General features: G+C 34.7%; 1 long non-coding RNA gene across 1 annotated transcript; it reads right to left on the bottom strand.

Moving 5' to 3' along the window:
- Window positions 1–45,836: 45,836 nt before the first annotated feature.
- LOC150102824 (uncharacterized) lies at window positions 45,837–122,228 on the bottom strand. Its single transcript, XR_016548903.1, has 2 exons — window positions 122,035–122,228; window positions 45,837–45,953 (listed from the first exon to the last, which is right to left on the bottom strand). It is a non-coding gene; the product is annotated as an uncharacterized LOC150102824 (long non-coding RNA).
- Between the last annotated feature and the right edge of the window lie 21,951 nt (window positions 122,229–144,179).

Here is a 144,179-nt window from a genome sequence, read left to right as displayed (position 1 = left end):
GTTTAGAAGAGAATTATCTCAGTGGCGTACCAAAATCTATTGGAATGAGAGTTGAGACTTCGCAAACAGCTCATTTTATTGTTGTGAGTGGGTTAAAAGGTACGATAATTCAGAAATCCCCTGCTAGAGACGAAAAAAGGTAAATTTTCCAAGCCACTTAATACGTCAAATAAGCAGGTGATGAACTTACACTGAATGATGAAACCAACCACAACTTAAAAGCATTTACAAGCATTCGTGACAGAGTAGAATTCGATCTAATAGATTGATAAGAAGAAACACCAAGCTAGCCAATGATATTGGGAGATGCATTTTTAAATTACCAGTGTACAACATTCGCATGTTCATTTAATCATTCAGATCATACAGGAATCCCTTATAGTCACCTGATGATTGTTTATGGAGTATAATGAAAGAACGAGTCCATGTATTTCTGGAGTCATTCAAACACAACCGAATATCGAGAATATAATTCGATAATCATACAGTTATAATTATATCATGAACTAATTTCTAAAAATCTCATGAACTACGTGCAATATTAAAATCAATAAAGCTACTGTAAGCAACTAAAGCAATTCTACAGAATCTTTGAATTTTTACAAGTGTTTTTCGATCAGAGTTTGTAAACACAACACTTGAAGCTCGGTTCCAAATAAATATCGAACGAATTGAATGATTTACAGAAAGAATCTCTTGAAGAAAACTATAGAACTGCAGTCAAATGCTTCGTCACTCTTACTTTGTTGTTATTAGTGCTTGGCATCTCCATGGATTCCCAGCACTCTTGCGAGAAAGCCAACCCACTCTGCTTAATCGTGATCTACTAATTTAGGATTGGAAATGATTGGAATTACCAATCTGGAATATCACCGTTTATGCTATTAATGTTTAGAATCTTCTTTCTCATTTTAGCTTTCGGCTGAAGCTGTCAGTTGCAGTGTTATCTTAAAAGTAATTGAGAAATTCATTCGCCCGTGTGCTCTTTATGAGAAACACTGCAATTGATCCCTCATTATGTATTCAAGTATAATGTTGTTTCTGTTTCGTCAATAAAAACAACCCATTTTACAACTGATAGCGGGGTTAATATTTGATAACCAATACGTTAATAATCACGCAAGATTTAAATTAGCAGAGAAAAAAAAGGAAAGACAAATGTTTTCAGAAAAATTCATAAAAAAAAAGGAAAAAAAAAACATTCTGTTCATATTAGTTGACGGACACCTCGCTTAAGCTAGCTGAAAAGTTTTACAAATGGGAAAAGTCACGGAAACGCCATTGTGGTGGTGGATAAACCATTATCGGGAACAGAGGAAAGTGAAAAGAGTCACGACACGCGAAGGTACGTATGTCGATCGAGTTTTACCAGGACTGCGTTGTGTAATGTGCTAAAAGAACAGATATTCCGACTGTTTTAATGACACTCAAGAATGTTTAAATGACTTGAACTTAGGATTCGGCATATTGCTTCCAGCTCCTTTCCCTGCTTCAAGAAATTTCATTTGGTCTCATTTGATCGGCTAATTGTATATAACGACGGGTACATTATACGAATAATAATATTATCGCGCACATTTTATTGCTGTCCATATTCCTCCTGTACTTCCAATACATATATGTATATATATATATATGTATGTATATATATATATGGAACCTAATATACAGACCTAACCAGCAATTTTGCTTTGTTTAAATGTGCTCAGGTTAGGAGTATCTTAAAAACATCTTGCTTGGTTGCAGTGGATGGAACTCGCTGCGATAGACAGATCCTAAGTCGTATGCAAATTCTTGTTCATCTCGCAGGACTGCTTGAAAAGAAAATTAAAATTTCTTTTTTTCAATGGTACAAAATCTATCGATACATTACTAGCAAAATTCAGTTTAAAGTGCAATGGATTCTGTTAGTACGAATCACTCTTATGGCAACACTGCTTCCAATGTTTCCATAAGAGTGATTGTACCATGTGGATAAAATAAAAGTAGGGATAAACAATGCTGTTTATATGGACTGCATAATTTCATATGGAATTAGGATTATTGAATATCTTGAATCCCAGATACATGTCTCATTTTCCTTTTTCCAATTAAGAATTTAGAAACTCCTTGACGACGAAGCACCAAACAAACAAAAAAAAAGCAGTAGAAATCTACAATCGTTACAGATATTTTCATAGCAGTCAAATTTGAAACCAATAAAGCATGGGTTCGATAAGGCTACCCTTTATCACAATTACTCTTTAATATATATATATATATATATATATACATATATATATATATACATATATATATATATATATACATATTATATCGACGTCATAGTCAGACATTGGAGACTAACAATTCATGAAAATGTTCCATTATGAAGTGATAGCCATTTGACACACTATTGTGTGCTGCAGTATACTCCTGGCAAAAAAAAGAAGACAAATTACAATATGTATGCACTATTTAAATCTTATTGCTGAAAATTTAATATGGAAATGTTAACTCTAAAACCAAAAATTATGACCTTTCAACGAAGGCAAGGAACCAGTTCGTAGTTAAAATATGCATTGAGAACACAATACCCGAGGAATTAAGCTGCCTCAACTCTTTTGGTTATAGCTTGTAAAGAAGAGATTGGCATGAATAATAAAATTCAAAAATACAGCAGAGCACTTAATAATGAATCAAGTTCTTAATCCAGCAAAAGTGCAATCATACTAAAATCAAAGCACACAAAATACTAACCATACCAATAGGAGCGAACCCAAGCCTAGACCATCAGAAAACAAATAATGTAACAGCTTACATTATTTGCAATGAACTTTATAAGAACTGCAGGATATACGTTACTGGACTGAATGAAAAACAAAAATATAATGAATAAACTAAACATGATATTCATATATCCAGCAATACAAACAAAATGATTACAGTATGCAAACAGAATGTACAAGATGCTTCAACAGGTTCTTCGATAAATTTCCAGAGGAAGCAGACTGAAGGAAAAGGCCAGCCGAGGGATGATTTGAGACCGTAACAGGCCAATGGGTCTCGTACTGGACAGGATGATGATCATGAAAATAGAGAAAGTTTTTTGTTTGTAAAACTGAAGCTTTTTTTTTTTTTACTCTTTTCGACTTAGCACCGATCTCAAGTTTCAAATTTAGGATTCTGATGCTGACAAGGATGAAAACTCCAAAATAGTTTTGAATTCAGTGACAAACCTCTTAAAAAAACTTCGAATATACGAACATTACATTTATAAAGGTTTTAACGCCAAGTTGAAGTCACTTTAGAAATTTAAATAATGAAGAAAAAAGTCAGTGTTTTAATACAGTTGCCTGAAAACTACTGGTTTATCTTGGAGATGTCTCCGGAGTGTTGCGAGATTTCTCCTTAATAGCTAATGAAATATCTAAAGAACATGGAAATATGTATAAAGGAAAATATTTTTGCGTGATTGCTTTTTACAAAAGAGATTTGCGTAGTATTGTTATATTCAAAACACTCAGATGAGAAAAACTATTCAAATGTTGATGGCTTTGGTTTTAGAAGCTGACCTACACAGGCATGCGAAATAAGGGCATTTTATTTTGGAAGGAACGTGAGCAGTAAGAAAAATTTTTAAAATTGGGAACCACATTTTTAACTTGACCATTAAGATATCAAATGAAATATCATCGACATTAAATATATTTTACACCCTCTGCCCCAAAATAAACCAAACTTTTCGAAAATAGAAGAAACTAGTGGAGCAACCTGTTGTATCTTTTTGTTGTTGAAAGCGGCAACCTTCATTAGTGTTGTGTCAACTGTTTATGACATTTGTTTCATTAGAACCCGATTATAGTACCAAGAGTGACAGTGTGTTTTGACGAACGGTCGGTCGTCACGATATTCATGCCGTACTCGACAATTCTCACTATCAATCGCTCACCATAAACTCACCATTGTCTGTTTGGCCAGGCGGAATGAATTCTTTGTAGATAACCCTTGGAATCGTAGAAACAAATCAGCATTGTCTTTACTTTTGAATTCTCCAAGCGAATGTTTTTCGGATGCGCCTCTTCTGGTGGTCTCCACTCAGTACGCTGGCGCTTTGTTTCGGCTCATACTCAAAACACCACGTTTCGTCAGCAGTAACGATCGTTTCAAGGAAGTTTGAGTCCTTACGAGCGGTTTTAATGAGGTCCTTGCAGTGTTCAATTCGATACATTTTTTGGTCGTCGGTCAACTTGTGAGGAACAAATCACGAATTCAATTTACGAAGGCCCAAACTCTCAGCCAAAATGTTGTGCACAGTTGATTTTGGAATCCCCAATTCATCTTCAATCAATCTCATGGACGATTTCAGATTTTCTTTGATGAAATCACGCACTTTTTCGATGTTAACTTCGCTCAGTTCGGTTTTTGGACAGCCCGGCTTTTCGTCGTCTCGTCCTCAAGCGTCTCACGACCACTTTGAAATCGCTTAAAACACTCGTAAACTTGAGTACGGACTAGCATTCATCACCATATTCTTTTTGAAGCATTCGATGTGTTTTAGACAACAAAAAGATACAACAGGTCGCGCCACTAGTTTCTTCTATTTTCGAAAAGTTTGGTTTCTTTTTGGACAGAGGGTGTATAATAATATCGCACGTAGGAGAATTCTAGTGTGACGCCTATGGGATCGGATTTTTTTTTAAATAGGAAATGGCATGTTTAAAATGAATATTTAACTCCCACTGATTTTGAAGAAATTTTCCCAAATTATTTAGTGATAAGTCAATGTCCCGTTCGTCATTTTGGAATACAAAGCGTAATATACAACCTCATTAAAGAGGAGATCCGAAACATATTTTCCATGTCGCTTACTCTATCCAATCTTCAAACTATATTTCTGTTATTAGAGTAAAGAAGACACTCTTCAAGCTATTAAGTACGAAACCGATATGGAATCGAAACCTATCTCTATAATATTCATGTGTGTGTTTGGAAAAATTCTGCTACTTTTTAAAAAGCTCTTATAAATGTTTCTTCCGTTCTAGACCGGATTCGAACCTCGATATTTTTTCCAATAAAATGTATCTTCGTTCCTCCGACTGCACTTTTCAATTTAACAACAAAAAAAGTGAGTTTAGTATCCGATTTTAGCACTGTTTGTTGCGAAATATATTAAATAAATGCATTTTTAAAAACTTTCTAAAATCATTTCAAATTTTCAGAATAAACTGCATATGAAAATTTTGTTAAATACATTGATATATAACGACTGGAGATTATGTCGACGTAAATGAAATAAGACAAATAAAATAAGAAAAAAATACACAGAATTCCGTGTCTCTGATCATTACAAAGATTATTACTATCGGATTACATTTACCATGTCCTATTACATAATTGTGGTTTGAAGACGTCTCCCTGAGTTTTGTCAAAATCTTGCTAAATGATGTTTAATGTACGTAGGCGTTGTTTGATCAGTTCTACACATTCGTCCCCAATGTGACCATATGCTGTATTACACGATTCAAATCTAATTATCTTTCTAAATATCTATGAGAAAGACCAATTACATTGATCTCCATTTGATGGAGTTCCTCAACGACAGGAGTCGCTTTTTGTGGACGACTAATGCGATTGCTAAGGGGATCGATAAAAAAAAAATATGTTTCATGATCATTGGTAGGAACAAAAAAAAGCATCTCTTTATTATGAAAAAGAAAATTAGAAAAAGAAAAAAAAATCCTACTTAGTGAAAATGTTTTTGGTATTTTAGATGTATTTAGCAAATGCATAAGCGCCTATTATATTCGTTTTTGCTAGATATATTTAAAAAAATGTAGTATTTGAAATCTTTATTAACTTTTGTCCATTAATCTAAGTAGCATAATGACAAACAGTCGTTCTTTCAGATATTTTAATGGCAAAATTAAGCAAACTAATAGAAAAGAAATGTTAACAAGTTATAATAGAAGCCATGTAGTGTACATAACCCTGCAATGGATTCAGGTTCTTCTACGAATGACACCATCACTTTATCCATGCAAAGAACTTTCTTTTAATGTATCGAGTCATTTCCCTATTGGTCATTTCTAAATCAATTTGTAATTCTCTCGGGTCATTCTCTGGCCTTATTGGTGAGTGAATAGCATCTTTAATGTTCAGCCTACAGACTGTGGCTTTGAATCCCACTGCGAGTTTGGATTTCTGTGAATGTCTTTAAATAGATGAATTTCATCGACGGGTGTGACACGAACACCAGGTTTAATTAAATCAGTAATTACATCTGGATCGAGCTATCATCACCACCCCCAAAACCAGCTCAACTCATCGCTTACAACCTAGCAAATGTCTGCCATATTAATACGTTTGTAATAATGGAATCGAAGAGCAATATTTAATATTTAGCATCATCAGTTATCGTTGACCGAGTGATTAACGTATCCGCTCTCCAAGCAATAGTCTATGAATTTGAATCCCAATGTGAGCATGGGTGGTGGCTTGTGAGTATCTTTAAGTGGTAAATGAATTTCATTGTCTAGCATAAAACAACCATCCAGATCTAAAATAGATTAAAAACTTATTATGTTTAGTCTATAGATTCCAGATTATATAACCCTTAGTCGGTAGGATTCACATAAAAATACTCCTACTCTTTACGATAATCTGACATCATTTCCATACTTATTATGATGGCAAACGCAGTGGGAATTTTATTTTTTACGTTAAATTTGTTGCATCGTTTTATTTCTAATCCAAGAATTTTTTAGTTTAGAAAATATTCATTCTTAATAGTTTCGTTATGTGCTATTTATTCTTACTAAATAGAATATAACCTACTTCCTCGTTGGTTAGTTCACATGAGAAATTAAAACCTCATTTGCATAGCGATAGTGAAGAGGAAGTATTATCATTGTCCAGCGGAGGGTAAAAGAGGTAATTGAAAATCAGAAGTCTTCCTATGCACAAAAATTCGCACTTCTTCCTGCTTCTCACGTTTTATTTCTATAGCTTGCTTGCCAATATAGTGACATCATTGTTGTCAAGCGGCTAGTCATCGTTTAACATAACTGTGGTTATGTCTCCTATACAGAGGCCAAACACGATTAACACCGTCTCTCTCTCTCAAAAAAAAGGGACAGATCGAGAGAGACGTGCTGACACCAATCACGTGCGATACCTAATGTACAGAACTGTCTATTGTCACTAGAAAAATAAGAAAAAAAAAACACGAGGAAGTTGGGAAACGACAGCTCTTGTTTGAGTTTTTTTAGAACATAATTTCACCTAAAGTCAGATGACCCCACGTGATATATTAGTGAAAGGTAGAGAAAAAGGATGAGATTATGAGTGAAGAACGAAACGCCTTGTTACACACATGCTTTTATTATAAAGATGCCGTGTTGTTACTAATTAGTTACACCAAAAGGGGTCCATCGACTTGCGATAATAATAATAATAAACAAAGTTGAAGTAAATGCCCCCTAGAAACAGTTCCACCTCTTTCGTTCCATTCCTTATCTGTCTTACTTGCACCTCGCTATTGTGAACAGGGTCATGAGCAAACAAAAGATAGTACGAAGTGTGTAGCTACCGAATAATGTGTTTATTCAATTTTCGCACACGGTTTATGCTGACACAGTCTTTTATTGTGCAAAACAAATCTTTTTACGTGATGAATTTTTTAAGGTTCTTTCTGCCTCAATATTTCTTCCTCCCCATGACGATGGTTGTTGCCATCATTGTTGTTGTTATTCGAGAAACGATTATTTCTGGGTATGGGTATTCTCGTCTCTCTACATTTCATGTTTGTTACACACCCTCTTGTCATATTGTTCCGCTCTCTCTTCCGTCTAAATTGTCTACATTCGTTTTTCATGGGACATAATGTCGTGTTGTTGTTTTATTTTCGCCAGGCAACGATAATGCGAGTCTTTTCCACAATTCACTACTTGCAGAAAACATCCGCCTTTTACGATATTAAGAACGAAAGTCTTGGCATCAGTGGTTTCACGCACCTCGCGAACTACAATGTGGGAAGAATTGTTGAAACTTTTATGAGTTCGGCAAGCAAACCACTTGTTGGAGCGAACCAGAATCCTCGTTAACTTTTGCTATCGGGGAATTTATTTGCCATGTTTACACACACAGCCCAGACGAAGCATCTGGTTCTAAAGCAATAAATTAGTCCAATAATATTTGCACAGTCACAGAATGATGCTAATCAGCCTTTTCGATGTGATCGCGTGTCAGTAAGAGAATATATCATTCTTGGCTTAATGGGCACTTTGCGTACACTTTTACGAATGGAGCTGATTCTGTTAATGCGATTTCGAGTGTGAAAAGTAAATACTAGAAATAATTGGATTGGTAGGAGGCTTCGTAGTACTTTCATGTGGATTTACAAGCGATGACTGTGAAAGTAAATATGTAAGTAGAAGAAGCAGTTAAATAAGATGGGGAAAAAATAATAAATAATAAATAATAAATAAATATATATATATACAGGGTGTTCGGGATAAATTTGACATATTTATAATTAATTATATTTTTCCGTAAGTTACATGTATTAACACACACTTCTCTTCATTTAAAAGTTTGGACCCTTCTTCATTCATATACAAGATGTCAGAAAGGATGGATAGCTGGAACCCACCTGAATCATGGAAGAGAATAACTTGTATCATGATGATTCGTGCCCGCCATCAAAATAAGGATATTACGACTGCTGCCCAATGCTCCCTGAATACAGTAAAAACAATCAGGCATGAACTAGAGACTTGCAATGGTGACTACGAGGATGTAGCAAGAAGAAAGATCCCTAGCAGACGATCTGATTGCGTTCGTACAGCAGAATTCCTCGCAAATCTGCAGGAACAGGTGTTGAAGAACCCTGGCATTGGAATTCGGGCTTTGTTCGTGGAGTTGCTAACTGTAGTCAAGCCCTGGATAACAAGGGTAGGCAATGGTAGGCCGTATGTATGGCAGCAGGATTCGGCCCCTTGCCACACCTCTGGGAAAAGTCAAAAATGGTTGTCTGAAAATTTCTACGACTTCACCAGTCCAAATGTTTGGCCTCCAAACTCCCCAGACCTTAACCCCATGGATTATTTTGTATGGGGCGCAGTTGAAAAAGACACCAATCGCACTTCCAGTAATACAAAAGCCCAGTTAATGGATAAAATTAAAACAGTTTTTGCGGCCCTTCCCAGGGAGACTGTAGCATCAGCTTGTTCGAGGTTCCGAAGCAGAATTGAAGCTGTGATCGATGCTAATGGTGGTTATTTTGAGTAAATCTTGTTGATAGTATTGTAATTAACTCTGCCTGTAATGTTTTTTTGTCAATTCATTAAATTTAATAGATACAAAGAAGATTTTCTTTTTCCTTACGAAACTGTCAAATTTATCCCGAACACCCTGTATATATATATATATATATATATATATATATATATATATATATATATATATATATATATATATATATATATATATATATATATATATATATATATATATATATATATATATATATATATATATATATATATATATATTTTGTCAGTGCAAGACCAGGAAATATTCCTTCGATTTTTTAAGAATAAAAAAAAATAATAAATTTCATAATATGAACCCCACTACGAAGAGAGATAAATAAATTAACTTTAGAGGACACAACACCAATCAACAAAGAATTCGTTTAACGTTTCTTTCCCTTCCATCAATATTCTCCATGCGCCTCCATACGTAGTCGGAAGAATGACAAGCATTCTTTAGCTGGAAAGATTCAAATATTACCTTTAAGATACAATGAACTATTACAGCGATTCTTCACCTGAAGTCTCATAAGAACAGAGGATTTTTTCTTCTGAAAAAATCTTGCGATGAACACACACAATTAATGGGCAAAAATATATTTCTCCGCCTGATGTCAGTTGCTCCCTTAACCATACCTACCTCGTCGTTCCTTAAAGCACAGTAATACAAATAAAATATAATTTAATATTTAAAATGTACTACCACTCCCTTTTAGCAAAAAAAAAAAGTTTAAAATATACGTTTTAGAGGTTGTATAGCTGAATATTACTGCCTACATTTCGAAGAATTTGCTTATTTTTGAGGTCGAAAATAAGCTGATTAAATAAAATTTCAGACGGGTCAACAAATTTTAGTTAAGTCGGATATGCCAAATTTCATTAAAATTGCTCTAGGTAGAGTGGAAGTGTTATATGCATACGGATAGATTGACGGATAAAATGCACTTCAAAATGAATTTCTTTTGTCTGTATTTCGAATGTATATAATTTGTTCATTTATAATAATAATTATTATTTTTTCTCTTTCTTGGCAAGTGGAATTCGGCGACAGTATACATTACTAATGGAATAAATTTGGGTATAAATGAAACTGCTCTTGGAGCAATACCAAATTTTCTTTTCGTACACAAACGGACGATTCTGAATACGTTCTTAGCGATGTAACTAAAACAAGTCCTCGAAACACTACAAGATTGTGAATGGGTTAATGGACGAGTTAATGGATGATCAGAGAATTGCGCTAGTTTAGAAATACACTCCCCGGTGCTTATCTACGGATGGCTGATTGCTAGTACAAGATGTTTTCAATAATCAATTAGAATCCTTCTTTAAGAGAGTAACTAGGCCTTGAAATACGAGAAAAGCATTCTTAGTGATTAAACCTATTCACGAATCCATAACAGTGACATCTAGGTTTTAGAAAGTTATTTCTACGGATGTAGATTTTTTATTTTTTATGTTAACGTGAATAAGTTAATAATAGTGTTGAAAAAGTTAAATATTAAAAAGAATCTTTCGTTTTAAGAAAAGGTTTCTTAGAATGGTAAATTAGTTTAGTCGCAGATCAACGCATGAAACGCCGCCTAACAATAATCTTCAGATAATTTCTGTAGATTTATAAGTCAGAATCAAGTAAGTATCATTATGAGTCCAAACTTAGTGATTCGGGGGAGAAGAATCTCCAAGACTTGTATCCCGAGGCTTGCGATGCTAGTGAGAGAAAACGGTTTATGTTGCGAAAACAAACAAAAACCACTTTAAAGGGGGCTTCATTAAAACGGTATGAGAGCCAGTCAGCGCAACTCCAGCGGAAATTGAATATGTAATACAAGAAATGAAGCGTTCTGCAAAGTTTCCTACAAATTACTAAACTAACATATCATGCAAAGCTATGTTAGTTTAGGTATTTTTGATTTTTTAAAACTATTTTCAGAATACTAGATGTTTTAACTTCTGGTGTGTATCACTATAATGCTTATCTGAGGCACAAATTGGCAACATCATGTTCGTTCTCGTGAGTAGGGAACACTGCATATTTAACCCCATGTCCACTCGTGGTCCTAGTGAGCAGACAAAGGATTAGTTATTAACTATAATGAAGCTGACAGTAAAAAAAAAGCTTCAATCGTTCTCTCTCTCTCTCTCTCTCTCTCTCTCTCTCTGTGTGTGAGAGAGAGAGAGAGAGAGAGATAACACGCAGATAGCCTTTCATGATTGGACCGACGCCCAGTCATAACTATGATTAGATGATTTTCATTGGCAGGTGTGAGACCACCATCCTGCTTACTTCAGAAAGGGGACACTATTTTAGATCACTAAAACAGGGTTTCTGGACTCAGGGTTTTCTAATCATAAATCAACCCACAGTAGGGGTATACGATAGGTTAACGACCTTTTGGGAATAGGACATCAAACAAAATAAATAAATAAATAAAGCTAATAACAATAAATTCTGATTTAAGACCGTAATTTGGGCACTTGTCTTGTTCTTAATTTTTTGCAAGTAGATAATTTTGCTTTGAATGTTAGATCCAAAATTTTCAAGATTTTTGCAAGATTTCCAGAAAAAAAAAAGAAAGAAAGAAAGAAAGGAGAAATCAAACATTCAGAAAAATTTTTTTTTCATTTCGCAATTTATTTATTTCTTTTTATTTGTAGACAATAACAAACTGAATAATCTATTTCTTACGATACAATAATATCTTGCATTGTTTCTTCAAGATATTTTAATAGAAAATATTAATAGTTTTGTTTAAAGCCTACGACAGCCAGATACATATAACTTGCAAAGGAAATTTTTCAGCAAACTTAGGTTTGCTAAAAAATAAAATAAAATAGATAAAAACTTATCAATTAACACGCCATCAAAACCTGAGTTGCTACATTAAAAAAAACAAAAAACTAATACCTAAACTTAAAAAAATAATCAATTTAACATTTAAAACAATTATGGAAAAATGCACTGATCATACATTTCATGAGTTCATGTAATAATACTTACACCATATTTTGTAATATAATTCTATTGCTATCAGAGTTTTCGAATTTTTAAAATATTTGTCAGCGATACTATATAAATCTGGAAAAAGTACTCTTAAGTACTCTATTTGACAATATAAAATACAAGAAGTGTGCAAGTTACTGCCACCAATACGTGCCTAATTTTTATGTCACGTTTATAATCTTAAAAAAAAAAAAAGTCTCCTTCTTTTGACATATGGCACTTTGAAATCTGAGTCACACACTTAAATAATAAGCCAGTGAACTCGCCTCTGTGGGTATGTGTGAGCATGAGAGAGAGAGAGAGAGAGAGACACGAATGAGAATAACACCTAAAAAAAGATACACGAATGAAGGTAAACTTGCCTAACTTTGGAATTTGCTGAAGTACTTCAATGAATAACACAGCAATTCACAGACACATAAATAAACCAGGTAATAATAATAATAATAATAATAAAGCATGGAGTTGAAATACTGTACTTCCAAGGGCGATAATAATCAAAGCATTAACAAATCAGATATTATTTTTGACTGATATCATTTAGATAAATATCTTTCGTACTTCTTGTGGAAAATCTATTTTGATTCCATGCAATAATTAAATATAAAATAAAACATAGAACGTTTACATAAATATTTCTTTCTTGTAATTAGTCTTGAAAATTAAAAATAACCAAAATAATGTAAATGAAACCAAACAAAGTAAATGAAAGACTGAGGTTATGGGGAAGATAAGCTATAAGTGATATAAGTTATACCATCAAGTGGAATTCTTGTTACTCATAGCGGTTTGGTCAAAGTGCTGATTACTTAATTAAAAGATCGACATCACTTACTGAATATTTTCTAAATGAAGGGTTGTGTACTTTGCCAGCAGAAATTCGGGACGTTTATGTAAAATAAGATTGCAACTTCCGCTTTTGACCGGAAAACCCAACAGAGTAAACATCTCTAGAAGAAAATTCTTCATTCGTAGTGGAGAAAATAACAGTAACTCCCATTGGTTTACCAAACAACAAAGGTAACCCGAATTATTATTATTATTATTATTATTATTATGAGTATTCTATTTTAAATTTTCGCCTAAATCATCTCTCACTCACTATTGCAGCATTTGTGTATTTTAATTGTGCTGTCATTCATATAAAGTTTGGTCACTGCACTCATGAAAGAAAGAAGTGCTTCTTATTCGCTGTTTCTTCTCAAGGGAAAATGACTTCACTTACAACCATTAAATAAGAATTATAATGTATTTCTTCTGGAGAACACTTGTAATTCATGTGCTTATTCATGCTTGCTTCCGCTGTGAATTCCATAAGCAACCAGATGTACAGTACGGACTTCCTCCTCTGGAAGCATATCATTAATATTTACCCTTAAATAGCCTTAGAATGAGCAGACATTGTGCTGCTTTTCATCTTTCTGAAGCAACCTTAATAAGGTACTCAGAGCATGACAGCGTCTTCAAACACACACACACACACACACACACACACACACACACACACACACACACACACACACACACACACACACACACACACACACACACACACACACACACACACACACACACAGTCTTGGCTTTGCTCCTGAATTGCCCTCATAGCTTCGTTCCCTGCTCATAAATATCATTGAGGTAACGATAGACCAGCACGAAAATAGTTTGATGAACTTGCCAATGTTTGTGCTGCATTAGAATACACTTTCTTATGACTTTATCCAACTTCAATAAATCTGTTAAACAAGCAGTTCAGAGTTGTTTTTTTTTACAAAATGTGAAATTATATTTAAAGATAAAATGAATCCACGATTCTTCCCCCTCCTTAATAAGGAAAAACCTTTTAACAAAATCCTTTAATTTTCGTTCACGTCTTTGAATTCTAAATGAGAAAATTATGCACTTTCAAAAAAGGTCTTCGTCGCTTTCAGGGACTTCGATTATTTAATTTCGTTATTTCATATTCTACGTGGCCTCATTTGATTCAAGTAAAATTTAATGACTCTAAATTGCGTATATTTTATACTGTTGAGTAAAGTCGAAATTAAGGTTCATTATCAAATTGTCCACCATTTGGTTGGAAGGAGCTAAGTTCTAATCCTGTCTAGGATGATAGGCACCATCGTAAGATCTTTTTTTTTTGTTTTTTAGGAACCATTATAAGAGTTAACTTAGCTGGTTTTATGGCGAGGCGGACTGATTTTTCCTATACACACACATTCGGGTTGGGCTAGTGCATTTCGAATTCTCTCTCATATTCTGGAGGAGGGGGGGGGGCTTTCTCCCTTTAGTTTATACCTTAAAATCTTCTTCGGCAATTTATTTGGATCCTCTCACTTTTCATGCTCTCCGGTTAGATTTGGACAGAATCAGAAGTTCATTATGGCAATCCGAATATTTCTAAGGTTGATTCATTCACCATGAGGTCAGCTAGAGAAATCAAATTTTGTATAAACACCCTCCTGTTGTGTCCTGAAGCAGCATAAAGATTTGTTTAGGCTGGTCCTCTTCCTCTTGGGATCAAAATAATTATTTGTATGAGTTATCTAAGTATATTTTATATAGCTTTCTATTGATTTAAAGCAGCAATATAAAAGGGGGTTTGACTCTTTGAGCTGTCAAAATCCTTGAATTGCATATTTTTTCCGCTTAATTAGTTATAGAGTGGAAGACAATAGTCCTAATACGTAACCTTATATTTATCAGACAGTTTCTTTGGCAATCACCTACATATTATGTAGGTTCTCTATAATTTATGGTTCACAGCTAAAAGTTGTTTTAATTTCTGTGTGTGAATCCAGATTCTCCGCATCTATCATCTTCTACATTCAGATTCTACCTTGGGCAATTTCCTATTGTCCAGGTCCCTAATTCATCAACCACTCTTATTGCTCAGGCTACTTATTGTAGGCCAAATGTAAATCGGATTATGCTTTACTTAAAAGTTGGAATAAAATTTTATATCTTCTTCTTAAGTATTCTGCAAATCAGCAGGTTCTTCTCTTAGTAGCAAAAACTTTCCTTCCACTCTCTCGTGTACCTGTCTCCATTCAGCATGTCATCGCATTGTTCGGTATCTGCTTAAAATTGCAGAAATTGATTTAAAAATGGTTTATTTTGGACAATTTTAAATCGATACATCAAAAGTGAGAATTGGAAAAAAAATTTACTACAAAAAAACAAAACAAAAAACACTGCAAACTGACGTCTGAACCACTGTGGTTATTATTAACAAAAAATCATTCCTCTCCCTACCTGTTGAAAGAAAAGTGTAAGTAAATATCATTTCCTAAACTAATAACAAAAATTTTAGTCTGAATTATAAGCTTGTATTACCCATGCAACTTGGCTTTCTTATAAACCTAATTTGTAGTATAGATAAGAGTGGTTAATGCTGTCTCCATAATCTCCTAGGTCTATAAATGCATGTGTTGTGTGAATTAATTTGGTCGTTTTTAAGGAGAAAAAAAATTCTAGGAAAACATACTGCATTCGTGTAAGAACATCTTTTGCAATAAATTCTTCAATACTATCTTTGGTCTTATTAAGCGTTTTCTCTTCAAAGCGAGTTTTTATTTATTTTGATTTTTAAATATTATTTTCATCGCTCTTGGAGAAACGCAGATATTTATGTAGTGAAGTTTCACTGTTTTATATTACCCGTATATAATCTCCATATAAATTTGATCATCTGCAAATAAGAAAAAAAATAATAATGCGTGTCTTTTAAAATCCTTCAAAATGTACTTCCCAGAAATAAATAAATTTATTTTTTATCATTCCTTTGGCATGTCTCAACTGTAGAACTTCCAAAATAGATTGACTATATTTTAAATGGAAGTGTTAAGATACATCAGTAACAAAGATTGCGAATGAGAGTTTATTTATTTATCTGGGATGAGCAGGTTCACCGTGATGCTCCATATGTAACTCAGCATGTATCCAATCTGTAATTCAGCTCTTGCATGTACGTTTTAGCTTAAGGAGTAGTTTCAGCTACTCCAAATTCGCATTGCATACTGAGTCAATTTTGCATAAAATAAAATATCTAAAGGTGTCAACTGTCACCGTTTTAATATTTACTGATTATCAAGATAATGGGGTTTTCGCTCAAATGCATCTATCCTATTATCAATATACTTAATAATAGGATTATGTGTTTGAGCAAAAACTCCGATTATGCGAAACATTATCATGACTTGACAATGTTTCATTATTTTAAATAAAACATTTAACCCACAGAATAAGTGTTTTTATGTAAGAATAGATTATTTAGCCTCCATGTTGAAGTCGTAAAATTTATACGGAACACGTTTGGCTATCTGGGTAAATTTTTTTTTTTTTTTTTTTTTTTTTTTTTTGTAGCATGCTGGGAAGCATACTTTTGTCAAGAGGGATTTGGTTGTAAGGAGAACGTGAGTATATTTCTGCTCTGGTTAAAGTATCGGTGTACCATATTTAACGGATGAACGAATCAATGCTACTTACCGGAAACCTTTTTCTTAGGTCGCTTTACCAGTTCCAGCTAATTCCAGTTAATTTAAGTGTCCTAACTGTGGATGGCTGTCAGAATAGGCGGAGATCAACTAGATCAGTGTGACTAAGCGAAGTAGGTTGTGTACACAATTCGTTCATTTTTTTTTATCTCCTTAGTGCAATTTTTTAATGCCAAAAGTAAATGAAAACATCCCAGTAGCGTAAGATGTAACAAGGAGTGCTAGATCGACAAGGTTGGCCACACAGTTAATGAGGTAAAACACGTGTTTTTGCACACTCCACTGAATTCGAGAGTGGCGATTGCTTCCATTTTTCTCATTTCCATGAGGATGTACAGAAAAACGAAAGTGTCACATGCTTGATGAGGTGTAAGATCCAAGAGGTGCAAGGGAATTGCAGGTAATTCGTAAATACCTCTAACTACGATGGCAGAGCTGCGTAATTCATTGAACATATGAATCAAGTATTACCTAATACTAGTCGGGACATCTGTAGTAGAGTTGCTTTTTCTTCGATCCAGTAGGCAGGGAGAAGATCGAGGTTCAAGTCCCAACATCAGTGAACGGAGGATTTTTTTTCCCGAATAAAAAGCTATCGGATAGTATAAATAAGGGCCACGATTTCGCCAGCTCTCTTTCTCTGGCAAAAGAAAGAAACTGCTGGGGGTTGTATGGCTTGTCGATATACATATTGCTTACAGAAAACGGTACATTTTTAAACAAATTATGGAGTGTTAATAGAGTATATTGTTAACAGAATTTAATGTTATTGTTAAAAATTAAATCCGTCATAAGATAATTCACGCCTTCGATTTACTCAAAAGGGATCTCAATCCCCACTCACACAAACTGAAAGTTATCACACCGTTTGTAAACACGAAGCTCATTCTTGAGATATTTTACACAATGTGTTTTATTTATAAACTATAAGTCCCATTTTAACGAATTGAAAATGTTTTCTAATTGAAAATTCAAAACAAAATATAGAATATAACTTCATAATAATACTATTATTTTATGAAGGAGAGCTTTCAGAACAGCCTGAACTATAACAGCGCCACATACCGAAATGACTCTTTATAATAACTGTGATTAATCAATTTGATGACAATGCTGCGATTACAGCAGATTCCGCTTTTGTTAGTTGAGTAATAAGGTGCTCACTACTATTTCCAACCGCTCTACCATCAAGTCACATCAGAAATATGAGGGAGAGAAACGAAAGAGGTGATATTTTAAGCGCCTCCGTAGCGCAATTGAAAGAACGACGGTACGTTGCGCCCTTCGATTGGAAAAGGTCTAAGTTCGATTCCCGTCGTGATGGGAGGAATACTTATATGGGCTTTTTCAGTTGAAGGTGAGTTAGCAGATTTCATACGGGGGTAGCAGGATTTTTTCTCCTGGAAACTCGGGTTTTTCATCCCGCATACAGATAAATCGACCCTTCTGAACACATGCAATTTACAGACAAAAAAAAAAAAATACTAGCTATGGTGGTGGGCAGTAGATGGCGCTGATGTAGATGATAGTAGAGGTTCAATGCAGTTGGTGGATGGAGTGGTGGAGATGGAGAGTTGTAGAGTAAGTGTCCTCCTCGATGAGCCCTCGGACTCCTTGGAGGTATCACGAAATAATAAAATAGTGAATAATATTTTAACTCTCGACAAGGGCTTACTATTGCACTAAAAGGTGATTAATATACACCTAAAACAGTAATTGCACCCTGTGGATAAGCATATCATCATTCGACTTCAAGTTCTTACTCTTGTAGTTTCTGGGTTAGTCTCTTACTAATAATTTTCTAGCACTTCGACGACCTCTTCGACCCAAATAACAAACGACTTTAGTACTTGGAAAAACATTTAGATAAAGTTCCTTGATCAAGAGATTGGAGATCCATCGGTATTGAGGGCAATTTTATAATACATATCAAAATTAAAGAGACAGCTAGTGTTACCCACTATTAAAGTCTAAAGATTAGGTTGTTGTGGTTCTTGTTATTTCGTATTACGAGATACAACTATGCAACAATAACACATGTTTATTGTGTGTAGTGTGTATTTAATAATGTAGTCTGCATAAAATCAAAGGGTATCATCCCAGAGAAACCTAAAATTGGCATCTGTAAAGAAAAGATTCTGCAACTAAAACGGTATAGAAACAAAAGGTTCGATGGTGCTAAACTCTTAATTTTATGAACTATAACTCATTGGAAAAGAAACAACTTGGACAAAGCTAAATTATGTGTTTTGAAGATTAAAAAAAAGTTTTATTTTTCCAGCCTATTGTCCGAAAGATTCTTAGCATATCTGGAATCAGGACGAGATTATACTAACGTCGCTGTTTCTTGGAAATTACTAATTCAACGAAGTGCTTGAGATTTTTTGTCGAGATTATAATAACATCGCTCATAAGAATATCACTCGGAATAAATGTTCTACAAAATAAAGAAAACTGACAAAAATATGCTGAAATTACAGTACTTGTTTCTGTAGGAAAGAATTTGATTTGTTCTACGTAGTACGTGAAGAATAAATCTAAGCTGATTTTGAGGACTTGCGTTCTAAAGAATCGTTTAAAATAAGAAGCACAACAGCTGTTATATTAGCGAAGAACGCTCACTTTTGTCAGTTCAGCTACATTTAAAGAGCGAGAGAGAGAGAGAGAGAGAGAGAGAGAGAGAGAGAGAGAGAGAGAGAGAGAAAAGATAGGGATCTATCTACCTTAAAACTTTCTACAACTAACTTCTGAACATCAGAGAAATGCAAATTTAAAATTATTATAATTAAAATATTGCTATTGAAGACCAATAATCCTATTGGTCTTCAATAATATAGTATTACATCTCCAACAGATGCAATATTATTTGTATTACAATCAAATTCCCTACTAAAATCGTTCAGTCTTGTCATGTCAGATTTCACCGACATTTGTGGAAGAATTTGGTCTGTCACGTAGGAATATACAGAGGCACGTAGTAGAAAGAATCTTTTTATCGATGATTCTCCTTTATTCAGGTCTCATTCCTGGGTTGAGGAGAACTACTAATAGTGACATTCTTTTTACTGCGTGCCTTTGAAGAACGCTTAAGATTTCCCTTTTTTTCCTGATAGAAAGTCATTGTTCTGTTTAGAGCAATAAATTTTCTACCGCTTCAATGACAGAAAAAAACCTTTTTTATGGCAAGCTCACCTATGAAAGTATGAAAGGTGGGCTTTCATAAAAAAAACAAAAAAAACACGGTACTCTGCTATCATTGATAAATCAAGCACAATATATGGGATGTGGATATATTTTCTTGCATGAGACAGACATTGGGAGGCCTGTCAGGTTTACTGAAATATATTCGCATCTCCTGCATATTGTTCTTGATGATCTTAAACTACGTGCAAGCACGCAGTGAAGCAATCGTTTATCTTCCGATAAAATTACCAAGCGCTAACGAAGGCATGCAATTGCGCCGAGTTACTTTTCTTTTCTTGACTATTGCCCATAATTCCTTTTCCTGTTTCCCTGATTATCCAGTAACCTAAATTTCACTGGAATGCGATCATCATTATACTATTTAATCATTCGCTCACTCTACAAATGAATAAATCACTTATCTTGTCTTTTGACATCTTTCTTCACAGGACTTATAAGAGTTGCTCTCGCGATCCCTTTTTATGGACCTAGAAACTGATCCTATCGAGTGTCGTGTTCCCCCTGGTACACTATAATTCATTTTTAGACTTAAGTGATTTTTATCTTTCTTCGCTCTTCTCAAGGACTTTGTGCTGTAACCTTCCTCTATGGTACTGTCGGTTTCGATCTGGCTGCAAGCAAATTAGACTCTTATCATCCTATCCCACTTTCTTACTCTCTTTTTTTTTTTTTTTCTTCCTCTCAACTCGCTACCTTCACATTACTCAGATGTGATGGTTTAGAAAATGCATCAAATGCGGGATAAATCTTTATTTGACTTCACGTTTTAGTTCATTTATCTTTATTTATTTATTTATTAAAATAGCGCTCTAGACATGCTTCCTTGTTCAGTAATTAACTTCTTAAACTACTATTTTCTCAACTCCAAACATTGTCGTTTTCCCAACAACTAAAAGAATTACAATTGAATGTACGATAATTCCTATCTTTTATTTTCAATGTAAAAAAAAAAAAAAAAAAAAACGAATATAATCTCCTAGAGAGGGCACTCGCATTTAAAAAAAGTAGCGAAAAGGATTCTACTGTTAAGGAGTCTCGTCAGGAAACATTGCGACTAATGTCATAAACAGTGGCAGGAATAGTGGAGATTCCGTGATTCTAGTGAAGCGTGCGCTCGTGTGTGTGTGTGTGTGTGTGTGTGTGTGTGTTTCTGTAGTTATGACAGAAACTACTCAGATTCACGAAGCGTCTGTTTTGTGTGTTCTAAATCAGTGCTTCCCAAACGTATGGATGCCAAGGCCCCCTTTGGAAAAATTAAAATATTTCACGGCCCCCATCGAAAAAAAAATCGGAATATAGACATATATTATTAGAATATTTATTGTATTTATATTCAATACAATTTGTATTCAAGATTTTGCGTTTGTAATCTTTTTTGCTTCTTATCGATACCTTTGAAATGAAACTTATATGAATAAGCATATATTTACTAATATTCATTAATCGCCGAAATACGCAAGAATCAAAATTGGAACCAACACCAATGTGTGATTTTTTCCATTAAATTATAAGAATAAAAAAAGAAATAATAAAAATTAAATACTTTTCTTTTACGATTAAAAAAATTTACTTAGTCTTAAAACATTTTAAATTTGTTTTTATTATTTCACAGCCCCCCCCCCTCAACAAAACTACCTCAACAAAACGCTTCCCAAACTGTGGGCAGTTTGGGAAGCGCTGTTCTAAATGAGCGTGTTCTCAGGCCGATTTGCGTCTGTTTCATTAAAAAAACTCAAACTTCTGGGAAGAAAATATCTTCCCTACCGGAAAAATCATCTTCAGCTGAAATGGCCTTATATAAGTGTCCTTAACGGGGTTCGATCATAGGCCTTTCCATTCAAAACGATCATCCCTGCAGACTGAACCACAGAGGTTCTTCCAAACATCTCACTATCGTAATTCTAGTTACAATATAATAACTTATGAGAGGAAATCAAAGCATCATACGAATAACAAAGTGTATGGTTAGATACGGTGATCAACATTTCGCCGAGTATACTAGAATTAATCTTATATTTGTTATCTTATATTAATCTTATATTCCTGAAACTAATAAAAATGGATTATTATTATTATTATTATTATTTTGCTTTATGAGGCTTAAAACATAAATTTCTATTCCCGTAGACCTCCTCCTGTAAAATATTTAAAAGCAAAGCTTGGTTCTTTCTTCGAAGAAATCTGTTTCTGATGTTGACAAAATGATGCTGGGCTATTCAATGACATTTCTCCCGGACCGGAGAATACATTCATCATTTTTCAAACCCCGACTAAGAATGCTTCAGTTGTTTCTTATAATCAGATTATTGGTGGCAGGGTGAAGTGACAAATGCTAATCGAATGCATGCGACACGTGATATTAATTGCCGTATTGATGGTGTTCGTCCCTTAAATGGTAGCTTCTTTGACGCATGTCACTTAGTAGAGATTTAGAAAATTCTCTGCCTGTTTGCTTCTGGGAATAGACCAGGTAACGAGAAGTGCTGTAGTGGAAGATTAGGGAAACTCTCAGAGGATTAATAAATGTGAAGTTAAAGAACGTATCATTTAGGGGAATCTATTGCAAGTGGACCGATTATTTAGAACAAATGATAATGTCGTTCGCCAGAATGAATTATCACTGCGTGGAAGACAGGGTCGATTATTTTGTCTTCGGTTTATCGCAGGAAGAAAATATAATTTATTATCAATTTGTATCAATTTAACATTTCATCTATTACCGCTGGATGAAGCTGTGTGCAGCGAAGCTTTGTCAAGGTCGCTTAATCTCTTGATATAGAGGTATCATTGATTGAAAAAAGGCAGTCGACGTTAGAATAAGTTAATCTTGGATATTAATGTGGGCGGTTTTTTTGTGTCCTGGTAGGGAGAGAGACAGAACTACAGTTATGCGTGACTCATACAGAGGAATCCAGTACTCTAGATCCCCCCCCCCCCCCACACACAAAAATGGACAGATTAACGATTTAATTGGCGAATGTATGTGATGATACGCAGCACAGGTATAGTAGATCTACACAGATAAGATATATAGATATTAGTTGATAAAACAGATTAAATTATTGATTTAATAATTTCGGTGAGCAAATTACGAAATATCTGCGACTAAACCGTTCTTTAACACCGAAGGGACAGTCCAGGAGCAATACTAATGCCCCCACTGGGTTACATGACTTCAGTGGTGTGTATGATTTTAATTATACAAATACAGACAAAAACTGTTACTAATTAATATTCTGCACCACACAAAAATGAAAATATTTGAAGAATATAACACTTGGATGTCGACTACCGACCTTGTTGACTGAGTGGATAATGTCTCCGTTCTCTCTCTCCAACCGACAGACTGAGGATTCCCAAGCCTTGAATCATTGAATGTCTTAAAGTAGCAGATTCATTTTATCCATTTGTGTAGGCTTGATGTGGCTTGAAAAAATCCATATTTGAGCTCTAGAATGGTGTTCTTCGATTAGTTAAATTTCTTCATCTTTAGCTCACTCATGATACACACACACACACACACACACACACACACACACACTGAAAAGTCAAATATACGATACCAGAGCGCTTTCACTTTTACGAACTTTATTATCCATGCTTGTTTTCTTTTTTAATGAACGCTAATAGATGAGTTGTAGGTGTTAACCAAGCGATGGAAAGTTCAAATGTCAAAGCCTAAGGCGATATCGGGAGATCTTCATTATTTTTGCCAGCTGTGTCTTATTCAGCTGCATCTCTTATATGAATAAAGAAGTTTTACTTCAATTCAGCGCGTTGCTTGATATCAGTGACACCATATGTAGCTTGTTTGCGGTGTGTTCAATCACTAAAGCCAATTCATTCTGTACGGAATATCCGGGTCTGTAGCATCATCCAGGGACACAAAGAGCACGTTCTTCGCAAGACTAACATCTTCAAGGTCTAGTTCGTGCTCAGTTCCTGATAAATTCCTCTCCAAATAAACACTGATGTCTTGGTGAGGGGTTAAAGAGGAGGTTTATGCTAAAATCAAACGTTATATATAGAGTTTACATATGCTTTTACTTGCATAATCATTATAATCACAGTTATAATTGTATCTATAGGCTGGAATTACTATATTACCTATTATGCATTATCTCATTAGACAATTATTACTCCAAGCAGGAAGACAATCTCTAATATTTACTACTTGTAGACTGCACATTTTGCACATTGCTGTATTACTATATATTTTATTTTATTTTAATACATTCGTGGAGTGCAATGTGGTACCATTTCCAGGTTTTATGCCTAGACGTAAATGGATAGCCCAATATGAGAGCACAGAAGTCCCTTAATGGAATGTGTAATAATTTTAATGATGGCATGAAGCGCAAAAATCCGAAATGTATACGATTTATTATTAAAGATAAATAAAGGTGCATTAAACCGATTTTAAATAAGTATGGAAATGAGTGAAGAAAAATCATCAAAAAATATAGCACTCAAACCTACTTCAGTGTTGGGCTTGTATATTGTGGACAGCTATTTTTATCGCTATTCCTTTTGTCAGAAAATCAATCTCGCATTATTGTAAGCGACACAATATTCTCAATCATTCATACTAAAACTTCAGCAATAATCAAGCAAATCAAAAATGATTCGTAGTATTACAAAGTGCACGGATGGATCATCAGTTCTCAGCAGCATACTGCAACAGAATTTCCTCTAGTCACCAAACGAAGAAAAAGTTCAGTTGCTAGTAGCGAGTTTCATTAAATACTTAATTTGGTTTAAAAAATATAATATTATTACGTGCACTGAGTGATTTGGTTTCGCTGGGTCTGATTACCACGATCGCAAATGGCTGGAATTTAACAAAAAATGTTAATTGCTGAAATTCTTTATCCAGGAAAGCTGATGTTGTTTGTGCCTATGAAAAGTTAAAGCTTTTACTTAGGGGACGGTGTATGTCCATCAAGGTTTGGAATTCGTATGATCCAAGGAAAGCGCTCCAGTATGCAGTAGACACAAACACACACACAATGGGTTCTTGGTACTGTATTTAAGTGTGATCTTACGTTGAATAAGGTATGAGAATACTGCAGTAGATGGAAGCAATTCTGATTACTACTTACTTCCACGAAGTAAATTGCCAGATTGAAAAATCTATGTGATTCTGAGCAACATCGCTTATCGAAATATTTAAAACTTGAAGGAGTTCTTTTATATATGGTGGATACTGTCATTATCTAACAAAAGCCATGACGTAACAGGGGCGAAAACGTTGTTATTGTTACGCCAATATCTGAGTGAAGCGTCCTTAAATTAAAGGAACAAGCAAATAAACGTAAGATCTGGTGGTTTGCCAAATCTACAGTAGCTCCTACAAGACGACGTACACTAGCCAAAACCTAAACTTTAGACTCCAGGTGTACTCAATATGAAAAGCTTGAATGATGAAAACAGAGTTATCATAACATACTGAAAGTTATATAGCATACTGGCTTCGTAGCTTTAGTTGATTTGGATGTAACTATGGCCAATGTAAGATTGCATACCTAAGTTAAATTCTGTGGATTCTTTCCTAGCTCTGGAAGGACAAGAATAATTAGTTTCTTCGGAGTCCAAATTACCGTATTCAAGATGCTATTATATTATATAAAAAACGTTTATAGCTGAAGACAGTAAATCTCTTTTATGGACGAGTAATGTTGATTGATAATGAACATTGTCTCTGTTAAGACTATTAAATCTAAGACTGGCATTTTTAGTTTTAACTTATTCCATTCATACTAAGTAATTCAAAAGAATGAGAATCCATCATCGTCTTTATTTGTTGTCATACTTTTAACAATTTTCATCCACTTTCACTCTTTGAATTAAGAGCAAATCTCTTCTTGTGAAAGATGAGAAAATATCTCACTTGTAACTGCAAACTTAGCGATGATTATAGCGACAGTTCTTTTCAGCGATCCACAAAACGTAATGTAGGAGTTCTTTTTACAGCGGTTGGAGAAATTATGTGCATTTATAAACCTTTCAAAATAAAGACTAGTGATACATTTACTTACAGTTTTCCTATTGTTTTGAATCCAGCGACATTCATTTTAAAATAGTTAGGAATTGAATGATATATGACGTACATTCTGACTGGTTATTATGAAAGTTCTTGTATTCTAGTCACCATTCGGATTGCATGCATAGATATGGACCTAGTTTGAGCCAAGAATGGTTGAAATTTGGTGAATTCATATTGAGAGAGAACCTCAGGTTCGCACGTCGCATCTGCCTCCAAAAAGATCTCAAAGAATGATCCACTTACATCGAGGACCAAATAAGAAGTCAGGGAAATTGTTGACCCTAAAAGGGAAACTCACATTAATTATGTGATCCCGTGAGCCCACACCTGCTTGAATTACGCACCCACCAGTTCCCCCCCCCCGCCCCTTTCCCCTAATTTTCCTTCCTCAAATGATCAGCGCTAAGCAAACAGGTAGTGGACATTGGGTGGCAATTATGACAAACACTACTGCCGATGGTCTTACCACTTGCACATCTCTCTCTCTTTGGGGTTCATAACTCGGACATCTGCGCATGCGTCTAACAATTTTTCTTTCATTAATTCGATCAACCTTCTAAAATACTTCAAAAGTATTTTTTTAAGATACATAGTGTTGATTGAAGTGACCACAACACTAATCCACAACCCAAAATACGACTTTGCAAGGTACAAAGAACGATTGTGTAGTTCTGTAATTTGCAGCATGAGCTAATGCATCATTGTGTGATTCATCATTTATAGACGAATTCATCTTTTATTGATAGACGAAGCAAAGTGTGTTTTTAGAATACTAAGTGGAAATTGAGGTTGGCGAAGATGGTGATATCTCTACGAAGAGCCGAGCGCAATCTGGCTGCTGTTGAGTGGACTGTTGCATGTCAGTATTCATCTGAACGTGTTCAAGGAGGTGCAGTGTCGAACGACTGTATTTTATTGTATTGTTCTCTTTTGAATGCCACTACAATATCTCACTACTGCCTCGTAAACTAGTACAAGCTGACAATCGTTAAAAGTGGAAGAAGAGTTTTTATTTTTATATTTTTTTTTCCAAGTCGTCTAACGAAGGCTTTCTGCCCGCAGCGTTTTATTGAACCGTGTCATGCTCCTCGCCTTAGCCTTGGCACGCAAGCGTGCGAACTCCAAGCTATTCAATGTCTGCCAACTGCGTGCGTGGAGGATGTCGGGACAAATTCGTTACGACATCGCCTTATTCAACCTAGTCACGCTATCTTCTCATCAGATCTTTAGCCCGATGTCAACGCCGCCATGCGGAATTTTAGAGAGGCTGTTTAGCCTATGGTACAATCTCCTTTGCAATAGGCATGGTAATGAACAATACGTAATTCACTCCTTTTAAAAGAGGAATTTACAAATTCCTCTCCATAATTAAATTTAGATTTTGTTTTCTATTAAGCAACAAAAAAAATTTACAATCACCACGGTAAATGAGCAAAATAAATTACGATATCATTCCAAAACATACGAGTATAATTATTAATTTTCTTGGCAGTTTCCACGATGTACCATCAACTTATGTTGGACGTTATTTTATAACTGACCATAGCTAGGCTGCCAAATAAACATTGCCTACTCTATTTGAATCAGGACTCTAAATCTACCCAAATGTTTTAAACCCCATTAATAAAAAATCCTTTCGTCAGATATTTTTTATAATTTAAATTTTCTTATATGATCGGAAATTGGCTTTAAACTAAAAACGGAAATTTCCTGGGAAACAAAGTTGTGGTTAATTCTCTACATTGCCTGTTATCTCCAGATTCCAATGTAACGATTGGAGAAAACGTATGAGTGGAATCGAGGAATTCGCAGATTTATCATCATCACCTAGACGAATGTTCCCATCAATTTCTACGTTCGAGTTTTCAGATTGCTAATTTGAAGCCATCAGACAGACGTTGGTCGATTAGTATTCCTCCACCACTTTCAGGTGCACATTCAATCCTGTGATAAACGAACTCGCCTGCAAGTTGAAAGGCTAAGAAAAGCCACGACTGGACCACAAAATGCCAACCACATATGTCCATCTCTTAACAGGTAAGAAAATTTTTGAAATCAGTTCTTTTGTTTCTTTACACATTAAATTAGTTAATTTTTGTTAATGTGTATCATTCGGAAGGTGTGACGTTTCTAAAAAAGGAATATCAGTTTCAAAAGGGAAGTTTAGCTAGCTTTGTTGAGCATGCTTTCTCCCCCTCCCCCCCACCGCACTAAATTTCGATTAGGAATCTTCAGTTCATTTATTTTAAACCTTGGAAGATTCATTTATTTAAACCTTGGAAGAAAAAACACTGCAAAATTTTCAAACGACGTTTGAAAATTTTGCAGTGTTTTTTTATTCACATACTGGATTTAACGGAAATGGATTCTGAAACCAGCATACCACATCAAGAGTGTAATCTTATAATGAATTTCATTCATTTTACACAGCTGATCGAGAATTTTTGGCCAAGATTTTGCTAAAATAGACAAATCCCGAATATTTTTTAAGGTTTAAGAAATCTCATGCCGCCACTTGTTTTCTATCCAGGCGTCAAAAACCTCGCCTGGACGTGCTTTTTTTATCCATCTTCTGGTGAAATCTGGTTATTAGAGTAGCCTACTTGACAGATGAAGGGTAACACTAGGTGGTTACAACTTTCTACTAAATAGTTCTAAATTAAGGATATCGTGTATTTTGGACCTATGACACGGTTATTCAACCCTTCGCGTAGAATTCTTCATCGTTCAATAAAGTAATGATTTTTAAACTTTCCGCTGATGGCATAAGTCATCTTGGGAAAGGTTAAATCCTTCTCCATTTTAGCAATGCTAGCTAAAATTTCATTGTGCTATCCTTCATTCCGTGAAATAATTTTCGAAAATAACTACCACAAAAAAATTCGTTTAAGTTTAATAAATTGCTTCTTTATATGCTCTACTATTTAACAATGTTAATTAAAATTATAAACTAACAACTCGTACTTGAATATAATTTTGTTTTCCCTCCTCAAACCCCAGTGTGACATATGGACTGGAGTATGGTATTTCTACAGATATTTTCTTTCCAGTGTGATATACCACCTGGTGATTGAGGGCATGTGATAGGAGGAAAAGAATTAAGAAGAAGAAAAAAAATACTGCTTATAACTAATAAGAATAAGGAGAAAAAAAGACAATCATTACGGTTCACATTTTGAGTGAGGTAGTAACACTTCATCTCTCCTTGAATAGATGCTCACATTTGAAACGGCAACAGTTAAGATGATTTTTAGACCATTCCATGGGATAAATCAGGCTTCTCAAACTTATTATAGGTATTATACGATTGACGTTTCTGTAGTCTCTTCTCAACAGACATTCTGTTTGTCCACAGCAAGCAATGGCAATCTCAAGGTACTTGTGATTGCCATGTCTTTTACTTTGAAAAAACAGGACTTTCTATTGCAGAAACACTGCAATCACATCAATCTTATTAATTTGATCTGAGAATTCTGTGGTGTCATTTCGATGCTGTTCTAAATCGGACTTCTTCGAATTTGAACGTTTGTTCAGATTTGAAGAAGAGTGCTACTATATCGCCCACATTTGAACCTTAAGGAGTCTTTCTTTACCTAAAATTTGGGAGTCCTATCCGTATTAGTATTTGTTTTTTTTTCTTCTTAATCATGTCTCGCTGTCGGTTGTCCTGTATTATGCTAGCGCGACTCGTATCGGATTTTTTAAAAGTTATTTGTTCTTCATTTTGAATTCTCATTTCGTTGAAGACAATCTGTTAGATTAAGATCGAAGTATCTCATTTAACAAACTTTTATTTAACTTCTTATGCCCACATGTTTCGGTTTTTTGTCACCTCCGCCCAACATTACGATGTGTTTTGTTTTTGAATTCTTTCCTTTCAAATGCAAAAAAAAAAAAACAATCAGCCTTGCATGGTTTGACGAATGTAAAAAGTGAAATGTTTATTACAATTGAAGTGCCCACGTAATGTTCTAAAATTATTTTAAATATTGTTATGAGCTACACTTTCTTATTCATAGGAATTATTTCCTATAAAAATTTATAGGAAAGAATCATGGAGCATGTTGAATTTTCTTATCTTAGAAATGTGCAGAGTGTAGAAATTTTAAAGTAGGAGTCCGATTACTGTAGGCGTCTCCCATATCGGTATTTTGACCCCCCCCTCAAATATGAATCCCATTGAAAACTGTCTAAACCTGCAGCACTTTAGTGCCGTGAGTGGGCTAAGTATGAAATAATCTCGACATCCTATTTTATAGATACTTCTCTATCATGACGAGGCAGTAGAGGATCTTGATGGCCCGACTAAAGGCATTTACAACCACCATGCCACAGATTCGAGCACATACCCTTGGAAAGTGGAGACTCATTCCAATCGGCCAACCAAGCCAGCCACGAAGAATGTTTTCATCATTTACGTCTAACTGTTTCCTATTAGCGATACAAAATTAAAGACAATTTTTGTTTGTCTATAAATAAGACAATATTGCAAGTTTATTTTTTTATGCGAATCCCACCACAAAATGTTATTAAACTAAATTCGTTAGTATTTGGAGTGTGGGTAGTTTACGGCTTAGAAAATCTGGAAATCTTGCTCTAGAAGTTAAATAAATCGAACTTTTTCAAGCCACTTCAGGCTTCCAGTAAGGTTGGAGAGCAGAAACGCTCTCTACGTGCCCAATCCGGCTGCTCAAAAACTAGAAACAGGCATCTAGGAATGTTTCAGAAGAAATCTGCAAGACAAACAGGCAAAAAAGTTACCCCTTGCAGAGTTCTGATTAAAAAATGCATATATATACACACACACTAAGGGAGGTAACTCACTCGTCTGGTTCTTTTCGCCTTGTTTCGCTTCAGGTTTGTAGTTTTTTACATCGCCGTCAGAAGTTCTTGGTGACTTCCAACATCCAATGATAGTTTTTACGCTATAGAGAAGCGATATCAACATTTCCTCTAAAAGAGCCACTTTTATTCTCCTTGATTTTTTCTCTACCTACTTCGGTAATGTGAGCGACAGACATGAAGAAAGACTCTGTAGATAATTGTTCAATTTGAAATTTTATCAAAAGGAGTGATAGCAGGCCAGATGTTTATTAGTAAGCGCATCGGACAGTTCACACATTAATCCACAACTTAAAATTTTAAGTTTAAAGATTAAAATGAATTAATTATACTTCATATGTAACGATATATTTGACTGTTTATACATACAAGAAGTCTAATTCTTGCACACAAGGAAAACAAATTTGATGAATAAATTTGTATTCGTTTGGCGTGATTTCTTTTTTGTAGATATCCATCTCTCGTAAATAAAAAAATAATAAGGAAAAGATAAACCTGTAAGGATAAAAAAGACCTTGTGAATTAGTGACCAGGATGTTTCTGACTTTTTACGAACTGTTATTCCTAAACTATATCAAGCAGACATCCGTAAGCACGTACGCTACTTGCAAGCTGCACGGATGGTTGTTTTAGTCGTTGTTAGTTCTTTTGCCTTAATCAAAGCAGCGGGAGAACGATGTATAAAAATATTTCAGCAATTATCTTTGACTATAAAATATCTGTTTCATTCGAGCTTCTGCTAAATCAGTACGATTCAGTTGTACCGATATAATCCAAACTTTTATTTCCTTTCTAATTAACAGTAAAAATAAATTCACCAAATTGTAAGCACATAAAATATTTTAGCTGTAATTATATTTGTGGAAACCCGTGTTTGTGAAATCAATTAAGTGTCAACTAGAAAAACTATTAAATGTATTTTTATGTAAAGTGTTCATTATATACTAAAAGTCTTAAGACTTCTGCACGAACTGTTTGCATTACGAATACTACTTAAAATACAAGATCAAACCTCCGAAGAAGATCGATATATTTACCTTTTTATTAAGGGTTCCACTGACTTGAGAGCACTATTTTGAACCCCTTGGATTTCTTCAAAAGTGAAGCATGAATCCATGATACTGAAAGCATTACATGTCGACAACTAGAAATGAAAGCGTCTTATTGGTGCATTTTGGTTAAACGTGAACGTCTTCAAAAGAAAATCGTAGAATCGCAAATGCCACATTATTGTCGTAAATGGAATAAGCGCCATATATGGTGTCAGGATATTTAAAATATCCTCATTCCGTTCATTTTATTGATATCAGTCAAACGGAGAGATTTAGTCTCACTCCATTTCTTTCATTAACTCATCATATCACATCCTGCTTATTATAACAAATATTATAACAATCCTTCTCTTTTCACTTCTCCAGGAGGAGGAGGAGGAGGATTGTTGTAGTATTTACTACTCCTTGATAAACATCAGAGAAGTTAAGAGAAAGCTTTCTAATTAGTGTAATTTGTCTAAAACTGTTTTTACATTTTAAGAGTGGTTGTTATAATTCCTACTGGTAACAGTTCATTTACGTAATCCAAGGGACAACGGATCCAACTAGTGGTTACAAATTTTGTTCATAGGAAAATAGATTCAATAACATGTCTACGTCTGTTACTTCATAATAATCGATGACGCTTGCAAAAATATATGGAAAAAGGAATCCATAATCGGGTTTTCCCCACCTGTGGTAATGATTCATTTACTTCAATCCTCCCCCCCCCTTTTTTTTTTTTGAAGATACCCCCCCCGACTGACCTTCTCATTATTTTATACCATTAGACTTATTTGATTCTGAAACATTCATATAAAAGAAATTTTATTACAACGTGTTCATCTGATTCAAATTGATGGTCTTAAGTGAGCAGGACACTAATCTTCTTGACTCATAAGACAGATCCTAAGGATGGTTTTCATAGCACTATAGTCAATCATGAATACCGATGATAATGTTCCAGTTCTTTTAATCAAGAAGAGGCAATCGATTTAACTAGAGCGGTTTAGCAACTTAAAAAACGACGAAAACTGTATCTACACGCAACTTTCGTTTTTAGGTATTTCATAGATAGAAAGTTTTATATCAGTCAAATAAAAAAATAAAAAAAACTCATTATACTTGGAAATCATTTTAAATCATTCTAGCAGTTAATCAAGGATGCAGACCTCATTTGCACTTTGATAGCTGCCTTGTTCACATATATCTCTTACAATTTGTCACAACAGTCCTCCAGTATTGTCCACAATTCCCATTAAACCATACTGCATCGAAGCAATAATCTTATTTCTGATTTAATGTTGGGTTTGAATTCTTAAGACGTAGCAAGACAATTTAGGAATACTTAGGAGAAAGAAACGCCATAACAAGGTGATGGAATGAAAAATTCGGACAAGAGGGAGGATAGAATTGAAACACATGGAAAAAGTTATTCTAGCACAAAGTAAGATGGTTATAAATGCCTACTTTCATTATTTAGGCAGATGTTTCCATAGAAAATATTACTAAACGCCTTCAAAAATCAGAAAAACCAGATTGATATTAACGATAACAAATATTTTACTATTAATCAAGAGAGAAGCTGAATTCATGTTTCTTCGAGAGCACACAAGGTTGCAGTTAAGGTCAGCATATGGAAATTAAAAAAAAAAAAAAGTTAAAAATGTACCAGTTTTTTGCATAAGGGTGAGTTAACAAAAGGAGAAGATTTTCGATATTATTTATTTATTAAATTGCTGAAAGAACAATGCTACAGATGGATAATAAGAAATAATTCTTATTATTTCGCATTTTATACAACATTTTATCCAACATACTCTAGCCAGTGGAAATTTCTAATGAGAGAAAGTAATTGTTTGGAAGGAGGAATGCAGCTGCTATTTTTCGTCATATTTTCCTTTCTGTGTATGGGAAGTGCTTTAGACCTCATTTAGATGACTTTATTTTTGCACTTTTTCCACTTTTTTTTTTTTTTGTAATTTTTACATATATATTGAAACAAGTCAACTAAGTATGCAGATGAAGAATACGGGGTAAGAAATCTGACTGATAAGGTGCAGTAATGAGATCAGTTAGAGGCTGCCAGAAGATATATTTCGCTAATCTTCGATTTCAGAACAAAGCTACTCTTTTCTTCAAGGAATTTTTTTTTAATTCAGGAAAATGAATAGAACATAACAGTACCTGCCTCAATAGATACGTAAAGGCCTTCAGGTGCAAAATTATGTTTTGTAAGTGGCCATGATTCTGCTAGAAAAAACTGGAAAACAGTTTAATACCAAAAAGGGTCATTTATTCACGATAGCGAATCTTCTCTGTGGATTTAATAATATCAAAGAAACGTTAATAAGATAAAGTATCCTACTTATATGAAGAAGAAGAAACGAATTTGAAATTAACCGATATTGGACAGGTAGTTTTGAAAAGATTGCAGGACGCAATATCAATGCGAATTGATTCTAAATGGGCTGAGAACGAATACATACGGCTTCAAATCAAAACCATCAGGATGGAAATCTTAATATGGCAATGATCTGGCTGGGATTCCTTCCAAAAAAATCATTTAATTGAAAATGACATATAGTTTAAAACAGCAAGCAATTCAGACTACTAAGGGGCCAGCAACCTCAAGCAAAATCAGGTTGAAGTCGACTGGTCATCCTATCCGACGATAAGCTTTACTTTATATACAGTACTGTGTTATATACATTGAAAACCAGATTTCCGAAGTTATTTCCATATGCAAATAAATTTCTATATGCAAATATTCCGGGGGGGGGGGAATAAGTGTAAAACTTCGGGAAATTGTGTTTTCCAAAATAATAACTTACATGAATGATGAGATTCTACTGTATTTATACAAATTTATACGTGATAGGATTATATATCAATCCTACTCACAAAAAAGTTGGAGACCCACAACAAATCAGTAATTAGAGCTGGTTAAGTATCTGATAGCATAAGAGCTCTGCTCTAGAGACTCAACGGGGTATTTTACATGCCATTTGAGGAGTCTGCAAAAAAGGCATGTGCTTGGCTGTCTATTGGGTATACACAACAATTCCAGTCATCGCAACCTACTGAAGAATGGCCTCACAATGGGGATTGAAATCATCAGATAAGTCAAGAGTTAACAATTGAACACAGAGAAATACATTTTTATATATTATTGATAAATTTAGATTCTTCTTGTGCAATTCTTCTTGAGATAGAAATATATTAGTAGCCAAGAGGCAGGCATACAGTTCGCATATTACATTCAAGTAGGTCTCAGCAGCAATGTGAATTATAGGTCGCTCAATAAAGAAAGACTTTACATAAAGAATGGATTTTAAGTATTTAATAACAACATTTATCTGCCTATCAACTTGTACTTCCATAAGCCACCTTTAATAATGCATTTTTGTTTTTCTGTACAGTATTTTGAGATTTAGCGTTTTTTTGCTTTCTGAATGAAATCTCTTTTGATCGTTTATGATACACTGCTTAGATAATCGCACCTTCTACATTGTAACAACACAGAATTACTCTTTGTGCAACTGCACACAATACAAAATACAATGATCGTACTTGTTAGTGGTGATAATTGTCAAAACAAGCGATAACTCTGATTAATTAGGTTTAACTGATAGTCGAAACTATTACATCGTAACAGAATAAAAAAAAAGAAGATTTCTTTACCCAAGTACTGTCGAGAGTGGTCGACTAGTTTATTATAAGATTCATTTAAAAAGAAAAGTCGACTCACTGTAACTTCTTTTCTATGAAGCACCGATTTGCTACTTTTATTCTAAAATTCTAAGAACCTTTTAAATTTGAAACGACAAATTCAGTCAATGAAACACGTGGAAAGACTTTGAAACCATAGGGAAAAAACAATTGAGTCATTTTTGTTCTTCTTTCCCTCCTCAAACATTATTAAATTTGTAGCATAGTTTTTTTTTTCCCCAAAGTTTTGAGGTCTCCCTGGTGTATAGTCAGTTGATGCTCACCATCACATGCACCCGTGGATAATGTCTCTACTTTAAAGCTAACAGGGAGAGCCGATGCTCGGGAAAATCTTTAAGCGATAGATAATTTTATCACATGGTAAACGAGTAAAATCCAAGGTTGTAGATACATTTAATTAAGAGTGTCAACCCAAAACATATCAAACAACAGTTGAATCATAGAGTTGCTTTTGACTTAAATACTATAAACATATTTGGGCTAATTTTGTTTTTAAATGGCTCAACTGAAACGACTCGATAAATTTTAATGGCAGTCCTAAATACCAAATTTCATTCATTTTCATAAAGCCAGGAAAGATTTATTGTTATGATTTCGAATTGTAGAAAAAAATGTAGGAAAAAAAAAGTATTGTGATAATAATTTCAAGTCGCTTTGCTTAGCGAAAATGAAGAAAAAAAAATTTTTTTTTCAACTAGTTTTGAATCAAGGACTGGTAAGCTGAGCAAGTGGACAGCGATTCCACTTTCTAACAGGCTATTAATTAGAATCTCATCGCAGGATTAGATATTTGTGAATGTCGTCTTCCGGTGACAGCCACCATCCTGTTTAAGTCTAAAATTTGAAAAAGTTTCATAGTTTGTCTCTATAGCAAGTTTTCCGGATTATGTAACATATCGGACAACATTCGTTTTAAGAATACTAATGCAGGTTAACTCTACAACTGTTCATGGGTGGAGTTCACATAACAAGAAAGTCACCGATTTTAGGCAATGTCTTTTTGTCATATATGTACCTGGTATTTCCAGCTATTGCTGAAATATCATTGCAAATTGACACATGACCGGAAAAGTGTGGTAAATACTTTCTATTCTGCTGGTTGGTGAACTCCAATCCTACCGTGACACTTGATGATATTTTCTTTTTGTTCTGAGTAGGTGTGCAGTTTTTTTTTCCATTTCCGGAAAGAAAAAAAAAACACGAAAAGATGATAAATGATTTTCGATACCGGATGTCATTCTAGCTTCGCTTACTGGAAGACGAAGTTTCACAAGTCACAACCAGAATCCAGAATAGTTCCCAGTATTGGTTGAAATTGAGGCCAAAGCACTAAGTGTATTAATCCCTGTTAATTGCGTATGTGCTTTGATCACTTTGTTCTAAGAAATAAACACACAAGATTTTCCGGTAGAAGAAAACCCTGCTACCACCGTATGAGATCGACCAACTCACCTGCAGCTGAAACATTCCTCGTAAGGGTTCTCGTATCCTTCGAACCCAATTCTTTTCCACCAAAAAATGGCAAATGTCGTACTGTCCTCACGAGTGTTCCTGGCTGTTTTTCGCGTTGTCTATTTGCAGTAGTAGAACTGCAATTTCAATCAGTTCGACTGCAATAAAATATGCTATTTTAAAATTATTATTTACTGACTTAGTTTGTTAGTGTACCAGGCTTTATTGTTTGGTTCCTGAACCATAGCTAAATACAACAATATCAACCCCGCTTAAAAGAATACACGCACGAATATCCTACGGATACTTGTGTACGTTATCACCTATTACAGTAGATAATTTATTAAGCTGTAGTTCTTTAATAAAAACTTCATTTATATAATTTCTTGCGCTAAAATCAATGAAATGTGTGTGGGGGAGGGAACGTCTCGTTGATACGGCACTCTAAATTTCAAGAAAAAGTTGACATGAGATCCAAGTCTTTACGACCAGTTCAGTGAAATGTTGTTGTTCAACCACTGTGCAAGAATCGTCGTTAATCCCCTCTGTGTACAACAACAGTGTCCTTCCTCGGAGCATATCATTAATCATTTTATCTACAATACAGTTTACCTTTGAAGAAACTGCAAAACTTGTTCGTAGTTCTCTCCACCTTAGAGATACATATCTTGTTTTTGAATTCGAAATAGCTTCCTGTATCTTTTAAATCCGGATTACATATTGGATTTATATTCTCGTCTAGGTTTGAGGAATGCTTATTCCCTTTCCATTTGGCAAGCTATAATCACACTTCTCTGCAACTTTTTTTTTTCCTATGGAAGTTATTTGAGTTCTCTGAACCATGAAGAATTTATATGCCATCGCTCATCTCTAAACCATTCTTCGTAAACTTCCGCCACCTACCTGAAGCAGAACACGTGATGTGTATATAAATGCTTGGCTCTTCGACAGGAATTCTTTCATAAATCTCTCAGGTGATGTTTTGTACGTGTTCGATATCTCTTATTTTCTCCCCCCCCCTTTAGTTAGCTGCAAGAAAGCGAATGGCTCCGACTTCCTCATCCTTCTTGGTCCACAAAGAGCCGGACAGTGTTGTTTATTAATGAAAAAGAAATCCCTTTCATGATATTTCAAAGAAAGCAGCCATTAATTGTCTATATGGAAAGAATCTAAATTTATAACACTTTCGATATTTTAATTGTGGGGTTAGAAACAATGTACGGCGAACAATCGATGGTCAGCATCAATAGCGGTAAAATTTAACGTCCAAAGAGAACGTATCTAAATTTATTAACTTAAATAACGCGGTCCCCTTTGCAGACGGGTAATTAAATCTATTGGCGCTGCGGACTGATATATTCTTCTCATCTTTATGTTTTGATCCTTCCAACTACAGCACATGTAATTTTAACCACTCCCTTTTTTTTAAAAAAAAAATTCCTTTATTATTTCGCTAGTATAGAAGTGGAACGTTCTCATATTTTAGGGTTTATTTTTCTTTATAAAATAAAAGCGAGTGTTAATTTTAATTCAGTCACAGAGCTTAACTTTTTTTTCCCTGTTTATCTCTGATTGTCGTTTTATTTTAAAATATTTAAAATTAGATCACAGTAACGAAAGAACATTACGTCCAGTATCTACACAAGATGAATTCCATTGGTTATATTAATTTACTGGAAGTTATTATACTGTTTTAGCATGACGATGTGCGTGGATGGGGGGGGGATTGATTTAGTCACATCACCTAACCAACTAAGTTTATGCGGCTGGTATTCTGATAATTCTTGTCGTTTCAAATTTTTGTGGAATAAAAAATCCGATTTCCTGAGGGGGGAAGTAGAGAGGGGGGGGATTCTGCCTTCTTCAAATGAGATCAACTAAATTAAGTTTAAATATTACGTCATCCTCACGATTACAAAATAGATAGAGGAATAAAAAGATCTTCTAGAAAGGTATTCTCGAAGATAGGAGGGAGGGTTCTCAAAATTTTTCCAAAGATGCTGACTTATTGAACGCAATAACAACGTAGTAGAGTTCAAATTGTTTCAGTAAGATTTTTGCATATTTCCTTCTTTTTTTACGATTAATTTATAAATAAATATTGATTCATAGAGCAAAGTCGCGTACTTTCAACCAGCGGCCTAATAAATTTAACTCATTTTAATATTCTTGATAAAGTTAGTGTACTTAAAACGATCTTGATCGGAGAACTAAGTCACTCAAATGTAGGGAAGAAAGTATTCGATTAATACCAGCTACGAGAGTGAAGATATTTTGGCAGAGGAGGAATATTTAAATAACACAATAACAATTCTCGTTTCATAGGTAGTAAAGGTAAGCACACATGAGGTTATGAAACAGCAGAAACAACAAGTAATCGGTTTAAAAAAAAAATCAAATTTCGTACGAAGGAAATTAAGAAATATATTTTGTCATAAAAACAACAAACTGATATTAAACTTCAGTTTGAACAGACTAAACGTCTTTGAAAAACGCACTATCACTAATATCCGATTATTAATTGCTCAAAAATGAAAGATTTAACAAAATAAGAAAAAATAAATACATTTCAAGCGATCATTGCTAAAATGGAATACGACATTTCAATAAGAAAGGGAAGAACTGGATTAGTAAGAGACGCCTTATACTCGACCTTTTATTTCTCTTCCATTTATATATTCTAAAGATATATTCATGTGCACAATAAGAAAGTAAATCACTGACTCAAACGCAATGTTATTTACTGTTAAGGGATTTAAAAAAAAAACATAAAAGGAGGATGAAAAATATACGTACGATGGGGAGACAGGTGGAAGTAGTCTAAAAGATTCGCATGCATCCTTGAATGGAAACGAGGGGAGCACTGGTGAGAGTTCACATTTGTATCGAAACAGAAAGGAGTGGATGAAGACATATTTTAAGAGGTTTGACATGTGAAAGAAGACATTCTAGCGGAGGGGAGGTCATATTTCTTCGCAACGCATTTTTGAACAAATTTGTACTTGATACCACATAAAAATAAAATATTTCAGAGTTCGTCGTTTAGGCATCCAACTTGACGAACGCTACGAATCTTTACAGTAAATTTGAAAGAAAACTTTGAATGTTTATATTCTGACCTTGACTCGGATTGTTTTAGAGGTATAAAAAGATCTTGAATACGCCTAAAAATACAGTGCGGTGTAGGGTTACACAATAAAATAAAAATAAATATCATATGCTAAACATATGATATATAGCATATAAATATTTGCGAAACAGCAAAATATTAATAATTTCTGTGCCCTTGCATGTCGCTAAATGCGCTCTGAGTTCTGCAACCCAGAATGCGTCAAAAGGATATAAAAAAGGAACTGGATTCAAACTTTCTAAGGAAATATGCCATAATTATCTAGACTTAGCCTTGTCAAAGTGTAAGAAATTTTGCCGTTTGACAAGTTGTGAAACGTTTAGAATTGACTAGATGTGTTATATTACGCTAATTCAACGAAGACTATTCGCCGAGTGGACTCATAGTCGTGAAAGTGGATGCTATGCAAAATTAAAGACGAATCTGGAAGGAAATCTCTACACTTCTGTATGAGAGACTGGATAACTCACCTTTATAAAATTTTCTTCTTATACAAAGGGACACGTGGATTCAAATCCAGATATTTTCAACCAAAGAACTTTATCGGTACTCAGAGCTATAGAAACGTTTCAGTTTGTAGGACAGTTTGAGATATTTGAAGTTTGAGGACAAAATGCAGTGTCTGCGTATTATTTATTTTCGCTTTCACTGCATATGTTTTATCAAAAAAAAAAAGTGCTTTTTGGGTTGTAAGGAGACCCGAGTTTCAATCCCGTGTAGGCCAGGATTAGAAAGTGGGTTCCAGCCTCAGTCCAGAATAACAGGATTTTTGCAACCGCAAAACAGACCGTTTGATAGTGAATAACTGGAAATATAATTATCCTGAACAAGAAAATCGTTTTTTTTATTGGCTATTTTATTTCTTTTAACGTTTGGACTTGTATTGGGCATCAAACAGTAATCGAAAAGATTGTAAATATTCTTTCCAATCTCGAGAAAGCCGCTAATAATTAATTAATTACCATTTCCTGATAATATTTCCGTTGAATTGTGCCATCATCATTATTTATTGCTACGCAGAAATAATTTTAGCAGAAGTCAGTGAATTTACGGGGAATATTTCTTGTTTTCCACAAAAAACTGTCTGCGGCACAAAATATCGGAAATCATATACTTTTTAGTATGTAAATGTAGAGAAACCTGGAATATTTATATATTGGCGTGCCACTGACACAATGTTTTGCGTTAAGTATATAATAAATAAGATAATAAGGGAAGATGTTTCTCATAGAACAATTCTACTGAAACTCCTCCCCAGTTAGTGAGTGACTTGTTTAATGTATCAAAATACCGAGTTTTCATGCTCTCTCTCTGGATTCCAATAAACGAAACAATGGTGTCACACCTAGCGATAAATATCATTATTACCTGTGGAATACTTTTCTTTTATTTTTTTGTTTCTATTTTTCTTCCCGAATTCTGCTTTTTTAAACATGCTTATCAAATTTATTATTGAAGTCATCCAGTCCATCCATGTTTAATTAAATGTGGAAAGAGGAGAGTGAGAAGCAGTGCGTATAGCTGTAGAGTATTCTGGACAATAAATCAGTGTTTTAGTTTGATGAGTGGGGTTATATCTAGTTGAATATGAAGAATTATTTTGGGTAAGTTTTTAAGGCCCTTCATTCCTGAAGAAATTAGTCAAAATAATAATGAGTAGTACATTTAGGTACTCTTTTAGGAAGCAGAACAAGAATTCCATGATCTGCAGGTTGCTGTTAACAGTATTCGATGCCTGATTATTTCAATTCGACCTGGAACCATCATCTAAGTATTTTTTTTTTAAATTCTTAGAGTTAATTAATCTCAGTTTTATATTCTTAGAGTTATTACCGTATTTTTCGGACCATAAAACGCACCTTTTTACATAGAAAAATCGACTTAAAATTGGGGTGCGTCTTATGGTCCGAAGGTAACATTAAAATACAAATCTTTACACTGTACCGAAGCTGTTAGCGAAGGTCAATTACTGGCGTAATATGTTAATAAAATTAGTAAGTACGCCACTGAAAGTAGGCACCTAAGTTATCTCGCTGTATGTGGGTGAATCACCGATTTAGAGCGTCAATAGTCATTAGTGTGTAAACATATGCGCTTTTGTACGGTTCATTTGAATTATTTTTTATAAATCGTTACAATTTTTATCTTAAGATTAGAAAAAATGAATGTAAAACAAAAAAGACTTTCATATAACTTGAGTTATAAATTAAATATGATAAATTATGCAAAACAATATGGAAACAGAGCAGCAGAAAGACAGTTTGGTCCACCACCAAGAAAACATGGTTCGTGAGTGGAGAAAACAAGAGGGACAATTAAAATTGCTACGTAAACACAAGAAAACATTCCGTTCGCACCTAGAAAAATGGCCAGAATTAGAAGTACAAATGAAAAATTGGGTAACAAATCATCGAAACATGGGAATATCTGTTTCTACGAAAATGATAATTTTTGAAGCGAAACAATGGGCAACTGCTAATGGAATTTTAGATTTTACCGGATCACCGTCTTGGTGCTTTAGATTTATGAAAAGACACGGGTTATGCATGCGTACAAAAACCACTGTAGCCCAAAAAATGCCTGCTGACTATTTAGCTAAAATTATAGAATTCCATAGATTGTCTTATCAGCGAGAAGGAAATTTAACTTTGAGCTTAATCAAATTGCGAACATGGATGAAATGCCTCTAACTTCTGATGTTCCTTCAAATCGGACAGTAGATTCAAAAGGCACCAAATCAATAGTGATCAAAACAGCAGGTCACGAAAAAACTCACTACACTGTAGTTTTAGTTTGTTGCGCGGACGGAACAAAACTACCCCCATGTTAATCTTCAAGAGAAAAACGTTACCGAGAGATGAAATTCCTCGTGACATTATTATCCACGTTCAAGATAAAGGCTGGATGGACGAAACAAGAATGAAATTATGGATACAAATGATATGGGCAAAACGTCCAGGTGCGTTGTTTAAATAGCCTGCGATGTTAGTGTGGGATCAATTCAGAGCGCATAAAACAGAATCAACCAAGAAGCTTCTAAAAGAAATGAATACAGAATTAGCTGTAATTCCTGGAGGCCCTACAAGTCAATTACAACCCTTGGATGAATCTATTAATAAACCATTCAAAACTTTTATGCGGGAAGAGTGGAATAAATGGATGGCAAAGCCAAATCACGATGTCACAGCAACAGGACGTTTGAAACGGCCAATAATTTCAGAAGTATGTACCTGAGTGAAAAATTCATGGGAAGCTGTGAAAGAAGAGACGATTATAAAGTCATTTAAGAAATGCGGGATAAGTAATGCGATGGATGGGTACCAAAGATGACGCAGTTTTTGAAGGGAGTGACAACAATAGTTCAGACGAAAGTAATACGAACGGTGACATTAACGAGACGAGTGATAGTACCGAGAGTGAAGATGAACTGAATATTGCTAATACAAACGATTGTAACAATAAATAAAAATTAAGAAAGAATTTGTAAATATCTTTATATAATAAAATATTTTTTCTAATAATCGTCTCATAAATTTGGGGTGCGTCTTATCGTTCGAAAAATACGGTAATTTATCATGCATATTGATATTTTGTTAAATGGTGGAATCTAGTTATATTAAGATGAATCTTAATAGTCAGTTTCAGCACGCGTGAGCTGCTTATATGATTTATATTATAAATATAAAGTTTGGATCTCTCTCTCTCTCTCTCTCTTTAAATTCTTGCAACCGCTAACTAGCTAAGAGTTTAAAAGGACGTTTGCGGCGACATCACACTTATGTGGGACCTAATCCTGTGTTACAGATCTCTAAGTAAGATCTAGCTTTCAAGCGAAAGTGAAACAGCATATTCTTAGATTCATTAAATAGTTTTTTTTTTTTTAAATGTCAAAATTTAACTAACTCTAAGATAGATAAATGCTCATTGCTGTTGTGTGTTATAAAAAGGTACGCTGGAATGGGATGTCTGGAGTTGTGTAACGAAATAAACTGGAGTTACAAAGATGATACATCCAATTTTCAATAAACAGTGCGGATGATAATTTGATGTCTTATTTCTAGCGGGGGAATAATGCGATAGAAATGGAAGACAAATCCAAGGCTGGTTGATGCACGTGTTTAATGTTCTGGCTTGAATGAGTGATGTCTGCGATGGTTTGATTTTATATGATGTTTTTAAATGGATTTATCGATATATTCCTGCACGTCGCATCCAGCGTAACAGCCATAGGCTGGAGGCACGTGACATTATAATAATTTCCCGTGGAATATACGAAGTCCACATGTTAATCGCCTGTAATATTTAAAAGTATCTAATACGACACATAACTTATAAACTCAAGTTAATTCACATGAATTAATAACATTCTTAGCTTAGTACTATAGATGAACATTAAGTATATTTTATTTCCTGTATTTATATTTTACATCTTTTGCCATCCTCTTATTGTGATAGAATCTGGACTGTAGTCACAATTAAAACCGGTATAAACCGGCAACCAACAATGATTTGTTTCTTTCATGTCAATCCAGACCTCCAATGAACAAAGTAGTGGTCAGATGATGTAAATCAACATCCAAGACGCGGTTGTTTTCCTGTTAACATTCGTGACAGCAGGATATAAACTCAAGGTTTGGAAAGCTGAAAAATTCAACCATTTTTACAGTTAAGGGAATCCCCGTCATGGATCAGCACGCATTATTTTGCCACGTTTATTTATTTCATCTCGTTTCAAGTTATTTAATGACTTCTACTCCGATGACATCTTCAAGGTTTTCTGAACTTCTAAGACAGTTGTAAAGGAGAGATTGGAAATTTCCGCCATCCACCCATACATCATATGCCGTGGCAATAAAGGTTTCCTATTGGACATTATTTTTATGATGTATTTTGTAAGAATGCCTAAGCGTCTACTAGAACAAAGTAATAATAGGTCCTGCATGCACCGTTCTTAATGGATGCATTTCAGTGAAATTTTGTGTTTGAGATCTTACTGAAGATGAATTGGCAAATTTCACTTAAATTTGCCAATTCATCTTCAGTTTCAGTGTGAATCGGACAATGTATGGTAAGAAAACTGGACAAAACGATTCTAAATGATTTGTTCAAATATTATACCAAACGTTGAACCACTGGTTACTGTGATGTTAATATTATTAGGGAGTATGTTTCATAATGATTAGCCTGGATCGTTAAAGGAGAAGAAATAAGTAGCGCCTAAAGGTCAACTCTGCATACATTTAATGTGAATGTGTACACATTCGTTTAGAAATTCAAATGTCTATTAAAAATGGAAAATATTTTGCATGTAAAATGAGTATCAAAAGGAATAAATTACTCAATTGAATTGATTTCTTTGCTTATCGTCAAAATAATAATTAGTTGAAAGTTGTTTTATAGGATGGCCATGTAAAATGAAACTGGTGTGACTATTTTTATCTTATCTGTGATAGCAATTATCTGTAATAAGAAAAATAATAAAATTGCTTTATTTTCCATAGCGATCTCTTCATAACATCTCTTTAAACAAAATTATAATAAAGACGGTAACTGCAAGTGACATACAAATTGTTGAGGCTAAAATAACCCAGAAAAACAGCTTCAAATGTATTTAGAAAGCAGGTTTATTTTTCGATCATTTCCCGATACATTCCGTTCTTCCTACGGTAATGAATATTCCATCTCTTGTCAGACGATTTCTTGATTTGGTATGAAGGCGCCATCTGTAATCAGAAATAGGAAGGTAAATATTTATTTTAAATATACCGTGACAAATAGTATTCAAATATGATAATCAAAGAAGGGCGCTGCTCAATAATTTATAAATGCAACGTTTATTTATTGCCGCGGTTTCATTTGCATACACATGAACACGTTAAGCTGAGTACACACACACACACACGCACAGATTCTGGCCACAGTCATTTACCGTGGGTAAGCCCCTAGACCTTTTCCAACCAGTTGATTCCCGTGTATGAAGCTTGGAGTCCACTAACATATTCACTTTCCCGAGAAAGCATATTGATTCATGTGACGGACAATTAACTTTCAATTATTGTAATTAAGTACTTTGCGATATCTGCTTTTGGTGATAAACTTCTTAAGCAGAGACACGTACTATGTTTAGTAGTAAATTATAATAATTTTATACACGCGCTAAATGAATACTACGATAAATTACGGAAGGTTGCTTAAGTTGGTTAACTTTATGGAAGTGTTTCTCGTAGCCATTTACCCGATTTAGAGTGAAACTGTACACCAGACTTCGGAAATTAGTTTCATGTGAACTCTTTCAATCTTTCAGACATTTTAAGTCTTTAAAGTTGAACAACAAATCTTGTCGCAGTTTTGGGACAAGAATCGTAGCAAAATAACCATTTAGATCTTCACATTTCACACATTCCTTATAAAGCTCATTAGCATTGAGAGAAACTGCAACAAGATTTTTAAAAAAATTAAATTCACAGCAACGGTAGTTACGAAAAAGCAATTCTGAATACAAGGACGAAATTATTTGATACTTTCAATATGACTCATATCAGTAACTATTTTCATATAAATATCTCATTTCAGATATCAACATTTTAGTTAAAGCTAAAACGTGTAGTAGAATTTATTTATCGACACTGCGCAAAGAAAATAATTTTAACTGATTATTTTCTGTTAGTAAAGATCAAAGTATTCATCCAATATTCTGTATATAGACTACCAAATATTCTCAATATCTCAAGAAAACAATAAATATCACTTGCACTGCTCTAGTCCGTCGGTAACAATAACCCTGGCCAACAAAAAAAAAAAAAAAAAAACATTTCTGCTGATTATGATCTGACACTTGTTTTTTACTAATTTGGGTGCGCTGATTTCAAATATCAAACCCATTTTTCTCTATCACGTCAGGTTTTTCCTATGTGGCATTTTCTTTTTGCTAATTTGTAAGTTTTTGATAGTTTTTAGGAGGCAGTACTATTTAGAGCATCAAAAAATCGATTTTTTAATATTATTTTCTGAAAGTATGTACTTTTAAAAATCTGTTCCTAACTTTTTATCAAGAAATTCGAAAAATTCCCGAAGATATAGCCTATTATTCAAAGCGGTGTGCAGATCAGAATCAGAGCACTCACCGCTCTCGCTTGTCAAGACTTAAAAACTATGGAAGATCGGTACCAAGAAAGATGGGATTCTCACATGATGGCCGACTACTGTTGGAGTATTCAAAGGATTGCCAAAACAGAACACACGGCAGAAATTGCTACAAACAAAAATTTATTCCCTGAAACTCATGTGTAAGTAAAATTGTTATTTTTTTATAAATATTCTTGTAATTTTAATGAATATTGTTAAGTAGTTATGTATCTAATTATCGGCCTCTCTCGCATTCAAAGCGCCAGTACGTGCCGTTGCAGGTTCTTACGCATTTATTCGTTTACTAACAAGCGAGAGCGGTGAGCGCTCCGATTCTGATCTGCGCACCGCTTTGAATAATAGGCTATATCATCGGGAATTTTTCGAATTTCTTGATAAAAAGTTAGAAACAGATTTTTAAAAGTACATTCTTTCAGAAAATAATATTAAAAAATCGATTTTTTTGATCCTCTAAATAGTACTGCCTCCTTAAAACTATCAAAAACTTACAAATTACAAAAAGAAAATGCCACATAGGAAAAACCTGACGTGATAGAGAAAAATGGGTTTGATATTTGAAATCAGCGCACCCAAATTAGTAAAAAACAAGTCTCATATAAACGTCAGCAAAAATTGTGTTGGACTGTGTAATCAAACGAAAGTGATCGGAGGCAACCATGAAAGGGTACGTCTTGTGAGGTACTCAATCGTTATCATAACACCGAACCTAGAGCTGTTTTAGCATATGCTAGACATGGAATAAAGTTTCGCCAAATTCTGTCACTAAACTGATTTCACTAAAACTAAAATTGGGTTTATGTTTCATTAAATATTCTGAATATCAAATTTCATCAAACTCTGTCTAGTCAGCGAAGTATTTCTATTCGCAGAAGGACGAACAAAATGATAGTTTTAACACAAAAGAATTGAGAATTAGAAAACAGAAATTAAAATGTAATATCCCAAATCGCTTTAACACCTACTCCTTCACCGTGCCATAATGTATGTTATGAATTCACGCTTTAACTATACAATGGCAGTTTAATAACAGCGTACAATCCAACGCAGCAAAATTACTTCAAGCATGTGATTGTCTATTGGTAAATCCAACATGCCCAAGTAGTCTTATATCACGTGTGCTTATTTGTCTGCAGGATGCGTGACTTTAAAACGTAGAGCAATTAAGAGATACAATTACATCAACCAAACTAATCATTAAAACATCGAAAAGATGCCACTAAATCTTTCGTGTCTTCAGAAACGGTCCTTTGGCAGAAATTGAGACCCTAGTTTTTAACAACTGCATTCGGAACGTGAATGTGGGGTGCGTATTGTGGAAAATAAGAAGGTCGGAAGACAGAGAGAGTACTCTGTCATTATATCAGTAACCTTGTCAGACCTTCGTGTATAATACCTCATTACAAGTTCTGAGATGACAACAACTTATCTGTATCCGGTGATTTAGATAATAATGTTTTTATACATGTACCTATGAAGAACAGACGTAATTTGTGCGATTTGGTTGTGTTAAAACAAGCAAGAGGACACACCTCTCGTGTCCAGAATGTAAATGACCGAGCTTTCCATTTCAGATAATCTCTAGAAACTAGAAATTTCGATACAAATGACATTATAACGTGGTTAAGTGCGGAAATCGTTGTTTGGAAAAGAGCCAAAGCACTTGTCGACTTTAACGACTTCATTTGGTATTAATCCTTCTTGAGTCCGTACGCCGAAGTTTTTGCCATTTCCTTAAAAAAAAGAGACTATTGTAGAATGTGTTACGCAATCAGGCAAACGAATCTTTCCTTGTCATTCATGCATCATAATATTTCGCCCATTGTTACGCGTGTATAACAATGCACGAAAAGTTTAGCTTAAAAAATCGAACTCGTCTCCCTTAACAATGCATAAAACTTAGTCATTGTTTACTTCTAATTTATAAAAAAAAAACGAATAATAACCAGCTGTCACGAATGTAACAAAGAGCTGTTCCGAGAACATTCATGAAGTAAACGAACCCAATGTACCTGGCGATAAATATTTGCGTGAGTTATATTTGGCGACTAATTCATAAAAAAATCCCCGCCACATTATATTTTTCGCTTGAATTCGTTCCTTCTTCATATATCTAATTAACTGTCACGATTTAAATTACTGATATATGAAACAATAAGAAGGAAGGGGAGCTTTTATTAGAACATTTATTTACCTCACATACTTCATTATTTTATGGTTGTCATGGAACGTATTTACAATAGCTTTACAACATTTCAAGTTCTAGTAGGAGGGGGAGGGGGTGAGAACCCTTCGTGGGCCAATTTTTGATGATTGCGTTACACATTTCTATTACCAAGAGGAAATTACCGCAGATTGATTTCTCCATGTCACTCAAGTCTACAATACTGCTTAGACGTCAGCAAATCAACTAAAAATATTTTTATCCCCCGATATCTCTGTTTCCCTCAACGCCACAAGACTTCTGAAAGTCAGTGAAGTAAAACAAGTCCATCTAATCAGATTACTGCTGTGTGTGTGTCCTGTTCTATTTACAAAATATTTCCCGATTAGTTCAGGATGAAATGTAAGCTACTGGGGAATGTAACAACAATATTTTCGACCTATTTAAGAAACTATATGCTACAGGAATATTTGTGGAACTTTCCATCTAGGTTTACCAACCTAAACGAGCTAATACAAGCGGTGTTTGTTGTTCAAGACTCATTAAAAACATTTTCATTCTTCAACCTTAAAGTCTTGCAATCTGTCTAAAACAATCGTCATATTTATATTGGAATATCAATCGCAATAGACAGCACTTTAATTGTTAATTTACACGTGTTGTAATTGTTGAAAGTTAACAATTAACTTACTTGCTGATATTGTTGTAAGTTAATTGTTAACTTACAACAATGATAGCACGTGTGGCCATGCATATGCTGTCTGCTGACTCAAATGGGAAACATAAACGACCAAACTCCATTCCACTCAAATTTTATGGCTATTCCAACAATTTTTTTAGCTAAAATATAAACGAGCGTGCACACTTGTGGTTGGGCATCGCCGAGCAATGCTCGAGTCAACAAAATGTAGCGTAAAAGAGTAGAAAATCCTAAACATAAAAAAAAAATAGTGCTTTTTATTATTTAAAATTCAAAATGTCTTTTTCTCTCAATTAGAAAGTTGACATTCGGAGTACAACCCAAGCGTGTCGTATTATGTTATATTTAAATCGTAGGCAAATGAACGTCAGAGGGCGCTTTGGTACAGACATTTGATTTCTGCTGACATTGTCCTTAATGCCCTCCCCAATCATTAACGTTTATTTACTAGGATAATTTGGAAGATGCCGGAAGGAAAGATAAAACGAAGAGAGAAAGTATTATTGTATCGTATATTGAGTGCACGCGCCCGTCCACGTAATGCGTCTCTAATTGGATAATTCTTAGGGATAAGTGGTGTTCGTTTTCATGTCTTGGTGTAAACGGTGGTGACTTAAATTACGGTCTATTGAAATCATGTACGGACAGTACGCGCTCTGGAGGTGAGCACAGTTGAAGTAATATAATGGGTGCAAATCTGGAGTGAAAGACAGGCTAAAATTTACTAGTGAAAGGCTGGCAGCGTTTTAGTGACGGATGGTAAACACTGTCATCACCGCATCTAACGACCCACTTTACTGCAAATCCGTTTCTGATGAAAGGTGCGAAAACCTACCTTTTAGTTCCCAACACACACACACACTGATATTCCTGGCGCGTTGGGAAGTTTCCAGCTCAGTGCTCGCCCATGTTCTTCGAACGCTCCCTGAAGAAATCAAAAGTTATTCCTGAAATTTTGCTACGCTAAAAACGAAAAAAAAGATCGTAAAAAAACTGCAGCGATTTTAAGATTTATAAAGCGTAAAGTTGACAAAACTTAATGAAAGAGTCCTCAACAGTTGATAACAGTGTTCAAATATAAATTTCCCGTTATTTCACTCTGCTGGCCAACTTTGTAAACTGGTACAAAAGTACAGACAACGTCAAAGTGACGGAAGTCAACATATAAAGTGTATACCAGCCATTACAGAACGGCTTCAACCAGCTAATCGTGTCACTATAATCTGTAATAAGCTGCTTTATTACATTATCAAAAAGGTATGAAGAACCTAAGAGGAACCTAAACTGCTAGCGTACTGCATCATTGAATTTATTTTTATACGCCTATAAATAAAAACAATGATTTAACATTAATTAACCGCCTATAACAAACACGCATATGAAAGTTAAATACTAAACAATACACTTCTAACTTAAGAGTTCTAGGTTTTGTATTGTTTATGTCATCAACAATACAATTTTAACTTGCGCGGTGATCTGCTGTATTATTACGTTTCGACTAATACACTCCAAACTAAAAAAAAATGTTTAATATTCATCAACTGAATTTTAGTGCCGCATTTAAAATTCATCTTTTCTTTCGTACAAAAGTATTATCTAGTATTAAAGTGTCGCGTACTTTAACTTTGGCATGACGCCACTCGTATATTCTTGCAAGACTAAATGATGGCAGCTGGTTTCAAAAGATATGCTTGACATAGTAAGTTATAAATCAGTGAAATACTGATTAAAAAAAAAAAAAAAAAAACTTGTCGAAAGACAAGCTGGTTAAAGCTACAGCTTTAACCAGCTTCTGAAACAACTGTTTTAATATCATTTCAGCGATCTTAAGAGAAAAATATCTAGGTCTGCGCTAACTCATGAGAAAACTACCGAATTTAGAATGTTTGTGCGTAAACAACCTGAAAAATTAGAAATACATGATGGAACCGCTACGAGAATCAGTAATGATAGTTATTTAGAGTGAACTGATATCTCTTGCCAGTTTGCGGCATGAACTCCGCAAGAGCAGTATTTTGACAAGAAACAGGTATGCGAGATATCTTTCACTTGGGTGAAGGCGACTGGCACAGTGTTGTGTCGCCAGCTACTCGCATCTAAGCTGGCCTAGGACACGCATTAAGATCAAGAACGCCAAAATAAAAGGGGTGGGGGGAGAAATACTTATACAAATTGCCCGATTTAGAGTTGTTCAATATTGTACGAGATCTGAAGCGCCTAAAAAATTCCCATTCATATTATTGATATTTATATGAATAAATATTATTAATCAGAATATGTCTCTTTAAACATATTTTAAATTAATCTCGTTTCCTGTAATATCAGTTATTTTTGAATCTGTAATTGAACTTAATGACTGAATTTAACTGGTTTAAATTTACCGAAGTTAGGATTGATTGAACTTAATACACCACGATTTTCGGCGTGGTGTGTTTAAATATCGGCCAAAAATATAAAATAATTCGAGTTATTATGAGCCGAGCATACCACACGGCGCTGCTTCAAGAATGTTAACAGTCCGACTGTTTGGTTATAACATTTCCTGCTGTTCAAATAACAGCGTGGGATACCTGCATTCGGCATTCCGGGTGCATGCGGAATCCTGCTATGAAAAGCGGCGACGAGCCGAGGCATTTACTGCAAAATGGATTTAAATCAAACAGGATGTTTCGGGTTACCTATGGCGTTGGAATGTTAATCAAAGTCACGCGTATGTTAAGTACACTTTTTCAATATAGTACCGTGCAGCCAGTAATTGGATCAGTCGACATTCTTATCGGTTAACCTTAGAAAATCGAGTAACTCTAAAGGAAAAAAAAACAAAAGAACATAACATCTCGTAAATGATTGAAAACACAACAAAACAAATTGAAGTCGTCCCCACTTTTGTTTGATCGGAAACAACTAAAAACGCAATCTGACATCTTCGATGACTTTCTACTTATTTTAACAGCTGATTTTTAAATCGCAAATCCTGTACACGGTTTGCAAAATATAGAGTTTGAGACGACACTTTTGAAGAAAAAAAAAAATCATAGCATGTTGACCAGTCTTCCAGATTATTCTTAATGTTGTTTAGAAACGAATGACATTGACAGACGTACTTTTGACTTCGTCTTTTTTTACAGGCTTTATCTTTTGGGCATCGCGATATTCTCTGTGACAGGAACAGATGATGTTCGTACGGGAAGGAGGGGAAACGGTTTCGTTTATGACGCGTCATCGGTAGACATTGCAGTTATCGGATTATTTATCGATAGACCATTCGCAGCCGTTATAGGTTGTCATCTCCTTGCACTGGAAATGGCTGTGATGACTACTTGATATCCGGATTTGTACCTCTCAAGGATACAACTGCAGGCTGATAGAATTGCTGTCCGTCCGCTTAATTTAAAACACAAACTGAAACAGCAAAATGGCTGCGGTAAGCGTATAAAAATAAATAAACAAACAAATAAATATTTCATATACGATATACGTTTTCTTCCGTAGGTGTAAAGTTCGGCCATGAAAGAATACGAGAGAAAATAACCATGTACGCCCAAAGACTCTCCCATGTATAAATATAGGTAATCATTCGATTCCTGTGTAGCGAAATCTTTGAAAAGGTTTTGCAATATTTTATGGAAACAGGTTTCTAACATTACTTTATCAATATAAACAATTTTAATATTTCAACAGTGCTGTTTATAATTAAATTATGTTTCCATAACGTCAGTTATATTTTCGTGAACAAAGTTTCCAGAAAATCCGAGAATTACATTTCACACAACATTTTAAAATGTTAAAACTTCTTTAACTCCAGCGAACTGCATTTATTTTGGTAGTAAACTATACGATCTTAAAGAAATGAATACAAAAGATGCTATCGTAGTCTGTTCCAACAGAAATTGCGAATCCATCTTTAGACTGGATTCTGCATTTTTTGTAGGAGTGAGTGTGATTCTTGAACAGTTTTGCACTGTTTCTTTAGCAGAGCAGAACTTCATATATGTTAACAGCCGCTGGATGATTTTGTTTTTTAAATGAGCAACAATATTAGCAAAGTACGGATGCCGAAATGTGACAAGCTTATGATTATTCTGATCTTAAATCCTTATGGTTCTCATAGGAATGAAGCGAATGCAAGAAAAAAAAAAAAGGGGGGGGGGACCCTGAGCTGTTATCTGAGTAACCGTTTCATCGGTCGTTAACCCTGGATGCTGCTATCCGTCATTCGCGGTCTGTGTCAACACCTCTTTCAAGTCGTAACAGAAGTGACACCCGAAGAAGGTTCCTAACATTTGCCCAATCAGTACAGTTTTAGAAACTCTTAGGGGAAAGAAAAAAAAAAAGCAAAAAAAAGAAAAGAAAGTCGCTTCTTTCCCCTGGTTTCTCCTTGTGATCGACCTATCTAGTACGATGTCAGAGGACACGATCTGTGACGGCATCTGTTCCTTACTGTTAACAGAGCGGGGAGGACAAACACAATTATCTTGACGTAATAAATGGAACAATGACACGCTACTATCACATGGTCACACACTTCAGTTTACTTTCGGTTCGCGAAACTAAGCCGACTAACGGAAATCTCAGAATATTTGGGGGAAATTTAGTTTTTATCTCTTCCATTAAGCATACGTTGCCCACAAAAATATTGGTTGGTGCAGTTCAATTTTGTCAAAACTGTTAGTGATTTCATTGAAATCACTAACAGTTGATTTGAGAGAGAGAATCATACGAACTATTTTTCTTTATAATATAATCATTTTCAAAAACAGTTCATCTCTTTACTGACGAGAAAAGCATTCACAGTTATTTAATATTTGCTTTCTCCGTACACGAAATCCGTAAACCTGTTGTCGAATCGCATGATAACGTGTAATGGCATAAGTACTTTTACTTTATTAATCATCAACTTCTTTCTAATAAAAGAGCAAAACTAGCATTTTTTCAAATAAAGAAAGCAAGTAACGATACATCCGAAATAAGATAAAAATATGAACATATCATTATCGTACATGACGAAAGATGAAATTGTGGAACAAAAACTTTACTCCAAAGTTTTAGGCGGCAACTTATGCCGCCTAAGAACTCAAAGTTAAACTTTGAAGAACTCAAAGAATATTTTGCTGAGCCTTTTCAACTGGAGCTGGGTTAGCGATTTAAAATAAAAGGGGGAATAGAATATGAGAGCACTGTGTCTTCCAATTTTGTTTGTTAATGAACCGACTAATTCTTAGCTAAGCATCGATTATCTCCACTCTCTAAGACAACCAGCAATCAGCTAAAATAAAAACAACTTTTATATTGCATATTTTATTAATTCATTTAAATAACATTTGAACTTGTTGCCTGCTTCAATGTTACTTAACATTGAAGCAGGCAACATTTTGACAGTTAAATTTAAGAAATTATAAGAGAAAGCAGGATCACGATTCAAACTCGCTACTACTGAAACAGAAAGAAGAAACAAGTTTTTATCCAAGGAAACGTTACTAAATACCACAGAAAGAAAGAAAGTAGGAGCTCCTTACTGCAGATGACAACGAGTTTACCACTTCATCAACAGATGAAACTCCAATTCCATTCATTTCGTTAGAGCAAATGTTTGTTATCGACGAAATCCAAAGAGTTGTTAAAAATTATTACAAATCGTTACCATAGAAATGGGTGCGCCTTGTAAAGCTATGATCGAAAAGTAAGCCTAGTACGTGGATGATTTTCTTAAAACGATAAATCTACTTATCTGGAAATACTGATCAGGCGAGTTTGGGAATTTTACTTTTGAGTTGCGCAGAGTTGAGGGAAAAATCACTTGCTAATTATTACCATTTACGAGTATGCTAGTCGGCTTTTGAAACGTGCATTGTCCCAAGGTACAGTATGCGAGTTTCTGGGTACGTGAACACAAACTACCGCCATCTATTGAGCAACGTGCGCAATATTCAATGTTAATCGGATAGGGTTCCCATAAATGAGGGTTTTTATTAATTCATATGTTTAGTTTTCTGAAATTTAACTCGCAGACCTCAATCGCAACATTTTAGAAGAGTGCAACCTGGATAGCAACATTTCACATTTTGAAAGCCTAAGAAAAGAAAATTCCGTAGCCTTAAGGTAAGAAATTTCTGAAGGACCAAGGCGGTGGATAACGTGAAGCTGTCACACAAAAGAAGTCCGGAAGTCGTGTCACTGCCGATGCTAAAACACTAGCGGTGTTTGCGTGACGCAGAGAATAAGTTCCGTGCATCATTATTCCCGCCAGCCAGCGAGCCCTGGTGGGACAAAGCTAGCGAAGAGACTGGCTACGCACCAACGCCGTCCGTTCTGCTGGGTGGCCAAGCATGCGTGCAGCTGGCTGGGACCTGCCGACAGGACTCCGCAGCGACAAAAGTGCTCGCAGCTTGCCGACTGTTTCTCAGCTAACGAGTCAGCCACCGTCGGGACGGCAAATTGTGAAACGAACGCCTGTCCTTGAACGACGAAACGCTGCAGGGCAGAAGAGATGAAGTAAGAAGCAAGAAGACCGAGTTACGTTTCTTCATGTCGTATCTTGCCGTCGTATATTCATCGGACGGACTTCCCCTGGGCGGTCCTTCTGCGCCTGCAGTAACGGCCGCTCAACTGAGACGAAGCTCCGGGTCGTAAGAGCGACGGGTGGCGGCGTGGTTCCGCTGACTTGGGTCCCTGTCTGTACCGTACAAACCGGCATCCAGAACGCCGTGATTTGACGGCGGGACTGTGCACGGCGAATAGCGGGGATACCGGTAATTACATGTGTGCCTTCTGACAGTCCTGAAGTAAGGCCACGTCTTGAATGATTTATTTTCGAGGAAAATGGTGTAAAATTGCTTAATTCTAGACCTTAAAGTACAAGAACCATGAGTCTGTAGTGAACGGCATGTCCGTGTGAAAGCTGCCAGATTGGGCCACGTGAAACATCACACGTACAATGGGGCGGTTTGACGAAGTTGCCTCGGAGCAGCTTAGGAATATCCTTTCTCCCGAGATGAGAATGTAGACCAAAAAAACAAAAAAAAAAAAACACGCCTCGTCCCCGCTTATTTACTCGAAGCACACCGACTATCTGGTGCCGTTCTGCAGCTTGCTCTGGACATCCGTCTCCGTACAAACCGCAAGTCGCCCACATAACTGAGCCCTGGTCGAAAGATAAGCAAACGTGTGCGGTACAGTCGACAATACGGTCACGGCTTGGCGAAATTATTACTGGGTCCGCTACTATCGTAGCACGCACATAAGCACGGATTTGTTCAACGCAGTGCTGTTATGACATGTTCCTTAACTTCTCGATGTGTTAGACTTTCTTTATTATACACATCTTCTTGATATTTAATAGTCGAAGGGTGGTCGCCATTTCTTTATCGGAACTTTGGTTCATACAAGTTAACAGAGGGCGCTTCTAAGAGCGAGTGGGAAAAAAAATTTTTAATTTTACTTTAGGAATATTACGAAAAGAAAAAAAAAAGAAGGCCCATCGTAATCGAACGAAGTCGCAGCTTCTTTTAATATTTTCTAGAAGTCAATCCACGAACTGACGGTGAAGGGCTCGTTACTGTAATAACATCAGAACTCATCCTTCGAACTTTGAAATAAGCGAAATATTCATTCTTTATTATGCTTCTTTCTTCTCCTTTCCAGTGGTGAATCCCTCGTGGATTGGCGTTGTCAGCTGACAGCAATGCGACACTGATTTTTAATGAGAGTCACGTGATATATTTTCTTTTCTTGCCGCGTTATTAGAACGACTTCCATGAATTGTAAAAGCAAGCTCTTTCTCGCTAAAGGAAAAAAAAAATGTTTTTTTTTTGTGAAGGACAGTACTTGCGAAGGACACAGACTGAATTCGTGCATGTCTTTTTTTTTACGTTCATGCCAATGCGTATGGACGGATTAAAGCTTAGAACGAAGAATAAAACAAGAGTATAAAAAAAACTCACTTGACATCAAACCGACAACAAGAGGATTTTCACAAGCGTGTAAGAGCTAAAGGTAATAAAGTTATCAATTTCGTTTGATCACAGGACCATTTTCGTGTTAATGCAACTGTGACACTAACCAACAGAAATATTGGACTTAGGGGATAACCGACACATCCACTATTAAACTCCTTGCAATATGTATGTCGTTCACAATAAGCTTTTTGGCCAAATGATCAAGGATGCCGTTTTGATAGCCATTGTTGTAAGTTCGATTAATCAAAATCACAACAATGATAATCTAGCCAAAAGGATAATAACAATGACGTAGCCATTGTTATTATGCTTAATGTATTTTTATAAGTATTAATATTTTTGTTTATTTTAACGTTTAAAACAGAACATTTTGGTTATTTATAAATAAGCATTTGCTCTAAGGATAATTGATAAGTAAAATATTACTACGGTATAATAAATACCAGTTATTATTTCGCCCAACTTTAAACAAACAGTAGGAAAAGTTAAATGATTGTACTGTCCTTTGCTGTCGATTATTTCATTCGCTAATCGCGCTTGGAAGCTCATTTGAATAACGTAATCTTGTGACTCCATTGCTACGTAAGGACTTGAACGATGAAAACTAACAAGGGCTGATACAGAAGTATTAATTGCAAGTAATAATTAAGCCAAAACTGTAATTAATGACTCTTACACGAAACCTCTGTAATTATCTTTAAATGTTAGCTGTGGGTTCATCCTCTCACTGCAGTAATCAGTGGCTTTGCACTTTTAATGTTAGTTTTTAAGTCGAAGTGAACGACACTTAGTACGGTTAACTTTGCCACAAGGACCTAAAGAGGGACTGGAATACAAAATACGTAATGGCTGCATTATTTGTCTCAAAATCAAGCGTGTCGTAACGCAGTTAGTATTAATCATACACCCGTGTTGGGACGAATGTTAACAATATTCTGAAATACTGTTAACATCTCAGCGTCACCACTGTTAACGCTGGATACCGTTAATGATGTTAACAACAGTGTGAGCAATATCCGATGAGAAAGGAAACAGTAAGTTTAAGGTTGTGACCACTTGTGACGATGTTTACAATATTATGAAAAATCATATTCAAAATAAAGAGCTCATTTCATCGTTTCGCTTCGATTTATTTTTGATTTTCTGCAGGTGAAGTGTGATCGAGCTTATTAGAAGCGATTTTTGCATAAAGGGACACCAAATTGCTTGCTTCTTTTAAAGGTCAATTTATTATGACAACTGTGTGAAACGATACTGATGGAGGACCACACAACCTTTCGTCGTTAAGTAATTGGAATAATGGTGGACAATATGCTTATTTAGTTCTTGCCACGGTTCGTGTGAAGTTTCAAAAAATAACAAATACTGTTTTTAGAAAGAAATAATACAATCTTACTGATTATCCTACATGTGTAAACCAGATAAATGTAATATTCATTTATCTGGTTTACTGGTATGAGAGGAAGAGAGTGAAGGAAGTACTAATTTCAGGCAGAGGGAAAAATACTGTCCACCAGTAATAACTCTTCAACACTTCATAAAAACTACATTGTAATATTTATAAAAAGAATTACATGCGAGAAGGACCGGTATAAAACTGAGAGAGAGAGAGAGAGAGAGAGAGAGAGAGATTATTTTCATCTCTTTCTCTCTCTTAAAAAAAGTTATAAGTAATTTTTTTGATCATCCAATGATCAATTACTTATAATTACTTATAATTTTGATCATAGAATCTAAGAACCGTGTCAGTTATTTGGAAAATGCCATGAAAATTCATTTTGTTATTAGAGAGACAAAGAATATATTCTATATCTCTTAACCACAATGATGTAGGTAATCTATTGCATATGTATCAGCCTGCACAAAAAAGTATTTATATATTCGTACTTTACTTGAAAGAAAAATGTGCTACATCACTTTAATTTTTAATTTTATTGTAATAAATGTTCTCTTCCTCCCCACCGCCGCTGAAACCGTCTGAAAACATACTTGAAAGTACTTCAAAGAACGTGAATGTAGGTCATTCACCAGTCGAGAAATATTGATCCACTTACAACTTTAATCATATTTTTCTTATGGTTAACATCCACGTAAAGGAATAAAAAAAAAAAATTTTTTTTTCGTTCAATAAATTTTTCTGTCTTTCTTCTTTTCTTTTTAAAGGATGATCCGTGTTTGAAGTTAGTTAGTAACAGCAAAACTATACCTCTTCCCAGAAAGAAAGGAGAAGGCGTTATGTTCATCTCCGCCGTTTGCCACCTGGCAAGCCATTGACACAACAGAAAGAAATGATGGAGAGCAATAATGCAAATATCTTGCGTATTGCGCATGCGTAGCTCTTACCAAGACGATTTGTACTCGGTAATGCATCATTTGTTGTCAATGTGATGTCTGCTTATTACACTTCCCTGCATATCGCCAATGTAGAAAGTAATATTATGCAGTGTAGGTCTAACTGATTGAATTGTAAATGATGCAAACCACCTGCAAATCTTGGTTGTCTCAAACATCTACGTAGTCTGTATATAATAGATTAGCTTTATTTTTTATGTAAATATTCATTGTCAGTGACAAACCTAACACTTTCGAAGAGCATAAAATATAAACTGATTTTTTTTGTTTTGTTTTGAATGTCATGTGACCACCGAAGCCAATTACTGTAAAAAAATGCAGAGCGGTGGGCAGATGGTATTAAGTTAATCGTCTTCATACACCGCTTCCTGTGACAAAATAAAATTCAATTTTTTATGTTGATATGCAAAATAATTCGTTGTATATTAACGAATATAATTTTTTCACCTTTACTCCGAGTTGCCCCTGTCATGAAAGGTTGGCTGACGCTTGGATCCGCCGAAACTTTTGTAGTTTCTATATTCGGCTTTGAAATAATGTTGGATTCAATATCCACTTAATTTGAATAACTGTGCATCGCCGTGAAGCCTCTCTTTTTTCAGTTTTCAATAATTTTTTTCAGATTTTTTTTTTCGAATAACGCTGACAAGCACTGTAGTCCGATATCAGTTGAAAATATGCAGTCAAATATTTGCAAGTTTGTATCCGATGAGTTCTAGAATGTTGAAATTGTATGTTGAAAACCTGATAAAAGTAATGGCTAAAAACCTGAAAGACCGAACGAAAACATTAAGTTTTTTATATGAATTTCAGGATCGAAACATGACAAAAAAAAAACAAAAAAAAACGTGCATATCGAAAAACCTGAAAACAGTGAAACCTGAGTACAGTGAAATAAAATCTTGACAATTCTGAATTGTAATCAATTCATTTTTTACCTTAATATGAATACTACGAAAGCAAAACTTCGACCATATAAAGTTTACCATCCCTATAATAAATTTACACCAGCGGTGAAATTCCTGAAGTGGATTATTACTCCAACAGCAAGTATCATGTGTGTGTGGGTATACTGCATATAGTTATCCATAATTATGCTTCTGTCCACTCGCCTAGTAGGAGATAGGTTGATTAATTACTGAGAACTTGTATAATGGGAGCAAATTATTGCAGAGTCGGTGTTAGAATTATACACTGAAGACGCATTGTTACAAGCATAAGTTATTGAAATCGAATCGAACTTTAATGTTATGCATTTGGTAGCCTGAAAAGACGTCTGAAGGAGAATTGACCAGAGTTCAATTGTAATTGTACTGGAATTCGCATTTTCAGTTATCTGAAAATGCGAATCCAAGTTCGAAGTATTCAAATACTCTTTTCTTTGAATCGGTTTTGTTTTAAGGGAAAGCCAATGTATCATTGCGTCCTCGTGAGATGGGCACATACTTATCCACCACTTTTTAATAGGACAAACCAGTTTAACAAACTGAAACATTTACATCTGCGATCTGACCTCTCTTCACTATAACCATCTTGACTGGTATGTGCAAGAACACTCCACCGGGACCTTGTCGTAAACCTTCTTAAGAAAATAAAAGATAGCACACTTACATTCCTACACGTTGCCATCTACACTATTTCAAGTCTAATTGACAGTTTCCACCACTGCATGAACTCGTAATTTTAATTATGGAGATGTTTTGAGTTCAGGTGACAAGCTTCAGGCTGTGCGTATATTTTCAGGTTTACGTGCCCTACGGAAATGTTTTTAAGTTTTCGCTCAGTCTTCTCAGTCTTCGCTCGGATGTTTTAGCAGTACATCTTAAGATCGAAACTGGTATTGTAGCTTTCATTTCCGTGTGGTGGGAGTCCACAGGCAAAGGTTACAGATTGGTGGATCAATCTAGAAAATTATGATTTTCATGGAGGAATCACAGAAGAGATAAAACAAAGAGGAAATCTAACGAGTGAAAACTTTCCGTTGAGATTTTGAAGCACCTAAATACGGAGAATGGAAATTTGGCATTGCTTCCTCCCAAGATAAAACAAATATAAATAAATAAATACAATCTTATATCCAATTTTAAATAAGAGAGTCATCATAGTGCTCTTCCGTCAATCCTGTAGTATGATATACACATACTCAATCTCGTAATTTGAATATCTGCATTCTTTGACGGTGTAATCCATTTCAGTGAATTTTTAAATTATTCTACGTTCTTTTTCAAGCCACTTCAAGCCTCCAATAAGCAGGGAGGTGGTCTCACACTTGGCGAGGAAATCCATCTCCCACTTAATGACAATCACAAACATCCATGTCCACGGCGGGATTCAAACCAGCAGCTTATCGGTTGGAAAGCTCACACGCTTAATACTTGGCCTACCAGAGGGAGTTACTATTATTGATGAATTACTGTTAAAAATCATGAAAGCGATTAACCTCAATATTCGGTTCAAACAAACTATCGATAAGTTACTCATCATTTCAGAGATGAGTTAGCATGAGAAATAAGTGTGCTTGTTTTAATTAGTTTTGGAGCTTTTTAGAGGTCTATTTAAATGAGTCATCACTTATCATCTTAAAAAATTACATAAGAAATTTATAAATTTACTGAAAGGCTCGTCCTCCGGCATGCTGCCATGCTCTATGCATCCACATCTACAACATAACCTACAATTTTTTATCTCTCTCTCGACCAAACTATCGCATGAAAAAAAATGGATAAATATCTGTTCACTCAATTTTGAGTAACAAGTCATGTTGTTTGATTTTATTTTATTCAGTAGATGCCTACTTTCACTTAAACAAGTAGTCAAATGTATTATGATTCAGTAGATGACTTACAGTTGCTGAAAACTCCGATTTCATTTTGCTGTTTATAAATCAGCAGGTGGCTATGTTGTCGGAGTCACTTGCCTTTACCAACATTAATACTCACCATACTAAAATACCAATGATAGTCTAAAGGTAAGTGCGTTACCACAAATGATGCAGAAGCATTCCTGTTTTCGCAGTATGTCGATGAGCGTAAGCCAGCAAATCATCCCCCCCCCCCATACACACACACACACAAAGTTCATTTCTAATCCGTATAACTGTACTTAAACGCAATGCAATGAATTGTTTGATGATCGTTTTTAAATTTATTTATTTTTAATGGAAGCTAACCTCTTAAGTAATTTCTTAAGGTAAAAGCTTCCATCTCTTCTGAAAAGCGAAGTTAATAGAGAGAGAGAGAGAGAGGAAAGACATTGAAATGAATCGGATTTCACTGGATTAAAGGTGTTACGTCATCGTTAAGGAAATAATTTAAACTATACCTAGGCACGACTCACATGGGACCGATGTGTAGAACAATAGAGCGAAAGAGAAATTTCCTTAACCACTGTAAACAATACATTTGCACGTGACTTGAGATGAGATGCGAATATTTTTATTTATTTATTTTTTTTTAATTAATAAAGAGAATGCTTAAGCGTTTACCTTCACCTTTCTACACCTATCCATCAAAAAAGATTAATGAGTAAGGAGGTATGCCTGGTTTAGTAACCAGATAAATAGCTACTGGTTATGGTCACTTCGTGTGAACACAATAATCAGAGCAATAATGGAGGACGCAACGTTTGCTGACACTTAAAAACGTTTCGGCACACGTTTGAACAACTCGTGAAAAGTAGTTTGTCATGACAATCACGAAGAAACAGAAAAAAAATCTAGTTTTTAGTATTCTTCTAGAAGTTAAATCCACCCCTGTAATATAGGACTTAAATGCTGCAGACAACCGCATTTACCCTTCCGTGTTTACAAGTAGTCATCCTCGCACAAGAATCCTGTCCTTATAACACCTCTGTGTTTACGAAGTGCACACGAGAGAGCAAACTAACTCCTGCATCATTTGCTCGAAGTTGTTGATACAAGAAATGGATTAAGATTGATGGTGCACATAAACGGCGAAGATTGCTAGCGATAAGTGTGATTCACCTTAATCAGCAACATACGAAAGGGTTTATTACACTACTTGGAGACAGCGATACCTAATATTCATTCATCCACTTGAGAATCGGATCAAATAGCCTCTAACTACCAGCAATTCGGTTACCGGTGTTCCTGTGAGTTTAATGGGCGCTATTTAATATGCGTCAGGCCTTTCTCGAGGGCTTATAATCTATGCAGCTGTCTATATAAACACCAGGACGTCTTTAAAGAATTAAACCACTCCTTTCATAGCACCAAACTTCTCTAACTACCCAGATTTCGGCCTGACACGAAGATATTCACTTCTGACCCCTTGTCAAGATAACGAGAAGGGCTGCAATGATGATTTCTTTCTAAGCATTGTAATGATCGTTTTCATAATCTAACAAGTATCGTTTATTACACTTATTAATACCCGATTGATAGGAAGGATTAGTTGAAAAGATAATCGCCGAATATATTAGTGTTTTTATCTCTGGTTGTCATGAAAAGCTGGTCTCTTTTCCTCGGAATTACTGGAGGCAAATTTGTGTTCGGTTATGACCTCATTGCGCCATAATAGTTCAGAGTAGCCATTAAAGTTAACTATCAAGGCGGTTACACCTAAAAGAAGTTAATGAATTTGACACTTTTTGATATACTTTTTTTTATTTTATCTGCCACAACTGACTTTTACGAGTGACATAAGAGATTATTTGTTGTTTCTTTCATTTCAAAATGATTGTAGATGTGTTAATCCTCATTAAAACATATCCTATCTTCCCACCTGCACTAATGCTAACCATACTCATGATTAATTAATTTAAGCGCTTGAGGAGGACGCTTTATGTGAAGTCATAATTAAAAATGAGCAATAAGATAATGCAGTTCTCGCTGCTTCATTTATTTCCCTTTTGCGGGTTAAAAACATTGAACGAACCAGAAACACTGCTTCCGAGAACGAAGTTGGACAATGTTGACCATGTGGAATGCAAGAACAGAGTCGACTACAAATAGTATGCATTTAGAGGTATTCTCACGATGAGCTCTCTCTCTCTCTCTCTCTTTCATCCACACACACACACGCACGCACGCAGACTTACATAATTTCTTTACGCTACATCCCTTTTCCAATCTATTTCATTCATGTCACTGATGGCAAAAATATTTGTAGCGATGTGCACATTTCTGCAATGCAAAAGGAATGCAGTTCAGTGATATATCGGAATGGGAAAATCATCATCCCTATGTCAGTAGATTCCAATAGGGGCTCCTCTGCTTGTATTTAAATTCCATGTTTCTCAACCTGGCCAACTTCAAGAACAAACTGACGTTTTTCATGGACACTTTAATTCGACCTAGAAATTGGCGAGTCAAGGAATTGAAAATGTAATTGCTAAAAAAATGTGACGAATTGTTTATTGACATATGTTGGCCTGGTTGGCCGAGTGGTTAGCGTATCCGCTCTCCAGCCAAAAGGCATCGGGTTCGAATCCCGCCGTGGGCCTGGATGTTTGTGATTGTCTGTGAAAATACTAGTGATAGTGGTGGGCGGTAGATGGCGTTAGTGTAGTTGTGGTTCATTGTAGGTGGTGGAGATAGAGAGTTGTAGAGTAGATGCTCTCCCTCACTGACACCCTGGAGGTGTCAAGTAATAGTATGTTATTATTATTGTTGTTAATTTATAAATAAATGGTTTAAACATTATATTTATTAAACCCACTACTAATATTATGTTCTTTTGAACAGAATGGCGCTCCCTGCTCTCCCTTAGGGAGCAAATAATAACGTTCAAATAGTATGACATTTATTGAAGAATGTAATTTAAGTCAAACATATATTTAAGTAAAAAGTTCCGTTTGTCAATGAATATAATCATAAATGTGTCAATGAGGTGTCAAAAATATAAACAATTGATGAGTTGTACACACATTACTCGCTTATGCAGCCCTTACATAACAAAATGGTGCAAACTCTTTTTATTCGACCCAGTGGCCTGTCAGGTCCAATTTCCTTGCTTCCTCTACCTAACTAATGCTCTGATAGGGTGGTTATTCATATGTTCATAGTGTGCTCTATCAACTGCATGAAAAATCCCGTCATCTCCGTATGAGACTGGATAACACAAGTTTTTATTGAAGTTCTTCGCGTCCATGGGATTCGAATTCGGGTCTCTCCAAACAAAGGGCATTGCCATTATCGACTGAGGTACGAAAGCTCTCTCTCTATTTTGCATCAGAATGCACAATTTATAGAATGATGTTTTATAAACATTTTTTAAAATGTAAATAATTCCTTTATAAATTTTCAATTCACTTATGCCCAATGGGTAGTATTTAGTTTGATAATTAACATAACAACAACAATAATAAACTATATAAAAATGTTGCATTTGCTGTTTTAAATGCAATTTTACTTAACAAATCACTCTTCTAGTTAGAAATTTACTATTATAATAATAATAGTGTATACTATACTAGGATACACTTATCAAAGTGATAGATGTAATTATGGTTTTTATATTATTCGAATTCTGTTGCGTTTAATCTTTATGCATTAATATGGAGGTGTCATAATAATAATAATATTTGTATTTCTTAATAACTACTGTAGTCCTTAATGTATTGATTTAGTAATATATTTTAAAGAAAAAAATTAAATATTTATTATAATAACTATGTTTAAATTAATTAATAAAATGCTCCTAAGATGAGTAGCACTAATGAAAGTTTGGAAAGTAGCTCCAAAAAATGTCAATTCCTTCATCTCCGAATGCAAAACTCTTTTTTATTTATTGAAACATCATGCAAAAACAACTCTGCTGTTTAAAGTTGTCTAATCTTAAGCGACTTTATCAGAAACCTGAATCTATAAGGCCCAAGGGACGAAATAGTTTTCTTGTTGCTGTTAGCTTAAATGACAAGAGAATAATGAAACTTTGCTAGTTTTAGCAGGAATAAACCACATACAGCAATTTCTTATAATAAATAACAACAATTATCATTGATAATAAAACTAACAGTTATACTCATTAGAAGTTATACACATCATGAAATTCAACGGACGATAAACTTAATATAACATAAGTCTTTTGTTTTCATGTCAGCTTTCAAGAGGATATATTCTGGTTTTTCAAGTATGCTCACAGTAGGAGAAAGGCCAGGTGTTGATATCTAGTCTTTTGTTCTGGCTAGTACAGAACAACTGGTAATGCTATGTGACCTTGATTATGAGTAAATATTTGAAAAGAGGACGCTAGCAAAAGTTATTTACAGACATTTTTTAAAAGTCGCTCAGTAATTCACTTTTTAACCAACAAAATATGGAATTATCAAAAAGGCGGTTCATGATAGGAATCAAAATGTGTATGGTTCTTTAATTTTCCCCTTCCCCGTCCGAATTATTTCCCATATTTTTCAAGTAGGATATAGAACTTCACAGAGTATAATCCTCAATTGGACCTTTTCTAGACGCAAAGGCTACAGACCTTTTTGGCAAAACTAAGGAGGTGGTCATGCATGGTGAAAAAGAAGAAAAGTGCTGACACTACCTGTAGAAACATGAAATACCTGTACATAAGCTCAGATCTTGCATGAATGTGTCGGCATAAAGGAGATCAGTTCTGGTTGGGCACTCTGAATCTTGACGCCATCTCAAACGCAAGAGAAATGAATTGTAGGAAAATTTACAGATGGTTTCAAAGAAATCGTTCGATATTCCTTCATGATGACCGGAGATGAAAGCTTAAAAGAGTTTATTATTTTTTTTTTCTGAAGTCCAGAGAAACTAAGAATCAACTCAACAAAAAACGCAAGGATTCACTCTTAAAAGAAATAAAAATCGTTATTCATCAGTCAAAAGGAAAATGTTTTGATAGTCTTATTTTAACATCGCATTAGATGATTTACGTGGTTCAGAGTAAGAACTCTATATCAGAGAAACATCAAGAAACATTATTATTTAGCAGAGCTTTAGAAAAAGCTCGCTTGGAAAACAGTTAGGCCTAGAACATTCATTCTACAGGAACGAAACAGTTCATGACTAGAATATTCCCGAACTGAACCAGCCACTCAACTGTGCATATTAGCTTCATTTGTACATAATCATTTTCAATTACTTCATACTAACACCAAGCAAAAGAATAATCCATTTTTAGTTTATTATTTTCACGACCGCTTCTCTTCCCAATAACAAAAAGCGGTTCGCAGAAACTCGTGTGAAACAAACACCACTGGCATTAGATATGAACATAGCAACATTATAGTGCATTTCGATAAAAGGCACAAAAGTACACACAAACATTTCAAAACTATAAAGATGACTTAGTTACAGAGCTGACTGTCTTGGTACTTAATTTATAGGATGACACAAAGTGTAAATAAAATGTTGTAACTTTCGAAGTTTACTTTCGCAAGCTACAGTTCATTTGTAGCTTTGTTGGTAGAGGTGGAGCTTGCGGTTGCTAAGTGATACGGCAACGCCCATTTACCTGTTAACCCGAATGTTAATTAGCATTTCAGCATCAGTGACTCATAGCAAAAGTACAAAATTGAGAAATGTTTGTACATTTTGAAATGCATCTCGTCTATCTTGTCTCCTAAGCGGATTTTTTTGTTTGTTTATTAGTTAGTTTGTTTTTAAATATGTTAAAAACAAACAAATATGTTCATTTTGAAACACTAATTGAGTACGTTTTACACATTGCCTACGTAAAGAAATAAGGAGAGTCGGTTAGTTAGATTACCGTTTTGAACCAAAAAAATCCAACGTTAAACCAAAATTCGAGTAAATAATCTCAACTGTGTAATTCGGAATTAAAGAGAGATTTCTTAAATATTTAATGTATACTTAATGGATAGAAATAAATTTTTAATGATAAATAATTGTATTTTGAGGTTTTATAATTATCATTCTGTATTATACTTTTCAAAACTTTACAAGACGAACCAGTAAATGGATGGCAAGATCATTTCATGAAACTATTTTAAATGCTTAGTGGACACGATAAACTGAAATAAAAAAAAATAAGTGCAAATCTACATGGTTCATGTTGTTATTGTACTTCAGAACAACCCGATACGATGCACTAAAGATTTTTTTTTTTTGGAAAAACATAATATCATACAGCAACATCAATAAGTAGAAAAAAATAAACTAAGCGCATGTGAAAGAGAATGGGGACAAGAAAACTAAAATGAGGGGAAAAAAAGAGAAGAAAAATAAAAAGAAATGAGAAATGGTAGAAGAGATAACGTGAATAGAAAATGACTTGTTACAACATTTAACTAGTAAATTTGTATTAAAGTAAACCTGGTAATGCAACTTTACTAGACCTTGTCCTACACCAACATACATATTTAGGACATGAGCTTTGGGACAGGTCTCCACTTAGGACTAATCGCAAGTTAGCCGCCCTCATCCTTCAAGGCTCTGTTTCATGGTTTTCTCTGAGATCATAATATGTAAATTTAACATAAGATCATTACTTGTAATATACATACAAAGAGGACTTTGCAAGTCAGCCCACGCGTGAACTAAGAAAAATTCTTCATTAAAAAAAAAACAAACTATCTTTTAGCATCAAAGTTTCAAAATCGAGCGACAAAACCACGTACTTAACTACTTTGATCGAGACAAGCTAAACAGCAAGTAATAATAGCATATACAACCACAAAAATATTTGAAACACCACTTGAGAATGTGGGAATACATGGAAGTGTCGTGATACATGAATTTGAAATTGTTCTTTAAAAGGTACTCGTATAGAATGAATTTTACTTAATAAGAACGACCAACATTCACATTGAATAGCATAAACTTTGGTTAAAAAAAAACAACATCACTTTGCAAAAATGTCCGTTTACAATGCTATACTATTCGATATACTGTCATCAGTGGATCTTGCCTATTATTAAGCAATAAATTCTAAGTACTTAACAGCCATAGGGATGGGTAGATTTTATACAGGGCGCATGCTCAGGAGTGCAATATCAGAATGGATCTGGATTATTTAGTGTGTATATTCTCTCTCTCTCTCTGTGTGTGTGTGTGTGTGTGTGTGTGTGTGTGTGTGTGTGTGTGTGTGTGTGTGTGTGTGTGTGTGTGTGTGTGTGTGTGTGTGTGTGTGTGTGTGTGTGTGTGTAAATCTTATCCACTACTAAACGCAAACTTAGCCGTTCTTAAAAATGCCAAAAAATAAAATAATAAAATAAAATAAATAAATAAAATAAAGATCATGAAGAAATAAAGAGCACTTTATTCCATAATGATTACTATTTGCAACCAAATTTTAACCAAAAGAAACAAAGACGGATTTGAACTGATAGGAGTTGAGCCATTACGACACAAGTTCGCTTAACTGAACGCTCCTTTCAAATCTGTAAAAATATCCATAATTTTCCGTAAAAGTCAGTCGACACTGCAAATACTAGTTCTTTTTTTAATGCTCTTCCTAAGTACTTTGCGGCTTGTTAAAATGTCTCATTCACATTCAACAGTATCGATCTTTCCTCTAAATTGGAAAACGTCATAAAAAGAGTTCTTATATGACACCGTGACATGGCTGGGCGAAGGTGTAGCCGAAACAAAACTTCGTTGTTCATTTAACAAGACTGAACACTCGCCATAATTTGCACATAATCGGATTTTTTTTCCCGCTCACACACTTATTCTCTCTCTCTCTCTCTCTTTCCTCCTTTTCATTTTACTTTTTTTTTTCTTTCTTTCTTTTCTTTTTTTTTTTTTTTTGTATTTTACTTCAGCTACTTGGAGAGCGTTCAGACTTGGCCATAAGCGCACATCGTCTGGATTGCCTAAATGTAAGGGAACAAGATTCGTTAATGTGGAGGGCAGGGCGATGTACGGTGCTTTATTATGTAATATATATCTGCATGTCCTCATTTTGAATGCAGCGGTCGTTCTTTCATGTAGAATGATCCAAACAAACTATAGCGTCTGCAATGAATAGATAATGAAGAAGACATGTACGAGCAAATTTTTGCTTGAATAACTAAGCATAAAAACGTTCTTTATTTTTTATGAACTTCCAAAATTGAGCTTTTCTGCCAAACTGCAGTTGGCATGTGAATTATCTGGAGGACCAACCGTTCACATACCGAAATCACGACAAAAGATAGTTCAAACAAGCAAGAGTCGTTGATGACAATTGCTTTCGGGATAATCGACTTTATTTAAAAGTGAAAGAAACTAAGTGTTGTAGTTTGCACTAATGACGTGCCAAATTATTTATAATTATAACAATGGTAACATAACGCATTTGATATTTGTCTCCAGTCTTTTTCTTTTTTTTATGCGAGTGGCTTACGTACTCCGTAGAGGTATAAAAGGAACGACATGCGCTGTTGTTCGCATGGATAAACCTGAATTCGAATCTTCTCTTATGTAAGAATCACTTGGCATTTAAACTGAAGGTAAGCTAAGTGCTTTATGACGACGCTCGGCAACACAAAACCGATTTGATTCAATAACAACGAATGATTCGTCAGTCGTAGTATCATTCATTTGGCTACTTCAAGAATGATCTTGTTGGCCAACGTTTCAAAAGCGAAATGATCGCAAGCAGAAAAAAAAAAAAGAAAAAAAAGTGGAATAATTATATAAATATTTCAACGAGTTTGGAGATTATGCTGAAAAATAGTTTATTCGTTATTCGCTCATCTGTTTATGCTCCGTTCTCACCCTAAATCCTTATTTTATTTCAAACTTCAATTTAAATTTTTTTTTTCATCTGACGTCACAACTATCGCTTATTTCTAATTGGAACACACGATTTTTTTTTATCTAAAAAAAAAAAAAAGCCCTCTTCCGGTTAACAAAAAGACGATAACGGAAATATGTTTAGGATAGTAAACGCATATAATTAAATTCATATACTTTGGAACTTGGCGTGGTAAAGATTTGGTGTGGTAAAATGCGAGGAGGGGGGAGGGGCTGAAAAGTTCTGATAAACACTTAGAACAAAAATGATATTAAAGCAACTGATATAACTACAAGAAAGAACATATCTGAAAACCCTTTAATCCCCATGTTTCATCAAATTGTAATACTTGTAATTTTCTTTTAGGATACATAAGAAGACCTCAATTCCTTCATGGTAACTATTGCAACTTTTCAGCACATCCTTATATGCTTATCAGGAGACTTGAAAATTCACTTCACATGATTATGAAGACGATGTGATTATTTTATATATATAATTATATATGAGGGGGGGGGGGGTCTTAAAAGCATATACGAATAGCACAGAGTACTTATCGTTGTAAATTATCCTACTGTTAGGAGGACAATTTACACAAAAGCGATTTTTTTTCTTGCATAGAAAAGTAAATTTGAGCAGCATTATGGAGATAGTGTCGCTACCATAATGAACAAAAATTCTGAACATTGAAAGACTAACAGCGTCATAGGAACTTCACCATACGAGGTTATAGCGAATCCTGGTTTGATTAGCACAGCAACAAAATCCTGAGTACATTTAAGAAGATATTTTAGCTTGTTTGAGAATAAACAGGTTAAAACCGAACTTGAATAGAGAGAGAGAGAGAGAGATAACCGTGTCAGATCCCTCTTCAACCGTTCTCAAAGGCTAAAGTAAGAAGAGTAAGAGTAAAAAATATATATATACGAAATGTATTTATTACGCTTAGAATAGCAAGACGCAGCGTACTAGTACGCCGTTGCTGAATACAGCTTCCGTGGTTTTGAATACATATTGATCCAGTGCTGCATAAGCGCATAGAGTAGTGAGGTGGGGTGGGGAGAAGACTGAGCGGCAAGACAAAAATACACCGACTCTTTCACCTATTGATCGCTCTGACAAAATAACAGTCTTTCAACTTCTAACAGGCCCAAGCGCATGATAATTCGATGAAGTAAGCAACGCACTTAACTTGCACTGATTAACATCGTACTCTTTTCCTGACAAGATTCAAGGATAGTCCACGTGAATCTAAAAAAAATTGCAAACTTCATATTTCCACAGAAGAATATGTTATGAACTTTTCTTCATATTGTATCTTACGTGTTTCCTTTTCAATTGATGTTCTATTTGATTCGTTGTAGATTCATATTTCGTCTCATCAGTGCAAGCCTGAAAATCATCACTTTCTTGATGATATCGGCTAAAAAGATAAGATATTCAAAGTCCTCTATAGGAGTCCGAACATGACAAATTTGAAGATGATTAGCCACTTTATTGATTCAATGTTTCTACGGGTGTTTTCCATGATGTTTCAATGTTCTTTCATGCTGATGATTCTTCTCATCAGCGACATATTCAGTCGTTTTTGTGATCTTAGCATACGAATCCCTTACATACGTTTTGCTGCAGCAAAACCTAACTGCTAAACCTTGTCTACAAAAATCGAAATAACTGCATACTATGATTCTATCTCTTCTCTGTTATTACATGCAATCGCCATAGCAGTCATTCTGACGCGGATTGTTCAACAAAGCAACTTCTTAGTCAAAGTGAAATATTTCACTCCGATAAATGAAATCTCATGGTTGCTGGAGCATTCAACAGTGGAACCAATGAAGGAAGACAAAAAAGCAATCGAAACACTTTCTAACATGTCCTCGTGCACACCAAGATAGCGAAAACACTTTCATTTCACTATTAAATAACAACACAGATATCACTTCTGCGTTCTTTAAGATAAAAATAAAAATAAACTCCGCAATATATTTAACAACCACAATAAAACCAGCTAATAAAGAATCTTCTGTTCGTGCATCTATGAACTGCTTCTGCTGAATTAAGAAAGCAATTTTTTTTTTAAGATAAAAAAGTCCTGCTTTTGAAGGACAAAATAATCACGATTAATTCACGCCACAGCAATAAAATATCATACCAACGAAACTTCTGATATACATGTATGGTAAACGAAAAAATATCCATAAAAAATCGGAGGTCTTCTTCTAATTGTCTGGCAAGTTAGAGTGCATATCCATTACCGTGAAGGTCAAACCAGATGTAATTACACACGTAATAAAAAATACTTCGTAGCAATGGATTCAGAAACTCCGGCCACGCAGATCTAAACAACGACTCTCCAGATTTGCATGTTAAAAGACTCAATATAGCAATTTCTATTGATCCAGTATCGACGAAATGCCGTAATCTGAGTTTACGGCACGCTTCAATATTGAATTTTATGCTCTATGTTTTTTAAATTAAGCTAGAGAATACGATTTGCATTTCCACAAGAGAGAAAGATAGATAAAAGGAGGGCAAATATTTGTTTAAGGAAGTTTTAGTACAACATTTAAAAATCTATCGATTAGCTGTCTTTGTTGGAACGCTTTCCGTTCAGAGGGTAATTTGCATTCGCCGTATTTCCCCAGTCTTTTTATTGAACTCTGCCGGTGACGCTGTGAAAATATGTCTATTGATCGTCTTCTCTTTTCCAATATCTGAGCGGCATTCTTTCTTTCTTGAAGGTTGAGACGAAGTTTCCCAACGAGCGAAAGGAATTATTGCCCTCCCATTCAGGGCTGAAGGAGAGAGAGAGAGAGAGAGAGACTCTAAAAATGCAAAATTAAGCTTTGCACTTTAAAATGAGATGTCCAACTTTGATTGTAAGGCGACTTTCGATGCTATTCGAAGGCAAACTTCTTTCCAGATTACGTAAGATTTTTCCTTAATAATCGCTAAGTTTCAGAACAGATTCCTGGAGAAAGAAGCTGATATAACAAGCACAGCAAATCCGTAATTATCCTGTCAACTATCCGGTTGTCTGGTAAAAGATATGCATCTAAAGATGTCTAGTTAGCTTTCAGAATGGAAACCGTTTTCTTCTTAGGCAAAGAGCAGTTTAACGATATTAGATTAAATACGATCCCATTCCACGAAAACATTTTAAATACTGAACCTCAGCAGAGATGAAATTTAATGTGGAATTCTATGAGAATCAGACTACATCGTATTGAAGTTCTCAATAGGTAGCATTTAGTTCTCAAATAATGAAAAGAGAATACTCTAAGCTTAGTTTTCTATATTGTCTAAGTTGTCTTCTATTAAATTAAAATATATCAAGTACAGAGATCCAAAAACAGAATCACCAAAATGTATTTTGATGCTTGAAACTTCAAACATCAGTAATTTACGGAGGTTTGAGCATAAACATGGACTGCTGTAAATTGAACAGTTTTTTTTTTAATTGATAGATAAAATACCTTTTTTTTTTTTTTTTTTTTTAAGTATTTGTTAAATTAAAGAGAATAAGGTGTTGTTAAGAATTGGTAATTTCATTATGAAGCTTCTGATATCAAAAGGAAAACGGCAAACTCGAAAAAGTACACAAACCTGTATACATGATGACAATTCATTGGCCAATGCGGTATTTTGTAGCAGTTATCATCGAAGTAACTAAAGCTCCGAGACCACTGCAATACTAGATTTTTCTGTTCTCAGCGAGTTGGCTAGCTGGAATTAAGGACGACGAAAACGGCACGTATATCACGTTTATTAAGTGCACGTGTTTTAGGACTGGTTAATCTTTTACATATTTACATGGAAATCCAAATTTTCAGGGATCAAAAATCCTGTCACAACCGTATGAGATCCATTTATTCATCATCAACTAAACCCCCCCCCTCCCATTACCAAAGATGGGGGGAGGATTTTCGGAATTCAAACCTGGTCTTTCACAGAAAATAAAACATTGCATGGTTTTCGTCATTACACTCTTTTTCCCTTTACCGCGAGGCAAATAAACAGCCTTAAAAGGAGTTTCCCCTACAAGTAAGTTCTGAGTTGTCCATGAGAGAGAAAGAAAGAAAGAAAGATAGAGGTTTCAACATTAATAATTAGCTGTAATAATTTTCTGCACAATGACTACCTGTAATTTTGCGCAAAACACTGCTAAATTGAGCTAGTTTTTGATTTAACAAAATTGGATATTAAGGAGAAGATTAAAGCCCCATTAATATCACTTTCGTTAAAGGAAAAATACCTTAGTATGGAGAACAGTTTTAAACTCTCTTGATCAAAATGTCATTTGATCCTCTACCATGCTAGTTGGGTGTTTGAATATAGGGCTGAAATACTCGTCATTTACAATTTACACGCAAATGGAGTTCACTTACGAAAATTATAAATTGCAAACATGAGCTACCGCATTATTTTGTGGTTTCTATCTGGCCTCTGAGGAGAGTGAAAATGATGCTGTAAAGCCAGTAGAACCTTCAATCGAATACTAAAAAAGAAAAGAATTATAGACTCCTTGGAAGATTCGTGTTTTAAACAGCGCAATATCAAAGCCTTAGTTCAAACATTTTTGTTAATCTCAACCTCGCTTAACTTAAATGCATTTCAAAGCCACCTTCTGTTTATACAGAAGGTCGCTTTGAACAATATACTGCTAACAGATCCTCAGCTGAAAACCAGTTATAAAAGTCTTGCTCGTCTTTAGAAGGGATTCGAACTCACTTCTTTCCATCCAAACGATACCATCATTACCACATTCAAAACATTGACACAGTTTAAGTAAACCTTCAGGAATGTTCGTATCGGTAAATTCTTTTCGCCTAAAACCGAAATAAATTCGCGCAAAAATAAGAACTCGAAATAAGATTATGAAAACTTTGCGCGTACTCGCAAAAGCTATATAAACTTATACTGCGTTTAGTAACGTGCGCATATTTATTTATGTAAATGGAGGATCGACTCAACAAAATGCTGCGTTACGCGATGTCTTTCAGAACCAGATATTATTGAAACCTTTGAAAAAGTATGAATGCTGCATTCAGATTAAAAAAAAAAAAAAGAAGAGGTGATTGGAAAAGTTGTTTACTGCAGAACATATATAATAATAATGATAATAATAATAATAAATGTGTTCAGTAGACAGCTAATTCATAAAAGCCACGTTCTAGTTTCAATTCATGACAACAGAAAGTCTAAAACTATATTTTTCTTTGGGTCCATAAAATGATTCACGTTCATTAAAAACATCCACTTCATTGTTCAGCAAAGGTTGCGTGTGTAATGTAGACATTATTTCAGCATGTTGTCTTTATTCCTGCTTTTAAAGATTCAGAACACATTCATCCCCGAAAGCATGCACACTTACTCTGGCCAGGGCTCAATCTTTTATTTAACATTACATTTACCAACACACATATTTCGGTGCCGTTACGAAGGAGAAAATTTACGGCAGATTTTTCGTAATCGATGTTAGTATTCAAAGCCTGCGTTTTAGTGGACTGCGCCTGAGCGAGCTAGAATATTAAAACACAGTGTTAGTAGAGCGAGTGAATGCAGCAGGATTAAAAGAAGGCCTATCACGTAACTGGGAGACAAAGTACAACAATATTAAAAGGCACATATCACGTTAGTCACGAGGACTCGTACGGCACGCCAAGATTAATGTTGCAGCATCTGTTTATCGTTGAGCACTTTTTTTTCGGCTGCAAAATGTTTCGCACGCACCATCAGAGCACAGTGTTAAACAACGCCAAACTGTAGCCGTTAGATCTATAACAATATCAGCTGAACCAATATTTACTGCTGTCCAGTGGGTAATAGAACTTTAGTTAAATTACCGCAAACAAAAGAACGTCATTTGACGCGTGAATGTGACGTCACAAAAGCATACAATATTAGCATGCTTACAGCACGTGAGGAACTCCTAAACCTTAAATGAATAGTAATAACAATTCCATATCATTTATTAATATCTCACGCGAACCGGAATGTACAGATGGATATCCTCGTCATCTAGGCATACCGTGCTAGATTTTCAAGCGGCATTCTCTCAACCATAGTTAAACCTGTGGTGACAAATATGAACTTAAATGCACCTTACTCAAAATGTTTGAAATGTTCAGATATTAAAATTCCTGGTTTCAATTCTTTGAAACTCTGTTTTAAAGAATGTTTTGTGTTCCCACACACACACAAAAAGGATCCAATTCTTTAAAACCGGGCTTTCCAGGAGGGATAAACCTGCAACCTGGATATGAAACCAATTCAGCTTCAGTTGAAGATTTTTTTTAATTGCACTTCACGTCCTAGATCGGATTCAAACTCCGGTCATATTATATGACCATAAAGACCTAGGCTTGAATCCCATCTAGTATGAGAAGAGCAATTCGAAATACTTTTCAACACAAGATGAGTTATTGACGAGTAGTCTCATACGACGTACAGAGTTTTTCTCTTTGAAATTCAAGTTTCCACCTACCCCCATCCTCCCCGAAAAGCACACAAGCCAGCTGAGCTGGTACAAGCATCTGACATTTCATATCATAACAATTAACATCGTTTGTTTAACAATGCTTTACTAAACTCACTCGAATTAAATTCTTTAACAATGTGTGCAGGTGTATATGCGATTTGTTGTTTATTAACACTGAAACGTCACGTGCTAAGAACTCGTTAAGATTCATTTGCATTGTTTCAATAATTTTATTGTGTGTGGATTCATCTCTTTCTATATTCGCGCAGAAGCAATCAATCGGCAGACTTCTATGATAGAATAAGAATCTACCTGTTGGTCCAAGACAAATCTAGTCAAACCATTAATGGTGCAGAAGAGCAATGCTTAAATTCAAATCAATAGAAAATCATTATATTGAGTACAAATTCTAGGACCTGTACCGTTTCATACGAACGACGATGCTTACCGAACGTCATCTGGGCAGCTAAGTACATTGCAATGCAAAATCGTTAGCATGATACAGGCGTATTTCAACCAAGTAGACTCACTCACTACTACTAAGAGAAGCTCTTACTCGAGATAGGTCATACAAACGGATGTATGCCCAGTAATGCAAGACATCTCGAGACATTTAACCGGTACTTTCTAGCAAACAACTGGTCATGCCATGTTGCTTCAAATCGTTCAAAGAATAGGGGTTTACGTTTAATCGTATTTGATGATTGATTAGCGATGTCAAGACAGCTTACACTAAACAATGTCAGAGAAAAGGAAACAGATAACATCACTAAAGTGTATTAATCTCTTAAGAGTATACCAAGAAAGAGAAGAAGAATTCGCGAAGTGTTCAGCATAAGTAAAAAAGAATGGCGAAGGGAGGACTTCAGCATTTAAAACGGAATTCTCAAAGATTTCAACATGGCATCTAAAAACAAGGTATTGAATGTAAACTATATGTGATGCCACGAATTTGTCGTTTCTATCGCCAGTACTCTCATTTCGCATGTACTATCCTTACTATTTGGCTGTCATCACAACTCCTGTGGTGGCATTCTGCTCCATTTGTATTCTTGGGCAGGGTAGCACGATCATCTTTCATATTTCCTTTACACATCTAAGCAGGTAAGAAGACAAATTCCATCGTGTAAAAGTTTAGTATTGCGACTAGCTCTCTGCAAACACCTCCGCCTTCGTAATTGATGGATCATCCTTTCAAGGTCTCGTTGGCAATTCCATCATATACGACCACAGCTGTCAAAACTAAGAAGTTAGCTAAGGAAACCGTTCCCCGCCTTAAAGAATAGCAAATCAACTTTTTAAGCAATACCTTTCAAATTATGTTCTTCATCATTCGGGGTGTGCTCTGTGTATATTAATTAGAATCTCTGTGTTGGGGTTTAACTTTCTTAGAATTCTGGGACTAAGGAAAGTAAATTTAGGGGTTGAAACTAAGCCAAAAACCATAATTTAGAGTTAAGCGTCATTGTATACATCAGTGCACTCCCAAATAAAATTTATTAATGGTTGAGTGAATGTCCGCGTTTGTCACAAAAAAAGTGATGGAACTAAAAATGCAAATAAAGCATCATGGGAGGTCTGAAAGAAGTTTGAGGCCCCATTAGATTCAACAAGAGCGTAAACGTAATGGGAAAAAATTGGAATGGAAAAGGTAATGGAAAAGGTCCGTAGATAAGGTTTATGTGTTAAGAATTTTTCTTTTCAAGAGTTTATAAAGCTTTATACCGATGAGTACCTTCGTAGAGCGATAGCCAATTAGCAATTCTAGGTGTAAGATGACTTTCGTCGCCCGGTGTTAGACCACTAATTTGTTTATTGGAGGTCTGAAGTGACTTGACACAGTTCCATGTTTTGTTTTTAGAGCGGGATTCCCAGAATATTTATCTCTTAGCCTTCGCATGGTATCAAATATAAGTTACTAACCTTTCGTGAGTGGGACTGGCTGAAAAAATATATGATTATCATTAGTAATAATATAGCATTTAATATCATACCTCTAAGTAATAATAAATTATTATCACAATAAAAATGATAGTTCAGGGCAACGATCCATATTTGAATATTTTCTGAGCAGGATTTAGTGTCTTTTTTTATAGCCTTCATACTTCTTACCTCCGTTCTTCTTCCTCTAACGTAAGTATTCAATATTGGTCAAAGCCCGCCTGGCTAATAACTGAAGACAGCGAGAGCAGAACTTTAACGGATATCGTTAACTCTCTTAAATTATTGCCAAGGTCGTGATGTGTATGAATCTCACTGGGCAAACAGGAAGTAGCCAATGTAATCCAGTACACGTTCATAACTACCGTGGGTGGAGAAAATCTTACAAAAGGGAGTATTATTCACGAGTGTCTTCCTGAACAACAATATTAAGTGAATAAACAATATAAGCCTAGTTTTAATTTATTTTATAATCCCTAATATTCTGTTATATAGAAGACCGAGACCGATTCAGATGTTGGTTGTCGAAAGCATTTTATCACAATGAAATTGTTTATGTTACTAACAATCATGACTAGTTAAATAAAAATCAAGAGTAACTAAATTCGTGGCCAATTACAAACTCGTTTTCTACCAATCCCAACATCGGAAAAGGTCCGAAAATAATGTAAATAAAAAACGCAAAAAAAACAAAACAGTGTCATAATATCCCGGACCTCCCCTATTCTCTTAGCCCAACTGATTGATGGCGTAAATCGTCTACAAAATTTCGCAAATCAGATTATATTAAACGCCATCAAAAACATGCCGATGCTATGCACGATTCTCCTACTTGACTCATTTTGTGCTATTTCGCAAATATCCTATTTTAAAATTAAAATTCAGCGATTCAAAATATGACTCAACTTTAATTCGAGAGGGAAAGAGATTAAAGCAAAATAAATAAATCCTCTAACGCTTTTTATCAAAAGAAACGTATCTCCAGTTTAATAAGAACACTACAGTTTGAAGTTTTAACTCCATATAAAAATGAATTCACGTGGTTTTATATTAAAAAGTTTTCCTCTGTTTAATTTACTGAATTTTCTTCACAAGTGGATGCAACATCCGTAGACGTAATCAGAGAATTAAACACACCACTCAGCATTACATTATACACAAAACTTACACATACTTCCTGTCAGAATATGTTGAAAGGGAAAAAAAAAATGATATCTGGTAGTTTCTTTTTAGGCAGTCTGAACGCCTGAAAAAGAACCACCACAAGACATTCAAGGGACAAAAACCTGAGAATAGAGTATTATTATACGATTCCTGAGGGTTAGTTTGCTCGTTAAACTTTGCTTTCTTTCAACCAGAGTACACTGAATCATTATCATCTAATAATAATAACACAACAAAAAGAAAAAGAAGTGCTGTTTGACTTTAAAGATGTTTATATGAAGTTGTTGCCATGTTTTTTTTTTTTTTCTTTCTTCCTCTCTTTTAAGAATCTCTTGACAGATTTTTTTTTCCCTCGCTGCTGGACTGAGTATAAAATGCATTCGGTGTTAAAATCTCTCCTGGCCCAATATTCTGAAATCTCTGTTGTATTCCTGATAGCAATCAAAGTAAACACCTCAGCAAGTGACATGGGAGAGCAGAGATTGCGTAGTGTAATCATCATTTTTCAGTTTTTTTCTGAGACTGAATGGGCTTTCCTTGAAGGCTATATTTAGTGCTGGAAAGCGAAGAGACATCAGATATGCAGCAGAGTGGGAGATGCAGATTCACCCCAGACCTCACGCATATCTGACGACCGCTATCTCGTAACGACACCGTTCCTTCTCCTTCCCTCCATTAAGGAGGTGTGTTCCAGGAAAAATGGCGTGCCATTAAGAACTTTCGGAGCAAGAAAGAAGGGGATGAAGACAAGGGTGTGCAGAATGGGAGCGAACAAGCGAGCGAGAGAGAGAACAACAAGAAGAAGAAATTAGGGAACGTCGTAAAAAAGACGCTTCATATATCTTGTGATGATAAATTCATAGAAGTGCTCGTTAAAAGTTTCGATGAGTAAACTCATAGCCGCCAGGTGGCACTCCATGACAGATGGATGAAAATCGGGTTAGGCCAGAAGCGTCGGTGTTCTGTTGACGGCTTCATGACAGACGGCGAGAAGCTGAGGCTGCGTTCGCAACACAGTCACGTGCGATCAGGAGATGGGATCGCAGCACACCAGGGGTTGTCTGAGTGGGCTAACTGACGGCGGCGAGCCAACGCCTTGACAACCGGATGGCGAACCAACAACAGAGATAGTCAGAGTGGGCAGGTGCGGTTCACTGCCTCTTTCCCGTTGGTCTGACGGAGAGAAAGGAGGAGTCCGGGGTTACCTGACCTTTTCAGAGAGAAGAAACGTGCAGGTCAAGGCATGCAAGAACAACCCGCGTCTTCTGTGGGAAAACGTTTAAAGTAAACTATAACACTTAAAGCTGTAACCGTAAGAAAGTTTAATGCTTCTTCCCCAAAGCATTTCTGTTATAGAATTAAATAAAAATGCCAAAATATGTTGCATGAACTTATTTTCCTAATTTTCTTTGTTTTTCGTTACTGTTACTTATCCCCCAGGAAATTTCAAAAGGTACAGCGGAATATATTCCGCTTGTCATCACCTTCTGATCACTCTTCACACTTTGGTCACAGCCTTCATGAAAGCAGATATCAAAGCCTGTTGTTAATGACATTTCAAGGCAACTCAGTCTGCTTATCCATACTGAACAACAACAAAGATTACGGCAATAATGAACACACACAGAGCGTGCTGTATACAAGCAATATTTTTTTGTAAATCAAATTGCATTGTACATTCTAAATAGTCTACTTGGTTCCCCCCTCCCTCCATATTTTAACTTGGGGGTACATAGAGAGAACTAAAGACGTAGTTATTGAATTGCAGAGCGTTCAATAAATGCTCTGCAACTATCCATGAGAGAAGGGAGGAGAAGCAATAATACGATGCTATTGCAGCATTGCTAACAACCAGTTAATCTTGCAATTTATGGCAGTGTACAAATTTAGATAACCGAATATAATCTCGTAATTCCAATTGAAATGAATGATCTGTAAAGCCAATACTCCATGCAAAATTAAATATTGAATTATACCTCCAACTGCTCATATCATGTTTGATTATGAGAAGAACGTGTCATGCCATAAAAAATAGAGAAGATTTTCAATCATTAGCTGTAAATTTCTATTTTTTTTTTTTTTGAATCTTCTCTATTTTTGACCGCCTCCTAATTCATTAGAAGTGGGAGGCGTCAAGGGGTCTGGATTAGATACATCAACCAGAAATCTGCAGTTTCTCTGATAAAGCAGAGTCTCAAAATGTTGCTAAATCTATATAACAGCACAAATTCGATCTCTTTCGCTGATAAAAACTAGCATTAATCAAAGTGCACTAAAAATATTTCAGTGTTTCTCACTCATGAGTTCAACAACGTGGTTTTTTTTGTTAAGGATGATCGCTTTCATTCTCTTCACCTGGAATTTACGGTTTGAGACCACAAGATGAGAAAGATTCCATGGGGTCTCAAAAAAACTATAATGGTGAAACTGACGTAAAAAAGATTTTTCGATGCATAAAATATTGTGAAAACTTTTGATTATGAAAAGGCAATTTCATAATTACAAAGTTATTGTCTAAGAACTTCAGTGGTGACAAATCCCACAGGCTGGGAAGGCGCAAGTCGATCAATTGAGACATTTGTAGTATTGTGGGAAAAAAAAAAATCAAAAATAAATAATAAAGGAACTATAAAAAAAGTTGTTTCATCTTTGCGAGCTGAATGCACATAGACTGCCTCGATTCGCTTCCTTCGGGCTGCGTTTGTCTATAAATGGGGGGGAAGATGATCAAGAGTTACCTTGGCAACCAAAACTGCTTGTATTACTGGGAGTAGTATCAAAGCATCATTTCGCTTCACAGAGAAAGTTCATTAAAATACTCATCACTATCTAATAGAAGATCACGGTAAAATGATCCTGGGTAAGCTGTTTTTTTTCCCCTTAATTAGTAATATGAATCTAACAAAGACTGTAAACGCAAAGTATATTAGTAAGGTGGGTTTGGAAAGGGTTAGGTAATCTGAAACTAATCTAGAGACCATACATAGTAGTTCAAACCAATTCACACCTTCTCAAGTTAATATTCTTTTTATACTGAGCCGATGAAAATAATTTACCACCGGAAGACGTTAACAAACGTCTATGCCTTCAGTAGAATTCGAAACTACAACCTTGGTTGGACAACAAATTCTGGTTGACTATTCGGTCAACCAGAATGGCAGTTTGGTATTTCAATCACCTCAAAAGTGGTGAGATAAATTAAGATATTTTTATTACTAATATATGTAATACAATATTTCAAGTTTAACGAGACGTGATTAAAACATAAAATAAAATAAATTAAAGTATAAACAATAATAAGAAGCGGAAAGTAAAAAGACTAATAAAGACTGAATTATTCTTCATAAATTCCTATCTAAAATATAAATTAATCACCAATAATTAATTTCAAAAGTGTGACATACTATTAGACTGCGGTATACTCAACTTCCATTGCAAAAGTCCGAAGTCTCCGAGTCATAAAAATAGAAATTCTTTCACTGCTAATGATAAACGCCAGAAGAACTACGATGTAACATTACAACCCTCTGATAACGCACGTTTAATTTTTAAATTGAAGATTTTTTAATAAATTCAATTAGTTAACCAAGTAATTCAAGAAAAAATGTAAAAAAATTATGAAAATCTACGAAAACTTCCATTATTCAAATATGTTTCATAACTTATTAATTAATGCATTGGTTTGATGACTATAATAGCAAAAGAATTTTTATTAATGATCCAAGAATCTAATACAAGCAGTGTGCAGGATCATTAATGCAAATGATGCAAGAGTGTAAGCGTAGAATTTAATTATCCCTAATCTAAATAAATCTAATGCACGAAAGTTTTCGTGAAGCTCATCAGAAACATCCTCTCTAAACATTTCTTTGTTCCTAAGACTGATCACTGTGTGAATATCAGAAAGGGAAAGAAGTCTGCCTAAGAAACTCCAATAAATTTTGATCAAAGTTTTATTTTTGTAATTAAGGGCAAACGAGTAAAGACTTGCATCGGTTATAATACTTATCAATAAAAATAAAACAGAAGACAGTGCAGAGCATGCGTGATATTTTCATTGTTTTGAATTTCTAACAATACGAAATTTTATTTTGATTGCAAACAAAAGACTGGCGTGATTTTTTTATTTATTTATTTATTTATTTTTGTCTTTTTTAAATGCTTATGCCATTCAATATCCAGATGGCATAAGCATTTGACAAGTTACTATTTGTTAGCTGCTTCCGTTAATGACTTCTGCTACAAATCTTTTAATATTTATCGCTCCAATGAAAATATGTATCACTTATGGACACTGAAATGACTTATTACTTAATATTCTGTGGCTACCTTATTATCTCTTTCGATAGTTGGGCTATAAGGGCAATAATTACTAAAAAGGATCTGTATTTATTTTACATAATATTAAAAGAGTGGATTTATGTATATATTTTGTACTCACGGCATGTAATTAACATTGTGGATATTGAACACGAGTCGCTTGTTAAAGTAGACAGAAGAGATCTAAATACATAATGTGTTAATTCTCAATAGGTGTTTTCAAAATTATTATACAGTCATGAGATAGGAATATATAATACTGGTTTATGTGACAAGAATTTCATTTCTGAAATTAAGTTTATAGAAACGGCCCAGAACATCTGTCGTTTGTGATCACGAAATAATTTTCGAAACATCTTTGCATTAAATAAAAAAAAAACATAAAATTTTGCATTTAACTATTAAAACTGGCTTTACGATATTATATAAAACATATATACATATATGATATTGCGTATATATTAAAACAGAACTTTTACAAAGAAAATAAGTATGCCTGAAAGATAAAATTAACAGCTGTGCTAGCTATTTCCTAGGATTTTGCCGATCTTAAGAGAACAGTTGCTACATGGGGTGTAGTTATTACTGATTAATGAGAGATACTTGAACTTCCAAAAATAGTCGAGAAATGACAGATGACAAAACATATATTTTACTGAGACATAAAAAATGCATGATAATAGTAATTTATAATAGGCGTAATAAATGCTGACACTTCTGTTTTAGTAGAATGATATGCATATAAATAAGATAATTTGGGTCGAATTGATTGGGTAGTAGTTTTGAAAGATGATGATATTGCAAATCCGATCTTCTGCTCTTCAATACCGAACAAATTATGACTTTATGCCGAAAACAAAAGATTCACATTCGCATTTAAATCTCCGTATTTATTAACATGGCGCCATATAATCCAATAATATATATATAATTCCATATACAATCCAATACTGTAGACATAATTTCACAATTTTAAACTATCATAATATAATATAATAATAGTTTTTATGATTGTCTTTTTCCGAAAGCAGATCCTTTAATATCGTGAAGCTCTTTCTGAAAAAAAAAAAATCATTTGAATTCTATTTTTAGTATTATGATGTAAAGCATTTCAAGGTACGCTATTCTCATCAAAGTAGTATGTCATATCGATCTTAGCATATTATGATATATGACAAAGGGGTTATAAATTAAATTAATAAAGAAGAATTATTGATTTAACATTGCATCGAACCTTATTTAACTGATAATTTCATATCGATGAAGGCAGATATAATTGAACTGCAAAGGAGCTGATCGAATAATAGCTACAGCTCGTTGACGAATACATCTCTGATTCCCCCCCCCCTAGTGGATAAGAAGTTAATGAGCTGCTGTTTCCGGCGATTTTAATTATTCAGTAATAATAATAATTGCTGATTAATAACATAAGTAATAAAGATCGTGCATTAATGATAAATAGGCAATTAACGTCAGAAATGCCAACATATTAATGAATATAGCGCTGTACAGTAAATCAAGAAAATAGCAACGGACATTGGATTTCAATATTCAAACAGAAACTGTTAGTAAAAATTATAACTGCTTTGAGATCATTCCTTCAGTTTACAAAAAAAAATAGTGAGTGAATGCTCCGAAGGAAAAGAGATCCACTTTTTCGTTTTGGCTCAATATGAGAAACATTGCTGGATGTTCTGTGTGTGTGTGTGTGTGTGTGTGTGTGTGTGTGTGTGTGTGTGTGTGTGTGTGTGTGTGTGTGTGTGTGTGTGTGTGTGTGTTTCTAGTCTACATTTGATGGAAAGAAGAAATTGTCCATCATCTGTTCAATGAGTTAAACACGTTTCGAAGTTAAACAGGTTTCGAACCGAGAATGTGTGAGAAAAGAACAATCCACGTGATATCTCTTATTCAAAAGAGGTATTGCTCCTGGAGAAATCAGTCGCCTCTTGACACTTGAAAACAGGCATTTGTGTTCTTTCAAAAGATGCGGTTCCAAATGAAAGTCGCGTGTCAACAAAGGAAATGTTTGTTATACAGAAACTATCATGGGATGAAGGGATCGTCTATCGATTGCAACTATTCAGCGTGTCTGTTTTGGATGGAAAGGAGAAAATCCAAATTTTGAGGAAGAAAACCTTACCATCTGTTGAACGAGTTAAACACGTTTCAAAGTATAAGCCAGGCTAATTCACCTTCACTTGAACGGCTCTTATATTCTTCGAGTTATGATTCGAAACTTTACATCTTTCTCATCAAAGAGCAGGTGCTTTTCTTTCATCACAATGGCGCTCATTCTCTACATTAATAGTAAAACGTAATCTTTTGTTTACGCTGAGGACACCCTCTTGGTGAAAATGCAACTGAAGAAAAGGACGAATCGAGAAGTGAAGCAAAAAATAGAAGAAAAAATGAAGACAATACGCTTTAAGTTTCTAAATCGCGACAGTGGTATTTAATTTTTGAAATTTTCTCTGTTTGTGTGACATCTTCACGTGCATAGGTAAGAAAAGGATGAAACTGTCAATCTGAGATTTTTTTTATATTAAAAACAGTTTCATCAGAATAAAAATCCTAAAAGACAACGCTACAAGAACAAATCGCACTTTCAGCGAGAACATGCAGTGCTTGATTTCTCTCAGAACACAGCACTGGCGTGTTGTTGTCAAGACCACAGTCCGCATAGCAGTCCTGTCTTCAAGTCTGGAATGGTGTTTAGTTCCCACCCCTTGATCACGGTTACAGCATCATGGCAAACATCGCGTTCTTTGGAGCGATCTAATCATAGTAATTTGGTTATTTATTTCCAAACGAGGCACTTCCACAAAGAAAAAAAAATCATTATATTTTTATTCTGGAAAAATCAACACAAACAAGGTGTTAGGCAATAAACAAGTGAGATACACACTTAAAAGGCTTTTGACGATGGTTTGGAACCCCCCCCCACTCTATTCGACTATGATAGAGCAATATTCAGAGCGTATTTAGGTGGTAAACAAAAGAGACATGTGCATGGCGAGAACGCTTATTACCGGTTGTCATTCACATCCATCATGTCACGAGATCGCCGTCAATGCACAACACGACCAGAGGAGTGGCGAGCAACTGATCTCATCCCTTTCTCTCTTATGCTTCCTGATATAGGTGACGATGAATAATCGCAACGGAAAATAGAGTAAAAGTGGGCTCCACTCTTACGGAAAGTCCACGGTAGTCCGTCCAGTTTTCAAAATGGATGTCAGGGTTAAATAGAGGAAACCATTTGAAACACCGCCCAACTCCTCGATGCTGATTCACAACCGATGTGATTTCATTTAATATTCAATATAAGTGCCTTAATGGAGGACAACGTATCTCACAAAGTTTATTATGGTCGCCTAGTTCTTGGTATGCATGAAGGAGGTTGCATTAAACATTCTAGTAATGTCCGAATTTTTCTACAAAGAGCACGGAATTCTTTAACTCCTGGGAAATTACAGTTGTTATTTTTGCTTTGCGCACACGGAAGTTCGACGATAAATGACTTCCGTTATAGAAAATAAATGGATAAGAACAGCCCCAAGATTACAAAGAAAAACAGAAGACGTTAAAATAATACTTCGAAAATTATTTTAATTTTCGAAGTTGCTTTTCAAAATTTTATTAAGGAAAATAATCCATGGAGTTGTAAATGATAATATTAGCGCAAAAGCATACCTCTACTGCGTGAATATAGAGTTAAACATAATTTATGTTCAACTCTGGCTATATTTATGTAACGTGGTCCATGATAAATAATCTAATATGGACCACCACGTTACAGTATTCATTTCAAACTGAAAGTTATGAAACAATTAAATCATGCAATAATGTTTTGCCATACCCCATACCTTCTCCAAAAAGGGAAGATAAAAAGAAGCCTTCTTATGAACAAGATATCGATATTTTGTACGGTGTTATTGGAACTCTTGTAAAATGTTTTAAAACTCCCAACTTACCCCTGTTTACCCATGTTATTCAAATATAAACTCTGATCGACTCACATTCGGTTTCAGCTATATTCTACTTATTTAGACGCCTCGATTGCTACATAATAATAACGCTAGCATGACGTGAAGAATATGTGTAAAATGTTAAAATAGGAAAATTCATTCTTTTTAATCAGAAAACACAACACCTTATAAAACAATGTTCAACATTATTTCTAGAAGACTCTCGACGAGCAGAAATTCAAAGAATAAATGGAATCAATGGACTCAATGGCAATGAGAATTACTGCGAGATATACTGTCTACCTAGTCAGTGAAATAATCTGTTTCTCAATTAGTGAGACAGCAATTGGTAGGAGAGCAAACATCATCAGATTGACGAATGATGTCTGAAGTTTCATCATAGCCACAACCCATTTGACATAAGACATTAACATGACATTGCAAAAATAAGAAACAGTGCACCGTGATGGGGGGGGGGGTCTTGATTTTATGATTATTTACGCCTGTAAGTTGTCTATATTCATTAGGAAGGTGTTTAGTCGAGTAAGTTGGGTACTCTTGTGGACATTACCAAAGTATGGTCTCGCGTGACCGTACTTGGTGTGCTAAGTTCAACTAACTTGAGGTGACTCAGCTATGCATAGAATACAGCTTTGAATGTTCTCAGTTGACCAAGCTTAAATCAAAGACGTCTAGGGATTTATCATTTATCTGAATAAAACGCTCCACTACTAAAAGATGCTCTTTGCACTGAAATATTTGCAGAACAACCCAAACCAGACCGAATGTCAGTGCCAATAACAAAACGGAAACGATGTATCCAAGTCTTAATTTTTTTAGTGTTTTGTGAAGCCATCTATGTGCTTTATTCCTATCCAAATGAAAAATTAAACTCACGCAAACTATAGCTGGCATTATGGTACTAATTCCATATTTATCATGCTTCTGTCCCCATCTAAAACGCTTACAGCTTTAAAATTACATCTCAATCTTCATATTTTCACTCACTCCTTTGCCAACGAGGTAGTATTTACCAACAGGATCAAAGCAGTGAATTAATATTTGGGCTAGAGTACTCAAACCTTGAGCCCCACACCCGCTGTTCAAGATTACAGGTTAAGCACATGCCTTTGCATTGTTATTACGGAAGAATAATTGGTTAAAAATAACGTTACGTTTTTCAAGTTTTATAACAGTCTACCTTGTCAGCAGTGTTGCTAAGGATGCACTTGGGATATTAAGCTGTACCATGAGCATGCCAAGGAAGCCCATAGAAGACCGTTAGGAACATAAACATGTCTATTACATATTCGTGGAATCGAAGTATAATGAACTCAATCTCCAAAGGGTCTTATTATTTAACGCGCGTTAAGGGTGCGTCCAAATTGTTCAGACCAGTTTGGAGAATAATTATTTGAAAACAAGTAGTTGTATAGATTCTCCCAACAAACCTATATTTCAAGCAGGATGAAGGACAGAATCACTAATAATAGATTTAGACAGAAGTGAGGAGATAAACAGGGTTTGATGGCTAAATAAGGACTTTCCACGGCTTTATGAAATTATAATAAAACGGCTTTATAAGCTCCCATAAATAAAGTGTTTGTGTGTGCGCGCTTCTACCATATTAAGTGATTTCTTAATCCTCTGGTCACGTGCAGTCAGGATGTACTTGAAGAACAAAAGACCAACCGTAAGGAATTTTCTTTACATGTAAGAAAAATGCAATTTTCTTAATAACAGACGCGACCCTTCCACTTATTGGCCAAGCCCCTGAATCTACCCAAACTGATACCAAGGACGTAATAGCATCCTGACATATGTTGCGAAGAATGTTGTGTACCTCCTAAAATTTTCCTGGCATTCTTCAGTCGGAAAGTTAATAAGCCTACAACTGCAGGGCCTGTAATTGGAAAGTTATGGATTATGGAGCAGGGAAGGTGTGTAGTTTGCCTTCACGCATCCTACACCCCCAGGCTGTATACCCCCAGAAATACACATTGAATAAATGCCTTTTGTAAGCATGGGATAAGGAACTTTATAGAACTTTTTGTTTTACAATAATATCTTGAACTCTTAAATTCACTGACCATATCTTTAATGGACCAATAACCTGTCTGTTTTCACTCTTAAAGTCCTAGCGATGATTTTCACATTTTCTTTGATGCTCAATATTCGAAATATTGTTTTGATGTGTAATATTTCTACATGTTGATTTTCGATTGTTCATTATTATATACCAGGAACTTTTCTCTTCCCATAGCAACTCACTTTATTATTTAAACTCAATACTTGAAATAAAGGACACAGTGATTCACAATACAAAGAACAATTCTAGAAAATAAATATACACAATAAAATACTGCTTGTAATTCAGACAAACTTTAAACAGAGAAAAAAACCACAAAACTTGGTAATTAAAGCCAGTGGCGGCTTGTGGCTTGAAATCGTGGGGGTGCTGCAACTTTCGAAATATACATACACACTGTAAGTACAGTGTATACGTGTTTGGATAAAATATCAAAATTATGGTAAAAATTAAAAAAAATAAATAAACATGAAAAAATATTAAGACTATTACACTTTTTTATATAATGTTCGTCAAGTAGCTTTATTTTATCCTCCTACATGTTTCGCCAATTTTTCTATCGGCATCTTCAGGGAATACAAACTAGTAAGCTATATGATGGTAACAGACTAGGTTATAACTGATGGTTCTAATTCATACAAAAAATTAGTATTGAACGAGACAATGCGCGTGTCTCGGGAACGTGATTTATTCGTTATGGCTCATGATGTAATTGTCATGAAAGTTCATTTCTTTGATGTTTAATGATCTGATTAAAGCTTTCCAAATTTCTGGTAAGGTTAGACCTTGATTCTTGTTTAGGTTTTCAGTTTTACGGGCGACTGTAGCTGCTTCCTTGAAGGTTCTTGAATGGTAGTTATCTTCTACATAGGGCATAAGGCTCTTATCCCACTCAATGTGATGGTTAGTAGAGGCAAAGTGGCAAGAAAGGCCTGAAATGTCTTGTCTGTTGTTTCTGACATATCCTATGTGTTCTTTCTTTTTCGTTTCAAAGCTTCTAGAGGTCTGCCTACGTAACTAATACATCATGAGCTAGGTATATTATATACTCCAGAGTACTTGTAGAATGGATGAGGATCTTTCGGTGATCTTAAAAATTTCCGAATAGTGTTGATTGGCTTGAATGCTACTCTGATCTTATGTGGTTTTAGAAGGTTAGCTAATTTTTTGGAAATGCTGCTGACAAAAGAGCTATACAGTACACAACAGATAAGACTTACAAATGGAATTAACTACAATATCCAGAGAACTATCTTTAAATGGTTATCCAAAAAGACTCTACAACAAGATTCTCTTGACTGATGTACCACATAGACAACGTGATGACGTCCAATACATCAGTACTATTACGATTCCATTTGTCAGCAGCATTTCCAAAAAATTAGCTAACCTTCTAAAACCACATAAGATCAGAGTGGCATTCAAACCAATCAACGCTATTCGGAAATTTTTAAGATCACCGAAAGATCCTCATCCATTCTACAAGTACTCTGGAGTATATAATATACCTTGCTCATGTGGTATTAGTTATGTAGGTCAGACCCCTAGAAGCTTTGAAACGAAAAAGAAAGAACATATAGGATATGTCAGAAACAACAGACAAGACATTTCAGGCCTTTCTTGCCACTTTGCCTCTACTAACCATCACATTGAGTGGAATAAGAGCCTTATGCCCTATGTAGCAGATAACTACCATTCAAGAACCTTCAAGGAAGCAGCTACAGTCGCCCGTAAAACTGAAAACCTAAACAAGAATCAAGGTCTAACCTTACCAGAAATTTGGAAAGCTTTAATCAGATCATTAAACATCAAAGAAATGAACTTTCATGACAATTACATCATGAGCCATAACGAATAAATCACGTTCCCGAGACACGCGCATTGTCTCGTTCAATACTAATTTTTTGTATGAATTAGAACCATCAGTTATAACCTAGTCTGTTACCTTCATATAGCTTACTAGTATGTATTCCCTAAAGATGCCGATAGAAAAATTGGTGAAACATGTAGGAGTGAAATAAAGCTACTTGATGAACATTATATAAAAAAAGTGTAATAGTCTAGTCAAGAAAAAATTCCACAATATGAAAAATATTGTTTATTATCGATAAAATTATACAGTTTGGTATAATTCAAAATTACTTATAAATAAAATATATTCTTCTTGTTTTGTGTCATGAAAAAATAGTGTTTATTATCGATAAAATTATACAGTTTAGTGAAATTCAAAATTACTTAAAAATAAAATCCATTATCTTAACCCCAATAATGTTCTAAAATAAAAAAATAAAATCTGTATCAAATGTTATGTCTTTAATTGTAATGTCCAAATATTTAAAGAGACGGAGTAACCACGATAAGCACTACGAACACTCTACTACTGGCGCAAACTGCATATAAACAACAGTGGAACTGCGCGACGGACAGTGCCGCATTACGCTAATAAATCGCATGTTACTATGACGTGCATATGCTTGCGCGCGTAGCAATATGACACTGTGGTAAACACAATGCTGCTAGCGTCCTTCGCCCTCCTAAGTGCCACAAGATGGATTTTTATTCTTTTTTATACAAAATAAGAGAAATGTAGAGGATTGTTGATGATAAAATTAAATATTACAAGCAAATATAAATAAATTAATAAATATATTTATATATCGAGAAAAATTGGGGGTGCTGCAGTTCCATAGTGCCTAAGCACGAGCCGCCCCTGAAAAACACTACCAAGTTCACTCTTTCAATGAGATAATTAGAAGCCCAACCGTCTATTATAGACTTGCAAATTTCTTAATTAGTGATACTCATAACCTGAAATCTTTTCTATTTAACCGGTCCAAATGATGGGAGGTCTCAAGTTCTAGATAAATCTTTTACTTAGGCGTATTTAGTAGAACTAATGATTTGTACAGGACGTGTAAATTATAATATCTACACTCTCTTCTCAAGCTGAGTATACCTTACTCAACTAATCCAGATAAAACTGGTTCAGTACAAAAAAGTGTATTAAAAATTACACAATAAAATAGGTAAAAGGGATTTATCGAGAAGGAAAATTTCTTTTTCTATAACTAATTACGAAAAGCGACAAAATGACACTCAATTTACTGAAAATTTTGAAAAATAAAATTGTTTTTCAAAACAGTTTCTAATTATTTTAGGACCTTCTTTCGCATCCTTCTCGATTTTTATTATTTTATTTATTTCTGTGTGTTTTGAAAGCTCGTTTTATCATACTGTAATAATTGAACTTAGAGCATTTTTTGGCTTCTGTAGTGTAGACAATTTTGTTGTCCCTATTTTTTCTATAAAATAATGATTTCAACCACAAATGAGAAAACAAATAAAAGATCTCACATACCAAACTTGAATGAAATACATCCAACTGGATGTTATTGTTAGAGATGCATTATGGTCAAGGGATCAAAACGAATCTAATAAGTGATCATGAATTTTGCGAAACGCGATTAAAAAGCAGTTGTTCCTTTTACCGGATTGCTACGTTTCTGTTTTGTAGAGCGCAAAATGAGCACGAATGATGTCATACGGCTTGCGCAGTTTTGATGGCGAAGATATTTTGACTGTAATTTCTTAATAAAAAGATACTTCAATCTTTACCATCGTCTTTACTGGTTAAAAACAAGTCTAATTATTTGTTATAGCGGTTAAGTAATTAAAGCTACCAGACACGTTATATTTATGTCTGTCAAATGTATGTCCTTCGGTGGTTTTAACTCTTTTGCAGGAGTTTGGGGGGGGGGGGATCCTGTCACTTTTGATTCATTCGAATGTCCTTTATACAGATTCTTTGAGTCTTAAATGCCATATAACAAAAGAAGAAAACGTTTTATCAGTATCTAGTAAGGTTTAGGCATTACTCTAAAAATAAAAAATAAACAGGCAGAGGTTTTTTATGTTGCTCCCCCACGAAAGGTTATTTGCGAACCTAGAGTACATTTTTTTACCGTGGGAGGGCTAGCCAACAGGTTAATCTAGAGCGTGAATCCACTTTTACTCTATACCAAACCAAAAATTACAGAAATAATAGTGATGACGAACACCTTCATTTGTAAAAGAAAAAAAGAAAAAAAAAACATAACTAAGAAACCGAAATTTTAAAACCAAATCCGATATTGCGTCCTTAAGTGCTGCATCTGGTTGATCCAAAAGGTATGAATGTGGGGCATGAGCCTCGAAAACAAAGATGTTGTCAAAACGATTATAGCCTCTGAAATATGGTTCTTCAGAAAAATATTCAAACTAAGGTGGACCGAAAAGATTTCTAAGAAAAGGATTCTAGACCTAAGCAACAATAAAAACTAAAGGAAAATATTAAAATACAGAAAATTTGAAATGTAGGTCACATCTTAAATAATTCATCAGTTGGAAAAAGAAGAATCGGAAGACCAAGAAAGAGATGGCATGAGACCGGAACAGGCCACTTGGCCTAAATTCCATGTTAGGAAGAAGATGAAAGTTTTAGTTTTAAGTTGAAGGAAAATAGAAATAAAGGATGGACAATATAAAGCATTACAGGAAAGGCTAGAAGGGAACTTTGCCACCTGTCTCCAAACAGAGAGAATACTGTTCTTGATAGCCATTCTTCATGAGAAGCCGACACCTGGTGGGGTTGAAACATACTATACCGACCTACCGTTAATTTTAAAATAGATTAAACCAATTAATATTATCATGCATACCAAAGGTGAGACAAGCTGTTGCTGAGAGAACAGTCAAAATATTATATTACTGATTTATGAATGTTTTTTGATATGCTTTATTTATGGTCAGCGACTATTACAAGGTACTGTGTATTTAGTAGAGGTAATGATTTGTAGAGGCAATATGAATATCTATTTCCTCTCTCTTAAGGTGAGGCACGTAAGCATTTAAAGGTTCTAACTGGCAGGTCGCGTCACTATCTTTGTTAGAATCAAATGGGAAATTTGCAGTTGGTTGTAATGGAAAGCCCATATTAGTGTTCAACATGTCCTAGACGTTATCTGAACTGAATTAGTCGGTCAATGATATAAAACTACCAGGGTTTTCTCCACCAGAAACTTGGACGCCTGCTGCAAAAAGACAAACCAAGCAGAGAACACAAACACACACAAAGAGACGGAGAAAAATTAGGTTTAGAAAAGCTAAATTATTTGATTATGACAGGCCATTTAGACTATTATGGGGAAAGATGAGATGAAATAGATAACCTTATATTGGTACATTACAATGGCATTACATACAAACGGTTTGGAAATAAGATGAGCCAAAACATCTTACACGAAAACCATATGACGACCCTAATTTTAAAACAGCAGCAGAGTTGTTGTTTTGGAGCTGTCCAAGCAGCTACGGTCATACATCCAGTGTAATTATGTTTGTTAAATGAGAATGAGTTTGCTCTTTTGGTAGATTTGATTGTCTCGCCTGAAAATCCAAGTTTCTCGGAGGAAAGATCCCTCAATTCCGTATAAGGACGGAATTGGGGCGGTCGCTATACAAGGATGCGAGAACCTTGTCAAGGTCCAGAAATCCGAGACGGGATTGGACAAGGCCTTTTCAAATAAAGGGCATCGTGGATGCTGACTGAACTACGGAGACGCTATAATAACACTACGAACAACTGTTTAGTCTACAATACATTTTATTTATGGTAAGCGATCGAGATTGTCGAGCGACAAATCTTAACCCCTATGACCCTACTTTATTTTTATTTAAATACAAAACAAACTAAAATTAAGGCAAAGAGTCATGTGCAGTAGAGAAGAGTACTTATTATGCATGCCATGTGAGGCAACACACTTTGCCATTTTATTTAAATAGATTTCGGAGCGTAAAAGCTTTATTTTAAAGTGAAAAAGTTCTGAAATGAATTGTCGATTTTCAACCATTCCTACGGCATTAAGTTCTCTTTTTATTTTATGTGAACTTTCACAGCAAGTAATAAGTATGATTTACGATCATTTCCAAACTGCACGTTTTGCTTGTTAAAAGGAAAAATAAATAAATAAAAATAAATATTTAAGACACGTTTCTAAGCACGAATTAGATCAGTAGCCTACTTGAAAACTTGAATCCTTTTAATTTTTAATCAGTTTTTTATATAGAGCAACTAATGTAAATTAAAAGAAAATAAATCAAGACTTTAGCATTAACATAAAGAATGAATGAAGAAACAAGTATGGAAGAAAATATTTCTATTGCGACAAGTGTAGAATTTTTTATTTTGCAATACCACCCAAGAAAGGTCGAAAACCCATTGCACATCATCATCGTGGGTGGGTGGGACAAGAGTTCGTCTACCTTATGCTACACAAAGGATTTAATATAAGTCAACAGACCGGAAGCTTCAGGCTTAAACATTCTTAATATTGACCTACTCATCAATCTTAGCAGTGCTTTGACGAGGGCATCTTTTAAAGAATAACGTGGGGTCGGTCCAGCGATTTTCTTAATCCATGATACATTGCAAAGATGCATTGCAAGTTATACTCTAATCCATCGTCTGGTGTATCTTTTCATGCATTTTTTCCCTTCTGACTTTTAAAAGTCATTGAATAGGTCAGTGAATATTTTATGGGTTTAAAAGACTTCTAATTACAATAGGACTCGAATAAGAGCTTTCTGGATGAAGAATTTATTGGAGTACAGGAGGTACGTCGCTTAACCTAATGGTAGGTATTTCACTCGAACACGAAAGATACACATGAAACTGTTGTTAAGGTAGACAACAAGTTTTAGAAATAAATCAAACAAAAAACATTCCATATAAAAAATCCTATGATATTTGGATCGTGAGCAACGAGGATCACTTTCCATTTTTAAATTTCAAATTCTGTAGAGCATTTGTGGCTCAAATGGGCGTATATATGCAGTATTGAAAGTCAGGTGACGCGAAAGATAGAGCAGAAATTATATCGGTGTGTGTGAGAGAGAGAGAGAGATTTGTGTTCATATCAGAATTAAGCTCTTTTGTCTTTAGTCAGACTAAAGAAGTTCCAGGAACCTTAAAGTTAATAAATTTTCAGTGAAATGTACTGGAGATATAAAAATACAAACCAGATTTAACAGGCATAAATACATACATAAATAACAGGCATAAAAACATACATAAAACATTCCGTGTTATGTAATCAACTACCGCGTAAAATTATATAGTTTGATTATATATATATATATATATATATATATAGTTTGATATTAGACCAGATTCCGATATCTATTTTCTCTGATCTAATTGTTTTCATTAACAAAACATTTGCAGAGTGAACAGATCTAACTCATAAGTATATATTAATAAGGAATCTTTTTTTTTTGTGTGTGTCAAGTTACATTTGGAATCGGTCCAGCGTGACAATTTTTAGGCCACAAGGAAGACCGTATAACCTACTTACAATTGATGTACGTCAATGTGAATAAAAACTTTAGAGAGAGAGAAATGAGAAAAAAGCAAATGCCAATTAGACCTTGGAAATCTAGATACGCTAAGGACTACTCAATTAATAAGCACACACAGCTTCCAAGTTGGAAAGATAACATTTTTCCTTTCAAATGTAGCAAAACTACACTGTCAAATATACTGTATGTCAATACTCTCTGTACAGAATGACTACGAGACAAGAGAACCGTGCGTTAAAAAACTTTATAAGGACGTTTTTCAACTAAAGGTGAAGTAACCAATCTAATACATTTTTTTTTCTCTCTCCAGGAAATTTAAGTTTTTCTTCCTGCAAGAAAACTAGCAGAGAATGAAGATGAGTGGATATGGGTTGGAAATCAGTTCTGGGACTCAACAACAGCAATAATAATGATGCCGCCGAATGAGATGCCAAAGTATTATTTCAGAAACCAATTCGCACTGTGCAAATATAAGAGGAATGAGTAGCAAATACAGTTCGCTTCAGATTCTTAACGTAATATAGTAAGTAGCCACACATTATCAAAGAAAATAAAACCCGCTCAAGTGAACATATGCAAATCTAGTCTCTATTACAGTAAATATAAAATGCAATCTTTTAATAAAATATTTTTCTATTAGATTTAAGAATTATTCAAGTTTCCTGGAATGTAGTTATTTGGAATAGTTGGAAAGGCAGATTTTTAGATTTTTACAGTTTGCTCTTTTCAATGTGTGATTTACAATAGTGCTTACAATATAGTGGAATATGGTTCACTCTGCTATTTATTGATAACAATCCACGTTAATATATACCTCCTAGCAACACCGTGAACACTAGTAAAGCGAATTTGGGGAAAGAGGTCTAAAGATCGTTTCCAGACTACGGACATATGCAACATCACTTTAGTTAGTCAACCAGGAAAAAAAATCAAAAGTTGCATTTCAGTGTATATATAACTGAACAAGCCTAAATTTGACGTGTGATAAATAATGAAGGCCTAGTACTGATAAAATCAATGCGGGACCGGATGTGACCAGAGATAAGTTACTTGGACCGAGCTGACTTAAACAAAGAAGGGAACCAGAATAAGGAAAAACCTGTCTTTTAGTAGGAAAAGTACTCTATAATTAATCCGATGTCTGAATATTTTATGCAGATTGAATATTTGCAAGGGAATATGTTATTTTTCCACCGAGCAAGAGAGAGAGAGAGAGCTCATTTGGGTTACAAACCATCAAGGGAAACTACTTTAACAAACTATCTGAAGCATATCTAATCATCATAACACCTAATAATTATAGTTGCAGATGCGCAGAAAATACAAACCCCAGAAGAAGATTTGATCAAGGGTTTCGAGCTGTGGAACTTAAAGTTCTTCTCGATGACAAAAATTCCATGGCAGATTACTATTCGGATAAACTCAGAAAAGTAAGAAAACAGCAGCCAGAACTGCGAACAGGATTCGTTCTTCAATTTTCAGCAACTTTTAGATAATAGAAGTTCGATTTTAAGAAAGGATATTAACTTGATGCAGAATGAGTAGAGGAGAGCGACCAAACTGATATTCAACATGGAGGATTATCAATGTCGCGGGGGGTGGGGAATAGACATATTTTGCAAAGAATAACACGAATAACAAAGTATTTGATAGAAGACTGTAAAAGTTTAACTCGATGTGCAAGTTGAATCAATGAGATATGTTAACATTTTCCCGAAAATTGCGTATTAGGGAACTTGCAAACAGAAACCCCGAAAAGGTTCGCTGTAAATCAGACATAAGTAAATATTCTTTTAGAGAAATAGTAGTCAAGCATAGGAATAAAATTTTGAAAGGTCTTGTAACGGTAGTTACCTAAACAAATTAAAGAAAGATACCATCCAAATGCCAACAAGCATTTGGATGGTATCGTTTTAATATAACGGGTTTGTGATTAGATGCAAACAATGTTTATTTACTTTGGGGCAAATATTTACTGCTAATGATTGCTTTAATATTATATGCTTATATATTTGTATTATTAATAATTGTTTTTGGTTAATGGTTTTATGTAACCATCAAGAACATTCTTCTCTTGAGGTTAAGGTTTCTTTGATGTTGATACAACATTATTTCTCCGCATCGTATCTAACGATAGTTAAAGCACTTATTTTGGTCCGGTTTGTTGAGCATTCTATTTTGGTCCTACAGGCTTTAGTGATGCATTTCAAAAATAGTATCTAACCATTTGCAGTGATGCATATATCTTAAGAATATTATCTAACCAAAGATTTCAATAATGGTATATGTATGCACCTCCCGTTTCGTTTTTGGATGAATTGCTTGAAATCTGCATGAAAATTTAATAACGCAACAACCACAACAAAATTTCAAATTTCTTAATTAAAAATTCCCCAAAACAGTTTTGAAGTTAATTAAAAAATTTAACATATTGAAGGTTTTCGAGGAAAATAAGCAAACAAATAATTGTATTGGTTTAGGGGTGAATAATAAATCATAGATGTCAATTAACGCTTTCAATGACTTGCAAACGCAGTTGTTGCTTGTTTTTGGAAATCGGTAGGCAGCTGATACCAACTTCTTGCTATCACCAACATGAGTCCAGTCCCATAACGTAGTCCATGCAGGACAGTGGTTCCTCAAATTAACTAGCATTTATTTGTATATATATTCATTTGTGTATTCTACTCTTCCTCTTTTCTTTTCTCCAATGCAATCCAAGATTCCCATCTCAGGCAAATCTTTAACTGTATTATCGTCCTGGCTACGCTGGGAGGATAACAGTCCATCCAAACTAAGAGATATTGTAGCTGGATGGTCTATGAGGTATTCTTAAATGCTTATTTCTCCTTTCTTTACTCTTCTATTCTTTCCATATGTCCCAGCCATCTCAGTCTGAAAGCTCTAGTTTCGACACTTCGAGTAAGGATCAATACACTTAGTACGGATTTCAATATTTTCTTCTACACTTTCTAATCAACTCTTACAGATTCAAAGACTTTTCTAAGGATTTTATTAATATTTTGAGATTAGTCGTTTTCTTTTAATTCCTTAACTCACATTTTATTCTACCTGAGATAAATTTAAAAGAAAATAAATGATTTTTTTTTTTTAATTCCAACTTTTATTTCTGCATTGGCCAGCCTGGTTGGCCGAGTGGTTAGCGTATTCGCTCCCCAGCCAAAAGGCTTCGAATCCCGCCGTGGGCATGGATGTTTGTGATTGTCTGTGGAAATACTAGTGGTGGTGGTCAGCGATAGATGGCGTTGGTGTAGTTGCGGTCAGTTGGTGGATTGTGAGTGGTGGAGACAGAGTTGTAGAGTAGATGCCCTCCCTCGATGAGTCTTTGGACTCCCTGAGGTGACAAATAATAATAAAAAATAATTAATTTTATTACTTCTAGTAACTAATATTCCAAGATATTTGGGTGAAAGAACATCTATTTCAATCCCATCTTGATAGTAAAAAGGTTTATAATACGAATCAATAATACAATTTAATACTAAAAACTCAAATCATAATCTTATGAAGTATTCAGAGTTCATTAAATGCTTCACACAGGCCTTCTGTATGATTTTTTTTTTTTTTTGAATAACTAAAATTTAACCGTCATTACAAACTTGAATCGAAGGATGACACTGAAATATTACCAGTCATTGTTTTATCCAGTGTCTGTAAATACTTTTATGAAACAGCAAGCGTTGTTATATATAATTAAATGAACTGAGACAAACAAAGATGACTGATGTCACGTGTGTTTTGATTTATAGTTATATATCTGAATTATGTGCACACATCTTAAGGTGTATTTTGACACAATAACAAAACATGTTGTTACAAACGGCGATGACTTCAATACTCCTATTATTTTACGGATCGGTTTACGTTTAAGGGAAAACACAAGTCGTATAGTTATGTTGCGATATTAATTAGCTGAGTGGTCAGTATCGGCTATCCAACCAACCGGCTGGGGGGGGGGGGGATTCGATCTCACGATGAGCATGGAGTTTGTAATTGTCACCGGTGGGAGTTACTCCCTGCTTGTTGGAGGTGAGAAGTCGCTCGAAAAGAGTCATGTTTGGTGGATAAGGTAGTGTTTCTAGATTATGAAAAAATAATAACAATGCAAATATACATATAAAAGTAATGAAAATATAAAAAATTCCTTAACCCTCCCACGGTAGTACTGTAGGTTTACAACATTTCGTGGGCAGACACACACACACACACACATATATATATATATATATATATATATATTTCCATTTATTTCGCAACATTTTTTCGTTACTTTTTTTTTCTTACCACGCTCACTCTGTTTTAAAGCTGACTATATTCATTCCCGGAAATTTCAAAAAAAAAAAAAATCTGTATCAGTCAGAGGTGACATTTACGTGGAAATGAACGCAATACATCTTTGTTTCTTTTAACAATACCAATAATTATGCTAGTTCGGAACTGTTGCGTTCAATTTGGTCACAGTCATGCACGTGCTTCTAACTCAGAATATGCGGTTGGGATCATAACTACCGTTATGGTCATCTAAGCTGAACATTACAGCAATAAACGTTAAGTAGATAAACAGCGCACAGAAATATTTTTTTTTTCAAACATAACAGCTATATGCTCTTTCTACGACTTACTTTACTCAATCTTATTTGGAATTAACATAAAAAGACAGGGCCCAAAATGTCTTTTGAATCTTTATATAAAAAAAAAATCTCCAAGAAAAATGAGCGGAGGAAAATCACTGTAGTTGGACAACCACATTTAAAAAAAAAAAATTATTTTTGAGAAACTCAAAGTATAATTCGTTTTTGAAACTTATTCTACAGAATACTACACCCTATTTTTCCATAATCCTCTCCACTGATGTGGAATAGAGTGTAATATTCTCTGGAATAAATTTCCTTCCAAAATTCCTTTATATATAAAGATGGCTTCACATCCAAAGAAAGTTTTAATGTGACGCATTCTCCACAGTCTTACTGTTCTAGTTCTTTTACTGTTGAGGAGAGCAACCAATTATTATACAATTTCCAATTCAAGCGATAAATTATTCATCAAAGAAGGACATTCCGATAGTCACAGCTTTGGTTTTATAATTATCGCTGAAGCAAAAGTAAAGCTATGAAACTTCTATATTATTGCTCTTAATTGCGTGTATTCTTCAGAATGAAAAACTCTTGTGTAGGACACAGACTGTCCCGTCTTAAACGCTGAACTCTTATAAGTTTCTTCGCATCCTAGACAGATTTAAACGTAGATCTTTCCAAATGATGGGCGCGACATTCGTCCTTCATTTGAAAATACGATATGGAAATACTGTGAAAGCACACATTCTACTGTGATATACCAAGAATAGTAAGCTTATTCGATGCATAATCTAATTATTAATAGATTATTAGACCGTTATTTCATGCATAATGATATGTGTAAGGTAGATGAGCATGATATATAAACTGCCTGATTGTTACTAACTGTCCTCTTCCGTCGGGGACAGGTTGGGTCTGTTTCCACAGCAACCTCCAGGAATCTCGGTTTCTTGCGTGGCTGGTGAGCTGTCTATATGTTTGTAATCCGCAGTTAACCTTTTTTGATGTTATACATTAAGTTCTTGGTCTTCCTTTTTTTTTCTTTTAATCTTGCTTACAGAGCAAGGTTGAATAGCCTTTTTGATGACATTCTCTCGACATGTCCGTACCATTGAAGCTATTCTTTTGATCTTTTCTATTAATGAGTCTGTATATTTTAGGGCTTGTCTTAGGGAAAAGAGAACATTTTCTTAATACTACATGGATGGATACTCAGGGGTAAAAATGTTGGTTCATCAATTAACAAATAGATATCAAGAGAAAAATTAATTGAATGAAACAGATGTGGACACAGTTATTAGGATTTATCTTAAATGTGAGCATGCAAACTATATTAGACGAAGAAAAATGATATTATAATATATTAAAATAGCAACTAATAATAATTCGTAACTAATAATTAATATTAATTAATGAAATTTTATTAATTCACCTGTGCGGCACTTGGCTAATCACCTAACAATAATCTGTCTAAGGAATGTAAAGTAATTTTTTAAATAATTATTAAGGTCTCAAATTTGGCCGTTAAACACAGTCAAAATATTGATTGCGTTTAAATTTGACACAAGCAGTAATACACTGAGTCTCCCAGCTAGTGTGATATAAAAATTCAACCTCGTAATACACATTGGATACCGATATCGAGAATAGCAATCATAGGCAATGTAAACATGAAAAAGTAATTCATAGACTCAATAGCGCACTTTTCCGAAGAACCGACTATCCTGTAGTCATTTTCAGTTCATTAAACCATTATGACATAACCGAACTCAGGAACGAGTTCTGTTGAGTATGACGCTCCCACTTGAAGAAACCCCTCTTTTGTTTCCATACTTAAGGAGTGGGCCACCTTTGACCAGCATAAAAAAATCCACTTGGTTTGCATACTAATCAGAAAAAAAACTAACAGAAATGAGGGATTTTTTTTAAGAATCTTCTTTTCAAATAACCCACTTTTACGATAGAGGTTCGTTCAAGTAATTACAGTTACTGAAAACCTACTTTGAGGTAAAATATCTTAGTCTGATTTTAATAGTGGATTGACCGTTATTTATGGAAAAATTAGAAGTCAGTGTTGAGACGATTGCAGGTTGTGTTCTGCAGCGCTTTCAATTTGTGAATGCTTCAAGTGTGGTCAACTGTACTGTTTGTAATACCAAAGCAGATGATGCAACCAACTATGTCCAATCAGTAATTCAAAATTAAGGACTGTTCATGCCTTCCAAAATACACGACCTGAACGTTTAACCAATAATTCAGAACTATTATTCAACTTAGTGTTAGTCAATATTCCTGGAGTCTGATGGCCAATTTAAGAGATTTTGTGGTTTAGTTGTGAGATGAGATGGGAAAACTTACTCTGAACAGTTTACAATCCAGATATTGCCTTGATTATTCTAATACATTTCATCTTATTCTTACCCTTTGTTCTGGATGTGTAATATTGCAATATTCTCATTCAAAATGACATTTTCGAGGGCTTTTTACTTTTAAAAATTATTTTCTAGCTCTCAGCGCAGTTAAAGATGTTAGCATTGTTAACACCCTAACTTACTGCTTATCTAAATAAATTCATTTGAGCAAATAGAACTAAAATGACTTCAAAAATAAGTATTAAATATTAATTGATGCAGAACGTACTAATTCATCGATTTTACAAATGATTTACAAAATTCCTATATATTCAGAAGAAATCAAATTAAAAATCGTAACTAAACAGAATTACCCATGAACTGAATGTGCATGACAAATAACCAAAAAATAAAGATGAGACGAAATATTTCAAAGTTGATTTTTTTTTCCTGAGTACCCAAATCATGACAGCTTTTAATTATTCAAAATTTGATAATTTTTTGAATGACTTCATGATAAGAATTATTCTGTCCGTAAATGTTAAAATTGGGTCACATCATGCACTTCATCTAGGTCAAAAAGTCTAACGCTTTCCTAATCGTTTCGGCAATCCAATTAAGTCATAAATAGTTCTCCGAGGATAGTCCATGGTTAGGAGTTTCAGATGAGATATTGTGAACAAAATCCAAAAAAAATTACATAAAAGAATGGACGAACTTTGAACAGCATAAAATATCCACTCGCTGATGAGCAACTTATTAGGATCTTCTGGCATGGACAATTATTCCAATTAATTACAGTGGTAAAGTTTTGTTGACTAGAGTACGTTAGGAGATGATAAACAACTAAGAAAAAGTAAACGAAAATCAACAGAAATATGGATTAAGACATGATGTTCTATCCCAAAACCTCTTGGAAAGTTTGGGTCATACGATGCCAATAAAAGTTCTTGCAATAATCTGCAAAAGATGCCTAAACAAGTAAGAAACTCTCATTAAACTGCATTTTTTTTTTCAGATCTAGAAATGGAAACACATCTTTGACGCTGTAAAAATCATTTTATAAAACAGGGCAAGTATAATGCCAATCTGTTAAAATTAATTATTAATTTTTCCTTCATACACCAGAAACATCTCCTTCGACGCAATGTAGGTCACTATCCAGAATCGTATACACCCTTTCCCCTTTGGGTTAAAAGAAACTTCTGTGCTCCTGTATCTCTATAGGATCAAATTGTCTCATTTGTTCGGCTGGCACTAAGACGAATGTGACGTAATGTTTCCATGGCAACGATAAGTTTGCTGAACGAAGTAAGTGAGGAATTCGTAGCTCTCCCGAAAGATGTTCGCCACTTCTTTCGAACGTTCTAAGTTAAATTCGATTTACAATGTTTAGGGAAGGGATGTTCCATGCAGTTTTGGAAATAGCTCCACTACAAAGGATCGTTTTCGTTAGTTCAACCCTCAGTCTTTTAAATACATTTCTTACCTCTTCCACAACACTCTGCCGTAATTACAAACATTCATAAACAAACTAAAGATTTGAAATGAAGAACCACACTAACCATCATGCAGTAATAAATGCGTCTGGAACATGATGTTTGCTTTTTATTGCCCATCCCAGTTTTAAGTTTCAAAAATTCAGTAATCCTTTATCATTCAGCTGCACACAAAATAGGTGGAAAGTTTTGGTTTCCAGCTCTTTTTGCTCAGATACATCCTTAGCGACAAATTTTGAATGAAAAGAAGTTTACAGCTGTAATTATTATAAGTGGATGCTACTACATCAGGTTTTAATTGCAGTCATTAGTTCATAGAATTTTCGTTCTTTCTAACAATTTATACATAGCTCAATCTAAGCATGGACGTAATTTCTAAACTACTTTAGACTATTTAATCGTGTGATTATATAGAAGTAGAGATTTAATATGAGCGTATGCATTAATAAGTTAATTACTTGGCTAATATTGTTTTGTCTAAGTACTGACATACTTGTGATGGTAGTTTATGGTGAAAATGTCACTTATATTTATACTTTAGGTGAGATTATAACAAACTCGATAGGAAAATAAACACAGATAATGGTGGCAGGGCCGCGCCAACCCCGAGGATGCAAGGGGTGCACCCCACCCGGGCGACGACATCGATAGGGCGGCATTTTATGTAGCTAATATCTAATTTGGATTATACAATGCAGTATTAGGGGCGGCCGATAAAAGTTTGTACCCGGGAGGAAAATACCCTTGGCGTGCCCCTGAATGGGGGGTGCACTTTCCACTTTATTGTCAGCCTTTAGAATTACGTATAGGTGGGGGGGGGAGTGAGAGAGAGAATTATATTTGCCATTGTGTGTGGTCGTGTGGGGACTATCTAACAGCTATGTCTGTTTTGTGGGGGACTCATTCCTCTCTAGCTGAAAAGCCTAACTTTATAGAGGTTCATCCTTTCCCAGACGGGTTTGAACATAGACCTTTTCGAACAAAACGGAAACATTCAGTTGTAATTCCCAATTACTACATTTTAGAAGGAAAGAAACACAACATTAATGAACATGAAGTTACGTATTGAAAAAAGTAGGATAGGAACTACAAGTATCTAGGAGATCGCTGTAACTTCATTTATGCAGATCAGAGTTCAGTTCAGTTTGAACTATTTCATATAATTCTTGTAGAGAACTATTCTTTTGAACTAACAGATAATTAAAGGTAACCGATACACTAATCTCTGTGTGCACAAATAAGTACCTCACACTTTATATTTTAATAAGCAACCAAATGTAATTAAATTACCGATCATCTCTAGCTCCCAACAGTTGGAAAACAATAACAGAAATGATCAAGATTTAAGAAGTAAAGTGATTCTGCTTGGAAAGACTCAGAGGCCCTATTTAACATAGATACTAGACGCCACCCTGATATTTCACTTTACATAATCTGAGCCACCAAAAATAGTTGTATTACGCATATCAAAACGCATTTACACGATGGGTTCATAGTATTAGATACTTAGGCAACCAAGCCTATCTTTAAACGATTTAATTTGAAAATAATTAACTCTAATTTTGAAAAGAAATAACTCTCTCACAGATCTAACAGGCAACTCAGGAAAATGTTTGCAGACTGGCACTGTTGAGAAGTTTGAAATAAAAATAGCGAATTATGACAACCATTCGCTTATAAACCGTCTCTGCCAATCATTTGAATTCCTACAAAGAAACTACCGCTATTATGATCTTCCAGCAGTAATATGCGACAAAACTCGATTCATTTCAATCGATGCAAAATCATTCGCCTACAGCAGTATAAAGACCACACTATCTGTCATACTTGTTTACTCTTTTATACATTTTATGAGGAAGGTGTCCTCGCCTACAGCAGATGAAATAATTGGAGATATGCAAAGTGTTCCTGGTACTGCACAAAATACCAGTAATAAAGAACATATTTGCAATTCGAGTATGATACGGTGCCAATGATCCTAGCACTAACTTCGGCCAACATTAGCATTTCTGCATCGCACGTCTGGCTTCCTTATGCAGTAGGTTATGCATCCACCTACGTGAGGCCATTTAACGTATAGAGGTTATCTGATAACAAGACGGAACTCACAACACCAAAGAAGGCGCCGACATCGATCACCAGCGGTACAGGGTTGTGTATAAAATAGGCCGTCATAGAAGTAATACGAGCCAGAATCGGCTGGCAAGGAGCCAGAAAATAACAGAAAAATGCTGAGCTTACTGAGTAAGTCATTTTTCTCCTCAATCTCTCACGGGATGATATGATTTTAATGGAGATGATGACTTTTATTGTTTTCGGATTTTGTTCTCAAAAACAAATTCCTCTGGGAAACCTATGTATTATTTCGAAACTTACCGAAAAATCTTCAGTTTATTCCAATATAAGATCAAGCTTATCTTTCAGTTATATCCACTTGCTGTTTTTCTAAAGAAATGAACATTTCGGCATTTTTTTTTTCAATATAAAACTGATTAAATTTCTTTCTCTCTCTGAAGAGGAATTGATGGAGGGGGGGGCGACAGTTAACTATTATAAGGCTGAAACAAACGGCTGCAGAACTGATTTTTCTCGAGAAATGTTCATTCATCCTGATGGAAAATACGGTAGCGTATTTTCTAGTAGTTTTGAACTCTGACAAGAACATCCGTAAATAGCTTTGACGAAACCCTTTGGTTGGAAGAAACCCGGGTTCGAATCCCATCTTCGAGAAGCGAAGAACATTTGTCAGAATATTTCAGTTCAAAATGAGTTAGCTGGTCACATACAGAGGTGGAGGGGTTTTCGGGAGATACGTAATTCCTGGAAACTCAGATTTTTTGTTTCACAACCAGAGACAAACCGGAATCGGAAATTACAAGGAATTTACATTCACACAAAAACATGTATTTAGGCATAAGCCTAACCACCTTATCCTAAATTTATGCTCACAAAATTTAAGGATAATTGGAAAGTTGTGGATATGAAGAGTTTGGAAGAACCTCGAATTATTATTATCATTATTTAAACTCTATCACTTGCAATTACTCTTTGTTCTGATCGATAGTTACGCTATCGATATGAGGGACTGCCTTGAATGTAAGCAAAAAAAAAAAAAAAAAAAACATGAAGTGGAATTCCAAAGCATATTTGCATTAAAATATGAAGTCTGACTGGCCGAGTTAGCGTACTAAATATTTGTGATATCAGGTGGGGGATGAATTTCACTGCTCGGTGCGAGACGCCCGCCCCGTTTATTGGAGCCCGGAAAGGTTCCATGTTTGGTCTATAGAGCAGGGCTTCCTGATTATGTAAAAAATAAATAAATAAAAGAATAAATAAAATAAAAAAAGTCCCTTATTCCACCTACAGTATAAATAACATTTTTTTAAAACTTTTTTTATAATTTTATTTTTTTATTATATAGCTTATTTACTTAACTTATTTTTAGAACTTAATTTTATTTATTATTAACTTATTAGTAACGTATTTTTATATAAAAATAAGTTACTTTTTTGCTAATTTTAAAGCTGTAAGACGAGTGAATTTACATGCTTTTTTTTTCTCACTGCTTTCAGGCTCAGTTTAAATTTATTATTTTATTAAGTTAATTAATTAAAAAAAAATAGACATCTTCTCAAATTTAAGTTACCTGATGTTTGACAAAAAAGTTAGTGACTAAACAGTACTTTACTAGGTTAATTAACATCATTTCAATAAAACCACATAGGTCAAAAATATATTAAAATATACAGAGAAAAAAAAATGCCACATATACTGTAGCTCTAAATGAAACGTTTGGAGCGCACTCCACGCCTTATTTATTTCATTCTCGACGTAACGCCAGGAGTACAACAATGACAGAACAGTAACTTCGTCACATAATGAGACTAAATAAAAATAACAGACAAAAACTGTATAATACCACATTTTAAGACGTTGGGTTTCTAAACTCGGATATTCACTGGAAAATCATCTCTTTCTTAGTAATAATAATAACTTTTGAATTTCTGACACCTGAGATATAATTTTGGAGTGCCTCAATTATTATTTATATGCTATTTAGACATAACATGCAGTAAAATGTGTATTATATAATTTTTATTAATAAAAATAAAATAAGCAATTTATTTTATTTCAAGTTTATTAAAATCTGATCCAATTTAATCAAAACTAGAATAAAATTAACTTTTAATAGTAATTTCGCATACCAAATTTCTTCAGACCAGAGAGGAATTAATATTATAATTTAAAACGGTATTGCAAAATTTTGTCAACAAAACTCTTATGGCATAGCGACAAAAATACTTTACTCAACTAATTTTCAATCTAACTGTATGTATGCAGATAACAGAATATACGTCCATCAGCAAGCTGTTATAACAGTTTACCGAATATACAGTATAGCTAGAAACTGTTCACATTTGAATTTTCAATAGATATTTCCGTTGTTTTCGCGGGAATTATCACGTGCATGACAAATTTCTTTTTCAGACAAAAAGTGTCAAGTGTTATAGTGCACTTTATTTTATTTTAATGCCACTCAAAATTTACTAAAGGTTGCAAACGGTTTTGATTCTATAATGTACCATGGTACATTATTGGTTGTATCAGGCGTAGACAAGAGGGTTAGATAATCTGAAAAGGTTTGCTCCAGAGACCAAACATAATGGTACTTTTTCAATCGCTTCAGGCGTCCAAAAAGCGGGGGGGGGGGGAATACTAGCGTGAAGCGATGAAATCATACGCTCCTAAAATTTCCAAATGGATTATTTTGTTATTAAAAGGATCCAATTAAAACACGTTTACAATTATCATTGGCCCTTCCCTTGTCCTGAAATTTTGCCCAAATATCTGGAATTTATCTTTTGCTATAAAATAAGAACGACCTTTAAAAAAAAAAAAAAAATTTCAGTTTTCCTCACTAATAAGTCATAAAATTCCACATCTTCCCTAAGTAGAGCACTTACTGTTTGGGATCATAAACAAGTCTCCTTTTCCATTTTGAAACTGGCAACATCATCCTTGCAGCATGACTGATCTTAATTTAATCTTTTTTTTTTTTTTTTGGTCCTTACGTATTGAAACAAAAATTGAGGTAGTTTAATGCTTTCGTAATATTCCAAATACCGAATTTCGATTAAATCGGACCTTCCAGAGTCTAAATATACATTGTTTATAATCTTTATAATAAGCCGAGTCGCTTTGTATTCATTCGTGTTTGATCAAAAAGCATAGCTTTAAATTGCCGAAATAAATAAAAAAAAAAACATGAAAGCTTCCTCGTTATTGAATAACTGGCGTTCAGAATTATCGATAAAATGCACACTCAAGCAGAAAATTTTGTTTCTATAAATTGTTGTTAACTACAAAACATTTTCCACGAATTATGAGTACATGAATTCTATAAAACAAATATGAAACTGATTCAAAGTAATCATAAAAAGTACATTTCGCAATAACATTGGTCTTATGAAGACATTCGGTTATCACAGCAATCCGATCATATACATCAGATTCCGCTTTACAATCCCCCTCCCCCAAGAGGTAATCAAGGAAATATGAGGTAATCGAGATGCGAATCCTTCAACAGTAGACTGTGACTCATTGAGATTTGGATAAAATATTTTTTACAACCGAGAACAAAATATTTTATCTGTTATGAATAATTTCTATTGAGTGAATCAATATCGCTTATTTTTAACCAATAACTAAGTTTACGTCACAAAATACCGCACACATATTTGCGTTGTAACAGAAACCGTCCATATGAGTCTCAGATTCCGAAAAAAACCTTTCGAGATGCCTCGACTGAAGTCACTGAATCCAGTCTGAAGGGAGCTTGAAAGAAACTCAGCCCACAGCTAATAGAACACTGAAGATTTTAAATATTATCTGGAAACATGATAGAGATAACAAATCGGTTAGTTGGCTCAAGAAGTCTCTACTAAAACTGTAAATGATTGCTGAACTCACATTCTAAGATGACTACGATTACAGAACTTATCGAAACGGCAGAGCAAGGAAACATCAAAGAAGAAGAAACTGGAGAACCCTAAGCCAACCTTTGCTAAACAAAGACTTGCAGAGACTTGCGAAAAACTTGATTCCGGTCTAAAAATTTAGAAACTGACGATCAGAATTTTGCTTGGGTCTTAGATAAGGACAGAACACCTTTTCATGCTACGCGGAAATATATCGAGTAAAGAAAGCCTCCTTAGTTCAGAAGAAACTACATGTGGTTTTTATATTACGAAGTTCTAAACAGTAAATCCTACAGCAGTTTTCTTTTGTATATTAAATAAAAGTAATTCCTTACATTATTTAATTCTAAATTTTCACTTCGTGACCATTTCTAGTGTGGTATTTTCAAACTGCATTTCTAGGAACATAATCTAAATTCATGACAACGAATCTACAGACTTTAGGAGATGATTTACGATCGCTGTATAGCGTACGACATAATATGCAAAGCCTCGACTCGTTTTGTCAAACTTTGAAACAAATATTGTTTTATCAAAGCCAAAGTGAATCCCAAATACCAAAATTTACAATAAATTTCGTCGAGCAAGATCGGAGTTGTTCGTTGATAAGGACGGAAAGACAGATGCACAAATATTATGATAATAATTAGTCAAATGAGTGGGATAAAAGGGATATTCCTCGAAGCTGCTTTATGCTTTCTATGATCAGGGCGGTTTCACACCAAGCAGTAAAAATGATAGACCATTTCAAAAATTCCACAAAGATCCATGTCATAGTGTGATTCGAACTCAAAGTAAGCAGGTTGGAAATCTGAGACAGTATCGCATTAGCCAAAAGTCACAGAGTTCGGCGTGAAATGTTTTTTTTTTTCTCGATGAAACAAGATAGCTCAAAAGATTAAAATTTAAAAATTATATATATATATATATATATATATATATAAATTTTTTATTTCATTTAATCAGGATATTTCATTCCCATTTCTTCGTACATGTTAAAATGTATAGTTTCTTATGGCCAATACTTGCTTTTTATAAGCCTCATTTTCTAATGACAGGGTGGTTAGCCTTATCTCCATATTTGCTTTGTCTATCACGACGTTCTATAGAGGTTGGATGTTTTGGGGAAAAAAGCAGAATTTCTGAAAGGGAAACCTCTTATTTCTGTACGAGAACTCACCTTCAAGTGAAAATGGCTTAAAATGTTTCTTGCATCCTAGAAGAAATTCGAACCAAGTGTGTGTGTGTGTGTGTGTGTGTGTGTGTGTGTGGAAGCGCATAGCATCCCTTTGGCTGGATGTCCTAGTTTCGGATCATCTATAAGGGAAGAACATTCACGAGACTTTTCAGTTGAAGGTGAGTTTGCAAAGTTAAAAATAAATAAATAAATAAATAAATATAGTACTTTGGGAACTTAATCCAATTTTTTAAGCATCACACAATTCTGAATTACGTTATGATGAACATTCAGTACATTAAGAGAATCATAGTAATAACTGGTTATTTAAGATTTAAAAAAAAAATGAACACACACACACACACACACACACACACACACACACACACACACACACACACACACACACACACACACACATTGAGCTACGAAAATTGTCTCCCATTTAATATACCAGCATTCATCATAAAGTGAGATTCAAACCTGTAACCGGTTGGTTGGCAACAGATACCAATCACATTTTTTTTTTTCGTGGAGACTTCTAACGGTATATAATGGCAACCAAATAGAATATTCAACACCTCCAAATGTCACCTACGGGAAAAGAAGGTAGCAGATGAAAGCTGTTCATCTTCTTTCACGCGAAGGATCTTCTGTATCCGAAATTCTTTCCGTGAGGCCAAACCTTCAGAACATTCTCCAACGCATTCACAATGTAGTTCGTAAAAATTGCCTCACAGATGTTCTCCCTGCACTTGTATTATGCGCCAAAACACGCGGCCAAAACAGTGTCAAGATATTCTTAGCCAAGGACACTCCCCAAAACCGCAGGATTTTATTCCTTCTTTCTTTTTCTTAAGCTGGACAAGCATCGCGTGAAAGGCAACTGATTATTCCGAAACAGCTTTCCAAAGAAGCACTGATGGCTGAAATCCCTACATACAACGGGGAAAAAAAAAAAAAAAATTGGCACGTTGAAAGAGATTGCCTAAAGTAACGAGTATATACCTTGATTTCCCGGCAAAAATAAAAAATAAAATAAATCTGTCCGGAATATTTTTTATCACGTGTGTATGTGTGTGTGTGAAGAGGGGACGTATAGCATCCCTTACGCTGGATGTCATAGTTTCGGATCATCTATGAGGGAAGCACATTCACAAGGACTTTTCAGCTGAAGGTTAGTTCGCCAGTCTCGTGTGGAAATGGCAGTATTTTCCTTTCCACAAACTAGATTAACCCACCCTCCACTTCTCGCGGAAAATAGGAAAAAAAAAAACCTGCAGAAAATTAAATATTAAAACTTTGATAGACTTACTGTTAAAAATACATCATTGTATTGTATTAATATATACAAAGGTTAGCATTAGAATCAAAGTTAATTTAAAGGGAGTCATATTTTTCAGAAAACGTGAACTATCAAGAAAATCTTCTTGATCTTTCGAAGAAAGCAACCGCAGCTTAATAAGAGAGGCAACGTTTAAATTATAAACTTTATACTAATACAAAAAGCGACGGGGAGCATGGTGCACGTGCAGTGAAGTGTGAGCATGTGCGTGTGTGTAGGAGAGAGAGAGAGAGATCTCGAATATTCTCAATTCTTTTTCTTTCCTTTTTTTTTAATTATTAAGGAAAAATGAGTAAATGTGTTTAAAACATTTATAAATTTGAGAGACTAAAGGAATGAAGACATTTGAAATTAAAATCAAACGGGAGGGAACTACAGGAATTCCCGCCTTCCTGGAAGCTATACTCCAACCCTCTTCTATGAAAGTGAGAACAGGATGTCGTAATATTACTACGCGGTCATTAAAGAGTGGTTGAAGGTTTTGAGGCAAGAAGTGAAACATGTAAATAATGTCTCTACTGGTGTTTTCTGTATATGATAATATCAGCATATTTTGCTGATATGTACTTGTAAATACGTCATTTGTTGACAGATAAGCCAATATTATACAAACTAAAATCTTAAAAGTACCCAAAACTTAAAAATGTATGAAATTATTAGCCGTTAGTGATTATTTAGAATGCACTTTGTTTTTCTTTAAGAATAATATTGATCTGTGAGCGATTATGAATTTCTTAACATTTAAAAAAAAAATCAGAGATATTTTACCATGAAATTCACGGTGCGAACTTCAAGCAACCTGGAGAAAAAAGCGGTAGGGGTGGAAGGGGAGAGAGAGAGAGAGAGAGAAGGGGGGGGGGGGATTTACGTCATCTCTACTACGTTTCCATTATCCATTTTGGCAACACATTAACAGCATAACTTCGACAGCAAGCCTTAATTTTTATTAAGTTAATTCGCCATTTTAAATTTATTGCACAAAAGGTCGTCATAAGTAACCGTGTGCCCTCTACAGGAACAATATTTATTCTGATGTTATTCGGTACGTCAAGCGTTCCAGTCATACAAAGAATAATAGTTGGCAATTACAGGCTTCGGTACAATGAAACTGGCTACTCACGTGAAAAAAAAAAGAAAAAAAAAGGAAGTTCCGTTGAACAGTCGCAACTTTTATCAAGCATTTATCTTTACTAGCAAGGAAGAAAATAATGAAATATGCAAATGTATCCTTTCTCGTCCTTCATTCTAAATATTAACAGGTTTCGTTGTCCGATACACTTACCTTCAGAACTATGCTCATCTGTGAAGGGAAACACTTCTACGAGAAATCCTGATGCCTGCAGATAGTTTAGTTAAAGCGTATTTGATGACAATGCTATCGAATTCACCAGAAACTCGTACACTGTCTTCTCTTAAGAGAATCTCGCGTGTTGTCTTCTGTGTTTTTACTGTTACTCTGCTGTGTTTGTATAATCCAAACGATCCGCGTTGTTAGCACGAGAAATACTGAGCGCAACTTATTGTTGATAGCGTTAGGGTAAAAAACCAGCCATAATCCCAGTTATATTGTGTATAAAAATCCATCGTGTTTCTATATCCACCATTGCCTCACTGTTGCTCGGCGACAGCAGCCGCAGCTTTTATGCGCGCGGGGCAATCATAAACGTGCAAATTGAGCTGTAATCACTATGCAGTTACGGAGTGAATGCCATCTCTACTTCAATTAACTATGGCACAGACTATCATTTCGTGATAGTTTCTCTCTGTGAACCGAGGGTAGGTCTTAACAAAGAATGGTTCATGAGTTAAAATGGCATTTAAAAGTAGATTGTTGGATAAGACCATGTTTTGCTCCGCTGAAACACAGTGATTATTGCAATTTCAATAATAAGCTTGGCTATTTCATAAGCATTATGACTGGAATGAATACCAAGCCTACGGTAATTTACAGGACCTCGCATAGTTAAGGAATCTTAAAGAAGGCTAAACACTATTATAGACGGGGTGAGTGAACAGTATGAAGGTTGTGGCTTGTTCTTCTACTTTCAAATGAACGCACCATCGTCCCAAAATATTGTTACCTAAGGCACTGCAACAGTACGATTTGGCAGAGGGAACAATTGTCTCTCGTGCGATCGAACTGTCAGCCACGGCGGTGATTAATGAGTGGCGAGTAAGGCAAAGGAGATAATTTATTGTTCCAGAAGGAAAAACAGAACTGCAATCGGACCTATAAGTATCTGTTATCTTGGACATGATATCAATAATAAGCATGCCGTAGGGGTCCGCTGAATGCTGTGTGCAGCTGTGCAACAGTTCGCAGACGCCAGTGCATATTTTACCTTCAGACTGATACAGGCTGCCTCGCTCCAAGGGCATCTTAATAAATGGATGGACGCATCTAAAATTCAAACCACTCAACACTGAACTTCAAAAATGGACGCTTCAGCCCCTTTCGAGACGCCGTGGTGTAAAGCTGTCCGCTTTGCATTCGTACACACAAGTACACCCTAAAATAAATATATATAATAATAAAGGATCGCACTTTTAATTACAAAAATAGACAAACTAACGGAAATGGGTTTATTTTGAAATGTGCCAGGGCATACGAAGGGCGTAGTACGTGTATAGTCGTGTGTGTTTTCCCGACTCTTTTTTTTTTATTATTATTTTGTAAAAAGGGGGAGGGTAATCCGACTTTCTGAGAGGGTAGAGACAATGTCACTTCCCTATAAGATTGGATAACGTACAATCAGCGAAAAACTTTACAGAAGATTCTCACATTCCAGAAAGTAAACCATCCGGGAGAGCAATTATCAGGATATACTCGTCTCGGAGTTTTGGTTGCTCTGGAATAGTTTTAAATAACCCCAAACAACAACTTATTAGAGGAAAACCAATATTTCAACTTCAGCGAGTGAAGTTTGGTCGGTTGTATTAACCACAGACATTAGCGTACCACCTACAGCGAATAAAATTGCTTAGATACTAACTAATCAAGCTTATGTTCCTTTTTTAAAAAAAAATAAAAAAAATTACGGAAGTTGCAACTAGAATAATAAAAATACAGGAAGGAAAGTAAGTGCGAATAAACTTCAAGTGAAATGTTTGATTGCTATCTAATACTTATTCATGGAGTTCTACTTGAATTACAAACAAAGAAGGTGAGGGGGGGGAATAGACAAACAGACAGACAGAGGAGAGAGACACAACTTACTTATCATAATTAGCCAATATTAAATTGATAAAATAAAGAAATTCTACTCTAACGGTTCTGTTCTTGCATGTTCGTCAAAGCTCTCTGCTATCAATTATTGGGAATTATTATTCCCAACCTTTAGGACCCATTTTTTCAGCACCTCCATTAGTTTAAATATGCCTGAATATTTTAGTAGTATTTAATGAATACATTAAGGAAAATTAAGGAGAAACGAACAGAAGACAATTTCAAGCTTCGTATATAAGAGCAGGTCCGCACGGTTAGCCTAGTGGCTTTGCGCTTCACAACCATATGCCTGGGGAAGGAGTGTCCTAGGTTCGATTCCCGTCGACGACGTGAGGAGCTCAAGGATTTTCCTCAGCCATAGCCAAGTTAGCCGGTCTTGAGCGCGGACAGCAGGGTTTTTTCCCCCAGTTTATCTGGGGGGTTTCATCCCACAAGCAGGCAAACCCGCCCGGTGAACACACGCAGATTACAGTCATGAATACCGCCCTTAGGGGATGCAGCAGAGGAGTGGCGAACCCACTGCATTAATACGCCAGAAACCTCTCAGTAGGAGGGGACTCAACCCCTCCTAGACGGATGAGAAGGATAGGATAGGTATAAGAGCAGAAATAGAAATCGAATATAAGCATTAAAAATAAATAAAAGGTAACATATATAAGATCTGTGTGACATTGGAAGACAACTGTTCTCTTAGTTTCCTGTGCCGAAGATATTCAAAACATTCACATAAATTATCAATTGGCATGGATATAAAATTTGCCGAAGAAAGAACGAAAATTCAATTTATCTCAAGGCAATTTTAAATCTGGTTTTGAAAAAAAAAAAAAAAAAATCTGAATTTCACTTTTACAAATACAAAAAACTCTTAAATCTCGGCTCAGAAATGGATAAGGATTTCGGCGAAGAAATATAAATAAAATGTACCAAATGAAGGCCAGCTTGAATAAAGTGTACTTGTAACACAGGAGTGACAGATTCAAAAATCAGGAATGTTGTTGAATATTCAAGTTCATCACTGTTGAACTAATACTCGATCGCTTGACGCCAAGTGTTTTCGTCAAAAAAAAAAAAAGAATTCAGTAGGTGCTACTTTTCTTTTTTCGTGTATTTTATAATTAGAACTTCAAAAGTAAGCCACATTTTATTATTAGAAATAACAGAAGAAAATGTTTTATTTTTGTGGATTGTATAAATGATCGAAAGGGCTGTTAAATGTCACAGTTCACTAATATGCAATACTTCATCTGATAATTTCATTTTTATTGATTCAAACAGAGAGAGAGAAACAAGGCACACTGAAATAGCACTTTAATTAGATTCATTCATCAGCAGCACTGTTATTTCTGGAATGAAATAACAGTGGTTGGCTTCGTTGGCCTATTGGATATCGTCTCCACTATCGCTATTTGAATCACCCGCTATGAGACCATCACACTCTGCTTATTGGAAGCCTGAAGTGGCTTGAAATAGTTCCGTGTTTGATCTCTAGAATTAGGTTTCTGGAGTACCTAAATCTTACACCACTCGTGATGCAAATGAGTTATGTAATCCCCAATCATTCTACATCTAATAGTTTTACAAACTTTGAGATGTGGGATTCACATAAAAATATATAATATTCTTATTGTGCATTTATATACCAGATGACCGACCATCTTTATAGTGCAATACACCCAACTAGAAAAACCTAATTCAGTATGATGCCTTATTTAGCATTCGTACATCTTCCAGGGAGTCCAAGGACTCATCGAGGGAGGGCACCTGCTCTACAACTCTGTCTTCCCCATTCAATCACCAACTCACCGCAACTACACCAACGCCATCTACCGCCGACCACCACTCGTATTTCCATAGACAATCACAAACATCCATGTTGTCCACGGAGGGTTTCGAACCCGCAGCCTTTTGGCTGACAGCAGATACGCTATCCACTCGGCCAATCAGGCCAGCTGTGTGTGTGTGTGTGTGTGTGTGTGTGTGTGTGTGTGTGTGTGTGTGTCCCACCAGTCGGCTATGCTAAATGATTAGGAAGGAAATAGATACTGAAAGGCTATGCCAAATGATTAGGAAGGAAATAGATACTGAAAGGCTATGCCAAGGCTGGTCCATAATACGCGAGGCTCTTGGGGGAAAGGCGGGGGATTTCTGATACATAATACATCAACGGGACAAAAAATGCTACACAAAGGACAGTTTCTCTCTCTCTGATTAAAATCATTCTTCTTATTTGTTTTAGGAATACAATCTAAGAAGAGTTTCACTTGAACAATATAACCAGCTTACCTTACGAAAGGATCTCAATTTATTCTCTTTAATTAAAATAACTCTGCATTTAATCCGAGTTTAATTTGGTTCTTGATAACGTTAACTAGAATGGAAGCTTTAAAATATTTATCCCGTTAACGGCTTAAATATGGAATATTAGTAAGATGATATTCAAGTGCTCGGAGACCAAATCAAATTTGAAATATCACTTAACAAACAAATAGTAGGCGTGTTATATTTACAATTTACGGAGATTTAAATAAATACTGGCATGATATTAGCATGTTTTGAAATTCAGTAAACATGTTTACCGAATTCACTTCAAGTGTTACATAACCAATATTTTCTAATTGAGCCAACCAACTGAAGGCTACCATGAAGTCCCCCCCCCCTTCACACACGCGAGGTAGATCTTTATGAAATTAGAGATATTAAAATAAGTAATTATAAATATATTATTATAACACAATACTAAAATACTAAAATTCTTTCGCTCTTTTATTACTTATAAAAGTAATAAATTATTATAAATATATTATTATGTATTAAAGTATACACTCTTTTAATATCAATAATAATATTTGCTAATACTTTTAAGAGTATATAATTAAAAATAAATATTAAATTAGAGATTCAGGGGAAAGAATTATTGGAAGTGAGATTATATGTGACAATTTGTGAAAAAAAAAATAAAATAAAATTCCGAAAACAATACTAAATAATTAATGGAAAAGCCATTATGAAAATTATGAGAGTGGAGTTTTAGCATTTTATCTATATATTTATCTATTTTATTATTTTTATTATATAATTGTATTCATAATATTTCCTGAAATATCCAGTCTAAATTAAACGAGGCCCAAATACGAACAAACAGTTCTTTTTTTCCTGGTACATGCACGAGACTCGGAGGAGAGGATGAGACTAATTGGCTTCGCAATGGAAGGTCGGGAGCGGTTAACGCTTTCTCCCGCCCCTCAGTCTCTACAAACTTTTTTTTTTTTTTTTGCGTCCTCTTATTATAACGATTAAGGGGCTTCCTGTTAGTGCGAGACTACAAAGGCCCTCTCGTCGCGACATTTCCTCTGTTTTTGGCTTATACACTTGTAATTCAGTTCAGGGAATGAGAATGACAGAATGACTAAGGAAGAGAACGCTGTTTCATGAGAAAGTAATTCCTCTCAGGAAGTGAAACAAGAATTAGAAAACAAGGAAAAGGAACACCCTACATTTGGTCGATTTTTATTTAAGGCAGAATTGTAGTCGCAAGCAACAGTCTGTTACAAAAGAACTCGGACCACTGAAGTTACGGGGATGGGGGGGGGGGGGGCTATGCTTCCTACTTTCTAACGGCGAGTGTGCATACTTTGTGCACACAAAATGACGGATTGGGCATCGATGTAACTGCCTGCAGTAGATCAGAGATAGTGAAGTGTATTTTAATGCTGAACTTTCATGTATCTTTAACTCTTCCTACATAAAATAATACTTTCATGGAAGCAGTTGAATAAAATATATAACATTAGACTAAAAAATAAATTTAGTCTTAAATTGATTTTTCTTCATCATTTATATAATATATTATTTCTAAACCTCCTATTTTATTTCACACTTGATTACACGATTATGTGAAATATAATTAATATTTTGTTTGCAAATATTAATAAAAAAAACACCACGATCCTCAAACTGAAATAAACTGGGTCGAATTGCTGTTCTCGCAGTTATGATAAAAGGTTTTGCCTCAAATGTCTGGGGTTGATATGCGTATCGATTATATAATAGGCAGCGAGTAGTTAAACGCACTACCCATTTAAAGAAATCACAGTAAGTTAAAAGTATTTCATTTAAACAAGTACTTACTTAGCAGATCTCTAGATTAACGACTTCATATCATGAACTCTTAACAACCAGTTTATCGTCTGTCTCGGTATTCAGTTGAACATATCGTAATTACATTTATATACTCTGCTTTATACATTCTAACATTTACTAGTACACCAATGGGCAATATTTATAATTTAAATATATTACAACAGTTTACATTTTATGGTGTCTGACGGCGTTAGTTAATAAAGATTGATGTTGAATAAAACAAGGAATTGTAAGAGATATAAGTTCGCCAGTTGAATTATTGCCTTATACATTAACTCGATTTCTCCCTTCTGGCGCTGTATGAAACGAAAACAAAGCCTAAAGAAGATTTGTCATAATAAACATCATTTTATTAAGAGGCAGTTTTCTAGTTACTCACTGCACAATGGGTGAATGCGTAAGTTAAGAGCACCAACGCAAGCCCCTAAGAACTGGGAGGGGGAAGATGAAGATGTTTCCTAAATAGGAGAGGAGCTGTTACATAAAGTTTGCAAACTTTATACGATTACACATAAAAGCAATTTGTTGTTAAAATAATAATCTAAGTACATGAAACTTTTATTACTGTCCTCCCCACCTCTCAACTAACTCGGTTTGTTTCTTTGTAGTTCTCCCTGTCTGTCTCACTCATTTTTGTTAGCATATCAACATAATTTAGTACAAGGTATAACAATAAACGGAAATAGCGAGAGAGAGCGTCCATTGGTCACTAAATATCACTTTGACCGAATGAATGAAACCTCACAAAACTCCGCCAATTTAACTTTCACTACCTATGTTTACAGAGGATGCGTAAAGTTAAGATTCAACAACAGGTTGAGGGTACAAGTCGCAACCGCCGCTGTATTATTCCCATTGGGTAATTAGCTGTTAGAGGGGGTATACAGCTGTACTGGGAATGCTCGTCATCTCAGCTATCGTGATGCAGGTCCAAGTATGGGCGTTACTGATTACTGTCCTGCTTTAAGGCACCAAGGTGTAGGCAGGCCACAAGGCCTGCAACTGTAATTCGAATGGTCAAACAACTTTGTTTTCATTTCAAACAGTGCCAGAAGGAAGAAATTGAGTTATACCCGTGATGTAATAATATCAACTGGGGAACGCATACCTCTAAAAATAACTCCTTGCGTTATTCGACATCAATCTTCATTACCTAACACCGTCAGATACCATAAAGAGTAAACTGTTGTGATATAGGTTATTAAGTTTTCCTTTTTTTTTAAATATCTGTAAAACATCGAAAAAAGAAAAGTAGGAAACGCTATAGTTGAACTGGCTTTTAATAATGAAACAAAACAAAACTAAAACGCAAATATAAATTGTTCAGTTTAAATCCAGTTCATTCAGCTCCATTATTTGACCTTTATTACTACAGCAAATGGAACGAATTAGCCAGTGACTGACGGAGTAACCAATCGGTTCCCTTCATCACTCGTTGTCACAACTCTTAAGAAAAGCTGATTCATCTCTGATTGCAAAACTTTCCTGGAGAGGAGCAATCAAAAATGTTTGTGCACTGTAGTTGTTTAACTTTGATTTCACGACGTAGCTCCAAACTTACTTCGAAAATAAGTATTTGAAATGATAACTATTTCTGCATGTAAGGCAGTCGATATATGTCCGATTCTTTTTGGTTTAAGTGATGTTGTTCCAATCAATCACAACCAGTACTCACAGCCGTCGCTATATTTCATATTATATGCTTCTTTGGTGGTCTTGGTGGAGAAGAAACAGACCTACCAGCATTAAGTTCAAAGTGAAACAGAGTTTGAAATCTGGAGACTGATTGAAATAATGATAAAAATTTCAAGCCTTATTAGTATATTTTTCTGAAATAAAAAAAAAATCGCTTAATATTAAGGAAGAAAAAAACTTCAGTTTCGTTTTTATTCTTTATACCAATTGAGCTGGAGTACGACAGAATACAAATAAAGTGAATATGAACAAACAGATAAAATATGAGCTTTTAGCAACAATAAGTAGCGTAAATTAACTGAATTAATAATAATATTACTAATAATCTATTACTCTATCAGGATCGTCTTATCTGTCTGTCTGCCTGTATAATTTAGCACTGCAATGTCGTTTGGTATTCTATGCTAAATTTATGTAAATTAAATTAAATCCGACCACTTTAGTACCTAAATTAGGGAAATATACGTAAATGATGTTTCAGTGGGGTTACCAAACTATAGGACGTTCCCTCAGATTAGTGAATACAATATACAATGCTAATGTTATCCAACGCCAACACTATGAGACTCTGCCGTTTAAAGATCCCATTCTGGGAGAAAATCTGGTGCTGAAAAACATGACCATCCATTACACTAAGTGTTGGCATATTTTCGAATGCCATAAACTTGTTCCACAATTATTTTATTCGCATATGCGTGTAATTAATTGCTATTCAATCAACCTATTTGTAGAAGGGGGGCTGGAAAGTTCTAATAAACACCTAGAACAGAAATTATATTATTAAAGCAACTGATATAACCAAGAAAGAACATACGAGGATATAGGAACATCAGTTACCTTCATAACTCTGCTCCTAGTATGTCCTTTCTTGTGGCTATATCAGCTGCTTTAATATCATTTTGGTTCTAGGTGTTTATCAGAAATTTCCAGACCCTCCCCCTCGTATATGTTATGTAACAGTTCAGGAAGGAGAGGGGAGGGAACCACTATGTTACTGCCTGTAACTAAGCAACCCAGTAACACAAACTCTTATAATTGAAAGCGAAAAACGGCACTACTAATGAACAACACCATTTCGTAGAGTGGGGGAGCTAATAAGTTGTAGGTTCGAATCCCATAATATGCACGATATTTACGATTATCTTACTAAGTTTGTTTGGAAAGGGCATCTGTTACCCCTACCGCTTCTTTCAGTTCAGACTTCACCCCCCCCCCTTACAAATCCATTTGAGATATTGGAGTAATCATACGGCGTTCAGTGACATCAAATGTGAATAACTAAATAGAGTGACGTCATTATCGTAGTCCATCGCAATACCAATTGTATTTTGTCAGCTGTGCGTGTTTTTTTTTCGGTATTTTTGTCCGATGGATTTTTTTTTTTTTTTTTTCAGTATACAGATTTTAGTCCTGACACTATAAGACATTCTTACAGCAGGTCAAAAACGAAATCAGAGAAAGACAAGAAACTAGTTATTCCTTTTTTTTTTTTTAATTCTCTCGGATTGCGTCCACATTTTTTTCTTTTTTATAATCCATTCTTATGTATGTTAAATTAAACAACTTTCTTTTATTTATCCGTTACTTTTTTTTTTAATTAAAAACATCAAAATTTGGATTACACAAGTGGTTTCATGTTTTTAAAATATTTAAAAAAATTTCAGAAACTGCTATAAATCAGCAGTTTATGTGTGTTAATAATAATAATAATAAAAGACTACAGGAAAACAGCATTCTTTCAACGAACTAGCAACATATATAGAGACAGACAAATGCAATTCTAGAAGTGATAATTAACAGCACAATTTTGAACTTATCCACCTTCACACTTTTAACTACAGCCGTGCGCGCTATGTTCTACTTCACCTCTTTATTTTTATTTATTTTTTCCTGTTGGCGGATTTGTGGGCGTGAATTTCAGCCGATTTGTAGTAAACAAACTGCTTTGAATAATGAACATGACCTGATGATGATAGTTGTGGTGCTCGCATCCATTCTCGTTACGGCGCATAATATGCTACAGAAACAGGAGATTCTGCCCGAAGGACGGCGGGACTAAAACAGTAAATTTGACCTTGCATATGATAAAAAGCACTGGTGGTCATTTCCTCTGTGATAAAGGAAATCAACCCTGTCACCAATTGTCACCGAGAGAGAGAGAGAGAGAGGGGGGGGAGAGAAATGGAAGAAGAAATACCGCTATTGTGACAACAGCTAAGCGGCCATTAGAAAAAAAAAAAAAAAAAAAAACATGATAAAGGCATCCACGCATGACAAATGATTTATGCTAATCACCAGAAGATGATGGGCTGAAGAAACTTGGTTGACGGAATAATATCGGTGGTAAATTATTGTACATTATTCGCACTTTTATATCCCTTATTCACAGGTTTCGTCATTTTGAATGGGAAAAAATGAACAAAAAACACTATTCATGACTTTTAATTGACCTTTTTCCTTCCAGAAGTGTTAACTTCATTATTGTGTAACATATATATATATATATATATATATATATATATATATATATATATATATATATATATGTATATATATATATGTGTGTGTGTGTGTGTGTGTGTGTGTGTGTATAGCAACACAATATTTAAACCCGAGTTTTCAAACGCGCTTCCCTTCCCTATAGAAGTTATAGCGTAAATGATTTGGAAACTCTCTCAGCAAAAATGTCTCCCAAGTGGTCCGGTTGGGACAACTATTGCGAAGAAAGGTCAAATTATATTACTCTTCTGAGCATTTAAGACACTGTAGAAGATTCAAAAATTATAAATACCTTTTCTCGCTTTTACAGAATAAATATTCACAGGTTTACTGCTATTAGATGGCTTCTAGAAGTCATGAATGGAATAAGGCTCCACTCTGCTATGTTTGGAGATACTGGAATAGACGGCACTCTTCTTAATTGGAAGTAGAATTTTATTCGGGTACAGAACTGACTTATATGAAAAATGTTCTACTGTATAGGGACATATGTTTACTCTTACACGGGATTTGTACTGTATACTTTGCAATATTTTGTTTTCTTTTTTTCTTTTTTTGACAAAATGCTCACATAGCTAACAACAGAAACTGAATAGGTGTAGTATTTATTAAATTATCATTCTCTTAAATTCACATAAGCAAGTACACATGTAATATATACAATATGCAACGAATAAGTGCAACTATTTTTGAAGTGTGCGCTTCCCACGTTCTAAACAATAAAGACATAGTGTGGAGGTTTCCCAATCTAGAATGATTGGTGCACTCACCACTTGAATCTTACTGAGCATGAGCTGATTGCAGTATCAGATAATATGATAAAAAGTCTGTAAATATATAAATGTCAATATCAATAAAGCAAAAATAACGAAGAGACAGAAAACATCAGAGCTGACAATAAATTATAAATAATCAAATAATAGAAGAATATATATATTCCTTTCCTTAGGATGGCAAATTTTGATTATTAGACGTCAAGGTGATTTGCCTGTTCTAGAAGAGGAAAACCCCGAAAAAAAAAAAAAAAAACTACCTCCGTATGATATTGGATAACTCACCATTAAAATTTATTTATTATTTATTCGTGTGGGGTTCACCCCCCCCCGTTCCCCCACCACCCCTTAGGACTGGTTGAGCCCTCCTAGTGAGGGATTAAGTATGTATTTTATGATTGTAGATCCTGTGTGTTCACAGGCCAGTTTTCCTGTTCTGAGGGACGAAAAATCCGAGTTTCTGGGTTGAAAAGCCCTGTACCTTCGTATGAGACCTACTAACTCACCTTTAGTCGAAAGAGACCAGATAAAGATTCCTCAGGTTATACACAACTTAGAACCCGGATCTTTCCAACCAAACGGCTCGTCCATACCAACCGAACCACGGAAGCTCATAACCACATATAGTTTAAATATCAAATGGCTATAGTTAAAATGATGGTTAAAATGTACCAAAAAGCAAGACAGATCATTCGGGAGGGACAGGTAAAATGACCATAACTTTCAGGAAAGCCTAGTTTACAGGCCCTACAAACAAATATTAACTTCTTAAGCCATAATAGGTTGATCCAGTTCTTTCTATTTTAACAATTGAGATGATTCTTAAAGGTCCAGTCTTGACCAGGAAAGGGTGCTCATACTTTTTTACTATCCAATGGTGGAGTAGATATCTAAGTGATGAGAGATGAAAATTAGCTCGCAATTTTCTATTTTACATCACTCAGACAATGTAACTGGTGGTAATTCCTTTTATTTCTCTCTCTCATCATTTGAATCTTACTAAACATGAGCTGAATGCAGTATCAGATAGTAATATTATAAAATGTCTGTGTATATATATATATATATATATATAGAGAGAGAGAGAGAGAGAGAGAGAGGACGGTGCATATCATCTGTTAATTATGTGTTATCCGGCTGATTTGCCTCTTCTGGGCGAGGAAAAAGCTCTGCTCACTCTGTATAGGTTGTATTTTCAAAGGATTTTTCGAACATGGCGAGCAAGCTGGTCAAGAAGACTACCGCAATTACGAAGAGATCATTCCGGGCTACGGCACAAGCCATAATGGCCTCATGAAAACTGAGTCACACATGAAGCTGGATGGAAAGCTAAAAACACCACTGTTCAGATTAGTGAAGTAAATATACAGGATGGCTATAATCAATTCAAAGCTGAATTTACAATATTCTTCATTAAAATAAATCGACCCAGTGAATGTTTCCTACTAGGCTTTAATGCATGCAATTATTAGCGATTGGATACAAGATATTTAAAGTTTAATCAAAGACTCATTAATTTTTTGAAAGCGAAGTTCAAAGTTTTAGAAGATGATAACTGAGGGGAGGCGGCTTTGATTTGGTATCTTACTGATCAATTATATTTAGTAAACGCAAAGCAAGATTCGTCCCCTTCCCTCCATCGCTCAAAATAGCTTAATTTAATTTAAACAAGATTCTTCAAAGTAGCTTATATTTTCCAAATATATCTATTTAATCAGGGTCAGAAACCTATCAATATCATCAATACCATTATAGTGATTTTGGATGTTCAACCCAAAATCTGTTTTGAAACAAGAATTCGAAAATACAAAATTTTCGAACATCAAACAAGCAGATGGTCAAGCATTTTCTTCGTCTCAATGAAAGGACCAAAATTAAGCACCACTATACCTGAACTTTCACGGGTATAAAACATGCACCCCCATAATAAGTGAATTAAAAAAAAAACTGATGCACTTCATTAGTTATGTGTAAATTTACATGATTTATTGCTAAATTTGGATCGGCAGAGCTGTATGTCACGATTAAAACAACTTTTAAAGGTTGCATAATTTCGTTTTCTGACACATTTGTTTTTAACAACATACACACACACAAATGTGTGGTGTTTTCTAAAGCGTAATAGTTTTGTTTCACAGTGACAAAAACAATCCTGATGTATACGCAAGAGAAGCAACTGCCGACAAAAATGAAACATTCACTTCAGCAACGAGTTTAGAAGTCAAATGTAGGTAAGAAGGAAGTTCGGCAAAGGCAACAACAAGGTACTGGTCCTTCCCAAGTACCTTAAGTGAGAGTCGGTGATAAAAAGTCAAGTTTCAATGGAGGATGGTTAAAAAAATGATTATGATCTAAATGACTTTGGTGCATCGAGCAGAAACACGATGCACTAAATATAAGAGAATTAGTTAGTTGAAGCCATGTCTTCATTAAACGTCGCACTTTACTAAATATTCCTCAATCAACGCATCTGATCGGCTTCGTACGTGTATTTGCAGTAGTACGCGATACTTCAATGAGCAAGGTATATCGTGCTATCTAAAATCCAAAATTATAAGACAACTTCCTTAAAACGTTCAACTTCAAACCTTTCCCCCTCAGAATTTTCAAAATATTCGCATAAGCTTAATATATTAAAATGTACTCGCCGCTTAATACACCTGAACTGCTTAATTCTTCAATGAGAATCAATTTAAGGGGAGAGGTGAAAGGCATTTTGAAATATTAGTATTTAAAATGTTTCCTTTGTAAAAGTATTTCTATTTAACATACCAAGAGTACCGATTTCAAATAGCATCATAGCGACAGGTCGAAACATATAAACAAGCCAAGGCTCGGCTATTTATTTCATATGTATCAGTATGTATTAATTAATTTTAACAAAAGACACATAATATACGGGTTTCTGGTCAAGGTGACTTGCTTTAAAAAAAGAAACAGTAAAATTTATATCTTACAAGAATCCACCAAGAACAGACAAACAGATTGAGAACCGCTGTCCTAATATGGTCAGCGTTTGAAATCAAGTTTCAATAATGCTCGAATTCAAAAGTTCACTATCACGTGCTTCTGTTCAGTTACACAAAACACGCCTAATTCTCCTCTCTCTTTTCAGCAATCGGACAAGCGCGGATGTCGTCCCTTAACTATGTTTCCATCCCTACACCACGATTGCAAGAGTGGAAGAGACATAGCATCATGTCCTTACCCCTCAAGAAAGTTAGGGTGGTAGAGAAACAATTACAAAATCTGCATTATTGTTTTCATTTCTATTAGAATATAAACACTTGTTTCCCCTCTTTCCCCATCTTGAGTTCTGGTTCGCCATTTTTTTAAACTCCCTTTTCCTTAATACAATTATTCGTGGCATTTTTGAGTCATAATAAAAAAAAATCACAAGAAACCACCTTTTGTTTGAATACGAATACAGGACAATTCTCATAAAAGAAGGGGGAAAAAATTGATATAAGTGAACGTCATGCGACCAATAGGAAACTTCTGTTTATTTGATTGGTCACTTTAAATTATTTAACACTGCTGATGCCGTATTCGGAATATTAATAATAACTTGGCACAATTAATCTTGGTAGTATAGCTGTTACAACGGTTTGGCCACTGATTAGTATGCAACTCATTCGTACTCTCCAGCCTTTCTGACAAGATTAATACGCATGCTCTGATACACGTCATTTGCTCTGTAGCTTGTTTCGCCTTCTTACCACGCCGGCTACATTATGATCATATTAGCCAACAGTTGAGATCCACCATTTGTTAGCAGCCTATATGCGAGTCAGCATGTTATTGCAGGCAAAACCTCGCTCGCTTGCTTGACAGAAAAGAATTACAAGCTCGCTGTTTTTCTGTATGAGAGACGGTGGAAAAAATACTCAAACAGAAAGGGAAATAAATCATAAAATCTAGTATTCATGACTTGTTTTTCATTTGCATGCGGAACCGATCTTCTCTTTAAGTGAAATGAACTTACTTCAGCGAAGAGTGAAAATAGAGCAGCACACTCTACAGCGTGTTATTTATACTGTTAAATAACGTTTTTCTGTACACCGCACAGTCAAATTGAATACAGTTTATAGAAGCAGGACACAGCAAAGGATTTAATTATAAGCAGGAGACTACCGAATTAGATTTGAAGAAAGAAAATATTAGTTAAAATTGACAAATAGAGCAAGGTGCAGAATATTTAATCCTTTATTACCGAGAACTACTTAACATGCAACAAGAAACGGCGTTATACGTATAATAAGATGTTCAAAACATGAATATATTAGAAGTTAGACTGCCTGTGGAAGAGGCAAAAGAAATTAGGGGAAAAACCTACGAAATACGATTTTTCTTGTTTATTATATTTATTGAGAAACGCAATTTTTTTTAAACGCAAAAGATTATCCGTGAAAACTTAGTACCGCAGTCAGGTGATCCGAAATCTCTGCTCCACAAACCAAAGATGAAACTTTTCCAGAGCCACTTCAGGCCTCCAACAGCTTAGAAAGGCGAAGAAATCACAACGGGCGATGAAATTCATCTGACATCAAACACAGTCACAAACATCCACCTACCTATAACCACAGCCGTATATTAAGGGAGCGGGTACGCTTTCTACTCGGTCAAATAGTTCGGCCAAGTATGAACTCTGCTGTTAGGCAAGGGCTACCAAGTCAGTCTCTGGGAGCCAAATCTGTTTCCTTTAGTGCATACTTTAATTAAACAAATGAATTGTAATTTGCCATATAACTGCATAATAAACATTAAGATAGTAACGGATGTTGAGCTGTATATCGAAATAACCTAACATCATTATATATGATATTTGGAGATTTGGAAAAAAAATGAGCATCCAAAATGGTGCTTATGATCACTACCAACCTGCCTGGTTGACCGAGCGGACAGCGTAACCGCTCTCCAATCAACATGCCTCCCGGATTCGAGTCCCACACTGAGCATGGATGTTCATTATTATCTTACTGTGTGAAGAGTATCTGCAACACTGCCACTTCTTACATCAAAGAGTCTCGAAATTCTAGGAGGCATGGAAGTGACATCAAATGCGAAAAAAAAAAAAATTGTGACCACAGACAGAGTACATTCTGTGGTCACATTAGTAGGTTACCAAACTATCATGTGACATGATAGTTTGGTAACCTACAGCACACCAGTGCAGCAGACAAAGTGGTACTTTCACAATGGACAACAAATATCGTTTACAGCCTAAACGCTTTTAAAAACATCCATGCCACAGTGGGATTGGAATCCACAGCCTCTTAGCTTTGGATTCCAGTCCCACTATGTAAATTCCAATCCCGCTATATAAATAAGAGACGATATCCGGTTGTTCAACGTCTTCCACTGTATCGTACACTTATCAAAGATGTCTTGCGATGTGTGTGTTGGTAATACTGAAGCAGCTTTTTCTACGTCTAGAAATTCCATGGCAGTTGTTTTCTTGTGATTCTTGGGAAAAGTCAACATTGATTTCTGAGTATGCCAAAGATTCGTAAGTCTAACATAAAAGACGGGAAACCATAAAAGGAAAAATCAGAATATAGAAAGTATCAAGAAATGCAAGGTTACTGCTTTCAATATTATTTTTAAGAAAGCAATCATGATTTTCATCTAAAACATTTCATTTTTATACGAAAAATTGAAAAAATTATGATATAAAATTGAAAATCAATTTTATAGATCCGTACAATCTTTAGTTGTGGGATGTGAATAATTTGTGGAGCAAAAGCAAAAAATAGTACACAACTTTTCGTACTGAGGATTTATATTCCGGTTTTTTCTTTTACATTCTACAGTAAATAATACATTTAATTTAAATATGTTCAGCCAACCGTCCGTATTAATTCACTTATTTACAGCCTTTCGTCGGTGGGAATTACATTCAAACATGAAGTATTTATATATATAAAGATAAACAAGTTCTAGTTATTTATTATCCACACGACTAGTTGACTAGTTTCCTCCAATTGACACATGCCTTCTTCAGGACTGAAACAGACATAAATATTGAGAGGCAAACTTACAAACAGTGAAAGATTAGCAAGGCACAAACACGATATTGTGTTGGATTCAGATTATTCAAATTATTTGTGAGCATCGGCCCATTACTGTGCATGTTAACATGTCCCATCTTGTCCATATGACTGAACGTAGCTTGGAAACATTCAGTCAGATTAAAGCTAGGGTTTATATTCAAGTATACAAGGACTAATGACATCGCCATAAACTTCCAGTGATATTTATGTATAAAATGACTGACCAAAAAGATTTTAAAACAATAATAGAACACTAATATTTAAGCAATATTTTAAATTCTTATAAAATGTTTTAAAATATAGCCCAACAAACTTTGTCTTATTGCCACGCAATTATCCAAAAAGCAGAGCGGTGGTCTCTGCTTTTTGGAGGACCATAAAGTTCGTAGATTACCTAAAGACATTCGTAGCATTCATGACCTCAGTGCGATAGGTGGGGAGTGATTAACTGTTGACGATGCTGTTTAAGAAATATAGGATATAAAATTCAATATCAAACGTACACTCCTAAGAAACGCATGAGAAAATGAAACTCTCGGTTACTTTTTCTCATATATTTCTTAGGAGTGTTCGTTTAAATAGTGGAAAATAAGACAGTTTTCTTCCACTGTCTTATTTTCCGTGAAATTACTTTGCTTAATTAAGCAATGTTTCCACTGAGTTCCTAATCAAGTCACTAGGTGGCAGAACTGACTCAAGACCACAAAGAATCTCAGAGCAGGTTTCTCTAATTACACTGTGAAACGTAGCAAAAGGTACGAAAAGTTAAGCGGTAAAATTAACGAAAGTATATTCATGAATAGCCTATCACTTAGAAATATACGATTCTCAAAAAAACCCTAGAAATCGAGTGTATTATATAAAAAATCTAACATAACCTAATAAACAAGCCTATGGAAATAGAAACAAGTCAACTTTTTATCTGAGTGAAGTTTGTTCCGTATTTGTTTTCCGATGTATTAAAATACATCGGAAAACAAATATACGAACTAGAACTTCTAAATTAAATATTTTATTTCATCAATTGCAGAATTTCAACCATCTTGGCATTCCAAATTAAACGCAGTCTGGAGCATCTCGCAGGTGACCTAAAACGTGATTTCAAGAGGTTTCGCGTCCCCTACACTTTTCTTAGAGGTACACGTGAAAGAAATAAATGAATATGAAGAAATAATTTGCCCAATTTATTTAATTTAAAATGATCGGCAAGTGACCAAAAATAATATTTTGTTTTAGACTTATAACTTTATCCAGTGAGGTAATTATAGAAACTAAAATTCTTGTTCGGAAAGTCAATTTAAAAAATAAAAAAATACGAACTCAAAATAAAAGAGACTCATCAAGAAATATTCAAGTTCCGAACTGTTAGAACTTCTTAGTGAAATGAAATTTGTGTAAATTTAGGATGTCTTATTTCTGAAGAGATGATATTCTGACTATACGATCTCTGCACTGACCTCATGCATCAGAAGATGAGACCTCATTTTTTGAACATCCAGAATATTTAGACTAAGCTTTTGATAAATGGATGTTTTAACTGTTGATCTTCAATAACTATTAGGATCTTTTTTTCTTCCTTTATATTTGAACGTGAAGAAGATCGAACAATTGAATTTTAAAAGATTATGAATGCAAACATTGATTTATAGAGAATTCACAGAGAAGTGCCGTGGTAATTACTATCTAATCAATCAATGTATACCTCATTTCAATCAAATTTACCAGGAAAGATAGTCATAAATTGCTGACGTGCGACAGAACAAAATTTTATTAAATGTTCTTTATCCACTAATGTTATTAATGTGATGTTTAGTCAATAAACTGAGCACGTCTGGAGGAGCTGCTCCTCTAGAACAATTGCGTCATTTAAATGGGGGGAAAAAAGAAAGAAAGAAATTGTGTTTGTGTACTTGATGACTGCTTAATTCATTCAAATGAATGCAATGTTTCCCTGTGGAAAAGGAAACCATTGACACATTGACCTATCAATTAAAAAGCTAAGATAATTAAAAGATAATATACACCAGCGCAATTATATCATAATTATTGTCTCATTACAGATCATAATTATCACTTACCTCTAAAATGTCAATAACTTTTATCACTTAATAAATCCTGCACTGCCCCACTCTATAATTTAGGGCAGGCGCCCCACTAAAGGACGTTTTGTGCTTTAAATGAGTGAAGCATGTTTACTATAGACTGTAAACAAAATCGAGTAGCCGCATTCAAATGTAATAAGACGTTTTATTTTATTTGGTTTGTACTTTCAGTATTATTTTTGCAGGAGGCTATAAAGCTATTGTGTCACAGACAAGTGGGGTGGGGGGGGGGATAAGCATGGTGCATTCTTTCTTACCTTCTTCACCAGACGTCCGAGGACACTGAGGAAGGTCGTGGACCGGAAATCCTGTTCACGAACACAAACCCAAGATTCATCGATCTCGAAATATCACCACCTGGACGTCAAAAACAACGACCTGATCCTATCAGGCGCGTGATGTGGTGCTTTAGCGCTGCCCTTCCACGATGAGGAGGCAGTAGCCTCTTTCTAAGATGAAGTATTTGTGATGGTTGTGCTGCCATCTCGTGAAAAATATTAACAATACATTTATCTCTCGATAATGTCATCAAGAAATTGCTCGTCTCGTGCAGAAATAGAACCATGAATTAATAACAACAGAACGATACAGGGATTGTGAAATGGAGACTCACCAGAAATAGTGGAGTCTTCCGGTTATCGTATGAACATTGGTAGAGACCAGCACGTTAATAACATTTTGTAAAATTTAATTTGTTTCAATTTTTTGCTCGCCTATGTGTGCAAAATATTCAGGAGATCGTGATATACACAAACTCTAGTTGCCAAGCGGGCTCTTCTGCTGAAGGCCTGCTGGTATGTTGCTGATAGCCCACATGTTTCAATTAGCATTTAAAGTAAAGTTGTATTATAAATAACACATACACGCCAGTTACTTTGAATCTAATATATCAGAATCAAAGGTGATAGCTTTAACTCGTTTCTTTAGTAAGCATGGCGCCATCACGAATAGTAATAAACTTTAAATTACGAATTCTGTGAGTGTGCAAAAAAATGCTGTCCGAACTCTCTCTCATTATGATAAGAGTCATCAGAAAAGTGACAGAAGCTGAAAAACTGTCATTTATTTATAAAACTTTGGGAGGAAAAAAAACACTCGTAGGAAGACATGATTGTTAGTGGACATAGGGCTGTACTTAATTGATGGGATTATTTCAAAATATTTATATGCAAAATGTACAGATACGCAAAATTCTGTCCGTTTCGGACAGAATAACAAACTTGATTGAATCTCAAGTTATGGATAACGTAGTCAGTTGTTACTCTTTTCTTAATGTTTGCAGAGTTATATTAGTTATCCTTATATACAATTAAAGAATGCTGTTTGAAAGAAACTGAAAGTAAAAATAATCTCCAATTATTTTAAATATGCACGAAAAACTTTTTTTTCTCAATTGTTTCAGTTATTTTATTTGCTTAATTAATTAAGCAAACGCTCTTTTCTTAAAAGGAAAACATTTTACTTAGCATTTATAGGGCTTTTAAAAAGTATAAGCAACTAATCTTGTGTTAACTTTTATTTTAATTAACGAATTATTATTAAATATTCAAGTGATTGGGAAAATGGAAAGGCGTGAAACAGGCCAGAGACAGAAAGGCGTATTTGTAAAGTCATTCACTTATAAAACTTTTAAAAAAAAGTGAATTAAATATTTTTATATCAAAGTTAGAATTTTCATTGACGCTAAAATATTTCATGAACTAGTAGTTTCGCGAATAATTAGTTTCATCAGGTAAAAAGCTTTCCAAAATTCTTTCAATCTCCTAAGTAGTTCTTTTTTTTTTTTTTCATTCCTTCTTTGATTTTCCCTCTATTTGAATAAAGATTTAAGATAATTTTAAGTTAATATCGGTCCAACAGTTTCATCCATGAACACTTTGCAACACAGTACACTGCGCATTATTTTCAGCGTTCTCTCTGAGGTTGCAAATAATACACGTGCATATGGTGTATCTAATTCATCATGTCGCATAAATTAAACTCATATTTAAGCTAACGTTTCGGTTGTTTGGTATATATATAAGCATTTCCTATTCTAAATATATTTTACTACAAATACCGTCCTAATTATACACTGTTTAACCTCGTTCTCGGTGTGAATTTATAACACTAATTCGAGAAATTTTTGAGCTGAATTAATAATCCTAAAGAATAATCTTAATATATTTGTATAAAGATACTCACTCTGACCATTAGTTGTAAAGATAGTTTCACAACACGAAACGAGAAGCAGCAAAAATGTAAGATCGACGTGCCTTTGTCATAAGGGGTAGTCAAGACATTGTTTGGAAACCGCTGCTTTTAAATGGAGGTGATACAACGATTACTTTAAGACACAGTAAAATGTTCTCTAGCATTTTTTGGTCCTTTTCTTTTCAAATAGCGATTTAATAAAATTCCATTCGCAAATGTCAACAGAATTCTGAAGTATTAGGAAATTATTTAAAGCCTGAAATGAAGAAGTGAAACACGGCCTGTCTGTCACATTAACAGCATTGTCTCATTAAGAAGCTAAACCGTGACTGTCTTGACTTAAAATGATAAATTAGGTTCATCAGTCAATGTTATTTTATATTGCACTAATGAGTGTCTCGAGACGTTAGATCGCACTGAAATTTAAGGATCAGTTGATCATATACGTGTGTTTATGAAAACTTTACATTTATGCTCTTGAGATTTTACGATGGAAGCTGCATTGTCTTAAAAGAGATCAAAACCAAAAGAAAAAAAAATGCAGTAAGATCAGAAGCGTATCAGTAAAGTATGCTTATAAAGCTTCGGCATCCTTTTCGCTGTTCCGAGCGATGTGCTCAAATCGGTGTAAAAATTGCAGAAAGCTTTGCGTGTCACCAAAGTGGCGTGATAAATTGTAAATCAATCTTATTGCCACCATTAAAACACATTCAATGAACAACATCCGTCTGTATTAATATCTGCTCCTTAAGCAACGCTTTCCCCTCTGCATCCACCGAGAGGATTGTCGTGCAGTAATTTCAAAATGTCACGACACCCTGCAGTAATTGTTAGTGTGGTGTACTGTGGAATGGGTGACGTGTCCAACTCCATACATTAACGGTAGAAACAGAGGCTCTCATCACTTGTACAATTCCTGCCCTAGCGTTAAGCATGACTACGATTAATGTCACTAATATACCAATGGGTTCAATACATCTCGAGCGCTCGGGGATGCAAGTACAGAAAATAATCGGATGATTAATATACCATTCCGAGAAACAGTATGCAACAACTACAATCTTTGTATAAGCGAATTGTCATAATTACATTATTCGCGTGTATCTGCATTGTTGGAAAGCTGTTCGAATGTAAATTTTATAATTTGCTAACAATGGCTTAGAATATAAACGATCTTTTGAAGGGTTTGACAACAATTGGATAACAAAGCTAATGTACTCTAGTGAGCGAGTGAAAAATAATGATTAATTTTTTTTTGTTTAAAAACGGAGAATATAATTAAATTGTGATTATAAACAAGCAATAATCTGACTTGTATCTTATTGTGCAATACAAGATTTCTGTAAACATTAAAATTAAATCGAGATTTATCAAAGCATGCATTAAGTAAGCTAAAACGGACTTTACATGAGAAAATGAACATCTGCCAACAAGCTATTATCATAGCCTTATATTGTAATCTTTTTAATAGCATGCAGTTAAATGAAATATTATCGAAACTCTTAATATTGTGAATGTAAAGTCATTTATTGGACGTTAGTTTTTATTTAAGAAATAAGATATTAGATCATTTGGAACGCTGTCATCGTCAGAAAACTATTTCAAAGAATCCATTATTAAAGTGCATGAGAATGTCAAAATTGCCACCTATTATAAATCAATAATATATTCTAGGAATACCTGTCCATTTCCTTTCAGAACGATAATTATAAGCGTGTACCCTAAGACTCTCCATATCAGTTTGACTATTTTCCCCGCCAGCAGCCTCTTCGGAATCGTGCAGATGTTAGACGAGGAAAGATCATTAATCACAGTCCAACTAGAGGGCAGAGTGTGGAACGGCTCTGAATACATTATGAACATTATAACCAGTTGCCTATATTATCCTCCTCTAAGCCTAATCAGCCAATTGCTTACCTGTATGTTAATGATTAGGTGGGAAGATTCCTATCTAACACGCGGGCTAAGGAAAACCTCCTCAGGGGCTCCAAGGGATAAAAATCTATTATCACAACAAATGGAATGTTATTTTCTTGAAAGTTTGAAGGAATGTTTTTGTTAAGGATACAAAAAAATTCAGACCTTAATTCGTAATGAATGCAGAAAATTCACATTAAAAACAGATAAAATTTAAAGGAATAGTCATACATGAAACGTTTATTATTCGTCTTAGTTCTAAAACTAAACGAAAGTAAACAGAAAAAGAAGCAAAATTCAATTATATTCATGATTAACATATAAACAATGAACAAAGCTTGAAATCTATTAACAGTTTGCTGTCATAAGCTCCAACTGTTGCTTATAACAGCAAATTAATTTAATTGTTTAACTTTTAATTGTTACTTTAACTGCTATTTTAAATGTCATAAGCTACGCTTCTATAAGCAACAATAACACGTGACTTCATTGTTGCATTTATTTTGAGCACGATAAATGAATTCATTAATTATTTGAAGTATTAATGTTTGTATTAAATAAATAATAAAATAGTCTGCTAACGCCTTTTATTGCCTAAAAGGAGCAGGCGAGGCCATTACCGTTTTCTTTGAACAGTTCATTACTTAATACACAATGATTCTTTAAATTGCCTTAGAAGAATAAGGCTCACTTCTTTTTTCTCCAGCTAACAGTATTAATAAATACTGTTAGCTGGCGCAGTTTCACAGCTAGCAGAAAGCATGATCTTAAAATGATCTATCGCTGAACAGGAAGACCCTTTTTTTTATCGCATTCCTTCATTCTAAATGCTATCTATTTATATAATTTATTTTATGATGGGAATAAACGATAGTAGACTTATCGTTTTAAACAAACATACCAATAAATTAAGCTATTCTATCGATAACAGCAAATTTGTAAATTTCGTATTAATTGCGATTATAGCGAAAAGGAACACTATTAGAATTGCAATTTGGACTTTGTATAATTATTAAATAACGATACTCATTAATTTAAATTATAATTAAGCAAAACGCATGCACTTATATAAAGATGATTTTTAAATTACAAATGCAAAACTGCAAGTGACAAGTAAGGATAACATTGATTTCAGACTGCATGGCAAATCTTCATTCTCTAGATCAGGGTTTCTCAAACTTTTTCTACGACGGAACACTTCACAAATCCTGAAATTTTCACGGAACACCTTGGTTATTTTGTAATGTATTAATTAATAATTAAATGGTAATTTAGCTGATTTTTATTATTAATTAATAATCTATAATTGACAATTAATTAACAATTAATTAAACATCAATTAAGTTTAATTTAGTTGATGTTTTAATTTAATCGATTTAATTAATCGTCAATAAACCATCATTAAATTAATTTGTGCTGATTTTCATTGACATATCCTATTCTGATCACCAAATATATTTATAATATTATTATAAGTACTTACGAGTGAATGCAGACTTTTTCTTCTGTGTGCTGGTAGTTTTCCCTCCTTTTGTACATCCTGGAGATCGCTTTGTAGGCTGGAGGTGGATGACTCACTATCTGTTCCGTCACAAACATCTTCAATAAGAGATTTCTTAATACCAAAATTAAACAAAGTGCCTTGTCTCTTATTTATATTAATTTTAACTCTGTATTCCTATTACTTTTAAAAAATCACGGCACTCCGGTTTCAGAATAAGCACTTACACACCGGAATACGAACTTGCGAAGAAAGTATTCAGTATTACTAAATCTGAGAACCAGATACAGACTACCTTGATCTTCAATTTCAGTGGAAAAATTTTTATTTATATTTCCTTGCTGATTGGTCACTGACATTTGCAACACGGATGTTATTTCGTTCAGTTTTGTGAACAGAGGATACGCCGCCCATTGTTATAATCCGCTTGCAGGCAATTTTTATGACCGGTTATAAACAGAGGTATTCCCTTTCCCAAATGTTGAAAGGTTGTGTGAAAATTAACGATACACAGATGTTATTAGGCGTTCTGGGTCTGAGCTTTTCGACATTATTCACGAATATTATTCTCCTCAGAATATTTTTACTATAAAATATTTATTCATGAAAAATGCTTAGAAACCTAAAATGACAAATTTCTGAACTTCTCGAGGAACACAGTTTGAGAAACCCTGCTCTAGATAAACCAAGGGTTTTTTTTTTCTCTAATTTTTAAACATGTTCTTATTAACACACCTTATATCTGTGAATATTTAGACATTACGAGAGAAGCATCATAACAACCTGAATTTCACTGTCCCATAAACTTTATATTTGTTTACTGTTCCGTTTAAATGTAGTCATTAGTAGATTCTAAACTTTATGTAGCGGCAATCTCAAGAAAATCGAGTCCCTTTGTTTTCATTCCATATTTTTTTACAAAGAATTATCGTAATAAGTATTTCATTTAATTAAATATTAAATCATCAAATTCCCGATATGTACCTAAACGATTAAATTTACTGAACAAACATTGTAAAACAACAATAATTGAATAAAGTTTCGAAAGCAAAAAATACACAGAGATTAATGTATAAACTTAATACATGTCTTATTTGAATAATGTAATAATTGTAAGGTAATTACATTTGTTGACATCATTTAAATCAAAATTTGCATACCAGACTAATGTGCATAACTAAAATTGGCAACTGCTATTAAGATGGCGTTAAAATAATGAACAGTCTTTATTTTTATCATTTTCTATGACTTTAACTCTGTATGATATCACCCATCTTGTAGTACATGCGAACACATCAAAAAAACTATTATTTACAATGATTTTATTTTATAAAAACTGAGTCCAGAGTAATGTGTTTACAATTTCCAGTGCATGAAGATTAAATCATGGACAAAGTTTCGGAATTAAAGTTGCAGATCCCTGCTTATTCACTCTAGTAGTAGGAAAAGTTGAACATTGTTGCATGCACATTCTATTCGAAACAATGCAATATCAATTTATTCACTCTAATAATAGGAAAAGTTGAACATTGTTGCATGCACATTCTATTCCAAA

The sequence above is a fragment of the Typopeltis vanoorti genome, chromosome 10 (genome assembly GCF_054136105.1).
Source record: "Typopeltis vanoorti isolate ZY-2024b chromosome 10, IOZ_Tvanoo_1.0, whole genome shotgun sequence".
In the NCBI taxonomy this organism is placed as follows: domain Eukaryota; kingdom Metazoa; phylum Arthropoda; class Arachnida; order Uropygi; family Thelyphonidae; genus Typopeltis; species Typopeltis vanoorti.
Note: the sequence above shows the minus strand (reverse complement) of the source record. Positions and strands in the feature narration are given on the sequence as shown.